General features: G+C 43.8%; 1 protein-coding gene across 4 annotated transcripts; it reads left to right on the forward strand.

Moving 5' to 3' along the window:
• Positions 1-6,937: 6,937 nt before the first annotated feature.
• On the forward strand, positions 6,938-101,308 carry BCL11B (BCL11 transcription factor B; the record flags this gene model as incomplete). 4 transcript variants are annotated; one of them, XM_082000299.1, is made up of 4 exons in its annotated part: positions 6,938-7,866; positions 21,370-21,738; positions 49,607-49,822; positions 99,297-101,308. In XM_082000299.1, the coding sequence occupies exons 1-4, from the start codon at positions 7,809-7,811 to the stop codon at positions 101,306-101,308; spliced, it is 2,655 nt and encodes an 884-aa protein (XP_081856425.1). In that variant the 5' UTR covers positions 6,938-7,808. The 4 variants fall into 4 exon arrangements, with proteins under 4 accessions (XP_081856425.1, XP_081856426.1, XP_081856427.1 ...); XM_082000300.1 differs by having other exon boundaries at positions 21,373-21,738; XM_082000301.1 differs by lacking the exon at positions 49,607-49,822.
• Between the last annotated feature and the right edge of the window lie 42,871 nt (positions 101,309-144,179).

Here is a 144,179-nt window from a genome sequence, read left to right on the forward strand (position 1 = left end):
CATCTCTGCTTTTGATCTAGGGACATGTACCTATCTAGCTCTCTGCCCTTCCCTAGAACAGTAACCCCTGGGGATACCATAGAGCATAGAGATGATACAATTTAATAAAGTCACAATAAAACATCCAAGGCCTTTCATACTTTTTCACTTTCTTTAACTCAATTTATTTTTCATTTCATGGACAGAGATTTAGTCCTGGTATTAGTTTATGATTTTGCTGAAAGAATTACCGAACACATACAAAAAGGAAATATTATTTTTATTATTTATTTTGTGCCATGTATACCATAGGAACAAAAAAAGAGAGTTGAAATCACTTCAGTACCGCTGCGTTTTTCATTACAAAGTTATTACATATAGAAATTACTCCAAATTATCTGAAATGAATGGAAATTATGAGGTTTAAATTCCCCAGGTTACTGCAAGCACAGCACTGGAAATTTATTTTGTCATCTTGCTGAACATAATTGCTACAACAAAATTTCTTCCATTTTACAACCGCAGCATAACTTATTTATACCAGTGTTGTTGTAATTTTACATCAATAAGTTGCATGGGAAGGAGTACACAGGTGGTAATTGAAAACAATAATTTGTAGTGGGGTCCAGGTGGAACAGTTGGCTCAGGAAAGACTTCATTTGCTGCTCCATAAGTGCTTTGCATCTCGGTGGCCTTTGACTAGGGCTCTGTCAAACCGCTGGTCCACCCAGCGCGGAGGTGGCCTGATCATCCTAAATTACATTTCAAAGTGTCAGCCGAGGCGAGAGGAACAACTGATCCATCATCGTGGCACTGACCTGCAGCTCACGTGCAGAAGCAGAAGTGAGGTGCCTGGGGAGACGGTGAAATCAAAACTCGAAAGTGGCAAGCGCGATCCTGGAGTCAGGAGCAGCATCCTTGAAGGAACCAAGCTGGAAGGAAACACAACCCAGGTCTGGGGTGTGCGTGTGTGCGCGCGCACGCGTGTGCTCTCGGCAAGTTACGGCTGATACCGGCTGTTGCCCTGGCTTTTCATCTCAACCGCCTTCAATGAGCGTGGCGATAGACTGTCATTTGTTTGTCGAAGGGAATGCTATTATTTGATAATTTTCAATTAAGATGTGAGTAGTTGCCTGAGACACGAGCAATGACGTTCACGTTCATACTTTGCTCCACTCTTTATGAACAGGAATGTGTAATTTGGGTGCAATACACAAGCACTCCCAGGCCAGGCATCTGCATTTCTCCGTTCCATAATTGTCAACAGGAATAATGAAACTGCAGAGGCTGGTACTGAATCCAGAAACTGATGAATTTCCCTGTTTGAGTTCTGTTGCCCAAGTTAAAATAATAAAAATAATAACAATAACATGGATACTATGGATATACCCTATTTAAATAAAATAAAGTAGGAATAATATAGAGGAATAAAGAACAAGGATGAATGAAGTGCTGTTCTCTCCTGATGTTCAGATTCAAATTTTCATGATTCACAAGAGGCAGGCTGGAACGTTTCTGTCATGAGTTCAAGCTGAAGATTTCATTGCCACATTCAGAGCTCAGAGGCCTTTGTTATTTTAAACAATCCAAAGATTTAAAATCCTCTTAAAATCATCTGAGAAGGGAAAGGGAAGGAATTGGTTGAAACTTGCACTTAAAAGGAGCAGAGAGCTGTATAGATCCCAAATTCCAAGTTGTATAAGTTCCGAGGAGCACCTATGGAGGAGGGGTTCTTTGTCCCCTCCACATGCAAATGGAGTTGTGCATGAATCCCTAAAGAGGTACAATGTTATGCACCTCCGTAATGGAGCAAGTTTTAAAAGTACCTCTTCAGACGAAATTATCTCTCAATTTCTAGGAGTTTTTCAGGGATTTTTTTTCTTTTTTTTTAACAGTCAAACTAGTGCTGGTTCACAAAACTCAGCTTATTGAACCAAGCAATGATGGCATTTGTTTTCCAAAGATACAAACAATCCTTGGATTGAATTTGTTAGGGAATATGTGCCAGCTTTTTTAAACAAGCCTCCCCAGCAACAGTGGATTTTGTCCATCTTCCTTCATTTTTTTTTTTTTTAAATAACAGTCATAACCCTGGTGTTATGTGGATGCCCGAATGGCATGCATAGTGGGATGGAGCATATATAGCAGATGGGATGCTTGACTCTGCCTTCCTTTGGGTGCTTGTAAAGCATATTCCCCTCTACCTCTGCCTGTCGGTGTGTACAGGATGAGAGAAGGTGCTGGAGAGAATTCTTATCTGACTTTTAGAGAGACCCTCGAGGGTCCTGCAAGTGATTTCAGTGGGGACACAACTGAATGTCTACTCTTGGAAAGTCTGAAGCTTAGACAGACCAAATTCTGCCTTTAGGAATGCACCTTTTAAACTGAAGAAGGAAAACAGGGCCCAGTGTTTTTCTTCTGCTCTTGCTTGCTGGTTCCATGATTTTTTTTTTGGGGGGGGGGTGTGATGGGAGAAGTATTGTTTTTATTTATTTTAATTGAAAAGATGTATGAGAGAAAATCAGGCCCCAGCATTTGGACTGTCATCTAGTATGTTTAACACTTGGAAAGAGTTGGAAAAATTAGGGACTCTGCAGGAAAAAAAAAACGTACACACAAAAAGCCAAAAAACCCCACAGATCATTGACTGAGCAGTGGACTCCAGGGAAGGTTTAGAATATGAATTTTGGGGAAATCTCATTTTCTAATTTCACTCCTGGAAACATCAGCAAGTGACAGCCACCAAAAATAAGGGTACACCAAATGTCTTGAAAACACAGCAAAATCTGCATTCCTTTTGCCTCTCTCCAAAAAGTCTTGGGAACGGGGCAGGGGATAATACATTATCCTCTTAAGCCTTAATTTCACTGCGCCCTCAAATATACCAGTGTCATGGAAAAGAAAATCAAGTGAATAAATGTTGCAATTTATATCTATTTGAATAGATAACAAGAACAATTTTACTGTTTGCCATACATGAAAAACCCCACCAAATCATTCCTCTGATTGAGGTTCTGAAGCTCTGTTTATGGCTGCAAAGTGATTTGATACAAAAAATTTACACATTTTGAGTTATTATATCACCCAGAAATTTGATGCCACTTAACTATGTAATTTTCAGAAATGATATAAAACCACTGCAGAAAAATATTCAGGGAAACCCAAAAGACCTCTTTTTATCTTTTTTTATGGGTCTAAAATGAGAACTCACAGATATCCTTGCACTGTATGTGAAGGCTGAACTGCCACCTCGGGAGCTTTATTAATATGTATGTAAATATGATCTGGTTAGATCCTGTGTTTCTGTGTCTTTTCACAAGGTGGAGCGGCTAACTAAGCCGATCAGATCAACGCCCTGTGTTTATTCTTTTTTTTTTTTCTTCCCAAGCAGCAACATTTAAAGATTCAAAGAGAATGAGGACAGCAGCCTCATTTATGTCAAGATTGTCTCAAACCTCCTTCCTTCCTTCCTTCCCTCCCTCCCGCCCCCAACTCCCAGATCTGTATCAAAAACAATTTACTTCTAACTTAGCATGAGCTTTCTGAGTAAAGACTGGGAAGAAAGTAAAATCACATCACACAGAATCTGCAGCTCCAATTTTTCTTCCTCTGAAAAGTTATTTGAGCAAATGGGGAGAAAGTGGAAATGCATTTAAAATGTGTCCAAGTGACACATCAAGCTTATCCTTCTTGAGGATATTGGGACTTCCTCTTTACACTGAAGCCACTGTTATTTATGTATCTATATCCGTGCCAAATTTTAGCTAAAGACATTGCATGATTTGGGGAAAAAAAAAAAAAAAAAAAAAAAGAGAAGAAAGAGAAACCCAGAAGCTGAACATGTGTGTGCGGAGAGTTCTTGACTCAGCACGCCTTGTTGTATATAGGATAAAATGGAATATTTAACACCATATTAGCTTGTTTTCCCCTATGATAAGGATGGTGTTTCTAGATGAGAACTCTTCAGATCTCTGGTATATTATGAAGGCAGAAAAGATAATTGCCTTAATACAAGATATTTTGTGCACGAGAGTGCTTTTTCCCCCCTAATTTAAAAGGGGGGCTCTGGCACCTTTAAAGATAGCGAAACGCTTGCTCTCCTCTTGCAGGTTATGCTCCCTTTGTGCCTATTCCTTTCTTTCTCTGGGGATTTTTTGGATTTTTTTTGCTTTTTGGGGCGGGGGGGGCGTTGTGGTGGCAGGGAGCCGCGGTTTGCAGGGCGGTGGGGGGAGGCAGGTGGGGCGGGGGGCCGGGGGGCACAAGACCCCTTTCCGAGCCGCGGGCGATGTCGGGGGCCGGGGCAGCCCCTGGGGACTCCGGCCCCTCTTGCGGGGCTGCTGCCACCGGCTGCGGCGGGAAGGGAGCGGGGAGGGGGGGGAGAGAGGCACAAACGCGGGGCCAGCTGCAGATGGAGGCGGGTCGAGGGATAGGTCAAGGTTAGAAGGAGCCTGCTATTGATCTGGCTTTGAACGCGAGACAGGGAGAGCAGAGAGACTAAAGGGGGAGCTGTGAGACAAGACATTAACAGCTTTCAGTGCTAATGATCACAAGTGCCAGACAGGGGAGGAAAGAGGAGACTGAGAAATCACTTTGGAATTTTTTTTTCCCCCTATTGGGATGTATTTTCGGAGGAGGAGGAGGAGGCGGCAGGCTGGGGGCTCACCCCCCGCAGCCCTGCCCGCAGCCGGCGAGGAGGTGCGGGCTGAGGGGAACTGCGACGGACCCGCCGCTCCGGGCAGCCGGGCCGCCCGCCTGGTCGGTCACTGCCGGCCCTGCCGCCTGCTCCCGGTGCCCGCGGGGAGACACCGGCTACTCAGCAGAGGATGCCCCGCAACACCCCGACAAGCCACGCTCCGAAGGGGTGACGCCTCCCGCAGCTGCCTGAGGCACGGCTGCGGCCGCTGCGCGCCGGACTTTGAACCCCGGGGGTGGGAAGTGGCACCCCCGGCCTCCCCCGGGCCAGGCCGCGCTCTGCACGGCAAGCACGGCCACACAAAAGCCCCTCGGCCTCGCCAGCCGGGGGGAGATGAGGGATCAAAGCGGGGAGAGGCGTGGGGGCAGCCCCCACCCCCGCTGACCTGCCCGCGCTCCCTTCCCCGCGGGTGCGGAGGCCAGCGGAGGCGACCCCCTTCCCTCCCCGCCTCTCTCCCCGCGCGAGTGCCGCATCCCGGCCCCCCAGGCTCGGGCAGCGCTGCCCCGCAGGGCCGGCCCCGGGGCACTCCCGTGGGGCGGGGGTCGTGGCTCCCGCCCCTCCTCTGCCATCCCCACGCTCATTTTTCTTTGCGAGACCCGGCAAAACACACTAAAACAGACATGGCGAAGAATCTGAACAGCTTAAGCCCCGTTAAATATCTTTTCCGTGCTGGCCGTGCGTTAACAGAGACGGAGGGCTGGGCAGGGCACTGCAAGGCTGGCCCGGAGCCCACCGCCCGGCCCGGGGGCTGGGGGGGCCCGGCTGCCCTCGGCGTGCCGTCGGGCCGAGCTCCGGGGGCCCGGGGGCTGGCAGCACCGAAATGCGAGCTGTGAGCGGGCGGGCGGGTGCGGGGAGGAAAAGGCAGATTTGCTGGAGGAGGCGAGAGAGATGCTGTTTAGCCAAATTCTACTCAAAGCTGATTAAGGGCACCGAGATGAATTCTGGTCTCCCCCCCCACCCCCAAGGCTCTCATGCGATTTAATAATAAAAAAAAATAATAAAATATTCATTTAACGTGGAAAGTAAATGACACGACGGCAGAGCGGCTCTCCCAGCGCGCTCCGGGCGGAGGCTGGGTTTCTTGGGTTTCTTGGGTTTCTGCTCCATCTGCCTTCAAGCACCCACAGCCCCCCCCCCCCCCCCCGCCCCCTTCCCCTCGCCCTGTCCAGACCTGGTGCTGAAAAGCTGTTTGCACCGAACGATTTCCTCGTCTGGGGAAAGAGAGAGAGAGAGAGGAAAAAGTAATGGCAGGAGATGGGCTGGGAGAGCGGAGGTACAGGGGAAAAAAAGTTGGTTTCCAAGAATCTCCCAAGTTGGAAGCACACGCTTCTAGTTGTGGGCATTTACCTGCGTGTGAAACGGGGGGGTAAAGCGCTCTGAGGTGCAGCCCCTGGGAACCCGGTGCCTCTCCATTCCTGGCGGAGACTTAATTCCTCCAAGGAAAACCTTCTCTGCCAGGATTTTAAGTGAAGGGGGGGGGGGCAGGAGCAGGTCGGAGCGTGTGTGCGTGTGCGGGTCGGAAGCGTGTGCGCGCGTGTCCCGCTACCATCACGCTGATGGTAGGGCGAGCGGGGGAGGGAAACAGCCCCCAGCAGCCCCCTCCCCGGCCCGCACCGCGACCCGGGGTGCTGTCGGGATGCTCGGACGAAGCGCGGGGGAAGGCGCTCGCCGCCCGGCAGTCGCGGCGGCGCCCGGCGGGAAGAGCAGCCCGAGACCCCGCGGGAGCCGCCGCTCCCGGGCGGGGACGGCGGGGAGCGCGACCGGCGCCGAGCCCGGACGGCGGAGACCGGTCGCCGCAACGAGTAACGGCGAGGCGGCGGCACCAGCACCGGCGGGCAGCGCGCGGCGGCCCTCCGCCAGCGCCTCCCTCCGCCGTCGCCCGCGGAGCCCTGCGCGGCGCGCCCCCGGCAGCCCCCCCTCCGCCGTCGCGGGGGCTCGGGGAAGTTTGGCCGTGCGTGAGGATGAGGATTTATCCTCTTCCTCCCCCTCCCCACGCCGCTTTCCTTCGCTGCCGGCACCCCGCGCCGCCGAGGAAGCAGCGCTGCACAAAGCCCGGAGCGGCTCCCGAGCCCTGCATGTGCGTGTGTGTGTGTGGGGGGGGGGTGTGTGTGCGGGTGCGAGCGGTGTGTGTGTGTGTGCGAGTGGCGTTTCTCCTTCTCTCGCAGGGTACAATGTTAAAAAGCCACCGCTAGTCGCCCCCAGCGCTCCTACTCTCTGGGTCTTTTTGTCTCTAGTGCAGATTAAACGTCACGTCCGCACTTGAACTTGAATTTTATCCCATTGTACAGAGGCAGCCCCAGCCATAGAGAGACAGAGCGCTCCCAGAGAACCAGGACTCCGCCATCTTCACATTGCAATATATAATAGTAATAGCCAGCACCAGCCCAGCTGCACTGGGGGCTTCCTTCCTTCCAGTCCCGCTGCCAGGCGAGGGGGGAAGAGTGCAAAGTGGTGCAGGAGCACTGGCAATCCAAAAGCACCAGGGCAAAGCAGTGCCACTTGAACTGGGAAAGAGGAGACACAGTTTTGACTACCCCTTTTCAAAAAAAATTCTCTCTGTATATCTACCCAGCAAGGGTCAATCTCTGAAAAACATTTTTTTTTTCTGGCAATTTTTTGTGTGTGGGGCCAATCCCAATTCTAGTACTTTTTTTTTATATTCCTGCTTTTTTTTTTCTTTTTAAATTTTTAATTTTTTTTTCTTTTTTTACCCTCCTGGTGGAAAAGCGCACTTGCCAATTTGCCAAGCACTCTGGAAAGAGGGAAAGAGAAAAGTGTCACTGGCGGTGCATATCCTCCTAAGTTCAAGAAGAGATCTGGAAGTCCAAGTGGCAGAAGCAGTGGAGAAAAGACAGAGTGTGTGAAAGAGAGAGAAAAAAAAGAGCGAGAAAGAGCTTTCACTGATGATGATGATGATGATTTTTAATTGAGAAAGGATCCCATCCAGTGCACCACAGCAGCAACAAAAAGGAGGCTTTTTTTCTTTTTCTTTTTTTTTTTTTTTGAAAGAAGAACTCGATAAAGAAGAAGAAAGAGGAAAAAAAAAAAAGAGGAGGAGGAGGAGGATCGTCCCCCCCACCACATCCCCCCAAACCAGTGCAGCTCTCCAGGCGATGCCAGTGTAAATGCCAGGGCAATGTCCCGTCGCAAGCAGGGAAACCCGCAGCACTTGTCACAAAGAGAGATTATCACACGTAAGTTTGAACTTGGAACCAGACCGAGCCGAAATCGAGGAGCAAAATTAGGGAAGGGGAGGAAGCTGTTGGGGGGGGGGAGACTCCAGGAGCAACCAGAGCTCGTAAATGACTTCAGAGAAGGGAGAGGAGAAGGAATTAAAGAGGGGAGGGGGGTGTGTGGCTGGGGGGGATGGGCTGGGGGTGGAGGGGGGGAGAAGCCCGAAGTTTGCTGTGCGTTTTTGCAGCGGTGCGGAGGTGAGGCGGGCGGGCAGGCGGCGTGCAGCGGCGAAGGCGCTGCCGGCGGGGAGAGCGCGGCGTGGCGTGGGGCGGCGTGGGGCTCCCCCGGGGAGCGGGTGCGTGTGGGGGGCGCGTCGCTCCGGGCCGGGCCGCCCCGGCGAGGCTCCGCCGCTCGCCCCCGGCCCCGCTCCTCCTTCCCTGCTCCGGGGGCAGAGTTGGGCGATCGCCTTGCCGCGGCGTGACAGCCGGGCCGGGGGGGTCAAGGTGGGCAGCGACGGGGGGGAGAAGCGGAGCGACCCGGACACACACACACGACTTCACGGAAAGCACATGGAGGCGGTGGGCTGAAGGGGGTAGAGCGGACGCCCGAGCCCCACGGCCCCGCGCCGTGGGGCAGGTAGGGGGGCAGGCTGCGCGCTGCCCGCCCCAGGTGCACGGCCGGCGTGAGGAGAGAACTCTCTTCCAAAGCGGGGAGGGGGGCAGGCGGGAGCAGCGCCGGTGGGGCTAGAGCGGCAGGGCAGGGGCCGCAGAGGGGCCGGGGCGGGCGGCGGGGCGCGGGGATAGCCGAGGCGGGGGCCGGGGCTGCCGGGCGGCGGCACTGTCTGGGGGCCGGGGCGGGAGCGGAGGCTGCGCTCTGCCGGAGCGACCATTGTGAAATGAAAACACGCACATAGCCCCCCCCCCCCCCCAATAGGGAAGGAGAAGATAAAGCAGGGGGAGAGAAGGAGGTGCCCCCCTTCGGCTCCAGCATCCCCCTTCTCCCCGCTCCCACCCCTAAAGCCCCAGGAGAGGGGCGAGCGCCTGCGGGCGGAGTGGGGGACGAGTCCCGCGCCGGGCGCCCCGCTCCGCCGCTCTCGTCCCCGAGGGGCTTGTGCCACGGGGGGGGGGGGGGGGGGGGCGGCTCCCGGGGTGCGGGGCCCCCAACGGTTCCCGCTGCTCCGCCGCCACCGGGCACGGTGGGGTGCGGGGGTCCGGGGGGTCCCCATTTCCCTCCTATAGCATCGGAACCAGTTTGAGGGATGGGGGGGCTGGTAGGAAATGCCCGGAGAGCCGTGGGGAGGTTTGGGGGGCTGAGGTCGGGATGAGGTCCGGCACCCCGCCGGGAAGGCCGGCTGGACACCCCCCCTTCCTCAGAACGAGTCCGCAAGTTGCTGTGCTGCGGGGGGCGGCGGCGCGCGCGGAGCCAGCTCGGGGCTGAGCCTGAGCCACGGCGCATCCGAATATTTATGTTGAGATTTTAAAGAATTTAAATAAATAAATAAAATATTCCCCCGGCTTCTCTCCCCTCCCCTGAAAGCCAAGAATAGGAGCCATCTGCCAGGAGCATTTGGTGCTTGCGAGCTCCTCTCTTTCTTTGTTACCGGTGATAAATTTCTGTTTGTAAGATTTCCTTGGGAATCGAGATATATATGTGTATATAATTTTTCCACCTCCTGTGAGGTTTTTTTTTCTCTTCGTAGCGGAGGGTTGTGGGGGGACGGTTTGGGTCCCGAAATTTCAATGGCTTTCGCTCTGTCTTTGCCCTTTTTTTCCCCTCCTTTTTCTTTTTTTTGGTGTGTGCCTTTATTTTTTAACCCGTTCTTCTCCCCCCCCCCGCCCTAACCCATCAGCTGGTGGAACACAAATGAAGATGCATCTGGTATTCAGCTCTTTCTGGGGGGTTTGTTTTTAATTCATTGTTATTTTGGAGTCAGATTTGCATCACCATAAAAGGTGGATCTTCCCCCCCCCCCCAACTCCCTCCCCTTCGTTAATTGCATTTTTGTTTTTAACCATCCGGTTTGGAAAATGAGTTTCCCTTTTTTGTTGGTGGCTTCTTAACCCCCCCCCCTTTTTTTTTAAAGAAAATGCATCAACAACCTAACCCCTCTAAATCGCCCTGTGCGATTTTTCCCACTTATTTTCTGTCTCAGTTGCGAGGAGATTGGGGGTGTTGAAAGGGGGTGTGCGGAAAATCGGGTTTGTTGCGCACGTCTGAATTTGTTTAAAGGGGTGAAACATTTCTTTTCTCGCTGCTGTTGCTGCTGGGGAGGGGGGAAGGTGGGGTGGAGAAGAGAGCCAGGTAGGTTTGTTCTTCCAATTTGATCTCCTTTTCTGATTGCTTTACTTGAAAGTAAATAGTGAGGCGGGAGAGCGTTACAAGGTGCCGAGGAGCTGCGCCTACAATGGGTTTAGCGGGGAGGCTGGGGAGGAATGGGGAGCAGAGCGGTACGCCGCTTCCCTCCCTCCCCTCCTGTATTTATCTCTCCCTCCATCCCGAGGAAGCTGGCGGAGAAATCGGGCTGCATACTGAGCGGGGGCAGGAAACCACGGAGGTATCGGGGGGCGGGAGCCGGGGCTGGGGGCGCCGGCACGGCAGCGCACAGGCGCTCAGCCTCGGGGGGGGTCGCAATCCCCGCACTCCTCGGGAAGGAAACGTCGCCCGTGGCGGGCGGGAAGCAGCCACGGGAGACTGTCCTCTGGTAAGGGGGAGTTTGGAAAGTAGCGGGCAACGGAGTGGGAAACCAAACCACTTACGACAAAATAAAGCCAAGCCCAAGCCAAGCCCCCAAAGCCGGGGTGAATTGATATTGTTTTCTGAAATCTTGCGTTTATGTCGTATTTAGCTTGGGCTTTTTTTCCCTCCTCTCTCTCTCCCTTTTTGGCATCTGTCAGGAGAGTTGTGTTTCAGGATGGATTGGGGGTCTGTGCCAGGCAAGGAAAGAGAGATTGGGAGAGAGACAGGGAGAAGGGAGAGAAGGGTTTCCTGACACTGCTCAGCTGGAGTTTATTGGGTTTCATGCTCTTGGTGTTCAGAGAAACGTTTAGATCCTGAGTGTAAGACAAACAAACACACACAAAAAGCAGAGAGGCTGCAATGTAGTTGTGCTCCAGCCTTGCAGCGTCTCGCTAGCACAGTGGTCTTTGAGACTGCAAGCTGGGGCGGCCTGTTTGTCCTTGCCAGGCTCACCCGGGCGGCCTTGCGGCGGGTGCGTCTGTGGGACAAAAAGCGGGGAAACCCGTGGAGAGAAACGAGCAGCTCTGGACATGTCTTCTGTGGTGGTGGACAGAACAAACTTGGTAGCTGATCTCACTTAAACGGGTGGACAAAGCAAAAGAGGCAGTTACGTAGAGAAGAGGAGGCTGAGCTGTTGAGCTGCTCTGTGCAAAGAAACATTATTTTGGTTTGATTCAGATTGCTGATTTTCCAGTTTAAGATCTTTTTTTAACTTGAGAAATCTGTTTTCAAACTAGCCCTGCATTTTGCATTTGAAGGAAATGTGAAAGGCGAGAGCATGTGAGAAGCTGGTTGATAGCAGTTTTGCAGAAGGCAGCAGAGCAAGAACGTTTCTGTAGAACAGCAGCAAAGACTGGGAGAGAAGGGCGCAGTAAAATCACCCAATTCCAGGTAAAGAGGCAGATTTCCCAAGGAGGCTCTTCAGTACCTGGTCAACAGGTTCCCTAGGAAGAGTGGTAGTTCCCTTTATCGCTTTGTATTTGTACGTAGTCATTAAAAAAAAAAAATAGTTAAGAAAAAACCCTACTAATTTCTGCATGTCAAAGTTTTGCAAATTGCTTCAAGGAACTTCTCTTAAAATGCATTTAGCTTTAGTGCAATTAATGCACTTTTTTTCCTACAGAAAAAACCCACACCAATGTAATCAACTCTAATACAAAGAGAATGTAAGCTGTGACTGAAGAATTAGAGAGGAAATGACTGTTATTTTGGAGGTGGCTGACTTTTTCATAATACCCGCATAGTCGTGCACAGAAAAGCTTAACGTTCTTTTAAAAGATGTTACATGCGTTGGCTTTAAATAGGACAGGAAAAGAAAAAGGTTGTGTGCTGTCGACTTCCAGGTTGCCTTTCATTTGAATATATTTGTATCGGACTTACAAGACAAAAAAAAAACAAACAAACTGTCACATTTTCTTAGTTTCTTGTCTTTTAAAATATTTTTTAAAAACTGGTGCAGACTAACTAGAGCGTGGATCTAGCTTGTTCCATCCTTTTTGGTTGATGTGCTCAGTGGCTTAAATAGATGTACAGTGGGTGAGAAATCATTTTGCATTTTTTTGCTGGTCGGCAGATGCAGAGCATATTTTGTCAGGCTTATTTAAATATTGAGAAATAAAAGTCTTCAAGATTTTACAACCTGGCTGCCTTTAACAGGAGTGGTTGGAGCCCTTGTCTTGCGCAAAATGTATCTGCAGAACAAAGGGTTGTCTTGTGGCATATTTGATAATAATTATGACTTAGAAGAGTGTGCGCTCGTAGACGTATTACAAATTACTGATATTGGTTACTGACTTCAACTGACACCTCTTCAGCAGCTCTTCCCGGGGCTGAACTTGCTGCTAGAAAATCTTTTCGCTTAAAAAAATGCCTCGCACAAGACTTTTGCTCCTCTTCCACATTTCCTACCTGGACTGCTTTGCGCGCTGCCTTGTTTGTTGGTGGAAAATACGCTCCAAAATAAACTTTGCTGCCTTTTTTACTCGTCTCGCAAGCCTGCCTTGTGCCCCCGGCTGCAAGTGGCGGGTGATGACGACTAGGGGGAGCTCATAGCCTGTGTCATGGCAGCGGCGGCTCCGGCCCCGCCGGCGCGGCGGCTCGGGATGCTCAGCCCTCGGCCTGGGATGCTCAGCCCTCGGGAAGAACAGCCGCAGCTCCGGCCGTTTGCATTGCTGCAAAATGTTTTCAGCGTAAAGTTGTAGTATCGATTTTCATACGAAGATCTACACAGCGCTGGCTGAGAGGGGCTGCGAGCAAGACAAATCTATTTTTAGCTAAATGGCGGCTGGTTACTTGACTCGGGCGGACAGGAGTTTTTAATTAAAATTAGTTTTTAACAGCGCCTCTTATTGTCAACAGACAGTGTTTAAATTCTCGGTTTGTTGCTGTCAGATAACGATCGGGGTAACGATACCTGTACATGAGCGAGTCTCTGTGCGTGGAGGGAAAAAGAACCCACAGGGATCCGTTTGTTTGTTCCAGCGGATGTGAAAACACAGCGCGAGGAAGCTGGAGTTCTAGGAGAAGGTGTGTACAGCAATAAAGCAGACATACACGTACATAATTTGGCGTTGATTACATGTCAGAAAGCCACATGCAGCCCTGCCGAAAGGACTTGATATTAGATAGTTTACTGTACTTTGATCCCCAGGTCCTTCCAGCAAAAAATCTGCAGTTCCTGCAAATGAAAATAAGCATTTTATTTTTTTTCTAGACAAAAAACCACAAAATCACGTCTGTCGTGTAGAAGTTGCTGCTGAGCAGCTCACAGGCTTCTCCGCTGGGCTTGTGCTGTTCTCTGCTGCAGTCGGCTTGCGTGTCGTGGACGGACTTTAGCGGGACGCTTTCTTGCCCAAACGTATAATTTCATGGCGTACGCATGGGAAGCTTTCATCAGTGGCTGTTTGTTTCACCCAACCTGAGAAATTAATCAAATTATGGTATTGTTAGCATAGCACAAGCGCCTTCTTATTTTTAGGGTGCAGTATGTGGATGGAGGCTATCCCCTGACAGGAAAGCGTGCTGTATTCTAACCTGAAAGAGAAGTAAATTAGGTCAGACAAAAGATCAGGGCTGTCATCAGCTGTACAAAAACCCTTCACTCTTGGGTAGAGAGGGCCAGCAATTTATCTGATGATTTCTCTACTTCATTTAATGTTTGAATCGAGCTAGTTGGAAGCATATAGACAGCAGCCAGCTCGTTTAACAGCCCGGTAAGCTGAAGAGCAGAGTGCCCGGGCCGCTGACGATGCTAGCATTCCCCAGCCATGGGGAAGAAAACCTTCCCTTCTCCTCTCCTGAAACCTCAGACTTCACCGATTGTGGCTTTCCCTCCATTCCATGACTGTTAACTTTTACCAAGAGAAACGACAATCCCCCTCTCCTCCTCCTTGCCGCCTCTGCCTACCCAGCGCACGCACACCCACGCTTCTCTTCCTCCTGCTCCCTCCTCTGCCTCCCACCAGTCCCACTCCCCCAGGACGAAGCCTCCCCGCAGAGACCTGCTACCCCAAAATGTCTCTCTCTCTTCTTGCCGGAGCATTTTTGATTGCAGTTTGGTTTCTCCAGGCTTGCGTTGCAGTTGTTGGTTGAATTTGGTCTCCCCTCGGTAGCCTCCAGAGAAAGCACGTGGAAAAATAAACGGGGGCTGGGGGTTACCGCCTGCTTTAAAGTTAGCAATACTGTAAAAGCGCTTGGTGAAGCATCAGCACTGGCTGTAGACAGATTTATATATATGTATCTTTTTAACGAGGGAGGGAAAAGACATCAATAACTGCGTGCATTGATAAATGCGTGATTCATTCAGCTGCTTTTACTACAGCACCTTCCTCTCTCGTGTTTATTTACTTTCTTAAAATGTATCTGGGCAGGCTGCACACCGTTCCTCGGCACCCACGGTTACAGCCTCAGAGGCAGCTGTGTGTTCAACTGAACATCAGTTAAATTTGCTCGCTGTCTACTCTCCCTCCCAAAAAGCTGTTGCCTGCTCCATACTCTAGATTTCTTGCTGGTGCTTTAAGTAGCAGCTTCTTTTTTCTTCCCTCTTTTTTTTTTTTTTAAGGAATATATAAAAAATGCCTAAAGCAGGCTATTCGAAAACAAATTAAAGCAGAGGGACACACTTCATGCATTGCAGGCACGCGCCAGTAGAAGGGGGTTAGAAGAATATCATCATTTTACTGGCAAAAGTGACACCAGATCGGGGATTTGATTAATGGTGCAGCATTCACAGGGACTTAGTTCTGTATTTTTGACATATGCAAGTCTTTTGTGTAGTTGCCTCAGCGCAAGAAATTCCTTTTTTTTTTTCTCCTGGAGCAGCTGATAATTTGTGTGTGTGCTGGATATGCCCAAGGTACTTTCCAAAGACTAAGCACTACGCAGCACAGTATAAAAAAGGAATCCAAAGTTAAGGGAGAGGAAAAAAAACCACTGGTTTACTTAACTTTTTTATGACCCCTTTTTCTAAGCCACTGGAAGAAGCCATAAATTCCCTCAATGTTATAATGAATATGCTTCAATGAAAGTAAAAAAAAAGGTTTAAGAAAATTGTATATGAGCAACAGTGTGCCATACACAACTGAGAAACACAGTCTCTTTTGAGCCTGATATTTAGGAAAAGAGCAGAGCTGTTGTGTGTTTAATACATGTTCAAAACTAATTACTTAATTTTGATCATGCCTCTTAAATCCTTGGGTAAGAATCCCTGCTTCCAATATCCTTTTCTACACCGGTTAAAAGCCTTTACCCAAATAGTGCTCCTTCTCCTTTTGTGGCACCGAGCGCTCCTTTCTCTCCTTGGTTGTCATTTAGTTTTAAATAAAACAAATGTATTCACTGGGGAACAAAGAATGCTTTTATATCACATCATCACATCCCATTTTATCTGTGGAGATTTACAGCTTCTGCAGTCTATAGAAGAGCCTATGCATTTTACGCTCTCAAAAGCAGTAAATATTTTTTTATGAACGTATAGTTTACTTAAGGGGAGACACGCCACTCCCTGCTTTAACACTGTACATAGGTTCTGATGAAATAACATCTGACAAGTGCTGGAGGTTTGTGCGGATCCTTGGATGTTCTTGGCTTTTGTTCTGTTTGGGTCTGGCGTGGTTATTGTGTCATTTTCCTCCTTTTCCCTAAACCCTGACGTGTTGCCCGGCTCTTTGTGGTGGTGCTGGGGCTTGCTCCGTCTCAGGTGTGTACAGAGGGTTAAACTGCTTTCTGAGAGAGCCGGGATACTTCTGCAAAAGGTGTCTGACTACCGGCGTTGCGGGAGAGTCCCGTGCGTGGGGCTTGCTAAGGCATTGGAGGGAAACGGGTTCTTTCCCCCCACCCTCCCTCCACCGCTGGTCCCTGGCCCCCTCGCCGTCGGTACCCAGCGGGGGTGACTTGGCCGGCTGTGCCGGGGCGGCGGGCTCCATCCCGCCACTGCGGGCAGGTGTCGGTGGCCAAGCCCACCCCGGCCACCACCACCACCACCCGCCGTGCCGTCCTGCCGTCCGGCACGCGTGGACGGTGGGCTGGAGCGCGGCGGCGGGTGACCGGACGGCGGCGGCTCAGCAGCTGCAGCGGGGCCACGCGCGGCGCGGCGGAGGCTCGCCGCTGCTCTGGCCGCCTTTGTGCACTTCGCACAAGCCCGGGAGTCGCTCGGAAAGTGAGACAGAGCTGCGGGCCCATGTGTTTCTGGGGCTTCCCCGTCAAGTTGCCTCTTTTGGCCAGCTCAGCCTCAGACTTTTATTTATATATATATATATAAAAAAAAGCTACGAACAATTGTTTTCCAGTCCTCAGAAAAATTAAAACTTGATGGCAGATAAGCAGTGCCTAGTACCGCTGAGCGTGATGCTGATGCAATGCGTAGGCATAAGCTCAACTCTGCACCTTGCAGCTGCAGGGAGCTGCGGGGAGGCTCTGGAAACAGGTTATTGATAAACTTCGACAGTGAGGAGCCGTGTCACCCGCTTTGAGCAGCGTTAGTCTTTGTGCAGTGAGGATCCTGACACCGATCTCGGCGATAACCCAGCTAGGGAGCGTGTGATCCGAGCTATTTCCGTTAAGCATGTTGATGTTACAGTAAATGTGACATGTGGGTGTTGATTGAAGGGACATCATTTTCAGGCCTGCTTTGGGCCAACATCCTGAAGAGCGAGTCACTTCGTACTCGCTCCGCAACTAGGCTGAGCTCTTTCTGGGTGTGCCTTCAAGACAGCAGCAACTGTGCGTGGAGAACGGTGCGCTCGGCGAGCTGCGGCACGCTTGCGGGCGGCCTCCCATGCCTGGGTGCCAGGAGCCGTGACCCACGGCAGACCCCGGGCAGCCCCAGCTTGTCCCAGAGACGGGTGGCCCCTGGGGTAGCCGTGCTTCACCCCCCCCGGTGGGCACAAGGGTGGTGGGTGGCTGTGGTGGGGTGCCGGGGCGGGCAGGGCACCCAGCGGCACCTCTGCCGCCAAGACACTGGCAGCGCTCGCCTTAATCACCCCGTTATCGATCTGCGCAGAAACCGACGCGGAGGGGAGGTTTCACACGCAACGCTTTGGCCCAGCACCAAACCGTTCCCCTTCCCCCTTTCACTGCCTCCTCTTGATACTGTGGGATGGGAAAAATAAGGGAGAGAATAGGTTGGCAACTTTTAGATCCCTTCTTAGCTTGGTTCTGCAGCGCAATAAAAAAGCAAGAAAATAAATTACCGCTGCCTGGACCCAGCCTCACCCAAACCCCGTGAAGAAGCACCCACGGTTCTGTCCTTTGAGGCCTTGGAAATGATTTTTAGTAACACAGTCTTTTTCTCTATGGTACGATTTTGAGACATCTGACAGGCAGAAAGTAGCTAGCATGTGCGTTCGCTTTAATACTGGGCACGGGAGTATTGTTTGCACGGGGCACATATGCTCTGATGATGTCACCATGCCGAAGTAGGAGCGCCGGTGGTTTTGTGACAGCGCCTTTATGGAATTAAGGAGTTTGTCCACTGTATTTTGGCGTGGTAGGCAGCCAGAGAGCTTGGAGATGCTGCTTAGAGTCCAGCCAGCAAGTGTAATGCTTTTCAAAATAAAGCAAAATTATTTAGATTGTCCCGTTGCATAAATTTCATGAAGCCATCGGATAAGGACAGTGTCACTCATGTTCCCATAGATTGCCCGTCCCTGACTCGCTGTGGTCCCTCGGCAGGCAATGCCAAGGCAATCCTCTTTGGAGGAACCTCTGGGTGCAGGGAAAATGCCAGGCACACCTTAACACACCTGGGAAGAACCAGGGCACGAGTCCTGGCTGGAAATAACTCGTTTACATTTTTTTCCCTTTTCCCACGTAAGGGAGATGAGATGTTTTCCAGTGTCCTTTTTTGTGTGGCTTGACTTCTCCTTCTTAAAAAAAAAAAAAGTTAATTTTAAATATATACTTGTGAGGAAACACCCTCCTCCCCCAAACCCAGCTACCAGCAAACAGCAATAAAACCACAGAGTTAAATTCAAATAATGTGAAGCGACTCATTTGAAACCCACAGACACAAGTGGAGTCAGAACTTTAGATTGAGACTGGCCTAAATTGCCCCATTGGTATTAAAGGACTCCTTAAACAGCCTAAGATCTTGGCTGTTGTATTAACCAGGCATGACCCGATGTGTTATGGGCTGGACTTGCAGGCTTTTTTCTCTTTTCCTTTGTGGCTTTTAAATCTCTCCTGTAATGTTACTTGAATGTAGGTTTTTAATGGCTTAATTGAGTTGTCAATAGGAAGCCTTTTCTTTTTTTTAATTTTTTTTTTATTGTGAGTTAAAAAAATCCAACAAAACAGGCAAATTGACATGGATAAAATGCATTTGAAGATCTATTCAGTATTTTGTTTTTAATTCTTTTATGTCTGTTTTCCACCTCCCGAATAAGAGGATGTAATACAGCTTCTGCGTTGTTGGGTGTACGACTGGTCTCATTCCTGATGATTTATGAAGCTCAAATCAGAAATAAAGTCGAGTAAAAAAATCTTTTGATAGTTTGAAACCCAGTTACTACTGATCACGAGGGCTCGACGTACCAAGAAAACGAAAAGCTGATTTTCGGTGATGTGACGACTGCCAAAATATGAAGGAATACCAGATGTTATTTTAAAAAAGTGCCATTGCAGAGTCCTTGGAAAGAGAGAGTGAGCGAGTGTAAGTGAATAGGCATATGTGGATTTAACTAATATTCAAATGAAGTGTAGAACTGAAAAGAAAGAATTTGCAACAGTTTAGCTGTTTAAACCTCCTTCATGTTTCCACTGATGCCCAGTCAGGACCCTTATCAAACACAGCAGTTTTGCTACATTTTCTGAAGAGCACGACTTAAATCACAGGCAAAAAAAAAAAATCCTCACATCAAAAAGATAATAAAGTTGAGATCTGTGCTTTTCTTTTTCTTTGTTGTATATATATATAAAAATGCCAAAATTCAGCCTTTGTAATTTGAGAGACAGACTTTAATCTGAAAGCTTTACAGGAATGTTAGGTGCAACTAGTAATAAGCATTTTCCCCCTCTGCCACCTTTTTTCTTGACGACCCTTGGTTCAGTTCCTGTTTTCTTGTTGTCTTTTCCAGCTCTTTGTCCCGTCTCCCGCGTGTGTATCTGCGTATCTGCGTGCTTGTGTGTTGGTGTTTTTTTTTTTTTTAATATTTTGACACTCTGCTCCCCCTTAATAGGAATTCTTCCTAGAAATAGCGCGCACATTTCTAAAGGACCCTTTTCACAGTCCTTTTCTTTTGGCTCTAAAATGATGTACATGTAATTGGTAATTAAAGGTGCAAGCTCTCTTCAATATAAACAATATTGCTCAATGTTAGATCATTAAAGGGAACCGCAGCACTAAATAATTACCTTTTGCATCGTGACACACTGTTCGCAGGCATCCTCTCCCTTCCCAGCAGTCCCTGTTCAGCACAGGGTTATGGTTACATTTTCACTAAGGCAAGGAGGCATCTTTTCGTGATATAAATTGGTGAATTAATTGCATAGTGTTGTCTTCAAACTCCATTTAAACTTAGATTAAGGCGAAAAATCTAATTAATGGTTTTCAGAACGAGTATTGTGCTGCGTAAGCTTGGTGTGAGTTAGGAAGCCGAAGCCTTCCCGTGCCCATCGTCTGCTCCAGCAGGACGGTCCGTGCTGGGGCACTTCTCCGGGGTCTCCGTCCTTTTCCTGCTGCCGCTGGAGCTGCTGCTCTCTGCTTTGCTGTTAGTGAGCTCCGATGCAACTTGTACTACAGCTGGTAGATACACTGGTCAATTATTTATTCTGGAAAGTGAAAGTGGGGGTGATTCTTTCTCTACACTGTTTTTTTCAAGGCTTAACCTTTTTCGTTGCCAGGTAATACATTTCACCTTCTACCCCTTGTCCCTTTCCTGTGTGTTGGGGTTTTTTTTGCCATTTGGTGAAGAGTGGGACAAAACTACTTTTGTTTTCCACCAGGAGAAGAATCCAGATTTGGATTATAACATCTGTTTATCTCAGTCTCACTTCTTTGAGATATTTGTGTGACTTGCTTTCCCCAAGAAATCCATCAGCAAACCGCTTGGGCTAATAGAGAACATTTTTCCTCCTATTCCTTTAACCCTGATTCGATTAGAGGTCTCACTTGCTGATTTACATACTGTTAGTTCCTCTGTTTTGTTCAGCCCAAATCCTATAGTCCTTGCAGAGGCAAAACAGCCTTAGGCAAAAGTCAGTGGAAATTTTTCCCGAGTAAAGACCAAGAGTTGTATGATTTGGCAGTTACACGGCAGAACAAGAGAAAAAAACCCCCAAAAACGTGTTTTGCCCCAGAAAGAGGTTGTGATCCATAATTATTTTATAATGTAAGAATTATCTTCCAAATACGCATTAAAAACGGACTGTGTTTTATCAATTGTGAAATGAGAAGTTATTTATTTCTTAGAAACTGATGCAGGTCACTCAGGAATGCTTTCCCAGTCTTTGAGGGTAATGGTATCAAATCCATCAGGTCCGTGGGCAAGCTTTAAACAAAAAACTTCTATTAACCTATAGAGCAACTGCAGGGGTATTTGACATACGGAAAACGAGTGGAAGATTTCAGGCTCAGCCAATATTCCAGTGTGTTCAATAAGTGCCTCCTTCTCTTTCCCACTGTACACACTTCTGAAGCCCTTTAAATTCTCACGAGACTGTCTCCTGCTTACCTTACTCTTGCAAACAGTTTGCCGTAATTCGTGCTAATGGGGGGGTCATTTAACCTTGCCAGTATCTTTGTAATGGGACAAGGTGGTACTAATTTTGGATGCCCCATGGAGCCTGATCCTGCTCGTTCACAAGCATGCAAGCACTTTTCCGCCTTGTCTCTGAAACAGGAGGAGAAGTTTGGGTGCATAGGCTTTGCTGGATGTGGCCTTGGCCAGATGGCTGGGAGATGCGGTGGGAATGAGATGGTGGGATAAAAAGAGAGGGACTATTTCAGAAAGTGACTCGGGGCTTGAATGTTTGCAAAATGGCTCTTCGCTGATATTCTTGCAGTGCTGGCAGCAGTGGGAAGGAGCTGTCAGGAAAGCTATGCCAGGTCAGCCTTTCCATTTTGTTTCAGACAGGCTTGGTTGCAAAGTATATTGAAATCATTCTGGGAGAGCGGAAAAGCTGAAAAATAAAAGAAAGATCTAATCAGGCTTGGCTTCTTTGGTGGGGGGGTGGTGAGGGGAGGCTGGGCCTCTCGTGATGCATCCTTCAGAGTCTGTGAACATTCAAAGCAATCTCTTTCTCTTCTCCCCTCGTCCCTTTCCTCCCTCTTTCTCCTTGTCCATGTAAAGCAGAGGCTGACCATGTGGAACCGGCACTCGCCGACGAAGATGAGAGCCTGGCAATAGCAGAGCCGGGTGGCATCAGCATCGCCGCAGGCGGGACAGACCCCGACTTGTTAACCTGTGGACAATGTCAGATGAACTTCCCGCTGGGAGACATCTTGGTTTTTATAGAGCACAAGAGAAAACAGTGCAATGGCACTGGTGGTGCCTGCTATGAAAAGAGCATGGATAAGAGCAGCCCTCCCCCCTCCTCACGCGCCGAGCTCAGGAAAGTGTCAGAGCCAGTGGAAATCGGGATCCAAGTCACGCCCGATGAAGAAGACCGTCTTCTCACGCCTACAAAAGGAATTTGCCCCAAGCAGGAGAACATTGCAGGTACAGCATGTTTTACACTCAATCAACTGCCTAGGTAATCTTTTAACGAGAGCCCTCTAGAAAGTGCCATGAAACAGAGGCTTCAGTAACAGGTCTTTATAGGAGCCATCGGTCTGGAGGATCCTCACGGCTACGCAGGGCTCAGCAGGGCTGTCTAACTGAGTGCAGCTACTGCGTAGGGCCAGCTCCTGGAGAGAGGGGACTCTCGACCCCCAGGGAGAGCCCAGTGGCAGCCTGTACACATAGGAAGAAGCAGAAACAATTTCTAGAGCATCTTAAGCAGGTAGCAGTGGTGGAGGGGTAGGGGACTTCAGTGAGATACTCAGTTCAGTCCAGTTCAGACACCCTTCGTAACATGCAGACCCACTGGGAAGGACCAAATCCTGACCCCACTGAAGACAGTGGAAAAATCCTCTTCCCACTGCGGTCAGTGGGAAGAGGATTTGGTTGCAAGGGCTGAAGCAGGGGTTCATTAAGTCCTTGCTTGTTGCTTCTGGTGGGGTAAATGTCAGCTCCCTGGTCTGCATTGCTGCCTGTGCCGCCCATCCTGGGTCTCTGCAGATGGCTGGAGTTGGGTGGGCGATACCTCCATTCACACGCATGCCCCAAAGGGGGCTTTGGAAAGAGGACACAAGAGCACAGGCCGGCCTGGGTGAGCAAATTGCAGGTGTTTCTCTTTCTAAAACTCTCGGACATGGTGCAGTTAACATTTACTCAGCAGACACCGCCGGCTCAGAGGCGGGCAGGCGGGCGATGGTTGCCACCTGGGTGAACTGCTGTGCAGCGGTTTCTGCAGAGCGCCCGGCGCGGGGCCGCTTCTGTCATGCAGGGTGTTTCTCCCCTCTGCAGCGGTGCGTTCCTCTGCAACGGTGAAAGGAAGTTTCACCTGCTAGTGAGAGGGGGTTTTATCTTACAGAGCAGGATCTCCCCTCAAAGGGTCCTTTTTTGTTCAAATCAACTGAATCCCATACAGAAGACCAGTGGCAATTGTCTGTGCCACCACTATCCCAATTGCTCTAGGAATCATCCTATAGGATTAGATCTGATGGTCCAGGATCCTGCCTGTAGTAACAATGTTCCCGTGAGGGGATCCCTGGAAGACTTGTGAGAGGCTCCTGTCTTTACAACTGAAGATTAAGAGATACCTGCTTTTAGCACTGGAGGTCTCCGAGTCAGTCCCCAGAGTCTCTGACGGGCTTGGTCATCATATAAATGAGGATGTGGGCTTTGAACTGCTGCAGTCTTCAGATCTCCAGGTGATCTGCCTCTTAGGAGAGGGCATATGCCACCCATTGACTGCCTTCTTGTCTTCTAGGAATCTTTTTTGGGTGCAGTCACCATCTTGGCATGGGGCAGCTGGTGGCTTTGGGGGTTTCAGCAGTGGCAGCCTGTGCTGTAGTGTTATAAGCAACTCTACTGTAAGACCTGACCCCACCCTCTGCTCATTCTTCTTCAGCTTTCCCCATCCTTTTGCAGTTGTGAATGCATTTCTTGACAGAGATGACTACCTCATGGTGTAGCAGCTTTGAGGGCTAGATTTCCTTCCCATTTGGTGGGAGCAGAAGAAGCACTCAGGACCTTCTCACCCAGTCTGCTGAAGGCCTCCTGAATGGTGCTGAGCACTCTCAATAGCTGTTGATCTCTGTGTGAGCTGATGGCACTCAGCCCCTTGCAGAGAGTGCCCACTGCTTAGTAAGGTTGGTTCAGGAGATCTGCGCTGTAGTTGCAGTCCAGATCTCATCTCTTAACTAACTGGTGCCCAAATTCAGTCCATAGTGAAATGCCTCAATGGCTATACCCAACGCACAGGGTGCCGTCCCATCCCAGCTTCTGGGGGTCAGCATCAATGTGACTAAAGCCTTTGCCATGCAGAAAATCTGCTGGGGGAGGTGGTGAAGGGGGTATTCGCATGTGGGAAAAGCATAAAAAAATTTTTAAAAACCAATCTGGAGCACCTAATCTCTTTCAAACTAAACTGAATATCAACTGAAAATATGTAGGAAAGATTTTGAGTTGAGAAAAATAAAAGGGTTTATCATTTGATTGGCGTTTTCTCAGCAGTGCACGGAGATAGGGACATCCACTAAATAGTGCAGTAATAATGCTTTCTCAATTAGGAGCCCAGCTTCGAGATAAAAAGGTGCAATGTCCTTCCATATTTTTTTTAACAGCAGCGGATAGTTTTCAATAGTAGGATAAAAGCCTCACATTACAGCCATGGAGGGTAGCCATGAAAAACCCACAGAAGTCATTCACTGGAAAGGCTTTAGTGGGATATACCAAACCCCTTATTTATATTTCAATAGAAAGGCTTTCTGCATTAGCCAAGAAAATCAGAATCTGCATTTAACATTAAAGGTATTTCCCAGTGAGCGGCTGTAGAGCATTGTTGTTAGATTTGTTAAAAAAAGAGACTAAATACGATTTCATAAAAGGGAAACTTAATCTCTAAGGCAGCTTTCTCCCACCCTGCCACCCCCTCCCTTTATTTTTTTATTTTTTTGGTAATAATGCAAGAGCCTACAGTATTTTTACTTTATATGTGACGAAAGATATTCTTAGCCTTTCTGTACTGCGACAGGAAGAATGAATTTCTTTATTCCACCAAGAAATATGTAAAATAATCCCTTAGAAGTATGGGGAGATATGTTTGTTCAAAGCATTTAAAATGTTATTTTAATCAAAGGCACAAAACACTCTACATGCTGTGTCAGCTAAAGGAGACCATTACATTTTAACAGCAAATCATGCTCCTTTTTCCCCCCTTCTAGCCAGCCCCCCCTGCTTTGAAACTAACTTTTTTTTATTAAATAAAAAGGCGAAAAAGATTAAAGAATAAAAAAAACTTCAGTGGCTCAAATGTATAAAGTAATTTAATATGGTGGAAGCATTAATTATTTTAGCTTAATTGAATTCTGAGGACTGCAGTAGTTGCATTTTTGTAGACAAGCTCTGTTTATTATTTCTTTGTGTAGATTAACAGTAAAGGAAACATAGATAACTTTCAGTTATTTATTGTAAAATAAATGTGTCAATTCATGTGTAAAGCAAGCTGTTCAAAGATAATTGAGTCTTTATATTTGAAGAGGGAAACCAGAAATCACCCACTCGCCACTTCGGCTCCCTGAAATATGCCGACACCGCTGCTGCCCTCAAATAGGTTTCAGCTCCTCTCCTTGATCTTGTGTTATTTTTGTAGACCTTCGTATTTGGTCGAAATGATTTGTGCGGCCTTCTGCGGTGTGACTAAGCCACCCAACCTTGCAGGTTCCCATGGCTGAGCGTAGTGAGGGTATGTCAAGCGCTGAGCTTGGCTCTGACGTTGCACCTCTCTTCCCTCTGGGTGTGAGGACGCTGGGATGCAGCACTGCGCCGAGCGTTCACCCTGACGCAGGGTGCTCCGGAGTCCAGAGGTCTTTCCTCCTCTCTTTCTTTTTGCCTCTCTTTCTTTCTTGGTAACTCTGCTTGCTCTGGTCACTGAATGTCTCTTGACCACACAACAGACCTTATGCCGCTTCGAGGGAAGGGGGTAAAGCTCAGGATTCTGCAAGAATTTTCATGCACGCAATGCAAATCTCCAACTGACATTTCTAGATATCAGTAGAGACAAAGGCAACTTTATCTCTGCAACCAACTTTTAAGGACCTTCTGATAATGAAGTCTGTCATCTTTTCCTGACTTGTAACTTGCAAATCCATGCTTTTCAAGGTGCTTTCCTTTAGTTACCACTGTCCGTAATGTGTGTGGTAGCATGCTAGTTGGCACTGGGAGGACGTGACTTGCTTAGGAGAAGTCTGTCCTGTAAATTTGTTCGTTTTTTTTTTTTCAGATTGGCTGACCTGTTTGAAAATCAGTTCTGCCTCTCATACAGAGGGTGTGATAGTATCAAACAGATGTACCAGATTGTTGCACAGCAAAACACAGCCAGGCCAATGAGTTGACTAGGAGTTATCAGTCACTGCTGCTTTCACTTCACCGCTGGCAGGTATTTTGGAAAAAATTAGGCTACCATTGTATTTTATACCTCTCTTTATCTTTCATATTTATCAGATCTTGGGTGTAACTAGGTGATCTGTCCTGGCTGAAGGCGGCCCTGGAGAGGTGGCTTCTGCTCTCCTTTGACTGGTGGTAATTCCTGTCCTCCACACAAGCCCTGCTGGGCTTGCAGGCCACCAGGCTATTTGTTAGCAGGGCTCCTTGACATGATCCAGATTGAAGAAAAAGTACCGGTTGGCTTGTTTTTAGCGCTAGATGGATTCAGAGAACCTTGGCAGAGAGGAAGGAGCCTTGGCGGGGCAGGGACCACATGGATCAGACCTTCTCCAGCTGGGCAGCGTACCCTCATGGACAGATAACCACACCAGCAGCAGAGGTTCATTAAGACAGTGTAGTTAATTTCTGCAAAGATGGTGCTAGGAAAGGGGATGGAGTTGATTGGAATTCCTCGTTCATCCCGTCCTGGCTGCCAGTGCTGGGCTCCATACATTACGTACTTGAACTAGATGTGCATCGTAAAAAAGGCTCCCTGTCAGAGGCAGGGTTTAGCTGCAACCCCTGCTCCATGAATGCTCATTTCAGGCTTTTGAATGGTAAAACTGCCAGTGAGAGAAACTAAATAACTCGCATGTGCTGGAAGCCAGAGATAAACACCGCCGCAGGTTGCCATGAAATAGGCTATTTGATATATTTAGAATTGTTATTTTTCTCCAAATTAAGATTAGTTAAATCCATGTGTGTTGTGTGAGTGATTGTTAACTCAATGGCATGGATTATCCTTTTTTCAAATCATGACAGCTAATTATTATTGCTGTCTACCCTGGGACATTCGCTTACAATGTGCTATTATGGACCCGCGCACCCGTATTAACTGTAGGACTCAGACAGCCATCGTGATGCCTTCACACGTGAGGGGACCAAAATGCCAGCTGAAACAACCCCAGGCCGGTGGCGGCGATGTCAGGCAGGCTGGGAAGAGGTGTCCTGAGCAGTGCCGAGCCGGCACGGGGCACAGGGACCATCCCCTTCCCAAGGCCGCCTTGGCACCGGGTCCTGCTGCTGGCACCTCCCCAGCACGGTGGGTCTTGCAGAAGAGACTTGTCAAAGCCAGGCCAGGAAAAACACTATGTGAGGAAGAAGAGGCATCCAGAAGTGTGTGGTAACAGTGCCTGAGAAACTCGGGTTGTAGCTGCAATCCTTTTTGTGAGGCTTTTCCAGGCTTGTTTCTTCCCTCTCATCTGCCAAGGCTTTCCCTGAGCTCAGAGGAGTTACCTGGCCTCCTCCTCCGCTGCTTCACCAGGTATTTAGCAACGTGTTTTACTAACTGGTGTTGCTGAGCAGTATGGAGGGGGGGACGACACACAGAATGTGTCAACCGCTGCTCCCCTGAGAGTGGGGTTAAGGAGCAAACCTCCTGCCCTCAGGGACCTCAGCTGAAGTCCTGGCTTGGGTTGTGGGAATTAAAACAAGCCGAGGGATCTCAGCCAGCGCCCTGTGTGCACCCGGGGCAGGGCGAGGGGCATGGCGGGGAGCCGGGCCCTGCTCCGGGGACAGGGCACCCCCAGCCCACGCGAGGGGCCCGTGGTGGCAGCTGCCCTTCCCCGGCTCGCCCGGCTTCAATCATGACGAGGGGCTGCCGAAATGTTGCCGGCTTGAAGTTTTAAGGCTGCCGGTGAGGCCAGGTGGAGGCTCTCCAGGTGATGTGATCCCCCCTTTAGGGGATCCTTAGCGGGGCTGGTGTGGAGGGCGTCCTGTGGCAGCTTGGCAGCCCCCCATCCTCTGCATGCCCCTCCAGTTGGCAGCGAGGGACGGCAGGGCCGCGGCCGCTTGGCGCTGCGCGGCGTCTGCCGCCAAGGCAGCGGTAAGCACCCTGCTGATCCCGGCAAGAGTTAAAGGTGAGAAACCTGCCGATTATGAAACGCTTTCTTCCCCTTGCTTGAACTCCACCGCACCCATGTGGCATGGCTCCAGCGCCCGCTTGCTCAGCCGCGGCCCGGGGGCCGCCCGCCGCCCTCTCCCTGCCGCCCTCCCAGCTTGCCTCCATCCGTGTCCTGCCCGGGGTCTGGCCCCACCGGGCACTGAGGCTTTGCCGGTATCCCCGAGAGTCAAGGGTGAAATTAATCGCACCGAGTTTTAAAAGCAGACTAATAAAACCGCTGAGGAATATTATGCCCTCAGTTCTCCCCGCCGGTTTTAGCTTTTTGTTTTGTTCCTCTCACCGTCCTGTTTTTCAAAGCTATTTTCTGCGCCCGGTGTGCAGTTAGCTGGGCTCCCACGAGGCTGGCACGGCAGGTGCCGGTGCTGGGGGAGCGGCAGGGGTCCGGCTCACCCCACTCCACCCCGGTTTCACCTGGGGTAACTCCCCTGAAACCAGCGGTGCCAAGCCAGATCGATCAGGCGGCGCACGTGGGGACCTGCCCCCGAATGCACGGGGTGCCGAACTGTGAACCGGGAACTTGCTGCTGTTATTTTCCTCTCTCTCTCATCTCTCCTGGTTATCGTCATCTTCGGTTTCACGTGTGACAATGCTAGGTAAAACCTTTTTGACAGAAGTGCCATTTTGCAGGCTGATGAGAGGGGATTTAAGAAGGTCATTCAGTACACGTGGCCAGAGTCTTCTTGCTCTGGGGTAGATGCGTATCGGGAGTCACTCTTTAAGAGCAAAACTTGCTTGTTCGCACCGGCTTGGCACTGCTGTTACCCTCTTTTGATTCAGTGGAAGGACTCTGGACTTACTCAGAGGTAGAGCCCAGTCAAAATGTCACCCAACAAAATGTTTTTTTGCCTTTACTTGGGCCCTGTTGTGAAATTACTTGGGCCATGTGTGGGACACCAGAAACCATCTGTATATTAAGGTGGAAAGATTGGTAGATTTTTTAGATAACACTAATGGTAAATGATGAAAAGGCACTCACTGGTCAGCCAGTCATTACTCATTTTTCTTGACAACTTTGTGAGCAACTGTTAAGAGCAAAGTAAAAGTGGTGCCCAACCATCCTGGAGACTGCTTTGGCATTTGCGTGGATGAGACTAATAATAATAGGCTCGTGCTCAGTACAAATACTGACTGCAGAAAAGGCGTTCGTGTGCGTTCGCAGGGGAATTTTGCACTGGGATGTCGCTGAAGGAAAGCCGGTTGCGTGGAAGTACTATAAAAGAGAAAAGCTCCTAAACAGGTAGAAAAAGTTGCTGTTCCTCTCCGACAGTGAATAAATACATAAAGGCAGAGAAATGGTTTCTTTGCTTCAGCAGGACAGAAGTGCTGGTGTAGCATGAGGCTGCCTCCCTTCATGTCTTTTCCATAGATGGTTTTTCTTTCTCAGCCTGTGTTTGAACTGCGCTGCCTATACACACAGTGACCAAATCGGCTGTGACAGAAAGGTTGAATCTTTCTAGGGTTTTTTGGAGATTGGAACATTTTTCTATCATAACTGGAGAAAAAAACCCCCTGTGAAGTAATCATACTTTTTGTACAAGAAAGGCTTGGATTTCTATGTCATGTCACATAACTTCAAAGGGCATAGATTTGGGGCTGAGTTTCCGCCGTGGCTTTGGTGGCCGAGTGGGAAGATGGGAGCCTGGAGGGTGAGAAGTAGAGGAGAGAGGCCAGGTATAGAAATAAAACTGTGTTTCTCAGCGGGCAACCCTGGAAGTCCAGAGAAACTGGGTAGCTCTCGGCTTGGGAGATGTGCGCGCTCGCTCCAACGAGAGCATCCTTTTCAGCATGGTTCCTTCTCCCTGTTCCCTCCCACCCTCCAAATGGTAATTGGTGGGCCATGCAGTAGAAATGTTATTAAAAAAAAAAAAAAAGAAGAAAAACTGGGTGGGTGGGGTATCTAGGGATTTGGTGTCTAAGCTCAGGAGTTAAGCCGGAAATCCCAGAGATGTAATGAAAACAAAACGGACTTTTCACTCGCGCTGTGGCATTCTGGCAGTGAGAACGCTTTCGTGAGCCAATGTTTTCATTGTAGGTTTTCTCGAGAGAAGTAGTGGAAACGAATCGTTAACCCCTTAACAGGAACGAATGTGGTTGCTGCAGCGGGGAGAGGAGAGCTGTCTTGGCTCCTCGTTGCCATGTTGGAGAGCTTGGGGGTGTGTGTATGTTTGTGTGTATTGGGGAAGGTGGGGTAGATACCGCTTGTAAGGAGTTTAATAATCTTAATGGCAGATGTGAAGTGGTTACTTAGCGGTTGTTGTTTTTTCCTCTTTGCATGTATGCCTTTGCAGAAAGATTCGAGCACGATCTGCACAAACCACTGTTAAGCCCAACAGCTCTTAAACTTGCTCTTTCTTCTGGCATTTGGTAGCGTATTTCTTGAGCGAGAAAAGGGGGACACTGCTCACCGGTCCCTCGGCAGGGTCATAAAAACTGCAGATGGAAAAGACCTACCAAGTAGCAGATCCCAGTTTTCTTGGAAAGTGGAAGTACAGGATGTGTGTCTGTCTCAGGCGTGTTACGTATATAGCTTTAAATGTCCAGCAGCCTTGGACGGTGTTCAGCCTTCCAGGAGTAAGCCCCTTCATTAAAAACAAGGGAGTCTGGGGAGGAATGGAGGTGGGAGTGATTAATCTAATTTACCTTAACAGCCACTTTTGGTGAAGAGATTGTGTATCCCTGTCCTCCGTGCTCTGATTAGGCTGCATTTTATTTCGGTATTTTATTTCACCTTTTGATCACGGCTGGCACTTACCATATTTCTCTCTCCACTCTCTCATTAGGGTATTTTATCTGCACATATTCTTGCAAGCGGTATAGAGCATCAGCCCCCTGCTCTAGCTAAAGAGCATCTCATCTATCCTTTAGCATCTCGGAAGAGCAATTAAAATCATTATACACCTTCTTCCAGCTGCCCTAGATCCTCCGGTCCAGCCCTTTCATGCAGATTGTGGGACTCTCGGTGCTGTGCAGACTTTGGACGTAATTGCATGGCTGCTGCAAGGGGCTGTGCCTCTGCCGCTGACCTTGCTCGGCACGCCTGGCCTCTCAATAGATGTTTGCCTTCTTTCTTCCCAATTTGACAGCTCCCCCTCCGCACTCCAGCCCCTCACTCTGCCCCAGCCCGCTCCTTGTCTGTTTGCGCTGGGACAGCATCGCAACGGCAAGGTATTTGCGGCTGAAACTGCCTCGGCGATGAGCAGGGGCTGAGGAGAGCGTCAGTTCTCCTGCACACCCCTGTTTGAAGAGGGGAAAAACAAGAAAGGAAAGAGATACTGCTGAATAAATGAGGGTTCTACATGTTTTTTACGCCAAACTGCTTTCGTAATGGTCATTTAAACAAGGTGGAGCGGTGGGGGAGGAGAGAACAAGACGAGACTGCAGACAGGGATTAAACAGCCCTCTTCTTCTTTTAAGACATTTATTATTTTCTGAGTCAAACCTGTAGCCAGCTAATGTAACTGTAAAAGTCTCCTTTGAATTATTGGCGAGGTGCTCTGAAATCTTTGGTTACAGCTGATGTACTTGCACGCAGGCAAAATCCAGATCTGAATTTAGCACCTACTTGTTTTATTTTCTTTATTAAACCAACTCCTGGCTCATTTTTTCCTTTCAATACCGCCTTTTCGTTTCCCATTTTCTAGAGTGCCCTATTACTAGCTCATAAAAAGAGTTAGAAACTGAAGGGAAGTTTCCTGAGCAAGAAGGAATTTTTTTTCTTTGGCTTCTTTTTTTTTTTCCCCCTATGGCTTGGCCTGGAGCCAACCTGTCTTTCAACAAGTAGAGAGCCATTCCAAGTTGAAATTTATAGAGCAGAGTCCAGGTTCAAGGACTGAAGCCCGCCAACAGCTCCAGCCTCTTTGTTACTGATTAATTCTGCAAGCGGTTCAGCTGGTTTGCTCACTTCTGCCTGCTCTTCACAGCACTGCAGCGCTTCCGAGCCGGCTGCTGCTGCTTCCCCTTCCCCTCCTTTTCAGCAACGTTTTCACCCCTCACTGTACAGCTTCCCCTCCAAATTCATTTTAACCCCATGCAATCCAAGCTGCACCGTGTCGACCTTATGGTAAAATTATAAAAAATCCTTTCCCTCCGCTTTTTTTTTTTCCTTTTTTTTTTTTTTCCTTTTCCCTACAGCTAATTTTAAACGTCTGGAGCTCCCCATTTCACTTCAGCTCATATTAAATGATTGCTTCTTGGCATCGTTTGGAACCCAAAGTCCCAGGTTTTAATTAGTTTACTCAAATGCACGCAGCGGGGCAAAATAGTTTCTTTCAGCTTCACCTGCAAAGGATGTTTCCTGTCTCAGCGAGGGGGTTTCCCTCGCAGAGGGATTAGAAAGGCAGAAGTTTTCAAGTGGTCTCAATATGGGGCCCCACAAGAGTGTGTGTGGGAGGTGAGGGGGAGAAACAGCAGGAAGAAAAAAGGAGAAAAAAAAAAGAAAACACGAAAAAGAGTTTGGGAAAGTACCTTGAAATGAGGATGGTCCCAATCCTGCAAGAAACTGGATGTCAAAGCATAACCTTATTGACGTCAATGGGGGTTTTGCCATTGGCTTTAGCGAAGGCAGGATTTCATCCTTAGCCTGCGCCGAGCTGTAGGTACGCCAACGGTCCTCTTGCAGTCAGCGGGATTACTGATGTGCAGAAAGTTAAGCATGTCTGTAAGCGTTGGCAGGATTAAGATCTGTGCTGGTATTTTCAGACCAAGTGAAATGCATGTGGGAGGTTTTTAAAGAAGAAAGTGCATGGGAGTTTTAAAAAAAGGAGAGTATAGCCGAGCCTGCCATTTTTAAATGCCTTGGGGAAAAACCTGGGTTGCTATTAAAAATATCGGAGGACTAATGTGTTACTAATTGTGACACAATTAACTTCTTAAAAGTATTTGATTGTGAGTCCCAAGAAAATAAAAGGATGGGGATGAATAGGTAGAATTTCAGGCCTGCATTTCAGTTTAAACATTTCTTTTTTATTAACTAGAAATAAAAGCGAGCCTAGAGGTTCACTTTACCGTGCATCTCGGTTACTCTGCTCTGAGAAGTCTACTTTTGAGTAAGTTATTTAAAGAATTAAGAAAGGACAACAACAAAGGAAAGAAGCTCAAACCCAGTAGCTGTCTGAGACCCCTCTATGTGGCTTTACCACAAAGCTCTTAAATTCTTGTTTAAACATTTCTCCAGAGTTGTTACTCAGGAAATAAAAACGCGTGCTGTTTGTCTATAGCAGATTAAAAGTTTACCTTTAATGTGACAGCTTCTCAAATCTAGTGTCGGAAACATGCCTCTGTTTTATGGTATTATGAAACAGGTCTGGAGCAGAAACAATGTATTTAACTAAGAGAGAATGAGATAGAATTTGTGGGTTTCTTTCTTTAATGGTTTATAACAAGAGACCTTTTCTGTGTCTGTCTCCGAAATTTTTGTGCATACAAGTGGCCAGCACATGTAAACCACACTTTGAAATTTAACAGTTAACCTTAAAAAAATCTTAAGTTCAGCAAAATGGAACTTTTTTTTTTTTCCCCAGTCTACGGACAGCTCTTTGTGCTGTCTCTTTGGCAGAGGAATCTAAAGCTTTTTTTTTTTCCTCCAAAACATTTGTAATTTCAGCAGTAGAGAACCGAAGCACACCCGGGCTCTGAGAAGGCACTCTCTCACATCTGCCTCCGCCTGTGTGCGAGTTCCCTGGGGTCCCATTTATAACAATCTAACAAGATAGAATCTGCCTTTGAGTATCAGTAAATATGGCTAAAGATCACAAAACTGTACTCGTAATTGTTCAAGACTAAAAGGCAGAATATAGTGTTTGATTAATGTTTATGGTACAGGGCCTTTTTGTGGAAAGACATTAAAACAGTAGCCCCCAAACTCCCCTAAAAAAATCCCTGAGCCCTGACTCCAGCCTGCTCAGGCTCCACTGAAGGATGCTATCCTCATCGTGCAAAGTTCATCGTTTAAGATGATGCACTTTATTTTTGATTTTGAAGCTGATCGAGGACACCCGATCGGAGCTGTTGCTTGAAAGGGGTGCACAAGGTAGTTTTCTGTTAGCAGCGCTAATACACAGGAGCAAAGGACATCTTTGCTGGCCACCAGAAGCACCCATCCCTCAGGTCAGGGGGCTTTTGACAGTGCCTTGCCTTGGACTGGCCTCACCCTTACCACGTCTGCTCTGTGGGTGAGGAAGAACACCGTCAATCCTCAGTGCTCCCTATCTGACTATTAACGTTCATTAGAAATATTTAAGCAGGGGGAGGTTATGGATGCAGCGGTGTCTGTCAGAGATCCCTAGCGAAGGCACCTGCTTGTTTTGGAAGGACTGACGAGCTGGATTGATGAGGTCTCCATTAGTGCTGGAGCCGTGGGGCTGCTCAGGCTAGGGTTTGTGCTGGGTGACCGGCAGCTTGCAGCAGGCGTTACTTAGGTGGGGTGATGCACCGGTTGTCCTCACTCCCTCCGCGGGAAGCTTGGGAACTCCTGTTGTCTTCGCTGTTGGGAAATTTCCCTGCTATCTGGAAAGGTTTATTTTTTTGAGGGATAGTGGGTGGAGAATACAATACAGATGGATCTGTTTCTCTTTCATTAGCTCTTTCAAGACGCTTGTTTAAATGTGTTCGCTTTGTTTTTCAAATGGTAAATGTCAGTGTTTCAAATATCACTGTTAACAAAAAAAATTAAAAAAAAATAGATCTTTGAAAAAGCCCAGGCCAGGACTTTGTGAAAATGCTAGTCTAGAAATAGTAAAGGTGGCTCTGGACGTGCACAAAGAGGGGAAGATGTGGGGAAGAGTGGGTGCTACTTTACATTCAGGGCTGGTCCCTTTCGGAGGCTCCTGCCAGGGCAGAGCCCAGAGCAGGTCCTGCGGCGGGGAGCCAGCGGCGGGGGGAGAGCTGCGGCCAGCAAGTGGGGCTGGGTTCTGGCGTGGGTGCCCGAGGGATGTGCTGAGCGGATGGCTGTGACTTTTGCAGTGAAAACCATGTTTTGAGGAACAGGGTAAGGGTACAGAGAGAAAACCTGGAAGAGTAGGTGCGTATACTCCCACGGAGTTTGTTTCTTGCCGAGGAAATGGTAGCCTTCAGGGCGAGACACTAACTGCGCTGTGCAGAGCACGGTGCTAGCAGAAATACCACCCCAGCGTGCCATCATGGGACCACCCTGGCACTTCCAAAATCATGCTTGGATACTTCTGTTTCCCACCTTCCTGTCCCTACACTTCTCCCAGCCCTGGCTGTGTGATGGCAGAGCGGAGCAGAGCCTAAACCCCATCCCCTGTAAGCTTTCTCTGGGGCAGGTCTTCGTGGCTTGATGGGTAAAGCGCAGGAGACCATCAGCCCTTTCTCCAACCCTGCAATCGCACCTTTGTTCCTGGGAGTGGAGCAAGTCCAGGCATTTTTAGTGCCCGTTGCTGTCGGTTTTAACCCTCCCATCTCTTCGCCAGCACCAGCTTTAAACCGCCCACAGGAGATACGCGGGCAGACACTCTCATTTCTCAGATGAGGCAGAAAAGATGTGAATGGCTTGATTTTCCAAGCTGCCCGGCTGCGCCCGGCGGGGGCTCGAGGCAGCCTGCTGCACTCCGCACCCCTCTGGATGGGGCCGCCAGCGCTACCGTCCAAAATTACAGCAGGGAGCGGGTGACGGCAGTGGGGCTATCGCCCGGAGAGCTTGCCCTCTGCTTCACTGCTCACAGCCCTACCCTTTCGTGTACGCACTGATGTTTTTGAACAAGCCCAGATCCCTCCGGGTCTCCGTGCTGTTAACATGTTCCCCCCCTCGCCAAACTCCTGGGCAAAAAGGTTGGATTAAACACATGTGAAATCACAGGCAGGGCACCGGGGTGGGCGGCGATCTCTCCGGTCCCTTCTTGCAGCCCCTTGTGCCGCCGGTGGGGATGGATGGAGGATGGGGAGGTTTCGTGCCACTTCCCGGAGCCTCGGCAACGTTGCCACCATGGGCACGGTGCCAGAAGATGGCTTCTGCCTTGTAATTGAATAAGGATCTAAGGAAATTTCACTTGCGAGCATGTGATAGGGCCCTTCCCTGTGCGGGGAGATGGGAGCCCTGGAGCCGGGTGCCTCAGGCGAGATCCTGTCTGAGTTTGGCTGGGTCGGGACAAGGGTGGGTGTCCTCGCCGCTGCTGTGGGTGCTGGTCCCAAGAGGAGCCAGGACCCCTCCACACTGCATCCCTGCAACTGGGTGCTGAGGAAGAGGAGGGGGCAGCGGGAAGGGGGGGGGGAGAAAAGAAAAGATCTGTGACAAAATCATGCGACACCCACGTAAATATTGTTTGTATGAATTGGGTCCTTCATCTTTTGTTAGCAGCAGCTTGTTAATTAACAGCAGATTAGTGCTGCTTTCTTCTGACACATGAATATATTTTGGGCTAGAAAATACTTGTACTCAATAAAACTGTGTGACTGAACAATTCAGAAAGTACCAGCGGAGCGGCGTAATGGATTCCCTTTTCATCCCCTCCCCCTGCCTCCTCCTCCTCCTGCTCTAAATGCAAGCAGATTTCTGCAGTCTAGTGCAGAAGAGACATGTTAAACACAGCTAAATAAATCATGTTTACTCTTGGCGTTCTTGGTAGTGAAAAATCTGTTGGCTGTTTTTACTTCCTTATTTCTCAGCATTTGCTTCCTACCTGTTTTTGAGCCTGTGCCCAGAAATAGTAGTTTTGTCAAACGAGTGGATTATGCCAACCAGCAGTTCCCTCTGCCAAGGAAGCTGCTGGATCGCAAAACCCGGTGACTTCTTTCTTACAGTGACACTGAGATTTTCCTCCTTCCTTTCCCCCATATTAGGATATAAAATAAAAGTATTAAAAACTGGAGAAGGAGAAAACCTAACCAGATCCCGGCAGTTTAAGAGCCCACATTAAGGAAAGTTGAACTCCCGTTCCGGAAGCCCTCCTTTAAGCTGTTTGTGGAGGTGAAAGCGCTGGAGATAGCAATAATAGGAACCAGACATTTTCCCTTTCTCATTATCATTCCTTGTCCTGTCCCCCCTCACAAATGGGTGTGGGTTTTGTTTCAGCTTTGGTGTTTTTTTCCCTCTAGAGAGAACTTTACAGCTGGGAGGGAGAGGTAACTAAGCCTTTATTTTAACCAAGTCAGCTCGCGAGCTCTGCCGTTCCAGGCGGTGGGTGAACTCTAATTTCGGGGCTGAATTCTGCTCCTGACCCCGTGCTCCTGGGCAGCCCCGGAAACCTCTTGCTTGAGTGATGGCTGCCGAAGGGGCTGGGCTCCCTTTGCAAGGTGGGGTGAATGCAGATGTGACAAAGCCGTGCACAGCTATATGTGCATGTATATATATGTGTTGTCAGCAGGGCTGCGTCAAGTGGAGGGGAGTGTACCCCAAAAGGGAACTAACTCTGTTTTGGTGCAATCCTGGGTATTAAGTGCTCCTCTTTAACCTCAGGGGGCAAGTTTTTGGCCTGCACCCATCCTCCTTACTGCTGTTATCCCTGATGTGACTGTAACATGGATTATGAGCCTGGTGGACTCTCCCTGTTTGGTTTTAAAATTAGAAAAGAGATCCTTTTTCCCATCAGAGCTTTGCATGTATTTACTCTTTGATCACATTGGAAGGGCCTTATCCTGTCTCCAGAGGAGCTTTAGTTCTGCTTTCAGTGGTAACAGGGATCTGGCCCGTGCTGAATATTAGCATTTTAATGGCTTACTTAAAACCCCATTGCTGGTACGCTCACAGGGCTCCCGGCATGAGAAAAGTCCAGCTCTGGGGTTTTACAAAGCGATGTTGCAGGCTGCAATGCCTGCTGAAAGAGAGGAGCGGGGATGGCCCATTTGTCATAGATTATTAGTATTGTCAATAATAACATGTCTACAGAAGCCAAATTAATTCCTTCTTCCACTTTACAAAGTCCAAGAAATGCCAGATCAGTTTCAGAACAGGGGAAAAAATAAACAGAATCAAAGTTTGTATGTTATGATTCCTCTGAATTTCTGGTGGGAATACTCTGCGATAGAAATGATATTTCCATAGAGGCTTTGGCTGCCAGTTTGCTTAATTACATTAAATAGTGGTATAAACCTCGGCAGAACATAAACCTCTGTTACAGCCAGTCATTAGAATATTGAATCATAAGGAATAATGATACCAGTGCTAACGTGTTTTAACAGTCTTTATTATATTAGTGATTGAAGTGTTATTTAAAAAAATAAGGTTTGTTGTAGTGGCTTAGGTGTGCATGCATATCTTCTCTGATCACCTATTAGGAGACTGAAGACCGGATTTGAATTTATTACAGGGAAATAAAAGGCTTGCTTAGAGGAAGAACTACTAGATCGCTGCTTATGATTTTACAATTTGATTCTGCTTGTCCTTAAGGAAGGTTCATAACACTTACTTTGGAAATGCCATCTACATCTAGAAAATTAGGGTTAAAAGGACTACTTTGTTGAAACTAATTACAGGCTAGTTCAATTTTTTAGTTGGTGACATTTTAGAGATTTTGCTTGTAATGCAAGAGGTTATAGAAAGATTTGGTTAGACTGCGAAATACAGCAGTAAGCTGCTGTTTGAGTATATTGACATTTTATTCAGAAACAAAACAGAAAGTTACTAGCCGTTATTTTACTGGGGTGGTAGGCATGAATTTAATATCACTTCCTCATCCTGACCATGGACGTTTGAAGGAACCCTTTTGCTTAACCTCAGCTGGTGCAGTATCTCTGTTTTGTTATATATTTTTTTTAAATACACTTTCCTGGGTAATCAACTTCAGCTTCCATTTCAAGCAGACCTGTTAATAAAAAACATTTTTGTGTCTTATACTTTTATCTTATGGAGGATGATGCTATTCTGTACAACTAAATGGATGAATTGGGAGTTATGGAGAAGTCTGGTCCAGAAAAAATGTACCTCAGAAAGAATATCCTGTACGCGGAATGGTTCTTAGTTTCTTGTAGTTGGCTTTGCTCTTAGTTTTGTGTCATACTGAACGGAGTAAGGGGATCTTCTTATACCGTACTTGTGTTTTACCTCTCCTGGTGCAGGGTTCAGCTATCCCGTCTAATTAGCGCTTGTGACTGGCTAAATTCGTCTTTCACCCAAGTCTTTGGGTGAAAGTTTTCGTTGTGCTATTTAGCAGCAGGACGGGGCGTAGGTTCGCAGCATACTTCCTTGTGCAAATGAAACGTCTGTTTATTATTTCCCTTTTTTAGCTTAGATTACAGTCTGAGCTATATTCCTGGTTGCTGGTTTATTTGTCTGCTTTCTTTTGTTATTTAAAAGCTAGTTAATTTTCTAGCCTCTTTTCTATTCAGTAAGCATTATTTACTCAGTTGTGCTGGTGTCCAGTAAATTGAGGACTGAAGCTTTAGATCCTCAGGGTTCCCCTCATTTGGTGGATTCTTTTACCATCTCCAGATGATTGCTCTGCTCATTCAATTTGACAGATTAAGTTATCAGACTTGGGCCCGCTTGTACACATGCAGCTGGATTGGTTTTCCCCTGAGAGATCCAAAACTCAAAGGGAATCCTCATTTTAAAAATCTCTGTTTCTTTCCCCCCTCCATGGTTGCTTGCCCTGCTTTGCTTAAGTTTGCTTGGTGTACTGAAATGCACTGCTGAGAGTGAACATGCTCCGTGCACTAGGGAAAATTTGCAAATTATAAACGTGCACGTTAATGGGACCCCCCCAATCACTTATATTAATTGAGGTGTAATGTATGCATGCACACTAGGCAGGTAGACGATTTTTCACATTGAAATTCAGCACTTATAAAGTGCCTACACTTATATTGCTTTTGGCAAGGAGTGAGACAAAAACCCAGGAGCTGTGATTTTCTCCCAAAGCTAATTGTGTCTGTATATTAAGTTTGTCCATCTGTGCTTTGCAGGGACATCGGCATCACCTGATGGTCCTCCTTCACATTTCCAGCAGTGAAGCAGTTAACAGTGCTGCTGCTTAATATATTGCTGTTACAGAGTCTTTTTAGTTTCCAGGACACTTAATGAAATCAGGTGGATGTCATTAGCTGATTTTCACAGATGGGGAGACTGAGGCACAGAGGGAGGTGCAGAGTGACTTCATCTGCCTCTTTTTCCCCAAGTTCCCTCCCCTTCCAGGAATTGTTTTTGCTACCAAACAGCTGAAGAGCTGCTAAAGCCTCATCCTGCCTAATTCCACCAGTGATTTTTTTTTTTTTTTTTTTTAGTGTGGGCTAGGGAAAAAATTCAAAAATACTAGTAGAAGGCAAACTTTGGAGCATGGAAGAGATACTTACCCGAGCAGCAAATCCTGCCATTGTCTTTTCCGGAGGCCGTATTCTGCCTGGGGATGCGTGCGTGCAGCGCAGTGCCTGCAGGTGTAAGCAGGGCTTAGTCCCGGATGGCCAAGGCAGAGGAGAAGTCCACCGCTCTTACTGACTCCTGCCTGTCTGGGGCTCTTCCCTGGCCACTTCACTTGCTTCATTTTAGCTTCTTGACCTTTTGCTTTTGTGTTCAAGCCCTCAGATTCTTTGTAGTGGTATTCCTCTCTCTAGCTGCCTGTATATATTATTTTGCCCTTTGGAAACAGCTTTTTCCATCCACTGAGTTCCTTTATTAATTCCAGGGCTTCTTAAATTGCTGCAGTCTTCTATTGGGGTGGTTGTATGTTTCAATAGCATCAGGAATATTTGCTGGTATATAGAAATATTCACGATATAATAATGACAAAAAATTTTAATCCCCACAAGGATTTTTACAGCCATTGAAACTCCCCAGGACTTAATTACAAGAGTTGGGGAACAAACTCGGGAAAATTGATGAACTGTTTATTGTCAACCCTTTATGCCTTTTGGAAAACAAACCCCACAAATCAGGGTGATTATTGTTATTTGTTGGTTTATTGCGGTAGCTTCTGGACACTGCAGCTCAGATCAGGGCACCATTGTGTGAGGCACTCCGCACTCCCGGAGCGAGAGCCGGGCTCTGCTTGGAAACGTTTTGGGACTGAACAGACCAGATGGGCAGAGGGTGGGAAGGGGAAAGGCGAGCTCTGGGAGGGGATGTGCCGCAGTCCGGGTGGCTCGTGCCCTGGGGCGTGCGCCCCGGCCCCCATCCCAGCCCAGAGCCCTGTCTGCAAGACCACTCTCCTGCGGTGGGAAAATGCTCTGGTTCCCTGTGTTAGATCACATCTGTTGATGTGCTCTTTTTATTTATCCCTTATGAAGTTTTAGGCCCAATCCTGCTGTTGTTTCCCCTCCTCTTGCTCCTGGTCGCTCTCATAGCAGAGGGGTATGTACGGTCCTCCCGGGGCAAAGCCTTGCGTCAGTGGGGTGGGCATTGGGCACAGCAGGAGGAAGCGATGAATGCGACCCTGGGGGAGGCGCGAGTCCTTTTTCTCGTGTGTGTAATGGGGGTGAGCCAGGAAGTTTCGTTTTTTCCCTTCGCTTCGTGTTCAAAGCACAGACAAGGGTCTGGGAGCAGGTTTGGATGAGCCTCAGGTGGGAGGGGGGACGGGTGGTCCTGCAGGAGCCCCCGTGGGTACCGGGCTCATAGGGATGCTGCCAATGCTGTGGCACATGGACACCCCCACGGGCCTCCCACCCTGGCCCTTGAGCAGGTCCAGCGACAACCCACACCCCTATTTCCTAAAAGACGGGTTTTGACACTGCATAAGCAATCTTGCAGGCGTAGTGTGGGCTACTTCTGGGGATCCACATGGTCTCTTAGGTAAGTAAAAATCTTCACAGCCTGCCCTCGATGTCTCAGCCTCCAAAATGCCATGCGCAAATACGTGGACGACCTAAAAGGTGGATTTTTACGCAGTAAGAAGAGTTGCATGCTCAGAACAGGATATTTAGATATATTAGGATATTTATTAACCACAAGGGGTGTTCCAAGCACAGTTTATTTATCTTTGTAAAGTGCTTCCAGACCTTTGCGTGGAAGTCACTAGAGAAATGAAAGGCATATTATTATTATTATTGTTATTATTGTTGTTGTTGTTATTATTATTATTATTACAGCATCTTACTACTGACAGGCAACCACAGCTGCACGCTCAATTCAAGCCACTTAAATTTAGGGGCTGATTTTTACAATATTGACTCTGAATACTTTTTCCCGTTGACTCCATATGCTGAAACGTGTGTTCACCTGCCCCGCTGAAGTATCATTATTCTCCAGAAATATGTAAATGGGGTTCTTTTAAAGAAAGGAAGAAAATGTGGCATAAATATGAAGTATTCACATTTATATGGTAGAACTCAACTGCCATTTAAGAAGGGCTTCAAAGCAACCAAGTGTGTGAGCTGGTAGTTGCTTCCCTGTCATTAAAAAAGAAAATGCATTGATTAAAATAAAGCTGAGGAATCTCATAGACAAAGGATAACATTTATGGTGTTCAAGGGTCTGACATGAGCTATGAACAACGCAGGGAATGGAAAGCTGAGTTTCACAGTCAAGCGTTTTAGTAAGTACGGTTGTGCACAGCCGCTGCCGCGTGTGTGTTATGTAATATCACGCTTCACCCGCCCACGCACACCTAGAGACAACAGGCATCTTCGAAAGGTCTTGGCATTATGCAGAGGAAAGACTCCCAGCAATGCCCCTGCATGGTGTTTAACCTTATCTTTACTTATGTTTAGGTGTTTCTTTTTTTTTTCCTCCTTTCCTTTCCTTCTCATGTTTTGTTTTTTTTTTTTTCCCTTTTCTTTCCTGAGGTACCTCAATGGTGGGTATTTTTGTATCTCCAAAAACGGAGCAGATATGGGGAGAAAAAATCCCATTAGCTCCATGATGTCTTTTCACGGCAGCTCGGAAGGTTCCAGTCATGGCCGTTTTCTGCATTTTGTAGCATTGTCCTCATGCTGTTATTATTTTTAAGTAGTGTTGAAATGTTACATTCTGAAGACACCAGCTAATTATTAAATGGTACCTAGACTATGCTTTCTTTAGACTTTAAAATAGGAAATAATTAACCAGAGTTGTTAAAGATCTGCAGAAAGCCAAACAGGCCTGTGAAACGCCAGGATCTAATAACAAAGAAGGTGAGTCGGTTTTCCAATGCCCTAAGTGTTGGAGACATCCTTACTCTGGCTTTTGAGTAACAGAAAGTAACCACATTTCATCCTGGTATAAAGTAGCCCTGAAGTTAACTGTTGTTCCAAAATAGACAAAAAAAAAAAAGGATGTTGCTGGCTGTTAATTAGATGTATTTTAACTGCAGAGTCATTTTAGCAGCTAATATTGTTATTATGTGCTTCAGTGTGAATCCTTAGTGAAGCTATTAAACTGTGAGAGCCTGAACTTGTCAGACATTTTGTAATGTGGCTGGATTTTTGTACCCTTGTTCAGAAACCTGTGGGGAGTGGAGGACCTTTCTGGCTCAGGCATGGAAAACACATTTCTTACCAGCTGATTACCAGGGTGGGCAGCTGAGACCTCCTTGCACCCTTCTTTTGCACTTTTTTTTTTCTTTTTTTTTCCTCTGGCAGTAATATATCTTCTTTCTGCTGCACTCTCTCACTCCTCGCCCAGACAGTGGTCAAGCCCTGCGGTGTACCCTCTAGCAGAGGAAAGGGATTTAACGTCAGGGACCGGTCTCGGCTGTTTCAGGATACTTTTAACTCCTGCCTGTCGTCTACAACAAGTTGGCGGCTCTCAGAGGCTGGTAGGCTCCCAGCATCAGGCAGGCTACTGCTTCTGAAAAGCAATAGCCCACAGCAGACGGTGGACTTAGCCATCTTCTTCCTATCGGTTTCTCACCCAGGATTCTTACTTTGTAATTGCTGGGATGGGTTTCTCAGGGTTTGGATGTTTCCCCCTGTCTTACTGCATTGGTTGCTTTTATTCTCCTTCGCACTCTAAAACAGAGTGACTGATACATTATCCAAACTAATGAAAAAGAAGGGGATTTTTTCGCCTTTTATTCGCTCAGATTTGAATTGGGTTATCTGCCTATCTTGTTTATGAAATTTTGTGCTGTCTTTTCTGCACAGACTGTGACTCCCAAATCTTCCACAGCTCCATTTCCATATTCCTGCGTGCTTGTTCTTTGTTAATCACTTGGCAAGCGCTTATTTGAATATTAAAAATTTCTTTAATCATCAAAGGCAGGAGCACAGCTTCATGAATATTCATATTTTTTTCCTCCTCAGACTGGATTCTAGTTCATTACCCTGCAGTAAAGCCAAACAGTCATCAATCGCGCTCATTACAGCCGCTGGCGTTTTGATTGGCTGCCTGCTGCTGGTAGCCTGCGTCCCCCATCCTCCCGCTCTCCTCCATGAGCTGTTGTGTACCTGCCAACAACAACAAAAAAAAATATATCAACAATGCAAGAATAAATTTCTCCGGTTGAGAAACAACTTTCCAAACTTGTCAAACGGTCCTCGTCACTTTTTTTTTTAAAAAACACCAGAAATTAAAAAAAAAAAAAAAATTAGAAGGGAGAAACTTGAGCTTTAGAGATGAATATTTGTCAAGAGAGTTGACGTAAGTTTCATTTGCATAATGACTTTGTACTTCTGCATTAATAAAATTTGCATATGAAGCCATGTTAATTACTCCTGATCATGCTTTTTGCATTCATGCATAGTAATTTTCTCCGACTTGTGAGAATTAATGTCTTGGCATGGGGGGAGGAAGGGGGGGGGTTGGGGTACTGTCAAATTTCTGTGCCAGTGCCCCTCAGTCACACTCTTTCTCCTTCTTGCTCACCATGTCGCTGTTCTTGATCTATGACTCATTTATGCATTATCATTCGAAATTCTTGGGAGAAAGAAATGTATCAATTCAAAGGGAATCCTTGTCTGCCAAAAAAAAAAATCCCTGAGCAAAATATAAAAAGAAATCCCTTCCTTGTCTTCCGTCCTTCTTTCCGCAGTGCAGCCTTTCCGTTTCCAGCCCAAGCAAAGTTTTAGTCTTAGCACCATAGGTTGGTGTGGGGGAACTGCTCCGAAACCGCTGGGTGTGTGCTGGGGGAAGAGGTAAAGGCTGGTGTGCAGGTGTGTCTGGCTGAGCGCCAGACCCCGCGCGTGAGTGTGTATAATAGCATGTCTGCCCATACCACTGAGCCCTCCTGCCTTTCCTGGGGGATGCTGTGTGTCTGCCGCTTGCAGGGCGTGCATGCGGTGCTCTGCTAGTTGCTGTTGGAAGTGTTTGTGCATCTCTGTACGGTCTGTGTGTGTGTGTGTGCGCACATGTGTGTATGTGCGCGTTCGCTTTGTCAACCCTGTGATGTCTGTGTAAAAAGACATGGTAGAAAGATACTAATATCAGGTGGGAAGAGTCTGTTGATATGGGTGTAATACAGATGAGACAACTTTTAGGAAAAAAATCTGTTGGAAAGGCTAGTGGATAGGTCCGTCTTTCACTTGTGGACGTGTCTGTTCAAAGCTGCTGCAATGGTACATGTAAAACCCATCTCAAAACATCTGCAGTACTCTCCCTGAACATGACAGGCACAGGGCAGGGATGAGGCTGCAGCTACTCTGAGTTTGTAGCCATGCACTTTTTGAACAGATGTTTTTCTTTTTATTGAAAGAGAGATTTTTAATAATGGAGCTGAACTTCAGTCTCTAACCAGCTATTGACTGATTTTCCATCACCAGACAGGCACAGAGAGACACATGGAAAAACTTGGTTCGTGCTGTGTTAAGTGGCTTACACTTCGACCTGTGCACCAGCCTGCCTGCCTGAGCACAGACACACACCCAGGCACACACCCAGGCAAGCACACAACACCCCCAGGGACACGCCAGCTACACAGCTACGTGTGGCTGCCTTTACATGCGACATGAGAGGTAAAGCAAGACCTCTTAAATTAAGATCAGGTTCCCTGGTCTGAACCACGCTGAGGTGGGACATTGTGAATGCTGCTTGCGGCTCCATCTTTGTGCTTTGCTCAGGGACTTTTCTGCAGATGTGCCAGAGGACTGTCGTGTTTTACATATACCATATCATATGGCCAGTCATCCCCAGGCTCAGGGAGAGGGACAACAAAAGGATGCAATTTATGCCTTGATTGTGGCTTTTGTCATGTTCATCTAGGCTCTTAGGCTCGTTTCCATCTTCTGGGGTCATGTCCAATTTACCTTATTTTCTTTCTTGCAAGTTTAAAAATAGCAGAGAGCAAAAAAATTACTCTTAGCGGTGCCTGGGAGTCAACATAACCTGTGAGCTACTGCTGTGTACAGGCACTGAGTATATGCCAAGCCTGTTTAAAGCATGAGGACAAAATCCTCCTTTACCATCAGCAATGCAGGTTTTTTATTTACAAGGTGACAGTCCCTGTGCATGTTTCACTCATGCTATGTGCAAAACTCGCCTTCGCATCCGTGCAGAATGAATGCAGAATATATAATTGACATCTGCAGTGCAGGTGAGTGATTTCCCAGTGCTGACCCAAGAGGAAAATTGAGCCTCCCACATTGTGTCAGCGACGTCTGAGTGACACAGAGCTGCACGTGTGCGCCCACTCCCCCCAGCTGGGTCGGGTATTTGCCTCTAAGATTGCAGTGCCGTTCTTGCAGTCTGCTTTCCCTTAGTGCCGGTTGTCTGTGCCCTTTGTGGTAGTCGGGGGCTTGTAGGAGTGTTTTCTTTCTGAAACCTGTGTGCAACATGATGTGGTCAATTGGCCATAGGATTCCAGAGACTGGTTTCCCTCCCTTGTCTGGTGCTGTGTGGGCTGAGCAGAAAACTGTCAGCACCACCTTAGGATATCATCTATCTACCTATATCTGTTTATCTTTTTATCTGTTCATTTTGTGTTTGTCCATCATCTGTAGCAGTTAAGTTGAAGAATGGTAGAGCCCCCACCTTAATTTTCAGCTTTAAATAGAACCTTTATGGGGAAAAACCCCACAGAAGAGGAGCTGGAGAGGTAAAACATGGGCCTGTTCCTAGCAAACACAAGCTGAGCGTTTCTGAGCACCGCCAGGATTCTTTCTATAGCTATGAAAAGGTACCTTGTACCTAACGGTGGAGCACTCCTTTTCTCCCTGCCTTTCCTTGAGGCCGGTGGATACGATTTCCTTCTTCATGATTTGCCAGGTGATCTGCTTCTATAGGGCTGTGCTGATGTGTGACAAAGAAGCAAGCCCTAAAGTGGTAGCAAAGAGGAGGAGGAATCACCTGGTTTGTCTTTGCTTGTAGGGGCAGACTCAGCCTCCTGGTCTGGCAGTGCCACGATCTTTGCTGCTTAGCTCTGGACTTGGGAGTGGTGATTGGACTCTGTGAGGGTCTGGTGGAGTCTCTCTTTGTCCATTCTTCTTCTCCCTTACCAACCCTTTCCTTTCTGACACTAGGTTAGCACATTTTGGATTTTCTCATATATACATCAATGCACAGACAAAGACCTTCTGAGTGACACGTTCAGTTCCATCCCTTCACTGGCAACTGGTTCATGTAGTCCTTCCCATAAGTTTGTTAGGCACCTTGTTGGCTTGCTCCTGGTACCTCTGCTGGAAGGGTCTTACAGGATCCCTTTGCCTAGATGGTTAGAAAGCTCCTAGTTGAAACCCTAATTCCCTTTCCACACTGATGTGTTGGATAAGAGTGTGGAGGTCTTCCCTGTACCCACTTGGTGAGCTCTGAGCATCTTCTCAGATGCCTCAGGGCTGTGCAGATTGTATCAAATTCATTGCCAATGGAAAGGTGGGACGCACCAGGACTAGAGGAGAGGCTGTTGCTCTCAGGGTAGTGTTGTATGCTAGGACCTGTGCACCTCCACATTAAAACCCCATGCAGTTGTGGTTGATGGTACACTTCGGGGGCTTTGTACAGTTCCTCTGTGTGATGAGCTCCTTCAAAACCTGTAGCATGGCACCATGATGTGCAGAGGGCTGAGCGACTGCAGGACCTGTGTCCTTAGTCACGGTGGAACCACAGACATGTCTAGGTGTAACCTGAGGTGTAGCTACCCTGTGGCCCTACTCTAAATCCCGATTTCAAGTACACAACTTTCCCACCAAGGACAAGTGCCCAGGCAGCTCAACATAGCCTATGCTAGCCTAGTTATTTTTATAATATTAGGAATATAAGGTACAATTGTTAAGTCGTTGGAGGGAATCTTTGTTACTTTTTGCTTGTTCCATGAAAAACACAAACTTGTTACTCATATATGTTACAGTGCCGGTAGAGTGGTTCCTATACACATAGAAATCCATGTGTCCTGGTTTCAGTTTCCACATGCCTAGTGCACAGTCCCACCCAAAATGCAACGTAGGTACGACCTGGATAGTAGTTATCATTACCTGTTTGCGCAGTACTTCCAGGGAGATCAAACAGTTGCAAAACCCAAGCAACTGAGCCCCCCAAATAAAAAATCCTTCCTTGTCCCATGAGCCACAGAGATGGCTTCTATTTAAAACCAGTCCTCACAAAAGAGCACAAATTTTATCCCTGATGCTTGAAGCTCAAGTATTTACACAGGGAATTTAGACTCTTCACTTGTGGTTTTGGCAAAAGCTTCACACAAATGTTTTGCACTGGTGGTCTCTTAGCCATTTAAGATAAACGACAAAATCAAATGCAGTCCTTGCAGACTGGAGCGCTGGATGCTGTGCCAAGGATGAAATATCCCCGTTTGCCTCACATGTGTAGCTGTCAGATCAACACGCAGGCCTAGTTTCTGAACTGGGACTTCTGAGGTGGAGAGGTTCTCTTAGAAAATATTGCTTTTCTGGTGTTGGAGGGAGCACAGATAAATATTTCTCCTTGCTGCCACGGTGTTTGCCTATATCTGCAAGGCACACACGCATGCACAGACAGAATTGCCACCATGAAAAAAATGGAGAGCGTTTGCCCAAAGATACCCCACAATTAACACACATATTTCCTGATTTCAATACAGGGGGAAACTGTGGTTTCTAATCTACCACTGTGCGGTAACTGTTGGCAAATGCCAGCTTTTTAATGGCGACCACTCTGCCACATAACTTCATTTAGAAACTGCCCTTGATTAGTAGCTACTATTTATCTAATAATTAAGTGGCAGGCATAGTTTTAAATGAAGGGGGTGGGATTCCTGGTGGATGTGAAGCGGTGCCGTTCACTCCACTTCCCTTTAAACTCTGCTAATTCGCACCAGCCAAAAATGCAACTCCTCCCCGTCTCTGCGCGCACGCCTGTGTGTATGTTCGTGCGTATCTGTATTTATGCAGGCGTATATCGATATTTAAGACTTGTTTCTTAGCTTTTCAAAGCCGCAGAGCTCAGTTTGGACTAGCACCGGGAGGAGCGAGCATTTCCAGCGGAGCAGGAGAAAACTCTTAAATGCAGTTTTAAAATGGCAGTTGATTCCTAGAGAGGTTAAAAATAAATAATACAGTTGGAGGTTACAATATCATCTTTTAGCTACCAGGGAGAAGGTTGCTCCCTTCTTCGCAGGCTCGGTAGGGAAGCAGCCCGCATAGTTGGGGCATGCAAAACGCACCACTGGCCGCAGCTCAAGCAGGAAGGCAGCGGAGCGGCCGCCAGCGCTTCCTTCTGGGAGCTCGGCTCCTGGCACCTCGCTGAAGCCATTTGAGCTCTAAGCCACTGCACTTTGTCCGGGCCGGCGTGTGGAGCCCGCTTCAGCGGCGGCTCGGCAGAAAGCCTGCCCGGTTTTGTGTCTGCTCGGTGCATTAGCACAGCTGTAAAACAATAATCCCCCTTTTGATTCGGTCCCCGAGCAAGCGCCGGTGGCGACGTCCGCCGCCGCTGGCTCTGCTCCATGCCAGGGACGGCCAGCCCCGCCCCGCTTCACCCCTCTCCGTCCCCCCACAGGCCCCCAGCCCGGGCTCGCGGGTGCCCCAGGTCTCTTCTTGCTCTTCCCCCGCGCGGCGGAGCCCGCCAGCCTCAGCCGGACCCAGAGAGGGGTTCGGACCAAGCGTGTCGCGCGTTAGGCAGCCCGCCCCTGCCTCGCCTGTTTGCCCTGATGATGCCTCCTCTGTCCCTTCAAACTTAGATCCGACTGACAGTTTTTTCTATTGTTTTTTCTCCAGGGCCGTCCAGGCCTGCAAACCTGCCGGGGGCTCCCATAGCTGCCTCCTCCCACCCTCACACATCCGTGATCACGTCACCTCTCCGCGCACTGGCCTCCCTCCCGCCCTGCCTTAGCCTGCCCTGCTGTGGTGCACGTGCAGTCTCAGTTGGCGGGACTCAGACTGAGATTCAGACTGAGACGTCAGGCACATTTGGATGTCATTGTCAGTTGTCAGGTAATAGAAACAATTTTTTTTTTTTTTTTTTTGTTGCTATCTGAAGGTCAGTAGTGCTGCCAAGCTATGTCGTCTTTGCTGTGGGAGAGCTGCCTTCGCTGGGTCATATGGGGAAGGCAGAGAAAATGCCCTAAACCACCCTCCTTCCCTTCCTCCTTCCCCCTCCAACCTGGCGGAGGATGGGGAGCGGGAAAGGGTGAGCGACCCCCTCCATTTCCCCATCCCTCCCCTCCTGCCTGCCCACCTTCGGCTGTCACCAGCGGCCACGGCCGGGTCGTTTGTGCCGCGTTGTGAACAAACGTCTGAGACTCCTCACAGAATGTGATACACCAGTATCAAGATTTCATCTCTCTGGGCTGTTTATTTTAAGCTTAATTGGATAACATTTAACATCTGAGGGTTTCCCCCCCCCCTCCTTTTTTTTCCCCTTCCCACTAATCACTTGTATTAAAGGCTCTCCTCCACGTCCATGTGCACGCAGGATGTATGTGCTCCATGCCGTTTTCTCCCTTGTGTTGAGAAAATGCTCCTTGGTAACTTGCCATGCATCCCTCGCCTCTCCCCCGTCAGCTTTTTTTTTCCTTTATTCCTTTTGGATGCCTGACTTTTGTCACTGCAAGGAGGGGAAAGTGATGTGGAAACGAGGGCACACCAAGCTAGCCAAAGAGGACATGGACATATTGTTGCCAGACCCCACCATTTCAGACCCAGCAATCTCTTTGAAATCAGTGGGTGTTTCTGAGCAGGGCTCAGTTGCAAGATTGGGTCTATGGTGAACTGCAGGCTGGAGAGGTGAAAATGGGGAGGGCTTAAAAGAAAATACAGCTGTGGCAAAATCCACTAGCGTTTACAGAGCTCACTGTGGTGGGCAAAACCCTGCAGCCCACATTCATGCTAACGTGCATGGAGTTTTAACAGGGGCTTCCCAGAATGATGCTGGATAGAATAGAATCATAGAATCATTTAGGTTGGAAAAGCCCTTTAAGATCATTGAATCAAACCACTAACCTAGCACTGCCAAGCCCAGCACTAAACCATGTCCCCCAGCACCACACCTACACGTCTTTTAAATACCTCCAGGGATGGTGACTAAACCACTCCCCTGGGCAGCCTGTTCCAATGTTTGAGAACACTTTCGGTGAAGAAATTTTTCCTCATATCCAGTCTAAACCTCCACTGGTGCACCTAGAGGCCATTTCCTTTTGTCCTATTGCTTGTTACTTGGGAGAAGAGACCAACACCCACCTCACCACAACCTCCTTTCAGGTAGTTGTAGAGAGCGATAAGGGCTCCCCTCAGCCTCCTTTTCTTCAGACTCAATCCCAGTTCCCTCAGCTGCTCCTCATAAGACTTGTGCTCCAGACCCTTCACCAGCTTCCTTGCCCTTCCTTGGACACGCTCCAGCACCTCAACACCCTTCTTGTAGTGAGGGGTCCAAAACTGAACACAGGATTCAAAGTGCAGCCTCACCAGTGCTGAGTACAGGGGGACAATGTAGTCCTGCTGGACACACTATGTCTGATACAGGCCAGGATGCTGTTGGCCTTCTTGGCCACCTGGGCACACTGCCAGCTCATGTTCAGCCGGCTGTCAACCAGCACCCCCAGGTCCCTTTCCACTGGGCAGCTCTCCAGCCACTCCTCCCCAAGCCTGTAGTGTTGCATGGCGTTGTTGTGACCCAAGTGCAGGACCTGTCACTTGGCCTTGTTGAAGGTCATACAATTGGCCTTGGCCCATTGATCCAGCCCGTCCAGATCCCTCTGTAGAGCCTTCCTACCCTCGAGCAGATCAACACTCCCTCCCAACTTGGTGTTGTCTGCAAACTTACTGAGGGAGCACTCGATCCCCTCATCCAGATCATTGAACTGGCCCCAAAACTGAGCCCTGGGGAACATCACTTGTGACCAGCTGCCAACTGGATTTAACTCCATTCAACCACAACTCTTTTAGCTTGGCCATCCAGCCAGTTTTTTACCTAAAGAAGAGTATGCCTGTCCAAACCATGAGCAGCCAGTTTCTCCAGGAGAATGCTGTGGGAAATGGGGTCAAAGGCTTTACTTAATTCTAGGTAGACAACATCCACAGCCTTTCCCTTATCCACTAAGCGGGTTATCTTGTCATAGAAGGAGATCAGGTTGGTTAAGCAGGACCTGCATTTCATAAACCCATGCTGACTGGGCCTGATCACCTGGTTGTCCTGTACGTGCCATGTGATTAGCACTCAAGATGATCTGCTCCATAACCTTCCCCAGCACCAAGGTGAGACTGACAGGGTTGTAGTTCCCCAGATCCTCCTGCTGGCCCTTCTTGTAGATGGGCATCACATTTGCTAACTTCCAGTCAACTGGAACCTCCCTGGTTAGCCAGGACTGCTGATAAATGATTGAAAGTGACTTGGTGAGCACTTCTGCCGGCCCCCTCAGTACCCTTGGGTAGATCCCACCTGTCCCCATAGACTTGTGTGTGTCTAAGTGGTGTAGCAGGTTGCTAGCCATTTCCCCTTGGATTATGCGGGCTTCATTCTGCTCCCTGTCCCTGTCTTCCAGCTCAGGGGGGTGGGTACCTGGAGAACAACTGGTCTTACTATTAAAGACTGAGGCAAAGAAGGCATTAAGTACTTCAGCCTTTTACTCATCCTTTGTCACTATGTTTACCCTGCATCCAATAAAGGATGGACATTCTTCTTAGCCCTCCTTTTGTTGCTAATGTATTTGTAGAAACATTTTTTATTGTCTTTTACAGCAATAGACAGATTAAGTTCTAGGTGGACTTTGGCCCTTCTAATTTTCTCCCTGCATAACCTGATGACATCCTTGTGGTCCTCCTGAGTTGCCTTCCCTTCTTTCAAAGGTGATAAACTCTCTTTTTTTTTCCTGAATTCCAGCCAAAGCTCTCTGTTCAGCCAGGCTGGACTTCTTGCCTGTCAGCTTGTGTTTAGGCACATGGGGATGGCCTACTCCTGCACCTTTAAGATTTCTTTTTTGAAGAATGTCCAGTCTTTCTGGACTCCTTTGCCCTTCAGGACTGCCTCCCAAGGGACTCTGTCAACCAGTCTCCTAAGCAGGTCAAAGGCTGCCCTCGTGAAGTCCAAGGTAACAGTTTTGCTGACCCTCCCTCCTTACTTCTCCAGGAATTGAAAACTCCATCATTTCGTGATTGCTATGCCCAAGACAGCCTCCAACCATTACATCACCCACAAGTGCTTCTCTGTTCGCAAACAACAGGTCAAGTGGGGCATGTTCCCTAGTTGGCTTACTCACTATCTGTGTCAGGAAGTTACTTTGCACACACTCTGGGAACATCCTAGACTGTTTCCTCTCTGCTGTATTGTATTTCCAGCAGATATCTGGTAGGTTGAAGTCCCCTATGAGAACGAGGGCTAGCAATTGTGAGACTTCTCCCAGCTGCTTATAGAATATTTTGTCTGCCTCTTCATCCTGGTTGGGTGGTCTATAACAGACTCCCACCATGATACCTGCCTTGTTGACCTTTCCCCTGATTCTTACCCATAAACACTGAACCTTATTGTCACCATCATTAAGCTCTAGACAATCAAAATGCTCCCTAATATACAGGGCTACTCCACCACATCTCCTTCCTTCCCTATCCCTTCTGAAGAGTTTATAGCCATCCATTGCAACACTCCAGTTCATGAGTCATCCCACCATAGTTTCCCTGCTGCACAATGGCTTCCAGCTCCTCCTGTTTGTTGCCCATATGTGCATTGGTGTAGATGCACTTCAGCTGGACTATTGATCCCGCCACCTTTTTGTGGGGAGAAAACCTAATTCCTACATGACCATTTTGAGATGCTTCTGTGGTTTTTAACACATCAATAACCCTTGTGTCTTTTCTGTTGCATGGATCCCCATTCCCTACCTCCACTGAGACGGCAGACCGGAGGACCTCACTGGCACACCATCCCTCAAACATTGGTGTGCTGCTCCCAGGCTTATATCTAGTGAGCCTGGTTTTATCCCTTTCCCCATTCACATCTAGTTTAAAGGTCTTTCAATGAGCTCTGTTAACTCCTGTGCAAAGGTCCTTTTCCCCCTTTGAGACAGCTGTACCCCATCTGTTGCCAGTAGGCCTGGTGTTGTATAAACTGACCCAGCATCAAAAAACCCCAAATCCTGCTGGTGGCACCAAGCTTGGAGCCAGGTATTGATCTGCAGGTTCTTCTTGTTTCTTCCCTCATGATTCGAAGGATAGAGAAGAACACTACTTGCACTCCTGATCCCTTAACCAGTCATCTCAAAGCCCTGAAGTGTCTCTTGATGGCCCTCAGACTTTTTGTTTCAACTTCATCGCTCCCTACCTGAAAAGTCAATAATGGATAATAATCTGAGGGCTGTACCAGGGTAGGAACCTTTCTCTTCACATCTTTAACCTGGGTCCCAGGTAGGCAGCAGACTTCCCTAAGAAGGGTAAGTAATGTGTGAGGATCAGAGGATTTAGAGACACAGCAATGACTGTCAGGAGTAAAACCTTTGCGAAATGGCTCCGTGTATCCCCCTGAAGCTGGCGAAACTTTGCTGCACTCAGCTTTTTCCTTCCACAAGCAACGGTACCACCTGGCTGCAGTACGTTACATCTCAGGAGATAACCCTGTAAATCTCTCATTGTTGTAATAACATGAGACAAAAAGTTTTACAAGAAATTAAAATTTTCATCTTGGTAACGCTCGGTCTTGAAAAATAAAATATTCTCCGGAGGAGTCTGAGAGCACTCTGCAGGGTCCTGTTTCGATCCTGGGTGAAGTTCAGGGTGCACGAGGAAGTCTCCTGTGCCGCCTGGGAAAGGCTCCGCCTGGGCTTGCAGCAATGGGCTGTGTGGTGCCCTGCAGTCAGGGCATCCAGGGGATTTGGTCACATTTCCTATCTGAGCTGCCGTACACAGCGTGAGGGGATGCTGTTTTAATCAGGCACTGCTTCATCAGCCTCAGCAGATTGACCAGCTGGCCTGAGACGGATGTAGAGATGGGCTCTTCCAAATGGTGAGCACTGGATCAGAAAGCCAGATAGCTCCCCTGCCTCCCCCTTTCCCTCCTCCCTGTAACCAGTAAACCAAACTGGAACTGATCTCATGTTTTGCTGTTCTCTGTCTTCACTGGTGCAGTATGCACGCAGGTGCCTTTGGTATGCCGGTAGTTGTAACAGCAAACTGGATGTCCTGTTTCCTTGTTGCTTCTGATGCCAGCAGCTAGTAGGGAGGGAAGTAAGTACGACTAAAAATAGAAAAGGAAGGAAGGAATAACTTATTAAAGAACATGGGAAGGCGAGGCTTTTGTACTTTGTGTACCTTGAGTTCTCACTTTGGAGTTGGGTGCTGTGAGTTTTCAGAATTGCCTGTTTGCTGGGTGCCAGCTCTGTGGAGAGTGAGACCTGTTATCACGGCTTCCTGTAATTACTGCTGCAGTCTGCGGCACTTAGAGAATAGGTTATATCAAAGTGCATGCTACATGTTTATGACAGTAGTTGATCAAGTTCTGTTGAAAGAAACATTTTCTTCCCTTGAAAAAGGAGATTATGTCTACTTAACCCTTTCTTAGCTCCCATAATATTCACTCTATATAAGCCTGGGCATGGTTTAAACCCTGTGGCAAGGGTTACGGGATCTTCCTCGCCCCCAGAATGTTATGTGGAAATGAAAGAAAAGTGAGTTCTTTGTGTTGACTAATAATCTAGTGATGATCCCTGCATTGTGCCCTTTTTTTTTTTTAAAATAGACATTTACAACAGTCACTTGCTCCAGCTTTGGAGATCTGCTTGTCTCTCTGACTTGATTAGCCTTCTATTCTGTCAGCCCTGTTCTTACTTCTGAGGAATTGTTTCCTTCTTTGAACAAAAGCCATCAACAATTCCCGCCTCCCCTCCTCCTTCATCATTTCTTACCTTTCCTGTTTTTCAGCATTCATTTAACTCAGGACCTGGAGTTTTTCCATGCAGTTCTCAAGCAGACTGCGATTCTGAAGGCTTGAAGTTGCAAATACTCCCAAATCTCTGCTGGGCACCCACACATTGGGCCCTCAAGAGTCCCAGCAATTTTGTGCTGGAGAGTCTAAACTTCTGGCTGCCGGTGAGATTTGGGGTACGCACGTGTGAAAACTGCATTTGGAAATCTCCAACCCAGATAAGAGCAATCGCCTGGAATGCTGAGTAGTGTTCAGTCATGCACAGGGGAAGTCATGCTGCCTCATCTAGAGCTGTTTGCAATCTTTAGAAAATGTGCTTCTGATACTAGTTTCAATGGCAAGTAAGTGATGCTAGGAAGTCCGTTTGGGTGTCTACTGTGTCTCTCAGCCGGTGCTGCTTTTGGTCCCCTCTGTCTTTGTTCAATTTTTTGTATTCAGGGCACCACAGGATGAGGAATTTGCAAGTAAAAAGGTCTATGTTTTTCCACGTGATTTAAAAAAAATATCTACCACTGGAACAATCTCTCCCTCAGTCTCTTTATTTATTTATTTTTTGCCTCAGAGGCTTCTGTCTGTTGAATTGAGTTCTCCCGTTTAAATGTTTTTAGTGCCTATTTAATTAGAAGTTGGAATAGAGTCATGAAATTCACAGGGTTGTGTAGCTTGGATCTAAAATATAAATGGGCAAAGCGTTCATTTTGCTTTACCCCTTGCCAGATTAGGGTGCTTTTTTGAGCTTGCTTTTTATTTCATTTCAATGAATTGCAACTGCTCAGAGTAACTGTAAAACACACACAGTTTTTTTTTGCATAACAGAGACATGCAAATGATTGTTGAGAGACGTAATTATGTAAAGAAAAGTATATGCCCGTATGCAGGCACACATACACTGCAATGCTTTTTGTGGGGCTATTTTTTCACAATACGTCTTCATAAGGCTCTTTTTATGATGCTGATTTATTAATATTGTACATTAAGGCTTAAATTATCAAAGCTGCCTAAGAGATTTGGATGCCCATTTCCCATTAAAGTTAACGAGAAATGAGCTTTGAAAATCTCAGCGCAGAAGTGCATGGCACTTTACAGCATGCTCTCCAAAGAAAAAAGTCCCTGCCCTGAAGATCCTACAGTGCAAAAGCCCCAGAAATTGAATTATTATCAGCATAAGAGGAAGAGGATTGTAATGGCACATATTTATCCCCTATGCTTTCATTCAGATATATACCTGATCCAGAATCTTTGGACCTGGGCCCACAAGTGAGGGTTTTATATACCTCCGTAAAGATAATTAAATCTGTCCACTGTACACATACTCAGCTAACCAGTGAAACTGCTTCCTTCCCACATGTAGGCTGATGGAAGGAGGTGGAAAGCAATTACGATACTTAGTTGCATATATAAAAACAACAAGTGGGCATGGACAGCAGTGATTAATGGGCAGGGCTGTGAAGTTTAAGGTCTAAAATAGAGGAAGGCATGGGGCCACAGCTCAGAAGAGAGCAACAAGCTCCTGTTAATTCAACAAATCAGCTATATTAGTCATTAGGACATTCTGAAAATCACACAGTCATCTTGTAAAGTTAATATCAATTTACTTAGCTACTGAAATTCTACTTACTGCATCATTTAATTAGGCTGATGTTTTCTTGGCAAAGGTTAAGGTGACAGTAAAGATAAAAGAAGTACCTGTGAGTAAATAATAGGTTTTAAAAGAATACTTTACAATCCTTCAATTATATCACCGAGTTCATTTTGTGTTGGTTTTATAACTGGAGTCAGCCAATAAGAAGAGCTAGACTTGACCACCCTGCTATAAAAAGCTTGATGCAATTAATACAGTCTGTCTAGAAAACAGTATTATTTCAAAAACTTTTATGTTAATGATATGGTATGCACTCGGCACATTTCTTACTAGAACAAGAAGCAAGCTTTTGTTCACTCCAGGCTGGGTTTTATTAACACAGGAGGATCAATGGAAAACAAAACAGTAATCAGAGCAGAGAATGCAAACTCATCCAGCAAAAACCTCCTAAATCGTCAAGTTCCAGGATGATGGCTGATACTCTACTATTCATTTTTTATTGAGTGGAATCTCAAAAAAAAAAAAAATTCCACTAAAACTTGATTTCTGGTCAGCACTGGGTGCTTTTTTGAGAGGAGAAAGAGGAATTGCATATACGTCTCTGAAGACAAAGACCTGAGACCCTTTGTAAACGTATCTTTTTATTTTGCTGCGTAAAGAAGAGGTTTGCATAAAGTACTGGCTAACATTCAGGAGAGGTGTCCCTATTAGTCACGGTTACATGTATTTATTTATTTTAGTGAAATATTTAATGCAGGCTATAGTAGAATTGACTTTGTGGACAGTACTTACACAGAGTGCAGGGATGTGTGAGAGATGTATATACTGAAAACGGTAATGCATCAGTCTGAGTGTATGCATCCATCTTTTCATCTATCTATCAATCTATGTGTTCATCCATCTATCCAAGTATTAAAATCACATGTGACCTGTCTGTCTATGCAGCTCTCTGTCTCACCAGATATTAAAATCAGATCCAAACCCAAAATAGATGGATCTAATCACAAACTGATTTTTTGACTGAATGACATGTTTGTCAAGAGGCAGCAAAGAGACCTTAAGACGGCAAAGAGGAGACTAAAATTAGGGTGCTGCACAGGCCAGCAGCGCTGGCAATTTGAGCGTGGCTCAGGCTTTGTTCTAGACAGACACCCTCTCACTATAACTTTGTAAGTCCTAATCATGTCAAGTTAAGAACCAGCAGGAGCAATAGCGATATTTAAAGGTGCTTTAAAGCCGATGCCTGCCATTTCCAGACATCCCAGGAAAAAAGAAAAGCCCTTAATTGCAATATTAATGGGTGGAACTGAATCTGGTAGTCTCAGGACAAAAGGGTTCAAGGCAACGTTGCCTGCAGTAAAGACAATGGCTCCAACATTGAGAGAGTTAACTCGATCGCATACCACTATGCTGAGCCCGAGAGTCTGAACTCTTCAAACGCTCCAAATGGAGAGCTAAATCAAAGAATCCTGTTTCAAATCCATCCAAGATGTTGCTGTTTTTCTCCTCTGACAGGAGAAGCATTTGGAAGTGCAGTTTCTTTCTTTTTTTATAGCTGTCTTAAAAAGGAGTTTGGATGTTTAGCACAGCTGGTGCTCATTACATTATGCACTATCAATAAAATAGCATGTGTAATTAATTTTTAATGCAGTGCTGTATGCAGCGCTTTAAAGCAGTTACTGTATGGGGAGAGCCGACACCGGTCACTGACATCAGAAATATTGAAATAGAGGGCTAGATTTTGCATTTTTAAAGGGTGTATGTGCGAGTGGGGGAAGGGTAATTCCCAGCCAGCAATTCTCTGGCCACAATCAAATTTAAAAATATAGGAACAAGATGGATGAAGGTGATTTTATAATTTGCTTATTGGAATGAACGAATTTATTTCCTTTTAGAGTTTGCTGAGCGATGGCTGGGTTAGGAGTAGGTGACTTCAGAGTGTAGGTAAGCACCAGGGGACTGCACAGCAACTGATCCATCTTTGTTAAAGCACGAACAGGCTTTGGTGGTATCAGGTGGGAGATGAGGCAAAAGGGGAGGTTATGGGAAAGCGAGGGAAGGAAATTACTGTTCTCTCTCATTGAGCAGGTTTTTCTTTTACGGTGCTCCTTTCTTGTGCCTTGTTGTTCCCGTTAGTAAGAACCCCCATTTTTTTCCCTTGATTCATTAAATATTTGGGAGTATCAGTAGTTTGGAAGGAGAGAGTGGCTTGGTTATAAAGAGGCACCACTGATGGCAAGGTGCCTGCTGCTCTGACAGAAGACCCAAACAAATCAGAGAGTCTTCTTTTTACTTGGCATTTGTGCAGTACTTTCCAGAAGACACCAGCATAAATAAAGATTGCTTTAATGGGGCACAGTAGGCAAGGTTTGGGAACCACCGTTGCTTTCGGCAGCCGTTATGTCCAGAAATGCCTCGATTGTCTGAAGGAGGACCAGACCTATTTCTGAAGTTGTAGCACGGTGCGTGTTCGTATTCAGCAAAGGGACAGGAATGGCTTTCATGTTTCGGCAGCAGAGTAACCCCCAGGGATGGTTTGCAGGATAGGACCAGCCTCTCCCTGCTGCCACCTCCTTCCCACACTTTTTGGGGAGTTGAATGCCTCTTGGTGAACACTTCCTAAAGAGGGAAGAAATAAACTGCAGGAAGAGAAGGAAGGAAGCAATTACCTATAAAGTGACAAAATTAGGGGTAGTGCTTGTCAGGTGCCTTGCCTTTTGCTTGGGCAATGCACCAGCTTTCTAAGAGTTGATTTTGTTTTTTTAATACACATGCACGAGGCATAAATGTTTGCAATTATTCTTTCTTTCTCTCAGTAAATTGCCATTCATTTTTACATAGCGTATGCTAAACAGTTCCCTTGTACAGCCTCACCTGGCGTATTCAGGATGGAGTTTTCTCCTGCACCTTCAGCAGTAGCTTTTTGTCATCACTTTTCTTCTCGCTTTCTATCAGATATGTGCGGATGTGTTTGCGTGTCTGAGCCAGGAAGTGAATTGGGCTGTTCAGTTTGTGAGAACAGAGATAAATCTCTTGTGCACAAATATAATGCTCAGCGTCAAAGGAAGTAGGGCGAGCCGTGGTGTGTGGTGTAGGTAGTTGTGATGAGAACTGCTCTTTAGTTCACAAGCCAGTGGGAAAGGTGGAGGCAACAGTGAGGTGTTGTACATTTTGTAGTGAAAGAACTTTATTTTATTTTTTTTAGAGGAATTGGATCACATATTCCTGGGTGTCTCAGGTTTAGGCCAGACAACTGCAAAAAAATTACCCGTGTCCCTCCAGAGTTGCCTAATTCAGAGGACCTGGGTTCTTTTTTCATTTCTGAGTGCTTCATAAAAACAAATGAAAGGAAAAGTTCTGCGCTCAGATGGGACACTTTATGTTCAGAAGGGGGTTTGAGTCAGAGAAGCCATGCTGATGCACCTCACGTGTCCCCCACTGGGCTCTTGTGTGCTGCATGTCGGTCCTTCTTTCTGCTGAGCAGTAAACAGCTGAGCAACTGTTAGCAACATATGTTTTTATGCTGTTTGCTTTCTTTTGTACAAGCTTTTTCTAAACATTTTTTTCAGTATGTATAGAAATCTTCTAGGCTAGAGTATGGTATGTGCCTTTGTTATCTTTATTTCCCTTTTGTTTTTGTCTTAATCAAACCAAACCCTGTTCCAGCTAACGCAACCTGCCATAGAACAAGCTGGGGAAGCCAGGTTCAATGAGTCAGTAAAACATGCACTTGGAAGGAAACAGGCAAAAATCCCATGTAGCAAGGTCTTACATTTTTTATGAATTCAGCTGTAAGAGTCAGAGGTCCTGGGACTTCTGGAATGAGGTTAATGCACTAAGCGAGGTGGTGGGGAGACACAGGCGCTGGAATCACGCCGTGGAACGGTGCTTTCTAAATTATTGCCTTTGCTATTAACATAAAGAATCTCTGGTTAGAGAGAGGCCAGTTTGCACAACATACCTGCAGCTTTTATGCTTCTTTAAATGTCACTTGGCTATTTGGAGCCAACTGTAAATGTATTATTTTCAGTACATCCCCTGGCAAAGCAAGGGGAACATCCTATCCTTTCTGTGTGCCAGACTGGCTCTTACATGTCCCGTATTGACCTAGATTACTTCACGTGACACCCAGATCTAAACCTGATCCTTACGTCTCTTCCATGGCTGCGTGACAAGTGTGGTGCTTCCAGGGTGTGCCGTACCATGCCAGCAGTCTACTGAGGGATGGGTTAGGGACTGCCTAGGGATGCTTAGCTAAGCATCTTTCTATGAGCTGTTTTCTGACTTCAGTGGCATTATACTGTTATGCCAGCTGTGAACATGGCCTGTGGAATTCAGCGATGTACAGAGATTTAACTAAGAATCAGAGTATTGTTGGGAAATACGTACCCTTGAAAACTGGCCATGGCTATTAGGGTGAAAAACAAAAATTCATGGAACCTTGTAAGACCTCACCATAGCACCTGTGCCCTTTGCCTGCTGGGGAACTATTTTTTCAGTTTGCACCTTCTAACAGAGATCTGGGTTATTTTCTCCTCTCCTCTGGTTGAACAGGGAGAGAGTAGGTTCATTTATTATGGCACAGACAGACTGATAAAGCAAAGTCTGTCCAAAAATTAGGTCTGAGTGTTTACAGATTGATTAATCCAAATCTTTTATAAAAATGTGTGAACTGTTGATTAAACTAGGAATAAGATCATTGTGGTTTTGCCTATGGTGAGGACAAGATTTGTGAGTAATTTTACCTTTCTGCAAAGCCTTATAAAACATAATAATAATAATAATAATAATAGTAATAATAAAGGCATTCTTTCTCTGTTTTTTCTGGTTTCTCCTTAAACTGAACTAATACCTACACTGTAAATTTGAGGTAGAATTTTAAAAAACTATGTAGCCTACTGAAGCCAAACATTTCACTATCATTATCAATAGATACATCGAATAGTTGTAAAATAATCCTGTGAAATGGTTGTAACCTCCGTCCCAATTTCCTTCGTACTTTCTCTGCACATTTTCCAGGAGGACCGATGTGAAAGCTGCAGTGGGGCTAGCCACTGCCTCCACCACTACTGTCAACGTTCATTAGTGCAGCTGAGCACACTCATTAACGTCTGAGTTCTTCTCATATTTAGAGCCCTTTAGCCAGCAAGTCTTCCCTTTTTGAGAAAAACCCCAGTGGTCAGGATCTGAGCTGGGCACTTGAGATATAGTTTTAATTCTGTGGCCTGGTATCATCCAGAGCTGTGAGGGAGAGTAAGAGTGTGTGGGAGACAGTCCCATCACTGCCTTAAATAATTTGCTCCTTGCCCTTTCCTGCTAAGTTTGCCAGGCCGTGTCTTGTGATTATAAGCTGAGATTTCTTAAATTTGTTTTCTCCTTAATAGGTAAAGATGAGTGGATGCTGTTTCTCACTTTCTCCTCACTGTTTCCACAGATGTCTTCGCTCTCTGGGCCCTGCTGGGACTGCCGGGGAGGTATTACCCAGGGGATTTTGTTGCCCCAGGGTTAGACTTGCCCCTCTGCATGGCAGCACGGGCCTGTATTGCATATAGCTCCCTCCCAGCAAGTCCCAGTGAGTCACCAGCCCGCTTGCTGGGCTGCCTGATGGGAACAGGCTGCTCTGTCTGCGGCCACCCTGGCCATAGGGCTTCTCCCCATCCACACCTTTCCCTTCCCCTGCTCTGCCCCAAACATTTATATTTCATCCCTTTTTTAGTATATCATTTCAACACTGCCATCAGGTAGGTCCTTCATTCGTTTCTGTCACTGCCAGTGGTCCCTGCAGTAATAATTACGGCATTTTTTCTAAAAATCAAGTCCAAAGTGAATTTGCTGTATTTTTTTTTTTTTTAACTTCGCATTTTTTTAAATGGAAATGACTGCTGAAAGTAAACACAGCTTGCAATGTACAGACTTACTGGGCCAGCATGAATTTCCTTAATAAGCTGGGATATGTGTGTACACGCGCGTGTGTTTTTTTCCCCCTTAAACCTCGGAATGAGAGCGCTGTCTCTTTAAATCCTAACTCAAACTTTACTGGCGATTTTACAGAGCCTGGTTTCATTTATAGTGGAGCCAGACTTGCTGTGTGAGAGCCGTCCGCATGCTGGAATTAGTCTTAAGCTCGCTTCTGTGGCGTTGCCAAATTCCATGTTTGTGTTTTATTTAGAATTCTTTTCACGGCCAGTCGAATCTGTTCAGGCACACATAGGCAGTGTTGCGCCCCATGGAGAAAATAAGCAAGTTTGCATTTTCTTTGGCATAGGCCATGGCCACAAAAGACTGCGGTCTAAAAAAACATTTTTTAAAAGCTATTTTAACCCATAACAGATGTATAAAGTAGGCACACGCATGCCAGCTTCCTTAGTTTTAATTAAAAAATAATTACGGCTTTAATGGGATGCTAGTGACAAATTTGGATGAATGGTGGGTGACATTATCTCAAGGCTTGCTTCAACTTATAAATTAGTGCATTTCTCTTGGCCAGTGGTACAGATGAAATTAAACGAAGGAGCAGATTAATATTTCTTAAAGTTACATTGAACCAAATGAAAAATCAAATCAAATAAAAAACCAAGGCCCCTTCCTCTCTCTCTCTCTCAGATTCCCATTTGCATGAGATCACAGAACATGGAGGAAAGGTTATTTTCCCTGGCTGATAAACGATCTGGCCAATGATAAACTGGGCTTAGTTTTGCACGGTACCTGTCCCTTTCATGATTTCACATCGGTAGCCACATCGCCAAATTATTGTGATTAATGTCAGCAAGCACTTCTATTTATAACCACATCTACCTAGCTAACACAGTACCTCCGAGCCAGGAAATCTCAACTATAAAACCATGCCTGCATCCTACATGTTGCAATGGTTCCCTTTCCATACCTCAGCTAACTGCTGGCTGCCTTTTGGGCTGCGATACCGGCCGTGATTCTTCACATCTTTAGGCTATTTTCGATTTGGGGCTTTTAAGGCTCACCAGAACTGGGCTAGATGCACAGGCTTGCACAGGTAACAACAGTTTATATTTATGAAGAAATAAACAAAGGAGTAATAAACATGTAATGAGGTAACCCCAGATGGTATCTCTGCTGTTATTACAGTCAGGTGTATGCGGAGCTGGTGAAGGGAGAGGGAAGGATGCGCATGGGAGGCTGTGGATGTTGAAGGAGGAGGAGGAGAGGTCTGACGTGTTCACTGGAAAAAGCATCTTCCTCCTTCCCATGCAAGCCTCCCTCCCACCCATGGACACCCAGAATAGGTGCTGAGGGGAGAGACGATAAAGCAGCACAGTTTCTCAGGGCGTGCAGCAGAACCATGTTTCCTCTGGACCTGCTGGTCCCACCCTGGCAGCCCAGTGTGGGATGGGGCTTTCTGGATGGGAGCAGATGATCGACTTCATGACCTATGGCACAGGCAGTCGAGGATCATTTTGTGTGTGGATGGCCAACCCCTGCTTGCCATTCTCAGACGTATTCTTTCATGAAAGCTCTCATCTACTTAACATTTAGCCCCCCTTACAAAAAAACCCTGAAATGCTGCTGATACATGTAATCGAGATGGTGAGAGCTCTTCTTCACTTAGGCATTGCCAGTTTTCTGTAACAAGCATGTTATATTGTTTCTTCATTAAAAAATAAAAGCAAGTTTTGGAAAACGCGATTGAAGGAAGATAGAGAAAGAGAGTATTGGGTGTTTGGTGGATAGCTGCACACCTTTCCCTAGACCATTCCAGATTTGTCTTGTGATCTACAGATGTTTTGCTACTAATTTTCAGGCAAATGTGCCAATGTCCCCCACCTTGCTTGCTGAAAGCTGTCTGCTATGTTAAGCCGGGGAAATCCAGCAAGAGGAGGCTGCTCTGCTTGGTTCGAGCTAGTCTGGAGAATTTGAGCTCCTCAGGGTGATACGCTTGATCCCTCAGGGAGAGCAGTGTCTCTCGTCGGTGTGCAGGATGTCCATTGCCTGAAGCTGAACCAAGCCAGACTCCCCAAAGATACGATTCTTAGGTTTTGTTTAACTGCAGCAAGAGAGAGAGATTTTCCTTTGTCGATTGAATGAGGATTTCTGTGGTAACATTTCCCTGAGCTTGAATTCCTCATGAGGGAAAATGAAGTCTCGGCATTAAAAACATGAGTCACGCAGTGCAGATGAGAGTCATTTTTACATTCCTGGAATTTTTGGAAGGGAAACATTACATTCATGATAATCCTTTCAATTATACCTTATTGCTAAAATAATCCACAAGGCATTCTGCAGTAGAGGCCTCTGCTATTTGGTTACAGTTGAAGCTTTGAAAATAGCACCTGAAAGCTTTTAGGCTCCTGTGTGCCAGTATCTTAATTTTCTTTTTATGTTGCTGCACAGAGGATGGTCTGGTGTCTTTTGTATTTACTCCTTAGGATTTTTTTGTTTAATAAATAAGGCTAATTTGATTTGTTCTGATCTGTCTCAAGTATCTTAATTGCTGCTGTAGAGAATGATTAATGTCCAGTTGAAAGGATTCCACGTCTATAAATGAGAATTGAAAGCAGATGTTAGTTTGATGAACGTGTGCTGCCCATTCCTTGTCTGCACTGGCTCAGAGAGCAGGCTGCTGAGATATCACTATCTATCAAAAGAGAGATGTTAGGTGCCAAATACAGTTCAGTCTCACACACCTATCATGAGCTGAGTGAACGGTTAACAAATAATGAATCCCAGATAGTTTTTTTTCCTTGCTTGTGAAATATCTATACACAAGACAGTGTTATCCTCAAATTGTCAGAATTACTTGACAAACTCCAGTTCAGGAGAATGCACTGTGAATGGATTACAAACAAGACTTTGTCTCTCAGTTTTTACTCAGGGAGTAGTGTTGGTACAGTGTCCGAGGGCAGGTGAGTTCAGTTTCCAGTGCTATTGCATGAGCAGTGCTGATCCTGAAGTTAATTCAACCCATTAAAAAAAAAAAAAAGCTGAAACTGTTCTTTTTTCTATTTGTGGACTGTGGACTAGGTGCTCAAGCACTTCTGGCAAGCCAGGCCAAATGCTTTTCAGAGTTCGCTAGCTTGAGTTCCTGTGGACCTGTGGCGAGCAGACAGTAAAAGGAGCAAAAGGCTGAGTTGCCTGGGCACAAGATCAGGTTTTGTAGCATCCAGCCAACTTTGACGTACACCTGCACACAATAAGTGCAACAGCTTTTTAGATAAAAGCAGGTACAAACAGGATCTTTTCGTGTGGGCTCCCCAGTTTGGTAATGCATGATGTTTTACAGTCCTTCCACAAGCGGTGCTCTCTTGGCCATTGGAGTACTCCTTCCCAGCCAGTGTGTAACAGCAGGTTAGCAGCCAGTGGGTGTCAGAGTGGAGGAGGAAAAATTTTGGCCAAGGGCAGGCATTTCTGATAATGGCAGTAGGCTTGTCAGTGTTTCCAAAAAACAAAGAGCACTTGCTTTTGAAAGCCTCTCTTAAAAAACCTTTCTTGTACTTTTAAAATGTTCACTAGTATTACTGTGAACAAAAGAGAAAAAATAGTTAGCTTAACAGATTTAGTCATTATGATTTTTTTTTGTGAAATAGCCTTTGCATATTTATTTTTGTTAAACCGCTATTCAGGTAATGTCTATGACTGGAAAACTATTTCACAGATGGACAGGCAGAGATGCAAAGACCAACACAAATCTTCCTTGTTGTCTGTAAATCAGGCTGACTTGGGATGTGTGTATGGCAGGAGAGAGAGGGAAAGAGAGAGAGGAGGGGAGATGGAGGATAAAAGGGACAGAGTTGGAATCATGGAAAAGGATAGGTACTGGCATCCCAGAGCTCTGGCTACATCAGCTTCTGTACAGTCATGTCGAAATTACAGCAGAGTACTTCCAGTGGGACCTTCCATTCCCCTGGTACCTGAATAGGATGATGATACTGATTCAGATGATACTGAACTGAGCAGTAAGACTTTTTCAGTTAAAGTAACTACACTTTACTGGGGTAAAACGGGCCTTTTAGATTGTTTCTGGTGATTTTTCCGGACCTGTATCTACGTGACTGTGCTATAACATCAACAGTTCCCAACTGATGTACCTCACAAAGTGACTGGAAATCTGAAAGCAGACCAAAATAAAATAAATGGTAGCTCTCTCCCTATCAGGTCATACTTTCAAATTATTAAAATCAAGACCTGCTTTCTGACTTCCTTTAATTTTCTTTCATACTCCACTCTCCTCTTAGCTTTCTTTTCTTATAAGGAAGAAATGTAATTGATACAAATGTAACTATCCTAAATTAAGCTGGTGAGATACTCATGTGGCTGATATCATTACTGTTCTGTCTGTAGTCCATGGTAAACTTCATTTCTATGGAAGAGAGCCAGGACTGAAGTCAAGAGATGGGGCACAGCTTATCGTGCAGTCAGCAAAAAATGTTGCTGTTTCTCTTGGTGGAGTCTCCTGACTGGTTGTTCCTACATCCTTCTGGGGGGTAGGAGAAAACACCCTTGAGAAAATGTGTAAAGAAAGCTACCCTTTGTAACATGGTGGCTTTCCTCATTGCGGTGAACTCAGCCTGCCGAATGAGCTGCGAATGTGCAATTTTTGCAGGACAGGGCTTGTCCGCAGTATTTTATTGTTTCTGGAAGTGGTCACTTGAGCAAGCACACATGTGCTGTGAGTCAGTATTGGTTTGCTCTGCCTGCTGCTTAGCAGGTTCTCCTATGAATAAAGGTGTGTCTGGCCCTGAGCAAATTGTGGAACTCCCTCGCGTTGGCAGCGGGAAGGTGTAAAGGCGTTGGGAACTTCACGCGGAGCACATAGCTCAACGCACGTCAGAGGCTCAGCATCAGGAATCTCATGTTTGCTCTGCATGGGCAGATACTCTGTTGGCCTTACACAACTGAGGGCATGGCTGTAAGTTTTAATCATGCCTCTAAAATCAAAGGAAACACTGCACAGGGAGTGTTCATTGGAAAAGGCAGCTTTAGGAGACCAACAACAGGCTCTCTGTACAGGTGGGAGAAAATAAAACATTCCTGTCCAGGGGTCTACAAATTACCCTGTAATATGGCTAAAAAAGGAAAACCCAGGTTGAAAAATATTGTGAGTGGATTTGAGAATTTGCTGTATGCTTTTATTGCTATCTGGTGAAATGTATTGATAAGAGAAGGAGATTCTTGTATTGTATGGCCTATTCCCTACATTTTGGGAAATCTATCCAGGCTACTGTTGAATTGTCCCTGTGATCTTGGAAAAGTCCCTTGATTTCTCCATTTAGTGTCCCACCAATTCGGTAAGGAATTCCAACTCTTTACTTTCCGATGGGAGTATTATGAGAGTAAAGATGTGGAAGTTTCTGAGGTGCTCAAATACTAAAATAATAAAAAGCTATAGAAGTATATAAAATGAATGAGAATAATTTAGGCTAATTTTTGAGGAATTGCTCATCCTGGGTTTTACTGGATGTGATGGAAGTGAGACTGAGGGCCATTGATGGTGATTGATGTTAGTCCAAATGTTACTGTGTTTAAAATACTCACAGGTGTATAAGAGGTACTGCTGTTACTCCTCTCTGTGAAAATGGTGGATCAAATTGTGCTCTCAGGTACAGCAGCTCAAGACCATTGCAAATTAAGCCATTGGAAATCAATGGGGTTGCACATTTGTAACTGAGATCAGAATTTGGCTTGGCCTTGTGCGGTGCTCTGTGTGTTAATTCTTGCATCTAAACCTGGAAGAAATGGCTTTTTTATTACAGTAGTGCTTGAAGAGACCCTAGGAAAGTAAGGTGTAAATATTAGAGGCTGCCAACAGCTAGTGGCAGTTTCGGCCTAATAAACTGGAAGTAAATAACTTGGTGATTAGCTGGAATTGGCAGGCCACTTAAACACGGCGCTGACTGGGTACACGGTTTTCCCTGTTCACACCTTAATACTATACAACAGCATGGATGGATGCCTGGAAGATATATGAGCCTTAGCAGAACTTGTTCTGAATCTACCTTGACACTTATATTTGTGAATAATCTTAATGATAATAACAGCAACAACATGTACTTAGCTAGAACCTTTCATCCCAAGAAGCCCAGAGCGCTTCTAATTTGATGAGTGAGCAAACAATAAACATTAAAATTTGAGTCATTACAGCAAGGATAGTTTTGCAGCTCAAATGCTGAACTGGGAAGCCAGTGGCAACTGGCGTTTCTTGCTGCTGCCCCACCACATAGTCCCTCTGTGAACCCGGCCAACTCCCTTTCCCCCAGTGTGTCTCTGTAGTGGGGACGTGTGAGGCTTAATCTCAGACAAACAGGTATGTGGGTAAAGCAAGCAGTGCAAGAACCTAAACTGGATTATTGTGAATAGACTTGTATGTTCAGGGAAGTTCAATCCTTAGACATCCACTCTAGGAAGAAATATGATCAAATAGCGAGGGAACAAATGAACTCTTTCAGGGCAGGACATAGACGAAGTCCATGGGAGTTATCAGAAAAATCAATTGCTATTGATTCAGTGAGCATTAGATCAGGCTTCTTGCTCCCCAGCTGCCGTTAAGTTGTATTTCAGGAGACAACAGGCCATTTTGGCAATGGTAGTAAGAGAAGGTTTGGCACAGTCCACTCACTTTTGCCATTGCCATGCTCCTGTCTCACTTCTCTCTCTTCTTATGTCTGTGTACCGTAAGTAGCAAGAGAAGATTCTGGTTCAGTTGTCATTTGCTGCCTTTCTGAGTCCTACTCCAATCTCTAACATATAGGCTTGCTTTAACATTTTGTTGTCCCTCTGAATGACTTGACTTTTGCCTTTGCAGCAATGAGGTTCCTGCTGCAAGGAGGAATTCCCCTCTCCTGTGTAATAAAATGACCAGAGTGGGTTGGCATTGTGTTCCCAAAGAGAAAAGGATATAAAATACTCAAACAGTGCCAGGCTCCCTGACAGAATTAATACCTCACAGTATTGTGTCACTCCTGCGGCCTCTGCTTTTCAGTTACCCATCCCTCTTAGTCATTTCATTAGTCATTATTTTTGGCAATGGGTGTAACTATCTGATTTGATTGGAAAGCACCAGGGTTCAGTGTCCAGGTTTGTTACTTATGAATAGTGGCCATCATGTTGACATGTAGATTCTTAAGAATTTAAGCTGTGTAGGGGTCAGAGAGTATAGTGTTTCTTGACTCCTCTGCTCTCTGAAGTGTAGTCTTTTAGTTGTTTAGAAATGGAGCAATAATCCTTAAAAATGCTGCAACTTGCCTGAGATTGTATAGCATAGCTCATGTTTGTGGTTTCTCCTGATCAGCCCTCACAGGTGAGTATGACCATTTTACAGACAGGAAAAAAAAGGGCTTGGGCACAGACTTGGTTAGTAAGTTCCCGGCCTCTAGCAATCTGGTCTGGTCACGTTGCTACTTGAACAACAGGCATAAAATGAATGTATGTTTGAAAGTGATTTGCTTCGGGTTTGGATTAGGCCCATAATCCAGATCTGCAGTTATCAAATCATCTTGCAGAAGATAAGAGTATTTTGGCCCAAGGTAGTGAGAATTGAACTGCATGACAAAAGTACATCTAAAATTCCTTCTTAGGAGAGCTAAAACTTATGCATGGACATATCAGAGCATTTCTGATCAAATCATGGGATCTGCTTGTCTTTTAACTTTTACTGTAACTGAGAACACACAAAATAAATTAAAAAAAGAAAGAGGGGACCCGAAAAATTTAAATACAACTGTGCTGGTTGTACTAATCTTATTTTGTTGAGATTAAGCATTTGATACCTGGAGCCCACTAGGAAAGCAAACCAGGGTTGTCTCTGCAATGTGAATCTCCAGGTTTTGAAGCAGTCAGGAATCCAGAATGGCTGCTTTATGTGGGATTTCTTAATTTCTTCAACCTCTTGGGCGAAAGTTAGAGCTGTGTGAAGGTAGGTGTGCGTGGTATTTTGCAAGCAGACATGAGCTTGTTCTGCCCATGCTTCAAGCCAACTGGACAGAAGCCAGTCCTGCACCGGAAGCCATACAGCTGGGTGAGTGAGGGTGTTGAGCCCCAGCCACGTCTCTCTGCAGGGCTTGTTAGCTCGGGTTTGGGGTTGTACTAACCACAGCTACATGTCCTCTGTGTTGGTGCTGGCTTGTGTCTGTCCAGGTTGGAGTGCAGTCAGGGTGAGCCTTTGTCAGCCTGCCAGATACCATGTAGACATACCCTTCCTCACCCTAGGTAGCAGTTTCTCAGGCACTTAATTTTTGTTGAAGTCAGCATGAGCAAACATTAGTCATCTTGAGTAGCGGTTGCCAAAGGAGGTCCTTTGTGTAACACATAGATTTAGCAATCTAGGCATTGACTTTGCATTACTAATGTGTCATCTGCTTTCTCCTAGGCCCTTCCACTCTCTTGGTCACTGTCAATCCCCTTTCCTGCTAGCTGCTCCAGTCCATAATTGCATCTGACTACAGTGATACAGTTGTCAGCCCTGGTGAAGTCTCTAGACTTTATCGCTCCCCTCCCTCAGGCAATGCAGTTTGCCACCAGCCCTGAGAGACTGGTTTGAAGTCTCTTGAAATTGTTGAGATCTCGATAGTACATTATGGTGATATTGCCCTTTCTCTTCACCTTGAAGTAGGGAGTGGCAATTCAGCCATAAGAGAATGAGTGACTTCAGCAAGCTGGTGTTTCTTCCCTAGGGAGTATAATAAAGCTTTCACCCTAGAGGGTACAAAATATGGTTCACAGAGTAAAACAAAGAGTAAAAAAGAAGTTGGCATTGGCTTGTGTTTTCAAGTTGTCTGAGCTTTGATTGGTTTCTGTAATTCAAGGAATTGTAGAAGTACACATTTTATGTTTCCTTTTATTGTCTGCTACTAATGCACTAGTATTCCTTTCTGCTTGGCTTCTAGCTGAGGAAACTTGAACTTCGTAGTGATATAAAAGCTTGAAGTTGCCCAGAAATATCCAGCTTCCTTCGGTTTTTCAGATGCTAGCACCGGTGTTCTGAAAAAAAACTCCCACATGATCTAGGTGTGAAACTGGTTTGTTCAATCAGCTAGAAACTTCATGGTGACTTCTGTCAGGTTTCTCATAAGGATTTCCATCCTAAGAATAGAGAACAACAAACGTTCACTTTACATCAATTATTAAAGTTTCAAATTGTGTTTTTCTTCCTACTGGAATGAAACCCAACTTAAAAATTCCTGAGAAATGGAATTTTGTTTTCAGATTTTTAGGCAAAACCATGATATTGTGGTTCAAACCCAATGGCTTCTGGGTCAGTATCAATGCTGGTTCAGCATCTTGCTACCAGATCATTTGCAGTCTGACAAAAGTAGTTGAATATGGGTCTTATGACTACTAGGGCAGGTCCCTGACCACTAGGCAACTGTCTTTCTCTCTCTTGCACAGTCTTTCTGATGAAACTTCACTGAAATTTAGCTCTTAACACAGGTCATCTTAGCTGTCAAGAATATTCGGTAAAGATGTTCTGAGCAGCTCTAGTTCATGTTCTTCAAACTTGTTTTAACTTTAACCACATAAGTCAAATCTGTGGTGTCCCATGAAACAGAGTGGGCTTTATACATTGACTGCCTTGTTTGGCTGGCAGAGTTACCCTCCAAGAGCTTTTTTAATGTGATTGATAAGAAAAGCCTTCCAATTGTCTCTTCCATGCCCTGCGTATCCCAGCTAGATTCCAAATAGGATCTGAAAGTCCAGACATGGATCACTCAGCCCTGGGGTGTTATGGATGCCCTCTTAGACCTGGGAGGAAAGCAGTGGAAACATACCTTGTAGAGTGGATGCACTTCACAGTTGGAGAGATGTAACCTAATTTGTCAGCTATCACGAAACACTCATTTCATTTCCATTGCTACGATTTTGGCTAGAACTGTTCAAGCCCTGTAGGGTTCAGTTCACAAGGTTGAATGTGAACTGAACCCTGCTCCCAGGTTGAGGAAGCGTGGGTGGAGAATCAAACCTTTCAAGTTTGTTTAGAGGGATAAGTATGAGAAATTCCCACCTTCAGGACTCCTCAATCTGTTCCTCTACTCACACGTGCACTGAGCCTTTTAGTACTTTTTACTCAGGACTTCATAGTGATCCTGGTAATACTTTCTCTCCATTTGTGTTTCGGGCTTTCTCTGCTGAGTCACCCAAAACGCTATACAGCGCTTTCCTCTCCTTCGGGGCTCTAGGTGTTGCCACTAATTAGCTCTTGCATTGTTATAAATATAAATAAGTATAATCAGGATCTGCCCCATGCTGTATGTTACCTCGTTGCAGATTTGATCTTCTCTTGGTAATTCACATATGGAATCTGTCTCTCTACCCCAGTTCATGAGAAGTGTTTTATAACATGTAGAAAACATGATAGGGATACAGTTCTTCTCAAGCTACTGAGAACAAACACCAGTGCAATATTGTGGCTCATTAAGGCTATTTGCAGCAGGATCCACATCCAAAAACCCCCAACCTAAAAAGTTGGACACCAGGCAAAATCATATTTATGTTCCACAGCGTTGATGTGGCATGTGCAAGGACTCGGTGGCATTTTTAATTCACAGTTGTGTCCCTATCAGTCTCCCCTTCTCAAATATTCATGTTCATCCCAATCTTGTTTTGATGTGTTAGCCATATTCTGTTCTTGCTTACACCCAGTTGATTACCAGGAATTAAATACTTGTAGTGGCAAAACATATTAAAGACAAGATAATAAAAGAACAGGATTTTGTGTACATTCCCAATTAACTAGTATATATATTTTTACTTTGGCTATAGAGAGGCATTAATATGGCTCCTCAACTTGGCACAAAGTAAATCCCTCTCTTGCTACTGCCTGTAGGTGTCCTCAGAAGGAATAATCCAAGCCTCTGAGTGATTTAGCTGTATGGTCCACCTCACTTTTTCTTACAGTGACAGTATCATTTCTCTGTTTAAGTGCAATACAGAACATGTGGCTTTGAACATGTGGATTTTGGTGGAAGACAAACAGATTCCCTCTCCCCTTGATGCTAGAAATAGCAATAACACTGAGCAGTCAAAATATTTCAGTCCCTCATTCTAACTGTATTTCAGTGTGCCTGTGTTTCATGTCCTGTTATCATTGCAGGAAAGAATCCCCAGTGCTTGATAGCTTTTTTTGGTGCTTTTTGCAAACATGAGAGTGAAGAAGTAAGGGGGAGCTCTTCCACAACAAATATCACTGCATGCTCTGGGATCTTTAGGAAACATACCTTTTTTTTTTTTTAAAAAAAAATATCTTCCAACAGTCCTTATTATTAAGATATTCATTTTTATAAAGGGATGTTAAATAATTAAGCCTGTGGAAGGGGCAACATCAACAAATGCTGGAATATATTTAAATAATGAAGAACATCTTTAATTTGTACATGTAAAATAATTGTGGGCTGATGGCAGGTTAAGCATTCATATTTATTAAAATGTACTTGCCTCTCCTTTAGAGGAAAAGGGTTGTCATTTCCTATACTCTCCCTGAGCCTGAGCCACTTCAAGGCTTCCTTCTCTTCAGTCAAAAAGAATCAATTATGTGTTGCGGTTGCTTTCCCCCAAAATACTTTGATTGCCTCATTTTGTTTTAGCTGAGAGCGCTCAAGTCATTCCTCTTTATACAGGAGGGAAGAGGGGTGTAGAAATTACCCAGTCTGTAACCAGATAACCTGGCCTTTAGTGCAGATTCCTAGTGATTCAGAATATTGACAGCAATCAGGAGTCTCAGGCTGTTGAAACTTCCCCTCTAATTGAACTGGGAAAGGTAAACCAGTTTCAGTGCTCCGCACGCTGTAATTGCAATAATTTAATTTAGCTATTTAACCTGTAATTCAGTGGTATTTATTAAAGAGCATAGGAGAAAATGAGGCCATTAGGAGCCAGAGATGAATACATTGAAATGAAAATGAACACTTCTAACTGCTAGTTGACCTTCGTTTTGTAGCAGTTTTTATTAGGCTGGTCACGGTAATTACTGGGACGTGAATCATGGAGAAAAGTGAATAATTCTGTAATGAACATTTTTATTCATTATCTCACATTTTCAGGAACCAGAAAAGTATCATGTAAAAGTATCTCCGATGTTCTCCTTTTGTTTGTTTTTTTGACGAATAATGGTTTGTGGACAATAGCCTGGTGCAAACCATCACTCCACTGTGAGAATTTGCGTCACGCTGAATTGATGGGCCGGCGGTGCTCCGCACGCAGCGTGCGGGGCTGCGGGGCAGGCTCGGGGAGACCGAGCAGTTTGTAAATCAAGCGGGAACTGTAACAGTAGATGTAGGATATGCTGGGCACCTGTGTTAAAACTTAGGAGGGCACATTTTGGGACAAAAGCTGAGGTATTAACATTTTCCAGTGACTTGTGCTGGGCTCTCTGGGCTTGAGTCCTTTCATGCTGGCTCCTGCCGAGGCGCAGTTTGTTTGTGAATAGGTCTTCCTGATAATCAGAGAGTTGTTTGGGAGAGCAAAGTCAGCACCTGTGGAGGCTTCTGAATGGTTTTTATAAGGCAACACCACTGTGTGAACAGTAGAGCATCCTCCATTCCTCTCCTGCTTCAGATGACTCTCAGGTTTCCAACGCCAGCCTAGCTCTGGAGTGCACAAGCTGTATCCCGGGGGTTTGCTCCCGAGGAGAAAGGCTGGAAGGAGAGCAGGAGTGGGTGGATTTGTGGCCCTGCCTCTTGCATGGCTGCTCTGGGACTGCCATCTCTCTGGGGAGCAGAGGAGGGGATTAGCACCCTGCGAGGAGGTGGGAGCCCACGCGCTGCCCTGCACCAGTGCCTGCACGCCGTGTAGCGCGGTCTGCCGGGTGTCCTGCCACTGCAACCCTTCCGGCCATGTTGTTTCATTAAATTTTCTCCTTTGTTGCAGCAAATTGTTTGGAGTTAGCGTCTCGGCAAGGAGAAGAACAGGCAGCGTTTTGGCAGTTGCGCTGTGATTGATATTCTGTTCGCTGCTCTTGAACACTCTGAGCGTTCTTTTTACCACTCTTGTTTTCTTACTAGTGTTATTAAACCAGCCAGACTCTATAGGGACCTGGCCTCCTGCACTCCCGTAGTTCACAAGGGGTTTTCCTTTTGGTTTTGTGGTGTGGTGGTTTTTTTTCAGTCTTTTTGTTTTTGTTAATTACTGCGCAATACAATGAGATGTAAGTTCAATGAGAGCAGTGCAGTAAGGAGGGTTACACCCCAAATACCTCCAGCATATCTGCACTATCCATGGCCACAGTATTCTAACATGGATGAAGAAGGTGAATTCATTGATTGTAATTAGTCACCCTGAAGAGGATGCTAACAGTTCCAGATTTGAAGCTCTGTGTGCTGGAGATGATCTTTGCCAGGCATTCTTTTCTCTACTTAAAAGTGGCCAATAAACCTATGCTAAGCAGCAGTGATGAAAAACTCCAGCTGCAATAACCTCTTAATTTCCCAAAGTGTGTTTTCTTACTTGGAGCTCTTTGATTTTCAGCCTGACTTTGAAAAGGAACACAGGTCTCATTTAGCTTTAACGTGTCCCAGTGACGTACCTTCCCAAGATAGTTTTCCTAATTTCTTTCACTGTCTTCACCTTAAGACACATCTCAGTCCCTCTGGCAAATCTCTCACTGGGACTGACACCTACTCAAGGTTTGGTATTCAAATGGCCGAGGCTATATTCTGTGGGCTTAAGGTGGTAAAAACCAAATGGAATTGTAAGTGGTTAGGTGTGAATACATTCACCTGGGGTCAGAAATTGGATGTAACTTAAAAACTAAGACTGGAAGAGTGTGCTTGTGGAGAGGCACCAAGGAGCTGGGCTGAAGAAATGGTATGTGAAATTTTCCTGTTGACTGATTTTCCTGACATATCCCCTTACCTGCAAGCTACCTCTTACTGTGCAGCCTAGAATCCCAGCCTGGTAAAGACACCATTGTTTGCACCAATTTTCTCTACCTGATACTGGTTTAACCCCTACCTCACTGAAGAGTCTAACCTGAATGCTTGCTGGGGATTGGAAAGCACTCACCCCCCTTTGGAATTTGGCAGTGTGATCTCAGGGTGGCTTGCCAAGTCTTTTGTGGGGGCTTTAGTTACCTATGACTAGTTTTCTTTAGAATACTGTCACATTTTTCTGGGGCCCTGTTGCTAAATGGAGATGTACAAACGCATGTCTGACCACCCCCATTCAGCAATCAGCCAGAAAACTTAATCTTGGGTCAACCTAATAGGGTCGAGTTTTGTTACTAATAGTTTTCATCAGCGGTGGCTAGTTAACAATTATGGATGATATATGAATGCTGACTCAGTATTGCTAGGATACTCAAGGGTTTGAGATGGCTTAGTATATCTCAGAGTTTAAAAACAATTAGCAGATTCTGGGCTGCATTTCTTTTAAAGACATTTATTTACCTTGTTTATGGGTAGAACTGAATGTCCCCGCTACAGACATTCTGTTTGCAATGCAAGAGTTAAAAATTCATGCAGTACACTTTCCTACATCTACATCAAAGATACTGTAGTGGTGAAAGATACAGATATACCTGTACAGATAGATATACATTCAACATATTCTTTTTATATTAAAAATATATTTTATACACACACATATCCACATGTATATGTGAATAAGCAATAAACAATTTTATCATTAAATTTCTTTTTAGAAACAAATGACAGCCTGTGATAATGGTATACTTTTTCTAGCAGAGGATCTTTTTAAGCCATAGACTCTGCCACTGGGGACTGTACTATGAGATAATTGACCTCCATGTGAGTTATGTGTCCTGAGTCTAAAGCAAGGGCGCACGTGGTGGCATCAAAATCAATTATCTCACAATTCATCCCCCAGTGGAAAGGGCTACTGCAGTTAGAATAGACCCATGAAAAAGATTTAGATATTTTTTAATGTTTTCAGTGACTTAATTCTTATAAATAATGTTATTGCATTATGCAAAGAAATAGCAAAATGTTGGTGGATTAAACCGTGCTAAGTGTACCAACCAACGACCACACTCACGAGCTGGGGGTGAAATCTCATTGGGGTATCACTGATGGAGTATCACCAAAGCTCTATTAACTGGGCTGCCTCCATTGCTGCCATGCAGGTGACTGTCAAGTAGATGCATCTTCATTGCCTCTGTGGTCATCATCCTCTTGTGTGTGTCAGGGAGCAGCAGAAGTAATGGACAGAGCTGCTAAGCTCTGAGGAAGATTCTACCTCCACAAACCCTTGCCAGGGTAAAAGTATTTGGAAGGAGCAAAGGTATTTAACTCAGGGATGGTGTCTCCAGTCAGAGCCTGAGCACCCAAATGATCATAGCTAAACTATCATGTACTGGAACTTTGAAACTCTTCAATTGCCCAGTTGCTTGGTTACAGGATCATTTGTCATCTATTCTGGTAGCAGGGTGAGAGGTGGGGGAACTGGAGGGAAGAGGGGAGAAGATTACATGTGCTGTTGAAAATGCAATGAGCACATTCGATCATATCTAATCCCCATTTATATTACTGTGGACATCCCTACTGCCCAGCTGCCCTCTCAAAGACTCAGAGCTATGGGATTTTTTGATGCATGAATGAAGACTGGGAAGAGGGCCAGCATGCTGTTCATCGGCTTCTTCATCATTTATTACCTTCTAGTTTTAATTGTTTTCCTGCTTCTCTTGAGATATTTATCTAGGAGGAATTGTACTATGCAATGCAGACACACGAGGTGGCAACTGAAGATTGCTTGTTAGCTCAGTGCACCGTACAGTAGATGGAGCTTAATAAAATAGAGAAGACTATTTACATTAATAGAAGAGGCCCATTTGTAAACCTTTTATTACTTAAGTGCACAAGTTTGACTCCTGTTTGTCCATTATAGAGGTGTGGGTTATATAATAATCACCACATAACTGCATTGGCTGTATCCTTATAGTAATGAAAATCAGATCTCTCTGTATGCCACTCAGTTGCGCCCTATTGTGTCTGCAGGGCTACATTTATCTCTTGTAGAAGGCTCTGGCAGATTTACAAGAGGGCAAAATTTGGTCTCCTTAGTTTCTGACTGGTACTTCAGCAGTGGAAAAATTAAACAGAAGCCACCAGAAAAGAGCTTGATGATAGGAGGTAAAATAAAGGAGAAGTTGGCAAAGGAGGGAAGGTTAATTAGTGAGGAAAAGGTAGGAATGGAGTGTGTGTATCAGAGTGAGATTTGAAAGGAGGAATTCAGATCTCTAGTTCCCTGTAGCTTCAATGGAGCTTCGTGGTTCTTTTCTGTGGGCAGCTTTCAGACGTAACCTCACTGCTATTTGGATTCCCTCGTCAGAGCCCAATTGCTGCGTCGCAGGCAATACCTCTGGTTACCTTTTATGGTCCCCATGCTGCTTCCCAGCCCTGCCCCATCCTCCTGAAATTGTGTGTGCCACAGCCACAGCCTTTCCTTCTTGCAGAGCTGGCGATGGTTGTGAGGTGGGTAGCGCATGGCCAAGGTGCAGAGGAACTTGGTCTGTGTTCGGTCAGCCTCCAGCTCCAAAACCTGACACAACGTTGGTGTACCCAAGGGAGGGAGAACTGGCAGTGTTGAGACCTGTGAAATACGGCTCCAGCCTTCACCAGTTGGAGCTTTGTGTTTGCAGAGCACCCCACACTGTGCAGGAGATGTGACAAATCTCTCCGAATCTCCAAGGAAGGTCAGCCCCATAGGCTGAAGCAGGAGTGACCACTTTGATTAAAGTCCTCTTTGATTTGAAGAATAAAAAGATGCAAGTCCCTTTTCATGCTTTGAGGGCTAGAGAATTAGGGGAGCTTTCATGTCTCTGTCCCGTTTTAGTCTTCAGGAAGGCAAGGTTTATGCATTACTCAGATTTCTTTTTTCAAACACAAGAGTGCAGTTGAGAACAATTTTGCGTGCAGTGGGGCTTGGAAGATTTGAAGGCCACTAAATGTAGGGGATCTTCCTAGGTGGAGAAAGTGGCTGTAGAAACAGGCAATTTTGAATCAATACCTCAAAAATTATTTTATTATTTATCCCAACACTTCAGTGACCTTGAGTGTTTATCTCACCTCTTGGAGGAGTGGATAGGGCTGCTCATTTTGTCATTGTGAAAGTTCATGTTAGTCACTGAAGCAGTCGGGATTTCTCTGTTTGTCTGGTACCTAGCATTCACTGTTAGTTAATTGTGAGAGTATTTGTTGATTTTGATGGGTCTGCTGAGCAGAGTCTATGTTGCCAAGTTCACTAGACAAAGTATATACACCAGATTTACCCATTCCTCATCCATCTTGACAAAGGGATAAATATTGACTCAAGCGTTCAGTCTTGTTTCCCTCCCAGCCCCCCTCCCAGCAAACCCCAAAGAACATGTTTTATAGATAGAGCCAAATGACCAAGCTTAGATAAAAATACCTTGTGCTTGTAGATATGAAATGGAATCAATTAGTCTGAATAACAGGTCATCGTGCCTGAGACAGCACACATCATTAGGTCTAAAAGAATGATAATATGTAATTTATAAATATATGTCACATATATTTCCTAATGAGTTAAGAAGAAACCTTTTACCATCATATATTTTTAATTGTATAATGAATGTTAAAGTATGTGAATCAGGTGATTTAAAAATACAAAAGAACTGAAGTACCCTAATAATAAATCCGTAGGTGTGTGTTGGGAAAGAGATGCAGTTCGCGTGACTGATGAGATATTAACAGTTTTGACCTGATCTCTCAGTGACTGATATTGATAACACTCATTTCTAGAGCGCACTGAGGCTCCCATACAGCACAGCCTCCGTTGAGGTTGGAGGGGATGTGTGCAGCTCACCCTGAGTCCGGTGTTTCTAAATGGGGTACTTGGAGCAACCCGATTAATTTTTCTGAATCACGGCTGTAAATTTAGAGAGCAGAAAATGCCTGTTTCATAATGCTGCCCTGACTCTGGCAATGCGACATTATTTTTGTTGTGTACTCTCAAGTGCTCCTCCCTCATCTGAGACGCCGCCAACTTGGGGCTTCTCTGAAGGATTTGCCGGCCTCAGAGTTAGGAAACGTTTTCCTGATAATCGGCCTACACTGTCACTGGCCCAATTAAATCCCATTACTTCTTGTTATACCCCAGTGGGATCCCCCAAACAATTCTGTGGCATCCTCACTATCTGTCCCCTGTCAGACACTCCTGGATGCTTATCTGGAGCCTCCCGCCAAACTCCAGCTATAAGTCAGGCTGATTGCTGTCTGCTCTGTGCGTGTCCGGGGCCCTTCTTGCTGCTTTGCATCCCATATCCCTCAATTGCATTTTTTGGTAAATCTGGAGTGTCAGGATGTTTTGGTTAGAAAATAACTTGTCCGTAGAGTTAAGCATCTGCCTGAGATTGATAAAGGCAAAACAGTCCAGACTGAAGGTTGTCAATTAATCCTTCTGTCACCCAGGTCTGTCTGCTGGTCTCAGGGGTCGTAGGGGAATGAAAGCTCTTGATCACTGCTTGATCCAGGGACAATGACACTGGGCTGTGGAAAACACCCTTACTTCTCAATTTGTGCACTTCAGTCAGCCTTTGTTATGCACATGGACCAAATTCAGTCCTCAGTTTCACCATCCCAGGGTGTTCTTGAAGTCAGAATCTGATCCACAGCAAGACTAAATGGGAAACTGTTTTTCCACAGAAGAATGACCCAAGACTGTGTATAATTCTGTGGACCTTGCTAATTGGAGTCAAATTGGAGGCAATTCAGAGAAGAACAACAAAATCGATTAAAGTGTTGGCAGGATGATTTCATAGGGAAAGATGAAAAGAACTAAAAATATATGAGCAATTTAAATAAGGAGCAGGTAGAGGGAATATGATTCAAGTAACAAGGAACATTAGGGGTGATTCAGGAGTGTGACAACTCCTCCAGACCCCATTTCCAGAAGGTTTGGAGTGAGGTTATGAAGTCCGTGAAGCCAATGGGGCTTCAGTATCGACTTGGTGCTACGCACGAGGTGCATTTTCAGAATGAGAGCTATAGCCATGAATAATAGGTGAACTGAACTATTTGTGAAATGAGCATTAGGAAAAACTTCCAGACCATGACTGGTTTTCAGGTTGCAGAGTGTTCTTAAGAGGTGGAAAAATGCCAAGTTTCAGCAAAGTACTTATAAACCCATCTCCTAGCATTTGGTGAATATATCTCCTTTGTTTGAGGCATTTAAACCTAGATTAGATTTTAAACCTAGACTAAGAACACAACAAGAAACTATGCAGTTGATCAGAAATCAAGAGCAAACAAACTAAAGGAAGGATGGTTTGGGAAAGAGCTGCCATATCTGACTTGTGCCCAATCCTGAAGTTTTCCATCAGCTGTAAGTTAGAAGTCAGTCTCCTGTGGAATCGGTAAGGACTTCGCTGAAGTAAGAATTGTGTAAAAGCAGAGATTGTGATTTTGCTGTCCATATTGCTAGGGAGCATTTTGCCATGGCCTGCAGCCGTGACACGCTCAGGTTGCACTTGGCAGTGCAAGTGTCCCGTTAAATGCCCTGTGAGTCAGGCAGCAGAGCTAAAGCCGATGCAGTTTTTTGTTCACACTGAGTGGAGGTGTGGAACTCATTGCTGCAGGATCTCACAGGGGCTAAAAGTAACAAACGGGTTCAGAAAAGGACAAGGCAAAATCAGGAAGATTTGGTGGGCAGTTAATAAAAATTCTAATCTGGTCTGGATCAACCCCTGGACCTGAAAGACTCTAAACCATTGATTGCTAGGAGCTGGGAGGTCTGGATAGGGTCTAGTTACAAACTTTTTTCTACCTTGATTCACATGCTCTTTGCCTAAGCTTCTGCTGGTTGAAAATGGGGTCCTGCCTGTGGGCATGACCCAGGGGTTTTACGTTCTTATATGAGCAAGAGCGGTAGTGTCTGGCTGATGGGATCTTACTGATTTCACTCTGTCCTGAAAGAGACCTCAAGGTTCCACTCCAGGATGCCATCATTTTTCTTACAGGCTTCCTGTGTGAAGCCAACGCAGCGTTTGGGTCTGGCCTGAACACCCCTTTCCACTGGTTTAACTAAAGGGATCTTTCAGACAGATAATCCAGAACACTTCAGGGTATAGATTGTTTTAAGTGATTGCCACCCCAGTTTAGCTGACCTGTTTTAGCATACGTACATAAATTTACAGTGAGAAATTTCCTGATATAGCCAGTTTTAAGCTGACAGAAATAGAGGCTACACTGGGGTTTGCACTGGTTAAAGTGAGTCCTTTTGACTAAACTGGTGCCAAATTCTGTGTGGACAAATCCTCATATTGTAACAAACCCACACATCCTCCCTTTCCTCTGACAATCATATCAGGCTGGTGAGTCCTATGGACCCAATCTAATAGAAATGGAATTTTTACCATGCAAATCTTATTACCTAAAGTGCCAATGAAACTAATGGGATTTTGGATAGTAAAAAATACTCTGCATGTGATACATAGTTTGGAATATAAATTCATTGAGGGGGGGGAATGTAAGGAAAAGGAGCTGTTATTGCATGTGGTCCTTTGTGAATTTGGAGGACCTGTTCCTCCCAAGCACCCCAAGCTCCCCCTTGATTTCAGTGGGACCAAAGTGGTGTTTAGCGTCTTGCTAAAAACCTTGAGCTCCTTGCAGAATTTGGTTTTCAAAATACACAACTAAGTGTCAGTTTGTTTTAGAATAAGGGAGGGATACGGAAATAAAAAATATCCCAAACACTCCACTCCAAGGACAGACATCTAGGGGAATATATATTTTTCCAAAGGGAACCATTTTTGCTGTGGCGGTTGGCTGAATGCGTCAAGAACACAAGGAGCATTTGGACATGTTTTGATAATCCCTGGATTAAAAAAAAAAAAAAAGCTGAATGTATTTTGACAACATTTTAATTTACCCCCCCTTTCCCCCCAGTATACAGGTACCTATATAAGGTGTATGTTATATATATGCTAGTGTCCTCAGGCTGCCAACCTGTGTGGCAACTCTCAGGCTGAGGGCAGTGTCAGCAGATAGACCCAAAGTTAATAACTGAAGTGCTGCAAACACTACAGCCTTTAAAACTGGCTTCTATAGTTCCCATATGTTGTGATAACCCAGCAAATCTTGCAGAGGGTTCAAAACCCCTTGTCAATGCTTGGGCAGAATTCCTGCCGACTTTTCTGGGAGCTTAGTTTTTGTGTACATTCAGGCCTAAAATATTTTAAAGTACAATCTTATTAATAACCTACAGCGTTGTGCCATTTTGATGGTGGTGCTGATTACTTGGCTCCCTGTCACCTTGGAAGCAAAGATGCAATAAACGATACGTTTATTTTTGTGTTTATTTTAATGAAACACACAGAAAAGGCACTTTAGAAAAGTGGAGAAAAGAGGAGGAGGTCAGATAAAAACAACTGCAGTCTGATGTTCGTTTTTGTGGCGTTGATAGTTATTATTCCCAAAGAAAATAACGTCCTTTTTTATTTGCTTTTAACATTTCGCCCTTGGCATCTGTTCCATCCATTGTGGACTAACCTAGACTCTGTTCTCTGACGATGGGTTAAAGCGAGCACTTACTGAAAAGCATTCTCTACTTAATTACTTTTCCTTCTTCTGGAAGCTATTTTTTTTTATAGTCACATGTTAATTGTGTATTAGTAGGCCTTTCTGATTAGTTGAAAACATAATGAAACCTTTGTAAACAACAGGGAGAGAGAGAGGGAGAGGGAGGGAGCGGGAAGGGGGAGAAAGGGACAGGCAGAAAGAGAGGTGTGAAGTGAGGGCTGCACCGGCGGGGGGGTGGTTGCCGAATTTTAAAAGGCAGAAATAATGCCGGTGGAAATTTCTGGTTTTTTTGAATGACAACTTCCCTCGCCCAAATTAATCAACTTACTTAAGGAGAAATGAGATGCATGGAGATGCAAATTGCCGTCGGTCTCCAGAAGCGGGGTGGCAAAGGCAGCAAGTTGGAACGGCGTGGAGGGGGGCTGAGCCGCAGCTGTCCACTAACAAGTCGGTCCTATTTGTACAGGGCACGGCGCTGAATAACGTTTTTGTTACTGGCTTTCTCGCTCCCTCGGCCGTAGGTAGAAACGCTGCATTTGTTTCCTGCGACTATTGCAGCGAGAGAGATGTCCTCCTCTTCCATCTCGCCCGCCCGTTTGGTTCCCACAGCGGAGCCCTGTGCTCCCCGCGCGCCCCAGCCTCCCTCTGACGGGGCGGAAAATTTGGGTGCAGGAGGAACACAGGCTCAGGTGCGGGGTTTCAAACACGCAAGGTAAATGCCAGGAATTATGAAGTTCTCTGCACGCCCCTGTGAAGGGGAGGAAAAATTATATATAAAAAAAGAAAATAAACGGTACTTAGGACCCATTTCAGTGATGCTTGGAGCCCAGCCAGCGCAGATCAGATTCGGTGAATCAGCTGAATCAGGCCCTCTTCTCGGAGGTGTTTTTTTCCTTTTCCTGGAAAGCTGCTCCTGAAACACAATTCACATTCGTTGTTTTTTAAAAGGACTATCCTCTGTTTGCGGCACTGGATTTTGAACGGGCAGAGCCTCCCCCCTCCCGTCCTCCGCCCCCACCCCCTTCTGTTGCTGCTTTAAAGAGCTGTGCTTATAGGGATTTTGCAGCTCTCCATGTGTTATTAGAAAACGTGTGGCTGGGACGGTTAAAATGGGAGTGCTACTGTATGCAAGAGCAATGTTCACTGTAAGCAATCCAAGGAAATCCTGCCAAGGCAGTATATGAACAGCAGCCAAACAAAACACAGGCGCCTTTCCAGTGAAAACCAGCACACTTCTGCAAATAGAGGAAAAATTGACTTTCTGATTTGGAGTGTTTCTACAACTTAGAAGAATTACTACAGTGATTGTTCTAAAAATATTTTTCAGCAGCACATTCTCAACGGGGTTGGGATGCTTAGCGTTGTTTAATTATGCTCCTCTTAGGTGATCAATCTGGATTGTATAGAAATAAAATAGGAAGTTTTTAGGATCTTCTTTTAAGCCAACATTGGCATTATTTTATGCAGTCTTATAGTGGCATAAACCACCACCTATTTAAAGAGCAAAAATTGTATTTTTATGTCTGCATTTCAGGAAGTATGATTGGAGATTTGTCTTTTGCAACTTCATAGTCGTAGTCTGCAATTTAACTGCTTAATTTAGAGCAACCCCCAGGATCCCTGCTTCTGTAACTGATAGGTTTTATTTTTAATCTGAAGTGTTTCATACCTTCCTCCTTCCCTTGCTCTCCTTCCCGCTTCCCCCCCGGTATTTGGACTTTTAATGATTCTGTTCATTTTGCTTCTTTGTTCACCCAGACTGGGATTTTCCTTTAAAGGACTTTTGAGTCCTGCAGAAACCCTTTAGTGTAAGATGTGTCTGCAGACATTCTGGCATTCAAAAAATTTCCATAATGGTGGAAATTGAATGGGATTCCACAGATTTGTTTATTGCCAAGAATAAATATGTTATTAAAAAAAAATTTTGCTAGTCTCAGGTAGAATTTTTTCAAAGAATTCTTAATAACGGCATTTAAGAATGCAGTCAGTTTATCTAAAGTGAGCTAAAGAAATAGGATAGATCTATGGAGAGTTATTATTATCCTTTTTTACTTCCAAAACCCAATATAATATCAGCATAAGAAAAGGCAACAGAATTGTCAAAGATTAATTTCAGTTTATGTATTTCTCCTATTTAAACTGTTTTTCTTTTAACTAAAGATACAAAAGATACTTTACTAGATATGTCTTCATTTATTCCTCTCAACTATTTACAATTGAGTTCTTTAGGCTTATAGGTGCTGTGAATGCAGTTCTCTTCTTTTAATTACACCACCATAAACCAGATTTATCCCTACATTGAAGACTGTGTCTTGAGACCAACAAATAAATCCCAGTGTGGAAGAAGACCCTCATCCAGAGCCCACTGAAGCCAGTGGAGAGATCTTATTGACTTTGGTGGGCATTGTATGGGGATATTGAGCATTCATTTCCTCTTCCTCTTTTGAATGTAACTACTCATTTCCTGGGTGAGATACTCTCTACTTTAAACAAATCTTAAAGTTGCTCTAATTCACTAAATTGACTTGCGCTGTATTTAGCATTCAGGCAAATCTTCCCAGAGGGTGAAACTCTTGTATACTCTTCTTCCAAAATAAAATTGAGTTTTTGAAGGTCTAGTCGGAATAGTTGGGGAAGGATGGACCTCTGCCCTGTACTCAGTCCCCATTCTCCTTTGTGCATAGTGCTGTATTCATAGCCGGTCTTACAGAGGGCAAATCATCTACATCTACATCTACATCTACATCTACATCTACATCTACATCTACACACACTTACATACGTATATATGTGTGTATATATAAAAATAAAAGAAAGCTTGAAAATGTAAGCATTTCTGCCTTGAATGTGAGGGATATCCTCCACTGTATTCAAATGAGGACATGGAAGTTGTGGCATATGCCGTGTCAAGGCACAGCCATCCAGTTCTGTATCTTTAAATGTTGATGCGTAACAGTGAAACCAGGTGAGATCTGGCCCCAGGTGTTGGCTGCTGCATGCATTGCTGAACAATTTTTAAAGGATGCAGATTGGGTGGTTGGAGGAGGAAAAAGTAGGTCTTTTCCTAAATAGATCTTTCTTTGTGAAATATGTTGTAGGTTTAACGCAATGATTAAAAAAATGATTGACTTAAGCTTCGTACATTCCACTAAGAGCAACTCGGTATAACCCAGTCCTGACCTGGGTCCCCCTGAGGTGCACTGCTAGTTGTCACAGAGCCCCAGTTGTGCGAAACTGGAGGAAGATTTTGTTGAGACCATGAAACTCATTTCACTGGTTACTGTACGCAAATGCTGAATTAAGAGTCCTTCACAGAATTAGTCTGAAGGGAAAGCTTGGATGCTGAAGAGGTCCTCCAAGGACTGCTTCTGCTTTCCCTGTCTGCACATTGAGAGCCTTACACGGCTGTTGAAAAACAGCTCCACAGCAAAGTTTTTGCCTTCGTTCTTGTCAACACAGTTTTGAATCATTTTACCTTCAAGTCCATAGGTTCAAGTTCTGTGGTCACCAGAGATGTGGCATCAAGGCAAATTTGCAGATAATTTGGGTAGTGGTTCATGACTGAAGATGTGTGGCTTCTAAATGGAATTAGAGGTGTAGTTTGTTGCAGGAAAAAATTATTGATACAAAAGGAAGGTTTTATTCTGAGACATCTGCAGGTTGGCAGCTGTGCCATCCATGTCTGTTCTTCTGAGTAACGGAAGCCATGCAGCCGGGAATAGCAGTCTTTTAGTGACAAGTGTTGAGAATATCGGTTGAATTGCACCATGAAAATATTTTCATTATTTTTATTATTGCTATTCTGCAAGCAGATTTGAGATGTGTGTCTGCCTGTGTCTGTGCGCGCGAGCAGATGAGGTAGAGAGGGAGGGCTGTTATTTTTATTTTTCATCAGTCGCACCTCCTTAGCATTTTGTACATATCAGCATTCTAGCCGAATGATTTGCTAATTGCACTGGAAGACCCACTTTAAATTCAGGAATACTGAAACTTTGAAACTGTAACATTTTGACTGGCGAGAATGACCAGTCTTCTTTTCTCTTTCGCAGTGAGCTAGTTGAAGGAAGCTGGCATTGTCGCAGAGTGAAAGCTCTGCAGAAGTGCCGCAGGTTTTTCATATGGAAATGTGAAATAATGGGGTGATTAAATAGAGCTGTATATTAAAGTACATCTGACATTAGAATTAGCATAATGTGCTCTAGCCCTAGGCTGAGTACTTTATTTGCCATCTGCGTCGGACCAAAATCCCCTGGGGAAGCGCTAAAATATTCTGAATAAACTCAGCCCGAGTTCTTATTGAGAGTAAAATACCATTTGTGGCACGTCGTATTGATTCGTCTTAATTGCGGTGCAGAAAAGAACATTCAGTTGCTGATGACTTTTGTACTCTGTGACAAGTCGGCTGGAGTTATTCTAACACTGCAGTTGGTTAACCTGAACAGACTGTCGTGCGCAGAGAAGGAGAAAACCTTATCCTCGGTAGCATAAACTACAGTATCCTCTCCCGGCTTTACTCCTTTCTAGCTCGATGCAGCATCCTTTCATTTTATTTATATTATTTCCTGGAAACAGCAGCCAATGAACTGACGGGGAAATGGGACTTCATTGAATCAGTCCAAGAAAATTCACATTCTTACCTAGTTATTCTTCCCAGTCTCCCTCCCCACACTTCCACCCTCACATATTCTTAAAAAAAATCCAGAAACATCTGACCAGCTTTCATCTAAGTGAGTGAAAATCAGTGGAACTTGTCCTTGAGGATCCATCTCCGGAACCATTAGTTCAAGAGATTTATTATGTATATTTTGTAAAAAGCTGTGGCTTCTCCTGTGCATAAGCCCACAGTCTTAGTCGGTTGTAATGGTTTGATTTTTGTCAACTCTCTGCTCAAATAGGTTGCTGAATACCTTTGAAAAAATGCTTATAACATGCATAAAAGATAAATATTTCATCTGAAGGAAAATACTTTGATGCTCCATCCAATTCTGTAACATTCATAAGGTCCAGTTTTTACCCTATAATTGCCTATCATTATATACAATTTACATATTCAAACATTCTCTACAAACCTTAGTCTAGCATGTTTTTATTACAAATTCAGATCAAGGGAATAACCTTTAACTTCAGAGACAAATGAGACAAATTTACAAGTGCATGTCTGCTGTTTTCTTGTGTTTTATAAATCCCTGCAGACCCGAACACTTTTGCTATAACGCCACTCAGAACAATATACATATATTACTACTTGTTTGTAGTGCTTCGGTAATGAGTCCCCTTTGTATTAGATAACCTATATAATTCAGCATCTAGGCCCTCCATAACGTCAATTATCTCCTCATAGCTAAATGTACATTCCATTAAAACAAGATTTACAGCCTTTATAATACTTCTTAGGATTGAACGTGGAGATTTTGTGGATTTAAAGAAGCAGAGATGGGAGTTAGCATTTGTTAAAGAAGCGATGAATTAAAACAAAAATGCTATTTCATTTACTAACTATGAATAGGCACCTAATACCCTTAAGAAATAGTTGTAGGAAGACAGACTGAAGTAGTCCTGGGGAAAAAAACAGGAAAATTTGTTTCCACCCTTTGGCTTTTTTATTGTTTCCTAATTTACTCTTTATTTTTCCATTATATGACATGGACAATTTCCTTTATATATCCTCCCTTAAGTTCCTATTCAGATTACTGAGGATTCTTGCTTGCAAGATGAGAAAATGGCACCTTAGAAAAGTCTGTGGGAAAAAAAGAATCCCAGCCCTTGCCAGTTTTCAAACAAAACTACTTGCAGGAAACCGATTTAAAGGGAAGCTGCTGGCATATATCATATGTTGTAGAAAAGACTGACATTATTTCAAATGCATTTGAATACCTTATGCAAAGAAAAGGCCTAAAAGTGTCCTTGAGCAGTACGAGGGTTTTTCATGAATGCTGTAAATGGGATCCTATATATTACACCACCAGCCATGGGTAGCCCTATGGTCTTTTCATCTCATGAGCGGGTGACGTGAATTTCCCCCCGTATTACATTCCCCATTTTCACTGATAGTTTTCACTATTTTATACAGCAGGTTTGTAAAACATTCTTTCAGTCTGCTAGCTGATGTCTTAGGTTCAGAGAAACTAACTGAAAGACACAAAGCTGTTTAGATGCTAAAGGTGGAATCAACTGAAACTGTTGTATCACAAAGGGCTAATTTAAAAGTTAACTCATTCACTATTGATTTTTTAATATTGATTTTCCTGTTTGCTCTGTACTTTTCACACTTCTCCCTTTCTCTGCTTTATAAATTGCCTTTGTATTTTAGAATTTAACACCAATTAGAAGGCGGCGTTCAGAGATGACAAACATGGTTTTTGTCTTCCATTTTAATAGTGCTTCGGGGTCAAAATCCCTGTGTCATGAGTTCCAATTCTTGCTATGCATTTTTCTTTCTGTTCCTGCACTAAGTAAAAGCACTTCTTGTGCTTCTATAGGCTGAACATTAACTTCCAGTAAGCCACAAGCTCTTTTAAGGAATGAGAAATTGGACATCCAGAAGGAAGTTGCCTAAAATGACTATTGACATTTTATACCTAAAAATATAATATTACCATTTTGTAATGCACTAGAAATTAAACTGAGCTGTGCATTTGGCTCATTTATGTGAATCTGGCAGTACAGATCTGAGGTATGATTAAGTCTCACAGAAAATGGGACTATTGAACACAAGCTGCATCTTCAGCCAAAGGTCGCCTGTGTCCATTAAGAAGCAGGAAGCATCTGTTTGTGTTATGCATGGCTGTAGTCTGCTTGCAGTCTCCTTCTTTTTTGTAAATATAAATGCCAGAGAGGATGCATAAGATGCTTCTGTGGAAGGTTTAATAAAAAAAAAAGTCACAACTTGGTATATTCATATAAGCCTGGTTAAGATCCTTGTTTGCAATAACCTCGTATAGCCTATCTGGAAAAATTTGAAGTCTTCAATGGTGGTCATCTGAGCTACTTTGAATACATAGCAGGGCAATTCAAACCAGTTTGGTTAGGAGTACAATTTTAAGGTATCAGGTTGATATCTCGAAGTCTTTCAAAGGTTCATGCTCTTTGTTCTTGGAATTATTGAAAGGATTGGCTGTAGACAGACAGCATGAGAGACTGACTTCTCAGCTGTGTGACTGGTAGTTAATCTGTTTGGTTTTCCACTCAAATGATACAATAGTTAATTTGACAAAAAAAAAAATTTCTTACAAGACGATAAACAGATAATTTGCAGTCCTGCCTAATAGAAAAGCAATACCACCGAAAAGCACAAATGGCTTCACAAAATGAAATAGGCTCCCAAAAGTGGGGCAGCATTTAATCCAGCAAAGACAGAGTTTGGCAGTTGGCTTTAGCATAGAAAGAATTAATAGTACATTACTAATAGTAGTGTAATATTAATATATTTTAATATTGGTGTCAACCAGTGCTATTGTAGATCTTTTTCAACAGGTAGAAAATGCTCTTGAGAATATTTGCATCACTAATTAAAATCACTGCTGGGAATGAGAGGGTCTTGAGGGGTTTGTAGGTTCTCTTGGCATAAAGCTTCTTGCATAATCTCTATAGAGAACTTGCAGTCTCACTAGTCAAGGTAGAAACAGGATGGGAGAAGCTGTAAAACACGGAGGCAGTGTGTGGGAGAAGAATACTGCATGAAGTCGTGGTTTTTCTTCTGTTTGAAGATGGCACTGGAGGAGATAGGCTATTCAAGAGGCAACGTATAAAAAGAGAAGAGGGCCTAGCATGGGACGAAACAGGATTCTGTTACTGAGAAGTAACACTTCTCCGTTACTTCTCCTCCTTTCTTCAGACACCTTATTTTTCCATCCACCTCTTAAAAACATTTCATTTTTGTTTCCCTGACACATTCTTTTCTTTCATCAACCTCATTCTGAGATTTCCCATTTCCAGATGATGACAGGCTCTGTGGCCCCTCATGCTTGGGCTCTTGCACCTAAACTTTCATCTCCTCTTCTTAACTGAGGTGCACTTCAGGTTGACTGAGCTTTACAAGAGAGAGCGGCTATTTCGCTGAGTGGAGAACTGGAGGTGCTTAGGTTGTGAGACTGCAGGTGTCTTGCTAAGTCATGAAACAAGAACTTCAGTTGCCAGTTGATGCTTACTGTATGAATTGTTGGTGATAGCCCCCATCATCCTTAGCAGGATGTGCTGTAAGACTCTCTTGAGCCCTTTCTTTAGACAAGGCAGTGTAGGAATGGATGCACTGCGTTAGCTCTGGGGATGGGTAGAGGAGTTGGGCTTCTTTTACATCTTCAGCTCGTGTTGCTGTCAAAACAAAATTAAAATGAAGAGAGGTATAAAGAGAAATGGTTCCTTTGTGTTTGGTCTTTAAAACTGGTGACTGGCATTGTACTGGCAGTGGTGGTCCTCACCCAGGCTTGGACTCTCCACACTTCTTTTTCATTAAGGCTGTCAGACCCTCTGAAATGGAGGTAGCAGCACATCCAAACACCCCAGGGAGTGCAGGGAGAGTAAACCTCTCGATACTGGGTGTGCTCAGCATATGTTTATTCAGTCATAAACATATGCAAGTAAATGTTCTTGCTAACTTGGAAAATTTAGAGTGGTAATATGCCTTATAAAACTTCTTCAGCAGAAATACCTATATCAGAGATCTTTTTGCATATGCAATCAAGCACCAAGTATGAACCGATATAGTTCACACTGCAGATCCACACTGCAGACACCTGGAAAGTATTTGGCCCGTGTCTAGGTGACCTGTCAAACCACTTATAACCATATATTTTCTTCACTATGAAACACTACATCTTTCCAGTATTTAATGCCCTTCTCTTTAATGTCAGCTGGTCTTATAAGGAGACTTGTTAAACCAGTGTTCTCGATTATGGCATTTTAATTTAATAATCATTCAATTAAAGGTGTGGTTTTTATGGAGCATCCACATTACCTTTACTGGTATTATTAGAGTAACCATCATAATAACAAGAAGTAATTATTTAAATGCTCATTAAAAATCAAGTGGTGGAGAAGAGGGTAACATTGTTGGAAAGATTGTATGAACCTGATACATGTCTGTTCCCGAGTGCTACAATAAAAGGTGTCCTTTCTTTAAAGCTTGCAAGTTTCTACTTTTCCTGAACTTCTAAAGGTGCAGTAAAGCAACATTAAAATTCCTTAACATTTTTATTGCTGCTGCTGTAACTTTATAAAGGGAACCAGAAACATTATCTGGAAAGTATTGCTGGAGAATGGCAGTGGTTATGTGGACCTGACTGCAGGTCCTCATCGCAGTCCTCGCAGGGGTTATGGGTGGGTAATTAAAAAAGAGGGGAGTTCGTTCTCTGTTACAGCTAATGGAATTATTCAGGCATGCTGAGGGGAGGATTCGTAAGGCACTGGATGTCACTGTAACCCAGCAGAAAATAATGAATTCTCAACAATTCTTATCTCACACTGATTATTGTTTGATGGTATCCAGAATAACTGAGGATATTTTGGGGGAAATTCATCTCCAGGGCAAAGGCGCTCAGCATTCCGGGTATATAGGAAGTCGTGTACCAACTGGGCAAGGAAGATCTGCGTATCACTAAGTGATGCAAGTCAGACTGCAGAGGACAGATAAGTCAGGGGATTCAGGCTGCCTGGTGCAGTGGGATGGATGTCCACAGACCCAGGCTACTCGTGTTCTGGGCTGGGCAAACCGACCTGTCTTTTCTCAGTGCCCCCTCTAAGGGCAGAATTTGGGAGGCAGGATCTCAATTTAGCTTTGTTTTGTGCTGTTCATGAATGAGAAAAAAGCTCATTATTGCTTTGACATTTTGAATGGAACATAATCTGTCATGCAGTAATGGAGGGAACACATTTTAATATTTCTGGAAAAGACCTTTTGTCATAATACGCAGAAAAGGCAAGAGTGTTCAATAAGTTCATAGTTTATAATTAGCTGCTTAGAGAGAAGATACTAGAGAGATTTTCAATCTACCAGATAAAACCATAACAAGATCTAATGGTTGGCAGTTGAACTCAGCAATTTGAATTGGAAAGAAGGCAGGTTTTTTAATACTGAAGATAATCAACCATTGCCACAGAATACTCCGATACATAGTGAATTCTCTCTCATTTGGCATTTCCAAATCAAGTGGGGAGAAGGGGGTGCTAAAAGACGTAATGTGGTTCAACTGCAAATCCTGAGCTGGTTGATATCTGTATGTGAGGTGCAGACTAAGTTGTTTCCTATGTTTTTTATGTACGTGTAGGTAGGAGAAAATATTATGATCTTAAATTGCAGGAAGAAAGATTTAGATTAGGCATTTGGGGAACCTTCATGATAGTAAAGGAGAGGAAGAATGAGGCAGACTTCGGGAAGGTTGTAGACTCTCTATCTGGGCGACCTTTGGAGTGGGATAATGGAGCATCTGCCATAGATATGAATAGATGCATAGATACGGACAACCCTTGGGTCAGGAATTGGACAAGGGCAACCCTTAAGGTTTATCTCAGTCCTCTCATTCTTTAATTTCACAGTCCTTCCTAGCCTTCAAATCAAAATTTCTGAACCTAGACACATTTGCATCTGTAGGATTCAGCCCTACAAACTTGTCTCATGTCTGAACTCCAGTGGCACTATTTGTTTGGCTTTAGTGCAACCTTGAAGCTACTACTGACTGCTCAGGGCTTGTGGCCTGGATGTCTCACCTCCGTACGTACACCGTATCTACCAGCTAAGCCATTTTGAGCCATCAGCCATGAAAATCATGCCTAGTTACAGACTGTAGGGTTGAATACATGTGCAATTCGTTGAACAATTTTAATGAAGTCTTGGCTTGTGCTTAACTCTAAGCACATGAATAATTTCATCACTATCCAACTTCAGCCTATGCTTAAGTTTCACTGATGTTGATTATTCACATGCTCAAAGTCAAGCACATGCTAAAGTGATAAAGACTGCATATGGCAAAGCCTATATAGCTAGTTGTCATAAAGTGAGTATTTAGATAGACTTCAGTGCAGGTGGCAAGGGATTAAGACAGCCATATATCAAAAGTAGCCTTATAACAAAGAGTTTTATAGTGTAGGTGCACTGCATTATTAAATATAAGGATCATTCTTGAGCAATACATGGCTTTTTCTGGGCATGTTTAAAATATTTAGCAAGTTTTTGAATATAAAGATGTTCAGAGTGGATCTTCAAAGACTTTTTGACATTGTTCTGTTCTTAAAAGTGAGTATCTACACTGCTCAGGGCAACTCTAGGCAAGATAACCATGAAGTGATAATATGGAAATGAACATTTTATTTTATTTTTTTCTTTTTTTTTAAACGGGGCATCTGGGGAGAGTCTTTGAGGGTTGTGAAAGTTAAAATATATATATATACACACAGGCATGCACACACGAACACTCATGAAGCAGTCAGAAATTTGCAGCCAGGTAGCCTGCAGTCAATTTTGCCATTGTGTCGGGGTCTCCTGAAGAGGAGTGTTAAGGAGCACAAAAGCTAAACAAAACAAAAAGGAAGAGAAGACTGTTTTATGACTGCTAACTTGTAAATCTTAGATCTCTAATGGCACTAATTTGCTCTGTTTGAAAGAAAACTGAAAAGGAGGGGGATTTAGCTTCCTCACTTGAATTTCACGGAGATGAAGTTTTGGAGAACAAAACAAAACAAAACAAAACATCTCAGTTCCATGTAACATGTAGTAGCAAGCATCCAGCCAGCTGCCATTTTGAGGGTAATTTTTTTAATCAGCCATTTCAGCTTTATATTGGCCTTGATCCTCAGCCTGCTCAGGAATTTTTCTCCTTACGTATGTGCTGAAGTAAACGTGTTGCTGTTATTGTCGTCGTCATCATCTAATTCACAGCTGCTTTCTTCCTCCTGTCAGCTCTTGAGCTAAGCAAGGAGAACACATGCACACACACATACACACACACTCACACACTTTATTTTTTAAAGAAAGAAGCCCCCACAACAAAAAAGAATGCATGCTGTGACTTTAAAAGTGAAAGAATCGAACAGCTGTGGGTAATAAATCGATTAATTAGAGTGGATAAAATGAAGGTGAAGGGTGCAGAGCACTCTTTAATTTGAAGATATATGACCTTGTAAGATGCTGCACTTCATTTGCTATTAGATCACACTTCAGAAGGGGCTTTATTAAAATCTATTCTAGGGTAAGCTGAGGTAAAACATATTGTTAAAAAAAGCTTTTGACAGGGTATGTTATATACTTTAGTCTGCTTCAGTGATTTCTGTCACTTTTTATACTACACATGTTGCCGTGCAAGAAAAGTTAAAGGTCTAGACATTTTCATCATATTTCTGTAAGAAACAGAAATTTAAATATTTGAAGTAATAATGGGAGCATTTACTTTGCTTTGGCTGCAGAGCTGACATAAAACTCCCTAACTGCCTCAGTGCTGAGTAGATTTTTAAGGGATAATCTATCAGTTCCTTCCCGTGTTTGTATGTGGCTTTCATTAATGTCAATAGCAGTTACGGGCAGTTTTTCCCAAGCTCAGTTCAGTTCCCAAACTTGTGTTTTTCTCCAATAGCGGTTGTTAGAGATTAATCAAAGCAAATGGGTCGGTCCCGTACGACGCAGCGTGCAGGGCTGGGGCACGGGGGCCGTGTCAGCCAGGCAGAAGTGCCCACTGTGGTGTGTATGTTTTTTCTTGGCTGTGGAGAGCCGACTTCTCTGAAATCGGGGTCTGAAGCCGCTATCCACAGCAATAGCCCTGCTAAATCAGTAAGAGCATGAGGAGCTGCACCACGTTTATCACCTACCTTTGTAAATAAGTCTCAATCTGATAGATGCTCTTTTCTTTACGCTTTTATGGGTGTTCATTGCATGATAAGATTAGATAGACTGACAGGCTGATAGGTAGGCAGATAATCTTCTAGCCTTCTTGTATAAGGTTTTGTAGGTTTTGTTAGCAGCAGCCGTTCCTGCAAACAACCAGAAGAGGGGAATTTGTCAGCAGCAATCCTGCTTTGCCTGGTGCGGCCGAGTTTAATTTTTTTTCTTTTTTTTTTTTTTCTTTGACTTCTATGAGTCATTCCTCTCTGCAGAGGTAATTTTGATAATACGGTTCTGTTCACCTTATAAACTCCTTCATTTTCAAGCTCAAGTAACAGGCTTTTGTGAGTCGCAGTCCCCCCTGTCTAGAAAGGGGTTGTGTAGTTCAGCTTCGGATCTGAGCTCCTGCTGAGGGGCTGGGATCAAGCTTCATTTGGGCCGTTATGCAGATATGGGGCAGGCAGAAAACCTCCTTCAGGTTTTGAACTTTCAGGAAGTTCAGTGCCTTTAGGTGCACCAGGGCCATGGCTAGCCAAAATATGTGCTTTCATAAACAAACAAACAGACAAACAAGAAATTAATTTTAAATTTTCCAGCATAGGTAGTTGTTTTTCCGGAAACCTCCACCCTCATTTAAAAAAAACAAAAACCAAAAACCAAAACCCAACCAAATCCTGGATCGTGATTTTCAAGCTGACGCATATTTATGAATTTATCAGAGTCTTGCAGAGGCATTGAAAAAAGGGCGAGGGGGGAAAGTGCTTTTTGAAGATAGCACAGAGTTTATATTGTGCCCAGGACTGGAATTTTCTAGCTAGCAAAATTATGACTGTAGTGCAGACTTGTCCACACCTGTCCTTTATGTAAAGCTGAATCAAGGTTAAAGGAATGCTTTCCACCTTTATGCAGTCGTTCAAAGAGGCTAGAAAGGCAAACAGAACAGTGTTTTTGGCTCTGGTGAGCATTTCTGCATTGGAGGGCAGGCTCAGGCTCAGAAATTCTTGGGATCCAGTTCAAGCATGGCCCGACATTTGTTACTGTTAATTGCAACTGTGCTGTCGGCTTTGATTACCGGATGTTTCATTTGAGTGGCTTCTTGGTGTTTTGGCAAAAAGAATGTCAAAGTGGTTTATACAAGGGTATGTTTTCCAAGCTCCTGTTGACTTGAATAGGACTTGTACAGCTAAATACCTACACAGTATTTTAAAAATGGAAGTGCTGGCATGACTGAAGCATGTATAAATTAAATTCAGCAAGGTCTCAGGGGACTGCTGCATGAAGTATATAAAAATATAAAATGAAAGAGTGAAAATTACACTGAAGCTCCTTGCAGGTGCCTTGTAAAACCTCCTACACTGCATTTTCCTTGGTTTTGTCTGTAGTCATAAATCCCTTGAAACAAATTCCTTTTTGTGGAATAAACACGTGAAAGGATTTGGATCCTTATGCGTCACAAAGGTTTTATTTGCAAATTAGAGAATATAACTGTATATAGTACCAATGAGTATGTGTGATATTTGTCATACATGTCAAGTGAATAAGTGTGGTGAGTAAATGTGCTGTTCAACAATTTATATCAGTCAATACATTGCAATTAAGTCCTTCTTTCAGAAATGCCAAGGAGGAAATGTGTTAGCAAAATAAAGCTCATGCCAACTGTATTTAAATGTTCTCCGCTGTATTATTTTTTGAGCGTTCTTTCTGTTTTTCTTTTATAGGTAAAGATGAGCCTTCAAGCTATATTTGCACAACATGCAAGCAGCCTTTTAATAGCGCTTGGTTCTTGCTTCAGCATGCCCAGAACACACATGGATTCCGCATCTACCTGGAAACAAGTCCTTCAAACAGCTCCCTTACTCCACGCATCACCATCCCTCCTCCTCTGGGACCGGAGACTGTCGCACAGTCCCCGCTGATGAATTTCCTTGGAGACAACAACCCTTTCAATCTTCTGCGGATGACAGGACCCATCTTGCGCGAACACCCTGGCTTTGGTGAGGGTCGGCTCCCAAACACGCCTCCGCTCTTCAGCCCACCGCCTCGTCATCATCTGGATCCACATCGCCTTAGTGCCGAAGAAATGGGGTTAGTTGCCCAGCATCCCAGTGCCTTTGACAGAGTTATGCGTTTAAATCCCATGGCAATTGAGTCCCCAGCGATGGATTTCTCCAGAAGGCTTCGAGAGCTGGCAGGAAACAGTTCCACCCCTCCGCCAGTCTCGCCCAGTCGCACCAACCCTATGCATCGCCTGTTGAATCCTTTCCAGCCGAGTCCTAAATCACCTTTTTTGAGCACCCCGCCACTGCCCCCCATGCCCCCCAGCAGCACTACGCCTCCCCAGCCTCAGGCCAAGAGCAAGTCCTGTGAATTTTGTGGAAAAACCTTCAAGTTCCAGAGCAATCTTATCGTGCACCGGCGCAGTCACACAGGAGAAAAGCCCTACAAGTGTCAGCTCTGTGACCACGCTTGCTCCCAGGCCAGCAAGCTAAAACGCCACATGAAAACGCATATGCATAAAGCTGGCTCCATGACAGGCAGGTCAGACGATGGACTATCCACCACTAGTTCCCCTGAGCCAGGCACAAGTGAGCTCACTGGAGAGGGACTGAAATCCAGTGAGGCAGATTTCAGGAACGAGAGCGATCCCTCCCTGGGCCATGACAATGAAGAGGAGGAAGAGGAGGAGGAGGAGGAAGAGGAGCTTGAAAATGAGAGCCGGCCAGAGTCAAGCTTCAGTATGGACTCGGAGCTGAGTCGTAACCGAGAAAATGGCTCCAAGTCACTGCCGGACGAGAAATCCCTCGTCCTGGGAAAAGTCATCGAGAACGTAAGTCTAGGTGCCATCCAGCAATACAACGACATGCTAGCTGAAAAACAGAAGAGGAGTAGCTTCATGAAAAGGTCTTCTGACCAGCGAGACTTGTGTCCTCGAGACCTCTGTCAGAGAGATCCAGGCGATGAGGACTCTGTGGTAGGAGAGCTGGACCGCACTGAGGAAGGGACGGTCAACGGAAGAAACTTTGGCCCGGGTGAACCCTTCCCAAACTTGTTCCCCCGCAAGCCAACGCCTATCACGAGCCCCAGTTTAAACAATTCCTCTAAAAGAATAAAGGTAGAGAAAGATTTGGACCTGCCACCAGCAACAATAATACCTTCCGAAAACGTTTACTCCCAGTGGCTGGTAGGGTACGCAGCATCGCGGCACTTCATGAAGGATCCGTTCCTCGGATTCACAGACTCCCGACAATCCCCCTTCGCGACCTCTTCCGAGCACTCGTCGGAGAACGGGAGCCTGCGTTTCTCCACCCCGCCGGGGGACATGCTGGACGGGGGGCTCTCAGGGCGCAGTGGCACGGCCAGCGGAGGCAGCACCCCCCACATCAGCGGTCCTGGCCCCGGGCGACCCAGTTCGAAGGAAGGGCGCAGGAGCGATACATGTGAGTACTGTGGCAAAGTCTTTAAGAACTGCAGCAATTTGACGGTGCACCGTCGGAGCCACACTGGAGAGCGGCCTTACAAATGCGAGCTCTGCAACTATGCATGTGCCCAGAGCAGTAAGCTGACGCGCCATATGAAAACGCATGGCCAGATAGGGAAGGAGGTCTACCGCTGCGACATTTGCCAGATGCCCTTCAGTGTTTACAGCACCCTGGAGAAACACATGAAAAAGTGGCATGGAGAACATTTGCTGACAAATGACGTCAAAATTGAGCAGGCAGAAAGAAGCTAAGGCCCCCCCCATCCCTCGCCCCCCCCGTCCCCGCTAGGTTAAATTTCAGGGGTCTAGGTAACATTTTATTTGTACAGTTTAACTATTGCCAACTGAGAAAAGATGACCTAACTTGCCTCCGTAAACATAACTTAGCATAACTATGGTAGGTGCCAGACTTTGGCACTTAAAATATAACCTGTGTCTACAAAGTTCTATTAAACCCGAGGGTTGATTAAGGCAGTAAAAATTGTGGAGCCTTTTAACTGTGCAATAATTTCTGTATTTATTGGGTTTTTGTAATTTTTTGGCATGTGCAGGTACTTTTTTTTATTCTTTCTGTTTAAATTACTTTTAAAATTTTGTTGGGTATCCCTTTTTAATTTTACCCAGTCGTAGCCTGAGATTACTTGCATTGTAGGGGAGAAACATATCTTTTTAAATTATAATTTTTGGGCCGCTGCTTTGTTGAAATTTAAGCTAAGCAAGTGTAATTTCTTGTGAAGAAGCCAGCATTTGAACAGAAATCTTTCCTTTTTTTTTCCTTTCTTTTTTTTTTTTTCCTTTCCTCTTCTTAAATAACCTTGAAGATTAGGGAAAACAAAATTGTACAGCGGATAACAATCTTTAAAAGTAGCACTTTCGTTTGGAATTGGATCGAATATGTAGCACTGACAATGTTGCTGATGATTGAGGCCTTTTCTAGATGGATTTCATCACTCAAGATATGGCAACAGGAAAGACGTAGGTGCAGAAGGCAGCTACATTCAAAAACCAGAAATGTTCTTAATTGTGCATTGCTATTGGATAGTTTCGTTTTGTTGTTAAAAGCGATGGCAACGTAATGGTGCCATTTTGTCACTTTTTGGGGTGTTGTTCCCCCCCCCTTCCCCTCCCTCACCTCTTCTCAGAGACAGTAAAAGTACATCTTGAGTACCGTAAGATTCTTTTCAAACCTTGGAGCAGCCAAATGACATCTTTTTTCTTTTTAACCTGCAAAATCATAAATCTGAGTTCAGGACATCTACGTTAGTCCAGATATGCTGTAGTTAAAATAATTACTAGAGGATGGGGAAGTCTGAATTTCTCCATGAAAAACCCCAGCTCATAGGCATTTGGTTTATGAATGGGCATATTAGAACTATCTTATATTATGTACAGTGATGTTATTATAAGGAAGGGAAAAATAAATTCTAGTTGCTTTACCTGTCTTGGCAAAATTCTGCTCCTGCTGAAGTCACTAAGAGTTTTCCCCTTGACTTAATTAGGAACAGAATGGAACCGTATTCAGAGAAAACCATTACGACAGAAAAAAGTAAAGAAAAGAAAAATGCACCTGCTCTACTTTCAAATTCCAAATTTTTTAAAGCCTTTTACAACTAATATTAACAAACAGTGGACAATTATGGTTAGAGATTTTAATTATGTTGACCCGCACTTTAAAGCTTTTGTTTGTGGTTAAGAGAAAAATGGCTTCTCAACAAGAAATTACATCATATTCTTCTACTTGGCCCAAAGGTGGGTTAAACTGTAAGGGAACAGCTGAGATTAAGTGTCAGTGTTGCTAAGCATGGCATTCACAATACTGGCACTATAAAGAAAAATAAATAAAAATAATTTATTGGACAGTTTTTCTACTGCCATTCAATTTGACGTGAGTGCCTTGAAAACTGATCTTCCTATTTGAGTCTCTTGAGACAAATGCAAAACGTTTTTGTGAAATGAAAAGACTTTTAAAAAAAAAAGTAAAACAAGAAAAGTACATTCTTTAGAAAAAAAGAGCCACATTTACTTAAAAAAAAAAAAATTACTGGTTGAAGATAGTGGACATGAAAATGCCATAAGACCCAATCAAATGAAGATGTATACCCAGCACAACTTCGGACATCCATTAGCTGAATTATTCTCAGCCTTTTTTTTTTTTTCAGGACAACGCTGCTTAGGAAATGGAATGGAAATGATTTACTGCTGAATTAAAACTCAAATGACACAAATTACAAGTTGTTATCATTGAATGAGAAAAAACAATTCAGGAACAACGGCTAATTTTTTTAAAAGTTAAATTTAGTGCACTCTGTCTTAAAATACGTTTACAGTATTGAATACATACAAGGGTAAAAAAGAAATTGTGTGTATGTGTGTTTGAGCAATCTTTTTTTTTTCAAAGTTTGCTTAATAGGTTATTAAAAAAAATGCCATAATGGCCATGTGTATATTGTTTTCTTTTGGTGACGGGGTTTTAGTATATATTATATATATTAAAATTTCTTGATTACTGTAAAAGTGGACCAGTATTTGTAATAATGGAGAATGCCTGGGCATTTTACAAAACCAGAAAGAAAAAAAAAAAACTTTTCTTTTTTCCTTGAAAATGTTGCAGTAAAATTTAAATGGTGGGTCTATAAATTTGTTCTTGTCACTGTAACTGTAAAGTCTTGAGTTTTAGTAAATTTTTTTCTGCCTTGGGTGTTGAATTTTTATTTCAAAAAATGTATAGAATCTTGTATTTGGGGATTAAAAGGTGATTGCTACACCATGTAGAAAAAGTATGTAGAAAAAAGTGCTTAATATTGTTATTGCTTTGCAGAAAAAAAAAAAAAATCACGTTTCTGACCTGTACCTATTTTTCTCTTTTTTTCTCCCCTTCTCCCTTTCCTTCCCCTTCTGGAATGGATATTGATATTGGTTGATTCATATGATGTAGGCACTTGCTGTATTTTTACTGAAGCTTGTAATTTTTTAACTGTACGCTTGTCCTTTTAAAGGGATTTAATGTACCTTTTTGTTAGTGAATTTGGAAATAAAAATAAAAACAAACAAACAGGCTGCCATAATATATTTTTTTAATTTGGCAGGATAAAATATTGCAAAAAAAAAAAAAATTTGTATGTGAAGTCCTTATTGTACAGGAAAAAAAGGGGGTTGTTAGACGACCTTTGAGTAAAAGAAACAAAACAAAACAATTAAGTGCTTTTTTATTTTTAATTTTTTTTGTTGTTGTTGTTCACAAATAATTTTAGTTGTATATATATTTCTTTTGTCAGAAATGGCCTACAAAAAAAGTGCTGTTCCCACAGGGCTCTAAATAACTTCAAAGTTGCCTGGACCCCTTGCATCAAGGTTTTACCAGGTATGGTTGAACCAGGCTGGATGGTTATTGCCTATTCGTGCGAAATGAAATGCAGTTCCCGTAAAGGTGTCTGGGGTGACACCCCACAGCTTCCCCACAGGTTCGAGAGAGACAGAGGAGGTTTTGTTTCCCCCCTTCCAAACAAGGTGATGTCCAACACATCTTCCACCTCCTGGCCACCCCCCACTCACTGCTCCCCTCACCCTGCCACCGCCCTCCCGAAGAAAGTTGTTTTTTAGCAGTGAGAGCTGTTGCATCCACTTTGCTATAAAATGGTAAAATGGGCTGCTGTTGGTACAGCTGTAACCGGGTTGAAGTAAAAATGGTCCAGGCACAGCCCTCCTCTTCCCTGTCAGAACAGGACCTACTCCGTGTACAGGTCTTGCCAGTCCATGTTATTAGCTGCTTTGCTGCTCTTCACTCCTAATCGTACATTCCATAAATCTCTGAATGTTTGAGGGACTGGGATGAAATCCTGTGCCTTTTGATTTCTCTCTTCTTTGCTGTTCTTTCCCTCTCTCTCTCTCACGCGCTCTCTCCCTTTTGGGTCGAGGGGAAGACAGGTGGCAGAAGAGGCACCGATGCTCTAGTGAAGGGCAGAAGGAGAAAATGCTCACCGCTCTTGCAGGAAATGATGGTATAACTAAAACACAAACAACGAAAAAAACATTGCCATGCCAAATTCTTCTGCTGCTTTCATCGGTGCAGAACTGCTGGAGCAATTGGAGAGGCATGGGTGTGACAGGAGGGAGAATTTGGTCCAGCTACCTAACAGATATATGTCTTCCTGGCTTGAACAACGTACCCTTAAGACTTCTGGACAAATTCTGGATCTCAATTAAACTGATATAAATCAGGAATTATTCATCACTCTCAGTCCTGGATTACTCCAGCATAGCTGAGGCTGGAATGTGATCCCTTAAAGGCACATTTTCACTTTTTGGTGAAAATTCAGATCTCTGGCATTCATATAAATCCAGAGTCATGTCACAGAACTCAGCAGAATCCCTTGGACATGCACCAGTGTAATGAAGATCAGAAGTTAGCCGCATATTTTCAGTCCACAATTCATCAATTTAAGAAAGAATTACCTTTCATTTTAGTGTAAGTTGCTCAGGAGCTCTGGTCTCCCTGTTGTTTTCAACTATCCAGGATAGTTAACACCAGCAGTTGTCTAATTTTGTGACTTGAATCACGGAAACTAACAATAAGTCACCCAAAAGCACAAGGGTTTTGTTTCTGCAGACTGTAGTGATAACGAAATGGCCCTCCTTTTCTTCTTGCTTAGAAGAACTGTAGTTTACTAGGCCATAAGCACAATATAACATAGACATAAAATAGCTAGAATGCTGCCATAGTTTTCTTCACAGTTTAAATAGATTTTTATTGTTATTTTAAGGTTGAATTTATTACTTCCATTGTGTCTAGTCCTGCTGCCTTTGAAGTCCAGAGCAAAACTCCAGTCGACTCCATTGGCAACAGGACGAGAACCTGGTTTTAGAAACAAAAGTACCGATTTTTAAGGAAAGGGTCAAAAAATCAGCATTTCATCCCAGTCCTATGTAAAAGACAGTCCAAGGTTTTGTTTATCACAGGCAAACTCATTTTTATGGTGCTCTTTGTATTTTAGAACTGCAAAGCAAAGTAACATTGATTTAAGTTGTTTGCATTTGTACCGGCAAGGCAAAATATTTTTATTACCTTTTTCTATTACTTATTGTATGAGCTTTTGTTGTTTACTTGGAGGTTTTGTCTTTTACTACAAGTTTGGAACTATTTATTATTGCTTGGTATTTGTGCTCTGTTTAAAAAACGAGAGCACTTTTTTTTTTATTATGGATAAAATGTTGAGATGGCTGGAGGTCATTTCAATATGGCTTAGTGAAATATTTATTGTTCCTTTTATTCTCTGTACAAGATTTTTGGCCTCTTTTTTTTTCCCTTATTGTCACAATGTTGAGTTCAGCATGTGTCTACCATTTCATTTGTACGCTCGTTCAAAACAACGTTTGTTCCAGTTTCAAGTTATAAAAATAAATTGGACATTTGACTTGATCTCCAAATCTTGTCTTTCCTGTTTTTTTGAAATTGAGGGGTGGGAAGGGGAAAGAAGAAGGGAGAGAGGAATTGAAGCCTCAGTACGGATGATAGAGTTTGTGTCCTGTTTTCTGTCGGTTCTCATGGGAGTCAATCAGGAGAGAATTCTTGTTTGGGGAGGACATGTGAGCACCTGCATGGTGCTAAGCAGATGCTCAAGTCCTGCTTACATTCCTTGGGCTTAAATATAAAGTAAAGTATTTCCTGAGTAGAGGTCTTGAGAGAAAATGGTAGAATAATGCTTGAAACAGTCAAATTTCTCATATGAAATTATGTGATGTTCGGGGTGATTAGCACAGTTTTCTGAAGACAGTGAGAAGAGGTTTGCTCTTGTGTTTCTTTCCATCCTGATAAACTTAACTGCGTGCTGTATGCACTTAAGTTTGTTAGTGTGTTTTGCTTCTTGGATGCCAACGCAAATAGGGAGAACACTTACCAATTTAACCAGGAGCTGAATTTGGGCCACAGACTGTGTATTATTGTGTGAGAAGCACCAAAATGTAACTGCAGCTAAACATCTGCTCCTCCTTCTCAGCTAGGGACAAAGGCAGGCACAGCTAAAGGCAGAGTTTTGCACAATTTGCAGTTTGAGGATAAGAGCTGACAGCTACAGGCAGTTCACTGTCCTGATACTCCTTATCAAGCCAACCTGTTAGAAAATGCATGGAAATCTTAAATGAGAGAATTGTTATTCAAACCATTATTGGAAAGCTCAGGAAAGATTTGGAGTGTTGGAGACCAGATTCTGATTTCCTGGAGGCCCTGGTCCAACAAACCATGTAACAGGCTTGTGATTCAAAGCAGGTGGGTAATTGAAATTCATTTCAAAGGAACTGCTCCTGGACTTTAAAGTATTTGGCTCAACTCAGAAGTCAGGAGGGGAAGCTAAGTGGTTTGTGCTACAGAAGAGCTCCTACAGATGGTCCCTTCCTGATCTCAGGCTCCCTGAATCTACAATCTAAATTTAGGTATGTGTGTAAGTGCTTGCTGGATCAAGGCTTCAGAGTGATATAAAAGTTACAGGCTTTGAAAAGTTGCACTCATGAAAAACCAGTGAAAATGAAATCAGAACCCGCCGCTGACAATTATATTGGGCAATAGTTCACGCTGTAATTCCCAAAATGCCACGTTCGTTTTGAATGCTTTCTGCAGCGAGCTGTAAAGGCTGTTACATTTTACTTCTAAATTTCATACAGTTTGCATTTGAACGGGGCGTTTCTGACACCCCATAAACATGCATTCGCTCTAGCGGGGCTTTACGCGGCTGTGTCATTTTGTCAGCTTTAAAGGCGTCGCAGGCCTTGCAGATGTTGATGTGGTGTTTGAAGGTTTAGCGGCGGCAGCTGCTGCTGCGCACCTCAGCCTGTGGCTGGGAGGGCTTGCAGGCGCGAGGGGACTTTCCGTCCACTGCCTCTGCCAGGGCAGGTGGAACCTGCCCGGCAAGGAGAAGCACGGACCTCCTGGAAGTCGCAGTGCCTTAGCTCGTCACTGTCGGGTCTGCTAGAGCTTGTCTGTCAGAGCCCTGACTAACTCATACAGGTTAGCATGAGGGAAAAAGCAGGATTCGGCCCTTTTGACAGAGGAAATGTGAGAAATCACACAAACAAGGTTGCAAACAACTAAACCCAAATGAGCCTTTTTGCAGCATCTTCAGGTTGGATACCCCTGTTTCACACGTGCTTGTGTGACCCAAGAAGAGCTGTATTATAATCAGTAAAGGAAAAGGGTTTAGAAAAATCTTTGTGAAATCCAAATGAAACCGATGGAGTTCAAACTTTGGTATGAAACTTTAAGTCAGCATTGTAATTATTATAATGAAGAAATGTGTTATAAAGGTGATTTAATTTCTCCAGGGCCTTACTCCTCACACTGATTCTACGTCATATTACTTTGGATTCAATAGTTTTACTACTGATTTACATAAGTATTCCATGGGATTGAACCCAATTGAGTGGTTTTACATAGAAAAAATTTACATAAATGATAGGAACATATAACAGAATAGCGGTGGCCATTGAACTCAAACTCCATAATTGAGATGTTTCCACCAGGAAGTGGAGTCAAAGAGTTACATTTGCCCTATCAAAGGACAGAAAAATAGCAGGTGATCTGTGCTTCTAGTTAAAACAGCTTGAAAACTGAGCATTCAAAATGAAAGGCTTGTGAACAGACCAATAATTATACACCAAAATCATTCAGGAAATAAGTCTGAATAATGAATATATTGGAGAAAATTGTGATCTATTTGCAGACAGCTTGTAAACAAAAAAGAGGCAACATTTGCCTAATAGTCGATTTGCTCTGAATTATTCTTCCAGCTCAGCTAAAGGTTGACCTTTAGCTACTCAATGGCAACATGCGTTTCACCGTCTGACAGATGACAGGCCATTCTCCGGGATCAGACATGTTAAAGATGGAAAGACCTATTCACTCCTTTTGCCCATCCACTACCAATGCAAGATTATTTCTTTCAGTACATTTCCTAAACAGGATGTTATGCATCAAATGTTATGAATCAAATACAATTTTATACCTACCCATTGAAAAAAAAATTGGCTGGTAAGGAAAGATCTTCACCTAGTTTTATCACTGTCCATTTCCCCATAGGTTTAAACACAAGATCTGAAAATATGGTACTACATTTATTGAGAGCAGACACATACTTCAGGGCTTGGTTGGACGCTAGTTTGAGAGTGAGGTTAGTTGCAAATGATGTTCGAATTCTTCTATTTTCCATACTAATCAGGAGCCCATTGCGTTATACAGGTAATGTACTGATTTACAGATTACTTTTTCTGCACAGAAGTTAGATGTAGGTTTCCTTTTGTGTGTATCTTTTTATTGATTACTTATTCTGTCAGGATCCCTCTGAAATTCCTCCTGCGCAAGTGAAGACCACTTGCATATTTTCATGTAGAGTTGGCAAGTGTCAGTGCTGATTATGGTAGAAGTCATAAGTGTCATCAGAGAACATCAAAGCTAACAAAAGGAAGACAATCATGTTTTAATGATTCCTATAAACTTGCTAGGAATTACAATAATGCAAAAAATACACATTGCCCTTCAAAAATGTTTTAAACATAAAGAATGGATGTCCAATAACTAACAAGTGTGAATGTGCGAAAACTACGTACACATCTCTGTGTACATAACTTAGATTCAAAATTCAAGAGTACTTGTAGAAAGCTAGAGTATAATATTGATTTCATTTGGCTTTCTCCCAATTAACAGACAAGTGTAACTGAGCTCATTTTAGACCACAGCACTATATCCTTAAGATTGCCAGTTACTTTAGCAAAGCTGATTTAAAATGGATATTACAGTGATAAATGAAGACCCCTTGCTTCCCCTCTAGAAATCACAATCGGAGTAGCCATTGCTTGTGGGCAATGTCCATATAACATTCTAGCAGGCACTATTAAAATCCCTAAGATTCTGTTTTTTACTAGAAACCAATAGATCATAAAGCAAAGTTCAGTTACTAACCAGACTAATCTGGTGCATGTAAAGTTTCCACAGTACCAAAGTACCACTAGGAGCTATGTTTATAATTCTTTAGCTCACTATATTTATCAATTTATATGAAAAGGTGGATATAACTACCTGTTTGCTTAGGCGATGTGGGGCTTCACTCATAATGGTGCATGGGTTTTCCCACTGTTAAATGTGGAGAGATGAACGAAACTAAGATAAATTACAAAAGCCGAGCAGACATGGAAACACTCCAGAACAAACTCTTATCATTTAACTCTCTGTGATGTGATGGTGAGAAGAATTTTTGGAGTGAAGAAGAAGGCCAAAGGAGTAAAGTCTTCATGTGATATATTCCCAATGTGAACCATCAGCAAAACCAGGGAAAATTGATATTGATAGCAATAGTAGTTTCTATTCAGGATGTGACTGCAGCAATCTAATCAGAAACCAGGCACTTATCACAGAATACTTTGAATCCTTAGCAATGATGTAACATAATGCAGCTTCACTGAGAAAAGCACCATTCTGGCAAAATACCCCCAAATGACTGACAGAACGAAATGGTACAATTACAGAATTAGAAGAGGAGAGGGAAGGAGTTGTTAAGAGATATAAACAAGGGAGAAAATCATGTTCCACATGGTAATAATGTTCAGATGAAAGGAACGTGTTGGATGATCATTGATGAATCAAACCTGTTAGACATTTCAAAATACCTAAATGAAATGGGATTTTAAATCCCATTTTAGAGGTAACTTGAGTTCTAAGACCCACTGATTTTTAACAAGCCTCGCATTTCCAAATGACTTTTGAAAATAAGGCAGTGGTCCAAAGTCGTTTTAGAAAAAAATCTCCTGACATAGATATTATTCTGCTCATATTCCAATGGCTTAAATTATTACTTTTGATGTCTGAACATTTTTGAACATAAAGAAATTGGAATGCCAGACTCATCCTGTCTCAGTTTGTGGCTCAGCCTCATCTTTACTAAACAGAGATAGAACTCCTAACTCCCCATGTTTCAGGTCTAGATACTCATCACTCTACCCAACAGATAGCACAAATGCAGGGTAAACAGTGCATGTCCAGAACAGTGGTCTAACCAGATAGGAAAGACTGCAGATCAATATGGCTCATAAGTGTTCCTATGGAGAAACTCTTGGAATGACACCATAGTGGAAACCTTTCTACCTGCAGGAGGTTCAAATTTAGATACTTAATTTGGCTCATTGTAAAGACTCTTGAAGTAATAGTATGAAATTTTAGCTATTTAAAACACCCAAACTAGCAGTGACTAACAGCATGAACTTTCTTGTTGAGGAAAACACATTTTGAAGCAAAAGTCATGTCTCTGTATGAAAAATATTCACTGATGAAAATGTTTCTATGGATGTGCTAGTTTTGAAGTTTGATGTGTGAAGTATTTGTAGTTTATTCCTCTGCCATAGTTTATCCTTTCTATAAAAGAGCTGCAGCATAGTTTGCATGGGTGCTCCTCATCTGCTCTAGTGCAAAGTTGGCTATATTAACCAGTTCTCTGCTGACAGATCAAGCTCGTCTGAGAAGAGGAAAGGACCTCAGCAGTGTAATTTCAATTGGCACATCTTGTTCTGCAATGGACATTTGACTATGGCTGTAGAATGTCTTGTCCATCCATGATGCTACGGTACTCCACAGCAGATGTATGCAGAACAGGCGTAATGACCAATAGAGACAGGGATATGAAGATGGATTCTCTTCCCAGATGTGGATCTGAAAGCAGATTCTTTTGTTTAATAGTAAGTTAGAGAAATGCATTTTCTAATTCTACTTTGTGGGGGAGCAAACCAAAATGGGACATTGTCAGGTGTAAACCAACATTGCTCTTTTGTGCCAAGGCAGCTAGGCTTACTTGTTTACTTACCGCCTGAGAGATATTTTCAAGTTTGTGCTATCCACCCCAGCTTGGTAAATGGTTTTAATATGTGATATGTTTTTCAAAAAGACTAAGATGTTCTTCAGATTTTTTAAAGCAAGAAGTGTTTTAAACCAAATTATGTTGATTGCTTTGTGATACTGAGTGTGACTTCCCTCATAAGTCAATCCTCAAAAAGAAGCAGTAGCTCTCGGAAAATTCAGTAGATTGTGCATGTCAGTAGGAACTTCTGTGATGTATGTGAATGATCAGCCGCAGAATTAAGTTGCTTTTTTGCCATTTCAGTCTGACGTAATCTCTCAAGCAAATTTTCGCAGAAGTATGTACTTGTCTTGATATGCAGAAACTCTGGCCACAGAGTTCACATGATTTTTCCATACTCAGAGACTGTTTCTTTTGTTAGCTGTTATTCAGACGTTATTTCACGTTACCACTTTGATTCTGGTGATGAGTGATTCCTCAATGTAAAACCAGTATGTTTCGCTTCACCATGCTGTTTTCCCACAAATGAGGTTTTGGTCATTCTTCCTCTTGCCAGGCAAGACTGGACATTGACTTTTCCCTAAACTGTTAGGGTGAACTAATTTGTACAGGTAATTGTGCCTCAAGGGAAGTTTCTTGGTTCCTGCAAAACACTCCTGGCCCAGGGACTGTTGATCTGTTTCTGCAATACTCCCACATGATAGCTGCTTACGCAAAATAGGCACTTAAGCAAAAATGAACTCAGATCCTCTAAACACAAAGGACACTAGAACAACCTGCATACCTACAAGTAAAGTGTCGTTTGGCTTGCCTCTGTGTCTAAAAGCCACATATCATATTTCAGTTTATTTGAATTCCTACATGCTCTTGATTTTCTCTTCAGGATACCTTTTCTGTTCAGCGGGAGAGAGAGACATACAGCCTGAGGGCAACAAAGCCGTCTTGGAGGAGCCACTCTCAAAACAGAGCAGAGGTTTTAAGGGGTCTGTACCAGGAGCAGTTCTGTGCAATGTTTCATTAAAACCTTAGATGTTGGGCTGGAGACAACATTTATTTTATCTGAACACTAAACCAAGTTGGGAGAGACCAAAAGTGTGTTGAAGGTTGTTGGTGATGTTCAAGGTGATTTCAATATCTCACTAAATTCACTAAACAGCAGTTGGTTGGAAAAAAAGGGTGTGAAGGATCACAAGTGACAGGGATACAACAACATGGTATTACAAAAAAAGTCAGATACCACCATGGGATGTATCAACAAGAGGGTAGCCTGCAAATGACATGATGTACTCTGTCCACTCTGGCCAGCATTGGTGAGGACTTTGGATATCCAGTTGTGGGCTCAGTTTTTACAATTTGAGAAGAACGTAGGCCAGTTGGAGGGTTGTCCTGAAGGGAGAAAAAGAAATGATCAGAAGTCTACAACGTATGATTGATGAGGAAATACTGAAATAATTTGGATTGTTTATCCAAAAGAGATCAGAAGAAGGAGCCAAAGTGAAGGAAGAAGATGACTCTTCTCAAGTAGGGAAAAACGTTGTAAAGATGTTCTCCCCCTCCGTGTTTTCAGATGCCTTCATGGTACCTGGAAGAAGAAACAGATCTACTGCACCTTCACAAGGAGTTTCACCTTATGCAACTCTCAAATCTTTTCCTTGATAAACCTTTCCTGTCCTTACCAATCAGTGGTCATGACTCCCTTGACTGGCATTTTAAAAGAGCAAAGATTTTTTAAAATGTTTACTAAACAAGGGAGTTTAATGGCAACATGTGTCTTCATCTAGGATTTATCAAATGTAAGTAGAGACCTGTGGACCAGATTCAGACCTGGTGTAAGCTAGTGCAACATAACCTTTGAAAGAGTTCCTCCTTCTTCCACCAGATCCGAATTTATCTCTTAAATTAACACAGAGGAAAATGCAAATTAGCTTAATTAAACATACAGTTCAAGCAATCAAGGTACTGGTTTCATATATATATAATATATATATTGATCTACTTTAAAATATCAACGTAGGACAGTTAAAAGCAAAGGGGGCAATTAATGTCTTTCCTGGGAAAGGTATGAAAGGTACCTGTCAGACTTCATTAAGTGTATTTATTCTTTCCTTTCAAATTGTCTCTCATTTGAGCAGACCACTCCTCTGGGTTAATGGTGACAGAAGAGAGCAGCACTGCTGTGAGCATCCTACAAAGCAAATGCAGCCTTTTAGTGAAAGACAGGGAATCCTGAAAATGAAATACTTCATTGTTGATGCCTCTGAAATACCCCATAACCCTATAACTGCCTCAGAAAAATGATGCTGGAGTTTGTTACCTCTGGCTTTGTGAGAGACTTAATATCTTTGGGCAGCATGTATAAACATTGGGAGAAAATTTGTATTATAATAGTTTTATGAATAGGGATCTGAAGCACAGAAAGGTTATTTGTTTAAGGTCATACAAAAAACTCTGTGAAGTAACCAGAAGTTTTGTGCAGATCTCCGGCATACAACTCTGGTGGGTTTTGATCTTGTTCCTCAGTCCTAAAGGAACATGTTTCCTTTGGTAGATGTGTTGTTACAGCAAGTGACATGTGAAGGTATAAAAGAAGATGTTCTTCCATACAAGCTTCACCCAGAGCTTGTCCAAGTCAGTGAAAAATCTCCCATTGATTTCAATGGTTCAGCTAAAAACTGCAAGGGACAAGGCCATCCTCCACTTTTTGGGGAAGCACAGCACAACTGTGTTGTATCACAAGGCATCAGCCTGACCTCATCCAACCAAGGCACCTGTCCATCACTGGGAGAACCTGACCTGCCATGGAGAGCAAGAAGGAGCTGGTGGGAGTTTTCCTACTGGACTTGCTGCAGTGGAAGGGATGGGGCTAGAGACAAAAGAAGGGAGAAGAAGTGATGGGCAAGGAGGAGGATCTTAGTGTATTTCCTGGTGAAACCTGAGCTGTGCCTTGTGTGTATTTCTGTGAGCTCCTCTGGAGCGAGTACTGCAGGGCTGTGATCACAGCCGCACAGTTTGCAAATAACCAACAAATGTGAGCAGCCATAAGTCTCTGAGTTGTGACCTTTGATGGTGGAATAGATTTCCCTCGTGATGCTGAGATTCTTTGACAGCTGAGCCTGACTCCGAGTTTACATGTTTTGTCAGGCCAGCATCTCTCCGGGTTTGTGGTTAGGGTGGCCTTAGTGACAGTCACTGTTTTCAGTTCAGGCTGTGAAAGAGATGTTGGGCTGCAGCAGCAATTCTTTGGATATTTCTCCAGCTGAAAATCTGCACATCTCTGAGCCTGACATTTTCTTCTCAGTAGTTTTTAATGTTACATGGATTTTTAAGAAGTGTAATTTATGCCAATGCCATTTAATGATGCACATTTAACCAAAGATAAAACACTACCCATGTTGCTTCTGATTTAGCCTTTTTGGCCTGGTTGCTGCAGATCATTTTAGCAAGGGAAAGGTTGTCTGCAGTATGAATCCCCCAACCAGTGAAACTACTTTGTCTTAATTACCTCAGGACGAGAGAGTGCCCCTGAAGCAATCATCTTTGTTTGTTAACACACCCTATCTGCTGCACTACTCTCCATAAATAAAACATGACCAAGATTACAATGTCATGTTCCTGTGGACTCCAGACCCTGGTAACTGCTCAACTAGAATGCACAAAAACATCCCACAGCAACCCGATGCGTATCGGAGGGCGTATCGAAGGGATGTTTCTCATTCCTAAGCAACCACATGCATACTGGCTTCTAATATTAAACACGATGTTTGCTCGAATGCTAACAGGACGTATAAGACATACTCTTTCTCGCCTTTGTCTCGGGTAAAAAGCAGATCCCAGGCCAGATCTGTGGCTGTTAAAAACCAGCAGAAGCTCCAAGATCTGGCCCAAGTGTTTACCCTCTTCAGATTACCTAATTGGAGCCCATACCCACAGTGTTAGCAATTACTGTGACGTTTGCAAGAGAGGATTGTAGGTGACATTAAAGAAGATTTAAGGATCTGAAAATGTTTTATCTTGGTTTTCTCTTGTTTTTCTCTGTGAGTGTTCACCCATTAGTGCTCTGCCAGGGTTGCTGTGCAGCCCAGGCAGGATAGCACTCGATTGCTTAGGCTAGGACAAATGAACAAATAGCTTGGCCTCTTAAATATCTGGGAGGGGGAGGTTAAAGGTATCAGCTGTAAAATATTTTCCCAGGCTTTGGTTCTCAGAAGCAAAAATGGAGAGTAGGATCACTCCTGCACTGAATAGTGTCTTACTCGTGGTTGATCTCACTAAAATTAAGGGGCACTATGGTTAAATATGGTTTAATGGAGGTTAAGAGAAGGGCAGTAGAAAATCACCTCCTCTGAGAATACTTTAAGGTTAGAGTAAGGGGTGGAATGAAGCTGCCCAGGTAGCTCAGAAATGCCCTTCTGCTCATTATCAAGAACACATATTTTGTTGCCATCCTTAAGGGGCTTTGGCTTTTGGTGTAGTGGCAACATGGAGCAGTGGGGTAAGACAGTAGGGAGGAAGGACTGGTCTGAGATCTGGCACCTTCTGCCTATTCTGCTGGGCTGCTTCAGAGCCAGGTGATTTCAAAAGGGTCAAGGAGGATTCTTCTGCCCTTCTGGTTGTACAAGTCACTTCTATCACAGAAATGCTATATTACACCTGCATTGCAGATCTATACATCAGGCCCAAATAAGTTCATGTCACTGTACCCTCAATTCTCCCCTATCCTTCTTTTCCTGAAATGTTTTCCATTCTGTCCCTTCTGTCTTTAAAAAAAACCCCATTAATCCTGATATGAAACTGTTTTCCAGTGGTCCACAGATCAGCTGCAGAGACCATCGGTGGTGCTTGCTTTTTAAGTGGTTCTTACTTGAGAAGGTCCACAGGGAAGATCCAAGATATGGGAAGAGGACAATTAAGAAAACTAGGTCTTTTCAGACTGGGAAAGAGATATCTGAAGTTTGTAAAATCATGTGGGTGGATTGGGATGGGTGAAATAATGCTAGCTGGGAGAGGTCAGAAGTGGTTTTTCACCCCATGTGCAGGTAAGCTGCAGAACTCCTTGCTGCACATTTCTAAAAGTTAACATTCCTTAAAGGGGAGGCTTTGCAAGCTCAGAGGAGAGAAACCCCCTCAGGATTCCTGAATATACAGAGACAATCTGTGGTCTAGGAAGTTGCTGAGCTGCAAATGGCTGGAGACTGGAACATTACTTGGAGAAATATTGTACATGTTGCCTTGATCTTAGACGCTTCATATACATCTGTTTTTGGGCATTGTTGGAGCAAGAAGATGTAGACCTTTATTCTGATCCTGTACTGCTGCCATGGTGGTACTCAGGGGCTGACGGTCAGATTGGTATGGCCAGTGTTATAGGCTGGTGTATGCTTTTCGTGACACCTTTCTAAATGCTTTCCGAAGCAATCTTCAAAGGCCCTAGTGGTTGGAACCATATTGTATGTTTTCAACTGTGATGGTGTATTTGTTCATTCAGAATATCACTGTTTCTGTGGCCCACATTATACAAAAAATATTCCTCTATGTCCAGTCAACTCTCAGCATCTCTGCTCAGAGAATCAATTGTGCCAACTGCCCTGGTCTTTTTTGTGAAAGAGGCAAACACCTCCTGCAAGGGGAACCGACAGCTCTTTTTATACAGGACACCAAACAGATATCAGAAAGGGCACACTGCTGTCTGACAGGCTGTTTCATGGATTATCAAAGGCAACTGCCTGCCAGTGCCTTGACCTACTGTACGCTTTGGTCAGGCCACGCATTTCATTCATGTGTGATTTCAGAGGTGCTTTTTGAAGGCAAAAACTCTTTTCTTGGCTAGTTGCTCTAAACGCAGAACTCTCAGTCTCTGCAGAATACTCCAGTCCTTTTAATGATTTGTGCCCTGTCACTTACGGAGTTCTGTCCTTTTCCCGGCACTGCAATAAAATGGTATTTTCCTCTCTTGTGCTTTCTTTCTACTACTGCGCTTTCAAGTTTTGTTTTGTTTGTTCAGTGTTGTCTTGATAAATTCAATATTGTTCTTCCTGGTTTCCTCTCTCATCTTTGTCTTTATATTGTTGTCCTGATTTACAAAAATCTGCTTTATTTCTTAGGCTTATATCTCTGTATCTGCCGCCTTATATCTTGCAGTTGCCTTGTTTCGTCAGATACATCTCTGGCTTTTATCTGGCGTCTCACAACTGCTCTTGGCAACTTTCTGCTAAGCGTCTTCTATTTCTTCATTTGTGGCACCATTATTCAGGTGGGTATTACTCTGAGATTTGCTGGCTTTCATCAGTCAGGATGGAACACTGGAAGTAATGTAAGCACTGAATTTTTTATTTAAAAGCTGTCAGGTTAAAACGTATGAAAAAAGAAGGGGGTGAAAAAGAAGTATGACCAAAGCAGCAGAATAATCTCTAGTCTAAGTTTACTGCAAGATGAAGCTGCCGGACAACACCTTTGGTTTGCAGGGAAATACAGAGGGGAGGGGGGGTGGAAGAGCAAATCTCCATATTGCATCAGATCAGCGTGGCTCTAAATCTCCCCAGCCGAGGGTTTGGCCCCGGCTGTTAATTCATTTATCTTGCTCACAGACCTATCATCTGCAGAATATTTCAGTCGTTTTGCAGCTGGGGAGAGAAACCTTGTTGGGGCAGATTTATGTGTCCGTGCAGAGGAGTAAGGATATTGTAAACCTGCCCGTGCCCGAGTGCGCGGAGCTGCGGGTGGAGCTCCTCAGCCGCGGCCCTCTCCCGCGGCGGGTGTGTGGGCGGCGGCTCAGAGGGACGGCTGGGCTGTCACAGGAGGGCTGCAGGCTGCTGCTGGAAGAGGCTGGTGGCAGATAGCACTTTCCGCCCCGAGGAAGGGGCAGGAGGAGGACTGCGTGCCGCCGGGGCTGTCTCTGAGCTGCTCAGCCTCCCGGGGCTGCTCCTGGGCTGGCTCGCCGTCATGCCCTACTGCTGTCCCGGGGCTGCGCCTGGAGGGGGGATCCGATCCATAATCTACTGATGAAAGGGTCTCATAATGCAGAAAGTCTGAGTTACTGACCTCTGAGTCCCGTTAATTAAAGGTTGGTAATCCAGGAGGGAGGAGGACCCGAAAAATCGCGTTTTGTCCTATCTAAATGTTGGTTATTGTAGGGCACTGCTTTCACATGCTGACACTAGGGGAGACTCCAGACAGACCAGCCGAGTTAACAGACAGGAACTGGCCTTGTAAATCTGAACTGCCAGTTTTTGCGACAATGAACAAAAATGTAATTGTTTAACCAAATGTATGTGTCATAACTCGGTGACCTCAGTGAATACGCTTTAATTAAGTCCTTTTGTTGCTTTTCACCCCTCTCCCCCCAAGCAATTCCAAGTTTTTGAAAACAGTCTAACAAAGTCTGTTGTGATTATTATGTATCTGACAGAACTGCGAATGACCCACAACTATAAAACCACAATATACCAGCTCCCGTCTTTGGCTTTTAGGCAGAACTAGCCATAGCCATTACTGGGGTAATGAGAACTTCTCAAGACTCAGTGCGATGTGCTGCAGTCGTCCCCTAAGGCGAAGCTGCGTATGAGCTGCTCAGCTGCTCTGAGCTTGCACCCTTCCCCTGAAACCAGGGGAGCCAAGCTGATGCATATCAGTTCAGTATTTGGCACAAAGAAATTTGTTTTTGTCTTGAGAAAGGGACAGTCTGTAACTGTATCATTCAAATTGGAAATCTGGCCTAAAGGCATGAAGCACAGGAGGTAATAGGAGCTGCTGGTGGGATGGAGCTGTGGAAGCCTTTCAAACAGGCTTGAAGAAAAGGTTCAGAAAGACCACGTGATGTGGAAGATGCAAAACAGGGGATAGACCAAAAGTAGCAAAGAGAGAACGAGGAATGCATGGGAACAAAATCCAGGCTAGAGAAATGGGAGGGCAGTGAGGCATTAGGGAGCCCTGAGAAAGAGCAGGGCTTTGAGGGAGGTGGGAGTCAGCAGAGTGGTTAGGTGGGTGTCAGTGCTGGGCACCTGAGTGGGAAGTGGGAGAAGGGGGAAACATTTGGAAATTGGAAGTACTGGTTGCCCAGGAGGGATAATAAGGCATAAGAACACCGGGAGATTCCAGCAAGGTGGGAAGTGGTATGATCTGAGGCAAAGGGCCATGCGTGGGGCTGGTGAAGTGTGTTTGAGTTTTGCAGAAGCAGGTGGAGAAAAGAGCTTGATTTAACGGGTAATTATTCAGCTTTTGAAGATCTATGGAGAATTTTCTGAGCTCAAAAGAGTATCAGAGAGAGTTAGACCACTGAAAATAACTAAGTGGATGATCTCATTCCATTATTTTTAACTCCATATACCATTGATAATTAATTTGTCTGACACCATATTGATTTTCTGTCTCTTGTTTTATTGTCAGTGTTTTGTTTGCAATATATAACCGGTAAAGCTACAATTAACCCGTATTTCCCTGTCCAAACACATCTATGCATGTTTAAAAGTCACAATATGACTATGATGCCTTGAAATGATGCTTACAATGTACAGTAAAATGCTCAAGTCTGCACTGATGAAAAAAAGTATGAGAGGGGTGCTTTCATGGGTGAAGGTAGAGCTATAGAACTGATGCTATACTGAGCCCTGTTTGGGGAACATAGTAGATAGGCCATCATTAAACTATTCCTGTTTACCCATATCTAGGACAAAAGATCTGTACAAAATATTCTTCTGTAGATTTTTACTTAATTGATTAGCATTTCTAAGGGAATACTTGTGTTCAAGCCAAATCAGAGTACTTTGCATTTCTTGAAAGAACTTCCCTTCTGATAACATTAAAAACCTTGATATGCATATGCTGAACATGTGATTCTCTGTTTTTTCTTGGTGGCCTGACATTGTTTTCATTGTCTTAAATGTAAGCTTTCTTGCTTCTCGAACAATTTATTCTGTTTTGAATCTTCAGGATAGTTAATATGCATATTTACACACACACATTCTCCCTTTTCTTTCACTTAGGTTTTCGGTCCCACACTGTGAACCTCAGCCACCAGGAATAGCAGTTTCTTAAGGTAATTTGCAACAGAATAACCCAAATGCCAAACCCAAACAAGTAGCAGTACCCTCCTGTGTGCCTTGGCCTCTGCACCGTCTGCGTGGCGGAGTCGCTTTTCTTTGCCATCAAAACGCACGGGGTCAGCCGGAGACAGTCCCACAGAAGCACATCCCAGCCGCACTGGGAGTGCTCACACTCCCCTTCTCCCAGCTGTTCATTCTCCTGCAACTCAGATACCTGCAACCTCCAAAATGTTTAACCCACCCGCAATTTCCCTGGTGACTGCCCAACACTGTCCTTCCCAGCTGCCGACAGCTCTCAGAGCACGCTGGACAAGGTGACTGAACATCCTCCATCCTCTCTATAGGCCAGCAATCATGGCCACGCAGTGTTGTCACACCTTGAGACTGGTCCTCCGGGATTTTACAGAACGTTGTGGTCTGGAGGGAGCTGGAATGCTTAAGTTCATCGTCTCAATTGTGAGTAGGTCTGTGGTTAGTGTTGGTGTGATTTGTGTTCATGCTGGCACGAGGAAACTGGCATAAGAGCCTGGGTGTCTGCGAGGAGGAGTAGGCTCCTAATTCTGAACCCCCAGCCTCTGAACACATGGGGGTTCAGTCTCAGTCACCAAAGCTCTCTCCTGAAGTTAAATGGTGCGAACATTTGTTGCAGAGGTTGTTTCAGGTGTTAAAGCTACGGTACCTATATTTTCTCTTGTTGTCAGGTTCATAGTATGAGGATCATTAGGCTTAGTCATTTCTGATGAGAAATGGGCCCAAGCCACAACCCCTCACTTGAATTCTCTAGGGGACACCTGGGATTTATCCCCTGAAGTTTGCAGAAAGCTACATAAATGGCATTCTGGTGGTGGATGCTGATAGTTTTGCTCTTCTGGCTCAAGAGAGCACTCTTCCATTTGCATAAATCTTGTCTGTGAAGGAAACACAGCCTTAGGAAAGTTCTCCGTCAATTAAAACAAAAACCTAAGAGGCTAAGGACCATCACAAGCCTCACAGTCTTCCACTCCAAGTGTGAGACATGCTTTGTGACCTTACTTTATCCAGTATGCAGCAACATGTGCAGACAAAACCAGAAAAAAAAAAAAAAAGTCCTTAGGAAAACAAGAGGCCTGGCGCCACATACTCCTCCTCCATGGGGAGATGATGAGAGAATAAAGAACATGTGATGGATGTGAGACACATCACATAATGTGATGTCCTCAGATACTCAGATGAGCAAATATCCAAGTTGCAACTGGACAGAAAGACACCTGAACTTCTGCAACAGATTCCAATGGAAAGTGAAGATGCTGGAGTGAGTGTTTCGGTGCCACAGTACTCTTCTTACAGGGAATGTTCATGGATCATCAAATTTAGTGGTTAGTATAGACATGTTTTCTTCTGGACATTTCATGGCATTCCTGACTTTATTAAAATCATGTGTTGTACTGCTGTGCTTTTTTTTTTTTTTTTTATTTTATTCTTCCTTGTATGTAGAATGTCCTAGTTTGACTGCTGGTCCGGTGGCTATTTTCCAGGAAAACTGTTTTGTAACAGCTGGCGCACGTTCCTTGACTTTAGCTCATAGACTATCAGAGTTGAAAGTCTGCCTGTAATCATGTAATGGAGACAGGGCATGTTTTTAACTTACATAGTGAGGCTGAAGCTGTGACAGCAAATATCACTTTCCCTACAGAGAAAGCTATAGATAGGCAGACAGAAAAAAATAATTGTGATGGAAGGAAGAAATTCTTCAGTTCTGCTCCCACATTGAGTGACTGAAAGTCTGTAGGTGCATATTGTTGGTACCTGATGTTATTACTTGCCTGTGGGAGATAACTTTCACACAGAAGGACTAATAATGACCAATTCCAATACTTCCCCAAATCAGGAGCTGTCTTCAGTGGGGAAAACAATCGTAGTTGCATTTTGGAAACAGAGCTTTTGAAGAGAACGTTTCTGGAAATTAAACTTCAGACAACCAACAGCCACCATTTAATACAGCCTCATGAAAATCACACAGGGAGAACTGAATTGATAAAGGGTTTTTGGAACTTGCTGCCTATAACCATCAGACATATCAGATCCAATCTTCAGCCATCGTAAAGGTTGTTGAATGTGATGCCTTTCAACAGGTTCTGATAATCTGAGTTTGGGACTTTCCAGGGTGTACAGGAGAGAGTGGTTCACTGGGCAAGAGATGTTTGTGATATACTGAGGGGTAAAAAACTGATGGATTTCTTTCTCCCTCTGAGTGTTGCCTCAGTTGATGGAATCTGGGGACGTGTATGGGAGAGCTGACAGGGTTATTGGTTAGTGCAGGAGCTGTTTGTCTCCTCCGCTTCCTCAGCTGATCCCTCTCACATGATTTACATTGTTCTAAAAGGACAGGCCAACAATTCATGACATCTGCAGCAGCTTCCTTGCTTGTCTTTCTGAATTTGAATTGAGACAGGGTAAACTTTGGCCTCAGAAGACTGAGCCTGGCTCTAATTGCCCTCCTGTTGCAAGCTGTCCTTGCTGCCTGGGACTGAGGGCTGGAGGCTCTGCTCACCCATGGCAACGCGCTGCTGGGCAGGCGTGCCACGCGTATCCGACTCTGCTCGCCGTGTTTGCTTGTATTGGGGTCCTCAGCCCCTCAGTTTTGTTCTCTTGTGTCTCATATCTCTCTGCATAAGACAGCTGGCTTTCTGGGTGACATCTCCACCAGATATCTGCTGAAACGAGACATGCTGTTCTAGCATAGATCCAGTCTACCTAGTGAAAAGATTCAATCTGGAAAGCGGGATCTAAGGCACATAATTAAAAAGTAAGTTGAAAATTATTTAAACATGAGTCTTAGCAGAGGAAAGCTGTAATCTGAATGTATGTTTTAGCTCACTGCAAATATTTAGTGACTGTAGATACATGGAATGAATCCATTGGCTTCGCTTCTTCTTGGAGGTGGATGCCTTGATATGGTGTGTGAGCTGCACACTCATGTGACATATAGGAGGACATAACCCTGCTGAGCTCCAAAAAATGGGACAATGTAAGCAGTGGGATAGTCATCTGCCTTCTTGCAGTCAGCGTATTTGGGCTTATTGTCAGCTGGGCTCATTATGTCAGGTTTAATGCTTTGCTAACTGTGGCTGAGTTGAGTGTGGTGGCTTAGCACACTGGAAGAGTGTTCGTGTCTACCCACAATACAACATACAGACATGCTATGTGATTGTTCCTATGCTGGGTGGAGGTTGATCTCAACAGAAAAGTTAATTCAAAATGTTGGAATTTTCTGTTGTAGTTAATAAGAAATGGAAGTGCTAGATTTTGGGTCACAGTGTGCAAAAACACTATGGCAAAAACAGCATGCATTGTTCCTGCAGATAAACAAAATAAACAACAAAACAATGGCCTGCAGAAGCCAAAGGAGCTGCTAGAGAAAAATGTGAAATCCACTTTAAAAGAAAAAAAGCACTAAGTCAGCATAGCACTAACAGGTAACACAGAAGGTGACAAGTAACATGTCTCTTCAGAACCCCAGACAATGCTTTCTCTTTTACAGCTGTTGTCATTTCATCTGAAGGACATTAGTAGCTTCATCTTTACTGCACTCATGGGAAGAAAGGAGAAGAGATGGCACCTAGAAGTTATATTTCCCTGAAAGGAAGTGTTAAGAGTTATCAGGTAAGCTAAAAAGGTGAACCTAAAGTGAATTCATGTCCTTGGTGTTTGATGTTCAAGCACAAAAAAAGAGAGCGTGAAAGTGGTTCATAGTTCAGGTTTTAGTCCCTCCTACACATACAGTGTCCTCTCTCAGGAGCCACTTCTTGAAAGCAGAATTTTCAAAGATATCAGACATAAATGTATCACATAAGCAGCATATCAAAACACAATATCCCTTGTTGGGAAGCCACCTTTCCTAATGTGCTTTTTTGCCATACCTAAAATAGCAACATTAAATGCGGTTAGCAGAACTTTCTTGTACATTTAAAATTCTCATCAATTATATAACAACACTGTTTCACACAAAGTTCTTTTATAGTTTTTGTGAGCTTCCAACTCACTTGGAGAATTAAGGTGTTTTCTTCTGGGTTTAAGAGAGTTACTTTTTTCATGCCAGTATTGTACAAAGTCTTGTGTTTACCTTCCAGGCATCTTGATGCTGGTGCCAATGCAATTTATTCTTGTGATGATAAGAGACTGGCTTGTACTTGGTTCTCCTGTTAGCAGGGTGTTTTGAAAGTCTGTTCTGATGTTTACTGGTTGTTTGTCTGCTATGTTCCTTTCCACATCCTGCTGACTGACTCTCAGTACCACCTTCATGTTAATGTCCTGAGTTTGTAATAAGTGTGTATCCATGATATTTGTGAATAATATGCCCAGCCACTGCTGTGCTACATGATTGAAGCTTTATCTGATCAACACACGTATCTTCCTCACAAATATATTATTTCTCCTGAGATTACATTTGATCCCAACAGGGTCTCCTGATGGTAGTTTTGAGATGTCGCTAGTTCATCAGTGATTGTATGTTTTGAACTTTGGAAGTCTCAATTTTTGTCTTATCCTTTCACTGTTGGCTCTAATAAAGCTCTAACAGCACAGGGACTATAGGCACACATCTAGATATCAACCCAGTAACGTCTTGTGTGGGGGACAGCCTCTCTCTCTATTTTTTTTTCTCATTGAGGTTTTCTGTAATAGGCTGGAATATTTTTTTCCTTTCTCTACTTGACCAGCTTTCACATTTCCTGGTAAATTGCACAAACTCGTTGCGAACAAACTAGTGTCTATTGTCTGAAATTACACAGTGTGGGATAACATTCGTGATGAAATGCTTTACTGCTTTGTTTGGGATGGTCACTGTGGTAGTGTCTGACAGTTCGTCTTGTTTCCAGGAGGAGGGTTTTATATTAAACAGTTTAGCATGAGCATATCCCTTGTTTTGACCAGATCTTTTTTTCTCAGGATGCTGCTCTCTGCAGTGCCCTGGCCAAACTCCAAGTCAGGGAATATTTTTCTGTCTATAAAAATCCCTCTTGAAGTTACAAACAGTCAAGTCCTAAAAACTATTGAATTTAATTTGTCAGGTTAAGGAAATGTCAGCTTAAGATAGCGGGGAGAAAGCCTGAGATGTTTATTCCTTTTTTCTATTTTTCTGAATTTTGAGGAAATAGAACTTCAGATTTTATTAAAAATGTGCAAAATGTTTTGGAATGTTGAATATGTTTCTCCGATTTTTTGATATATCCTGTGTTTCAGGCAGCTGTTGGGGTGTGTATCTCACAAATCAATCTGTATTTCTATCATGAAAAATGATGTTATGGAATTGAACGCTTACATCATCTTGTAAATCATGTTTTCCAGTGTAATGAATTATCAATTTAAAATAGCTTTGTTTGTTTGTTCAACAGACATTTTGATCAAAAGTTCAATTTAAAAAAAAAAGTATTAATCAAAAAAAGAAAATTCTCACTTCCCATTTCCTCAGTTTTCACTGACTGAACTGAGATTTTGTTTCCATGCAAATAATTTCAAAATAAGATTTTATCAGTTTTCTTATTGCATAACTAAAATTGCCCAATCATCTCCAATATTCAAGTAAAAGGTTTGCAAAATGTCTGCAATGAAGAAGGAAGGTATGATTTATGAGCAAAATTTGGCTTGTATTTGAACAAAGATGCCTGTTTATCAAGACTGCATGGAATCCCAAGTCACTGGAAAAAGCCCCCAGAGAAATGCACATTGGCAGTTTCATGAGAATGAAAAGGGAAGTAGGAAATTTAAGTATGTATTTTACTGTATGGAACAAAATAGTTAAAGGTTGACACGTTATTTTTTGGAACGAGAAAAATGGAATTAGTGACAAGTCCCTTTGAGATCCTTTGGGATGGAAGATGGCACATAGTGGCAGGATGCACAGTATTTGCTGTATTATTATAATCTTTCTAATTGTTCAGAGAAATAAAATGTACTTTGCTTGCCATCCTGTCCCTCAAATTTCCATCCCCTCTTAGAATATGCATTTGAACAGTATAAAATGATGTTTTGGCAAGCCCTGTTGAAGATAATTACACAGACACTTTATTTAGGTCAAAGCAACTGGGACTACAGTTTCTTCTTCCAAGTTCCTAGAGATTGTTATTTTTGCGGAGGGGTCATCTGCATAACTTAGAAATAGAGAGGCCTTTGCATTGTGTATGAGGCATATTTTTTTTTTCCCCTCCCTGTTTGCCTTTGATCTGCATAGAATGAGGAAACCTCCTCCAGTTTGATTTTCAGAATTACACAAATTCTGAGTCTGAAGAAAAGAGAGAGCTGGTTAATCTTCTATAATGCTTTCTATACGAAAGGAAGGAAATATCCTAATAGCAAGTTGCAACAACAAGTGTGTTGTGTGTGCATGTGCACGCGTGTGTGTGAGTGCACGCATGCCCATGCCTCCAACTCTGTGGTTGGAGTTGGCACAGAGAGTCCAACCAATAAATAAAGCTCTGACGAGTTGTGCTAATCATTGCTACTCTTGGAAAACCACTTTTGTAGGCTTTAGTTTGTAAATCTCATGCATTACTCAGATGTTTAGCACTCTCCTTCCGGGGAAACATTTTGTAAACCACATGTGTCATTTCTCTTCTGTAAACAGAGGAGGAGAACCTCATTTTGGGGTTCTCCACATTTACAAGGTAAATTTGCAAATTTGCAAAAGCCAGTCCCAGGCTATGCACTAAAAGTTGCAATTACTGATGCATCCTAAATAGAAGATGAAGCCTATGTTAAAATAAAATTGCCAGTAAGCTAGGAACCTTGTGTGATGTATAAGCACGGCAAAAGCTACAGCAATTCACCCATCATCCAATTCAGTGACGTTCCAGAAAAGGTAAATTTGGCTCACTCTTTTTTTCATGCTGAAGTAACAGCCTAAGAGTGATTGGACGTCATATATGTTGATAGTTTCCAAATAAGTTAAGCACTGTTATCTCTTCATGTTTTCCCATTAGCTGTATATCTGACGTGTTCCATATAAAATTATTAAATAACAGGACATCATAGGCATAATTGTTTAGTCCCTGACAGTACAGTAGATAATTTCCTTATGTTTTTATATAGGCCCTATACAATACCTGTATACTTATTAATATGTATAAAAGCATAACTGTATATTTTATGTGTATATTATTATGTCTGTATTTGTAAAAATAATGTATTTATACGTTAGTTTAGAATATTTCCTTATAAGTAAAATAAAATGCCAGAAAATCTCTTTCTGTCTTGAGCAAAAACTGGAAAACATTTTTTTTTTGTATTGTCACAGAACTCAAAAGATCATTCTGTAAAACTGCAGCTGTGCGGTACTCTTTGGCTGACAGTCTGTGCAGTGGAGGGATGGCATCAGGCTCTTGCCGTTACTTTCCAAATTATTTCCTCCTTGGCTCAGTGGTGGGAGAATATTCCTCTTCAGCTATCCTAGATAAATACATATATGTAAATATCTTCATTTTTGGAAAAGAATCAGAAGCAGGAGAAATTTAGCATACAAGTAATTAAGGATATCTTGATGTGCTTTTTTTGAAAATGTATGTGCCACAGGGATGCTGAGTTCCATAACATCTTACCTTACTTATTCTTCAAAATTGTTTTTCATTCTTTATTTCTTACCTTATGCTAGATGTAGAAGCAGAGGGATCATCTAAGACCAAAAGGAAAAGAAGAAAAGGAAAAAAACTTTGCTAAGATTGTGGAAGTTTGTACAGTCCTTTATTTACTCAATCAGAGGACTATATGGCTGTCCTGTGAAGTGGAATCATTTAATTAGGAGATGGTACAAGTATTCAACCAAAGTGCTACAGCTAAATTCGGTAATTGCCACATGGAGCGTCAACTGTGTCTTCTTGTATGCTGTCTGCTCCTATAAGATTGCATCAGCATGATCTATTGTGCCATCAATATTACTTCTCCTATTCAATGGGAACTCCAGTGAGACTCTGCAACCTTGTCAGACTGCTGAATGACTTGACTTGGTTACAATAGTATCAATTATTATAAAGGAAAATGATTAAAAGTTTCATCTGCCAAAATTAACTTTTGACTAGCATTCTTTTAGTGGCTTTGACTGAAGCCACTAAATGATCCAGAGAGACTTTTAAGATGGCAAAAGAAATTCGGTGCTGGTAAGTGCAAAGCAGTCGTATAGAAGGAGGAATCCCCCCTAAAATCCCCATCTGTTCATGTCTATATATCTATCAACAGAATGATATAGGTACCCAGAGATGCTGAAATCATTTGGGAGAGTTGTTTAAAAGGATCAGCTCCGGAAGGGCAAAGGGAATATTAGAAATGATTAGGTAAAGAATAGAGGAAAAAAATCCAAAGCGTCATTAAGTTATCATGGATATTCATGACATTCCCATGTCTTAAATACTCACTGCAGTTATGGTTAATACTGAACGCAGTCATGGTTATCCTATCTCAAAAGAGACAAAGGTACCTGAAAGTGGTAGGGAGAAATGTGATGTGTCTTACCAGATGCAGGAATGCTTTCCGTACACTGTGGAATGGAGGGAGTTGGATGTTTTAGCTTGTAAAAGAAGTTCTGAGGGGATATGACAGGAGTCTATAATAGAACTGATACTGCAGAGAATGTGATTAGGGAAGGATTAGGCTCTGTTTTTCACAGTCCAGTGAAATTATTAGGTTTAAAACAATAAAACCTTCCTTTTTTGTGCAGTGCATAATCAAAACAGAGAATAGGATATAGTGGAAGTGAAAAATGAGTTAAAGAAAGAATCAGACATATTAATTGAATTCCAGTGGTGGTTGCTAAACCATATGTTTCAGAAGTAAACTCTGCTTCACAGGATCTTTAAAACTGATTGAGGGAAGCTGGGAAGGTAAACTGGAGACAAGGCTGAGGCTGGAGCTCTGTCCCTGATGCTTCCCCAAGCATCCCTCACTGGGCACAGGCTGGGCAGATTGCCATCTGTTCCAGGATGGGTTTTATGTTCTTATGTGTCCAGTGCTTAGAAACCTTGTCTTATACTAGATTTATTCTATTATTTTTATTAGGGTTTTTTGGAGACCTTTTGTGTGCTGCTATTCCCACCCCCTTAGGTCCAGTTAAACAAATCTGGGAGACTGTGCTAATGGGCTTGAGTACAAAAACAAGCTGTGGGAGAGACCACAGGAGCTTGGAGAATTGTCTTGCTTTTGCTCACAGAAGCACTGAGTGTTAGTCAGGAATAACTTTATCTATCTGTGGTGAATTCTTGACCTTGTTAAAATCAATGGCATAACTACCTTTGGCTCCAAAAGAGTTAGCTCTTCACCCTTTGTAATGAAAATTCTGTAGACGTTAGTTAGTATACTGTATTTTGAATTATGATATATATTAGAATAGGCTAGTCCAGGCTAGAAAAGTAATTAAAGAGTGCTCTTTCCAATTAATGGAAGCCTATTTGCCTTACCTTCAGAAACTCTGAACTGCTTCCATCACTGTGCGTGATACTTATCACAAGCTGCCTTGGTGATTATCCAGTAAGAGCTGTAAGTCTGAACTCACAGAGAGCTCTGAGAACCCAGGAGAGGCAAGAGACAGCCTTTAAGAGACGGTGTGCATCTAGCAAAATCAGTTTTAAAATTAGTTCATCCATTTTTCAGGTATATAAATTTTTGCCTTACATGTTGGTGCTCCGAGTCTCACTCTGTCTAAATTTTCTACCTGCATAAGTTAACTTCAGCATGGAAAACCCCTTGGGAATATAGCAGTGCCTGTGAAAGGGGGACCTGGATGTTCTTGATTACGAGATGTATATCTCAAATAGAGTAGGAATGATTTTAATCCAGATTATCACATTTGTATTCTTTTCAAGTTAGTCTGCATAGAGGAAAACTTATTAACATCTCAAATCTATGGTAGAAAAAGTATTTTCCATATTAAGATAAGAATCTTCAAGTTCATTTTAAATGTTGCTTTTTTTTTGTTTGCTTTTTCTTTATGAGATTTTTCTGTCCCAGTGCATTTCATGAATAATAATCTTACATCTTCAAAATAACAATAGCACTTGGATTTTCTTCCACATTTACTGGACTACATTTTTTGAACACATGCTTGAGATTTGGAGCCACATCCTTGTGAAAACTGAATCAAAGGAGCTTTGTTGATTTACACAGTCTGAAGATTTTTCTCTGTGTTCTGGGCTTTGCCACTAGCCCCAGATTTCATGCTACAAGAAACCATGAGAGTTTCCATCATCACTGTATAACTGGCTCTATGCTTCCAAAAGCTAGGAGAAGGAGAAATACAAGCAGTCTGGAGAATGTTAGTACCAGAAATTGGTTTAAATTTAGTAGTACAAAGTGCAAAGTGCTTCACTTAGGAGACAATAACAAGAATTTATGCTAGAAAAAGGAGACTCATCCAGACTGAAGACAAATGCCTGCATCTCAGACATTGTAGACTAATACACAGAGATGTGCCTAAGACATTGGTAATGATGTGGCTGTGAAAAGGGCAAATGAAATCCCAGGCAAGACATACCAAGGAGAAATAGCAAAATATTAATGATACTGCATATGGAAGGAGAAGGATCTCTGAAATAGAATCACAGAATCATAGAATAGTTGGGGTTGGAAGGGACCTTCAGAGGTCATCTAGTCCAACTCCCCTGCAGTGAACAAGGACATCAACTAGAGCAGGTTGCTCAGAGCCCCCTCCAACCTGACCTGGGATGTTTCCAGGGATGAGGCATCTACCACTTCTCTGCGCAACCTGTGCCAGTGCTTCACCACCCTCATTGGGAAAAATTTCTTTCTAATATCTAGTTGAAATCTGCCCTCTTTTAGTTTAAAACCATCACCCCTTGTCCTATCGCAACAGGCCCTGCTAAAAAGTCTGTTCCCATCATTCTTATAGGCCCCCTTTAAGTCCTGGAAGGCTGCAGGAGCCTCTCCCCGGAGCCTTCTCTTCCACAGGCTGAACAACCCCATCTCTCTGAGCCTTTCTTCATAGGAGAGGTGTTCCATCCCTCTGATCATTTTTGTGTCCTCCTCTGGACAACAAATCTGTTTCTTTCCTGTGCTGAGGGCTCCAGAGATGGAGGCAGTACTGCAGGTGGGGTCTCACCAGAGTTGAGTAGAGGGGCAGAATCACCTCCCTATCCTCCCACAGGAACTCTGCAATAGGGTGTACAAGGCAATTCTGTTCACTCTTACTGAGCAAAGATTTAAATTGCAAAAAATTGTATAGGTGAATCTGCTGGGAAGAAGACAGGGGAACAACTTGTCTCAGGAGAAGAGACTGAAAGAGCCTGGTGAGAGAAGCTGCTGTCCTGCCTCAGCCCTCCTGCCTGAGAGCATTATTTCTAGCTTCACACGTGAAAATGGTATCAATATCACCCAGACCACCGTTCTGTGGTCAAACAATGGCTGAGAGCTACATGCAGATCCTAAAAATAATCACTTCTGATGTCCTTTGAGATTTCACAGCCTGCTTTCTCACAGATGAATTCTAATATATCCGTCAGTCTTCTTTAGGTAGGAAAAGTAGCATACAGTATGCAACACTGAAACTATTTCCTACCCGCTCTCCATATGGATACCGTCAGAGTAAGCTGCTTCACATAAAGATATTCTTAGTGGGAGCATAAGAGCATCTGTGTGAGGATCGAACAGGGGATTAATTCTCTGTGCCTAAGGTGCTTCACATAGAAGCCTAGTTGTATCCAGAGGGCAATCAGATCTCCGGTGGGTTGAAACACCTTCGGGTGATGTCTCTCCCTTGACTAGGCAGTGTGATTTGGCACTCAGCTTTGGTGTCTCGGATGGTGTCTCTGTAACATCTCACAGGTGAATCCCTCCCCTTCATGCAGAATTGCCAGTGTGCTGCAAATTCTTACCTCAATGTGAATTGACATCAAGATGAAGATGAAGCTAGCATCAAAGAACAAAATCAATGGTTGCTTTGTCACTGATTTGAAGGCAAGAGTACTGGGTTCAAATTAACATTCCTACCCAGAATATGGCTTCTTAAAATGTATACCTTGCCATGAATTCCTCCCTCTCAGGGCAAGAAGGTGGTGGTTAACTGGTTCTCAGTTTCTTTACTGGTTGCTTCTACATGATTAATTCAAGCCTCTGAGGAAGAATTACTTCCAGGTTGACTTTTCCACCGGTTGGAATCTCTCCTGTCAGGATTATGAAGCTGTCTCCCACACAGTTTAAAAATCTCTTTGATGTAGCCTGTATCTAACTCTAGCTGCACAGCAAATATCTGGGAAATTAAACTCTCCAATGGGGAGGGTATCCTGTGGTTACAAGTATCTTGAGAGTTGGTCCAAGAATTATTATTCTTGCTTTCCTCCAGTCTTGGTGATCTATAGCGTTTACCTCCTGTAGATTCCCCTTTGATTTTCATTCCTTTTGTCTTTATCCAAGAATTTCACTACCCTATTCTCCATTTTCATATTGTCGTCTGCTGGCATTGGAGATGTTTTTCACATACAAAACCATCCCTCCTCTGAGTCTTCCCATTGTATCTCTCTATATAAATTGAACCTGTCCGTACTGATATTCTGGTTATGAGAATCGTTTTACAAGGTTTCACTTGCTTTCATACTTTCCATTATTTAGTGATACTTCTAGTTCTTCTTGCTTGTTTCCCATACAGAATTTCCATTCACATAAAGCTACTTTATGACTTTAGTACTTTTATTATTCATCTTCTATTTCAGAGCCTCAACTTCTGCCTTATTTTTTGTGTTAAAAGCACACACTTGATTCTTTGGATTAAGTAAAAGCTTCTCCTTTCAGCTTATTTTAAAGCCCACATAACAAGCCAATTTTGTACCTGAGAAGTTGTCACGCTGTCTGTTTTAGTGGAGACCATCTAAGCAAAGCAGCCATCTCTCGTCACAGAAGATAGCCGAATGCTCTTTGATTCTAAAATCTTTTTCTCTGTGCTATGGGAGAATATAGTGATCGGTGCCTCATATCTGTCTCCGCTTTTCTTCACCAATGCATTGTATTGGAAGGTGCTGGGAAAAAGTCACCTGGGTTGATTTCAGCTTCATTTCTTTCCCTGTTTTTCTTCCTTGATCTCTGAGGAGGTCTTTCATCTTCCCTAAACAAAATTATAGCTGTTCCTTAAGTCAGAGATTGCTTATCAGAAAAAACCTTCCTTCTAAAGAAATAAATAAATAGAACAAAACTAGATGGCTATGAAACAAATGTTTCACATTTCTGCAGTTATCAGTATGCTAATGTCCGTACTTTGCAGTATTAGTGGAAATACTGCGGTATTACTGTGGAAACAGTGATGTAGGTTACTAAAAGAAAGATGATCTACTGTCAAATGGCTGCCAAAAAAAGAGGGGCCCATTTCTTTATGAGCCTTCCTATTAAAAAGAACAGCAGAAAACTGAAAGTCCAACCTGATTCATTGCTGCAGATTTTGAAGGCTGAGCTCAAGGCATCATAACAAAATTGTAGCCCCAGCACTCTGGGAGATGTTCCTGGGCCGTGTGGGATCACTGAAGGAATAAGCAGAAATATTATGTGTATTTTAACAGATAAATGTCAGTAGCTGTTTTCCTGTTTTAATAGGGAATTTGAATGATGATTCCTGAGTTTCTCTGAGGTTGGTTCACTTAGCAGCACTCTTTGATATTTGTGAAATGCCAGCTTTCTATGAATATAGGAATTTGGCAAAGAACGAGAGAACTATTCATTAAAATTCAAAAGTACATAAATGACAAATAAGGAAGTAATTTAGAGGATGTATTTGGCATGTGGGGTGTGGAAACCAACCAAGTAGCCTACTGCAACTTTGACTACATTTGAAGTTATGTATTTAACTCATCCTTCTGATCCCAGGCTGGCTGGAGTCTGCAGAGGAAGCATTTTCAGTCCTGTGAGAGGCACCAGGTGTGCTTTGTACCGAGTTGAGGTGATGGCCTCCAGACATTAAGTGAGGCCAGGGTAAAGGCTGAAGAGCTGGGCCATCTGCTGCCCGTCCTCCATGGAGTTGGTGGAAGGTGACAAAACATTTGGTAAATAATGACAAATAGGGTAAATACAGTGATGTAACCAAGAGCTTAATTTTTTATATCGATTGCCACATGAGGACAGGAATGGGTGTTGTCCAGCTGATGGCAATTTTTTCTCCAGGAGGGACAAAGGCAGCACATCGTTATCTTTCCATGAGGATTAGAAGAGCTTGCTTTGTCTCTGCTGTGCTTAGACCTGGCCTGACTTTGGATATCATCTCGAGCAGGGCAAATTGAGGAGGGTTTTTTGCCTCGCCTGGGCTAAAAGCCTGGGATGCTGTATATTCATTCCTATTTGTACTTGGAGTAGGTAGATGAAACCTATGCTGGGATCACCTGTGCATGTCAACTGCACTGTCGGCACAGAAACGGAGTGATTTCTACTCAAGTTCATGTTGTCTACCAGGCAAAAATATCTGAGAGACGTCAAAGCTCCCTTTGCACGAGTAATTGCTGTTGCATGCCACAACGATTGTGCAGACTGCATTACAGATCTGTGTTGCTGCCTGGAGTTTGCAAACATGCCATAGCTCCCTTTTCACAGGCAGTTGCTTGCATGGGAAAAAGCTAATGAGTTCAGAGGCAAGGTTTGAAAATATGCAGTCCCATGAAAAAATATGCAGAAGCTATCAACCCTGCTCACGAGAGAGAGAAATATCAATCTATTATTCCTTCTAATAAGCTGATGGATACACACTAAAGCCAGGAATTACCTTTACTGGCTTGTGTGCCATTTTAAGGTACACAAACTGCATGGTAACTTCATTGTTCACAGTGGTAATTAAGTCACTACATTATCTCATCACAGTGAGTCACTTAACTGGCATCACTGTTGCAAGATGGGAAAATTTACCAAGCTGGAAAATTATGGGTCAGATTAACTCCTAGTGTAACATTCAGAAGTATTATGCCCTGAATACATTTGGCCCACCCTTTATAAATTAGATTGTGTTTAATGTGCTTCGGAGAGGAGATGAATCGGGAGATGAATGCTGTTTGGGAAAAAAAAAAAGGAAGAAAAAACCTGTCTCATGCTTTTAGTTGCCCATTCCTTAGGGCAAATGGCTGTTGAAGTTGTGGAAATAATCCCTTGTTTTTCCAGAACAGGCCTACCTGCAGCTTCAGCAGTAGATCACCAAGAGAGTGTATCTTCTGTACCAGGTCATGGCAGTTCAGTGCAGAGTTGTACTGTAGAAAGAGCATGCCTGCAGCCTCTTAAAGACATCAGACTGCTGTAAGTCAGCCATGCACGTGGCCCTGAAGGGATATCTACAAGGTATGTAAAGCTATAACATCACTCGCAAAGGTCTGAGAAGGGAATCGAGTCTAAAATGTACAATTACATATGAGACGTGTTTTAAAACAGGCCGTGAATATCTGTTTTTGAAACTCCCCCGTGACTGAATTTTCCCTTTGACCATTACACATTTTTTTAAAAAAGCAGGAAAACAGAAACCGTTGATACTGTGATATTCTTTACTGATGACTCGCATTATCCCTGAGTGACAGCTCCTTAATTCGATTGCAGGAAAATATGGACATCATGCCCAGGTAAACACTCATTAACTTTTCTTGACAGCCCTTTTTAAATTAAAGGGAAAAAAAAAAGAACTCCAAGTTGCTGCCAAATTTGGCAGATCTGATCTTGTCCTGACTCTAAGCCCAAGGAGCGTTTACCAGGTTTCGTTTCCGAGGACACTGGTGTGCTCAACGCGAAGCGGGTGCCGCTGTCTCCGGCGGGCTCGGGGCTCTGGCAGCCACCGCCGCGGTGGCTTTCCCAGCTGGGAAACGCGTGGAGCGAAACCCCTCGGCGGGCGCGGAGCGGTGCTCTCTGGTTTTAGTTCTGAGGAAGGAGTTAAGCGTTTAAAGGCAAGGGTTCAGGGAAGGAGAGTCTGAGCCTGTTGAACTTGTTTTTCTCTCCCCCAGAGCTGCCCAAGTTTACAGTCTGCGGCGCTATCTGTGGGGCTTCAGACGGCAATAAAAGGGAGGCAGAGAGGTTCCCCGACAAAAGCCTGAAACCCTGGTATCTCTTTTGTTTTCACCCCAGCCTATGGCCACTGACATTACTCCCTTACACCATGGATGGATAATAAGCCCCCTTCTCAGGAATAGAAAAGCTCTTATACATTTTAATGTGACCTTAGACAGTGCTTTTCAGAAATCACAGGCACATCTGACTACACTTGAGGTTGAATTGAGCTAATGGCATTCACCTCATCTTTAGATGCAAAATTGGAAGATAAAAAGACCTTGATGTGAAAAGGAAAGGGGGGTTGTGGGGAGCGGGGGTGGGGGGAAGAGAAGCAGATTAGAGATATTGCTTAAAAATCTTATGATTGCTAGTTGATAACGAAATGTCTCCTTCTCTTTCTAAAAACCCTATGGGCTTGCAAGATGTCCTTGCGCTTTTATTTTTAATGATAGAATCTTTTTATTCCCTGGCCAAGGAAATTTCAATGTTGCTGCATATGTGGCCAGGAGATACGCTGACCTTTAGCAAATCTTATTTTTAAAATCAGATGGAACAGTTATTGCAATATTCCAGCCCTGTAAGATTAAAAAAGAGCTTTCTTCCTCTGTAATCAGACGTGGATTAAATTTATTAAAGGTGCAGTATCTCTTTTTTAAATGACACTTGCCAGTCATTCTGAATTCTAATAAGCCATTTGAAGATTTTGTATCCTCCTGCTTTTATTTTTTTTTAAAGCTGAAACCAAGACATTATAAAAAGAGTGGGGTAACTTATCTGACTAGCAAAGAAACTTGATGTTAACAGGAGAAGGGCAGCAGACAAAAGAAAGCAGCTGAAACATTAATGAATGATAATGCTGAGCAATGAAACATGCAAAGGAGCATGCAACGAGGAAATTCAATGAGGAAAATACAATTTAAAGACCAAAGTAAATCTACTCAGTGAAAAGGCACAGAAAAAGGCTTAAAGAAATCAGGTTGGTGAGTTGGTTATACTAATTTCAGTTCTATTCCTCAGCAGAACTGTCTGCCTGCTGGGTGCGCATGCACGTTTGAGAATGCGAGACCAGTCAGTCCTATCTGAATGTGTTCGTATTTGCTAAGTGCGAAGAGTTGCTCAGTGTTGTCCAAAATAAAGCTATAATCCTGTCTCTGGCAATGTACAGACTGACTAGATGGGTTCCTTGACACTGTTGAAATTTTCAAAGCAAATTTGGAGAGTTATTAAGCACCTTCTATTAAAATGAATCTATTCTGAGTCTTCCTTGAAAACTTTAACTTCTAAGTGTGGATGCAAAAACACTGATGGCACAGGAAACGGGGAGTGTACAAGGACACTCAAGAGAAGTTTCTTGTTAAGCATATCCATTCTTTCAAAATAATTAGCAGAGTCCTAATTAGGAATCTGATCTATGCTCTCTTGATTGTGCCTCACAATGGAGTCTTTCTGTCTGACCTTCCCAGTCCTACTTAGCCAAAGTTTTCGGTGGTTCTGAACCTGCTTTGTAGAATCAGTCTGAGTGTGTGATAATCAGGGTGGGAATCTTCATGGATGGCCTCCTGAAAAAAAAAGCAAAAATCCAGTTTTGCAGCGCTGTATCAGAGCCCTGTGTTGTGAGCAGTGCTGCAGCCTCGGGGTCTGGCTGGGGGTCTCGGTCAGGATGGTGCTGTAGGTGCTCCACACCGGTGCGGGGAGAAGCCGTCCAGCACGAGGTGCTCTCAAAGCACCTTCCAGCATCCCACCCTGAACTTCGCAGTTCTCTTTCTGGTTTCTATCTCTTATGCCCCAGGAGATGCCTGTTATTAGAATTATATATGATAGTGTGACACACAGAGCCAAATGTATCCCCAGGGTAACTTTGCTGACACTAGTAGATTAGCATGTGCGATAAATTTGGCCATTCCTGTGATTCAAAACATCTTCTTTTTATCCCTAAATAAACATTAATTAAAAATTTTACATACATAAAATATATGAAAGGAAAAAAATCATACCCAACTGCTCCTGCATTAACATTATAAGAAATATCACTTACAACAGCTAAAGCTAGAAAATTAAGTAATTCAAGCTAGTCTGGAAAATTGAAGCATCAATGCCAGCTAACAGGAGCTGAGAATTAACTACCTGACTGCAATTTGTTAGTCATATTATTCCCTTATGATTTTCATTATACATAGGAAATCAGCCCTACTTCAAATGTGTGATTTTTTAAACCCAGATGCTTTAGGAGCCTTAAAACTTGTAAATCAAAACCAGAAGAGATTTTAATCTTAATTCTTTTTCTTTTCCTTTTTTCTTTTTCTTTTTCTTTTTCTTTTTCTTTTTCTTTTTCTTTTTCTTTTTCTTTTTCTTTTTCTTTTCCTTTTTCATTTTCTTTTCCATTTTCTTTTTCTTTTTCTTTTTCTTTTTCTTTTCCTTTTCCTTTTTCTTTTCCATTTTCTTTTCCATTTTCTTTTTCTTTTTCTTTTTCTTTTTCTTTTTCTTTTTCTTTTTCTTTTTCTTTTTCTTTTTCTTTTTCTTTTTCTTTTTCTTTTTCTTTTTCTTTTTCTTTTTCTTTTTCTTTTCCATTTTCTTTTCCATTTTCTTTTTCTTTTTCTTTTTCTTTTTCTTTTTCTTTTCCCTTTTTCTTTTTCTTTTTCTTTTTCTTTTTTCTCTTTTCCTTTTCCCTTTTTCTTTCTCTTTTTCTCTTTCTCTTTTTCTCTTTCTCTTTCTCTTTTTCTCTTTTCCTTTTTTCTTTTTCTTTTTCTTTTTCTTTTTCTTTTTCTTTTTCTTTTTCTTTTCCTTTTTCTTTTCCATTTTCTTTTTCTTTTTCTTTTTCTTTTTCTTTTTCTTTTCCCTTTTTCTTTTTCTTTTTTCTCTTTTCCTTTTCCCTTTTTCTCTTTCTCTTTTTCTCTTTCTCTTTTTCTTTTTCTCTTTCTCTTTCTCTTTTTCTCTTTCTTTTTCTTTTTCTTTTTCTTTTTCTTTTTCTTTTTCTTTTTCTTTTTCTTTTTCTTTTTCTTTTTCTTTTTCTTTTTCTTTTTCTTTTTCTTTTTCTTTTTTTCTCCTTATTTTTCCTCTCCTCTCTTCTCCTCTCCTCTTTTTTCCTTCTTTCTCCTTTTTTCTTTCTCCTCTGCTGTAGCTGATGGGAGTGCCTAACATTAGGCCAGTGTTCTTGTCATAATTTTCTAAATAAAAATTATTATTAGAGGGTGGTCCATTATTTCCTATGTTTTAAAATGTATTTTAAATTGCTTTTATGATATTGTACAATGCCCCAAGCACTTCAGTGGGGGAGCACTTTATAAATAAAATTATTATTATTATGCTTAATGCACATGTCAGCAAGTGTTCATAAGAAATAAGTGACTGGTACCCTTGCCCTCCAGAGACTGAGAGCCTTATTTCTTCAACTTGACTTTCACCGGCCTGAAGTCTGGGTAAGAATTAGAGTCACTTCTAATCTTGTTCTTCCTATTGGCACAAGAAAATGAGCTGTCATTGAGTAGCACTGGCAATGAAGGGCCATTTTTATAATTCCTTCTACATCATATGGTATAACCACATTCCTCCTTTTTAATTTGAGGATGTAAAGTTGTCAAATGGGAAAAAAAAAGAGCTCTTTAAGATTTCAATGGGACCTTCTGGAAGATTCATGTGTGTTGTGTGCATGGAAGCGTGGGTGGACTTGCAGAAAGGCAGGAATAATCTTAGATTGTGTTAATGTTAAAGCTTAATAAGCAGTTTGGTGCAGTATATGGAAAAGGTGTTGGTCCTAAGTTCTGATTGTGTAGTTTTTGAAATCTGCAATTCTTTAATAGGCAATTTTTTTTTCCCTTTAGATGAACTTTAAAGAAAAATGATAATGTAAGCACTGCTAGTTACTCTAGGTTGGGATTTAAGATTACAGCATTTAGTAAGATTATATATTTGATGAACAAGGCGAGGTGGTGTGTGTCAGCCTTTGACGGGGTTACCTCGCTTAGGAAGCGAGTATTAACAACATCTCAGCCCTACCAAGATTAATGTCAGTGGAATCAAAACTGGCATTAGCAGAGCACTGCTGTCAGGAAGCTCGCGACAGTTCAATAACTTTAACACACTGGGTAGATTTCAGTGTGTGTGTCAAAGACTAGTACTGCTTAAAAAGGCATGTGGCAAGTAGAAAGTTTTAATATAAAGATCATAAAAGATTTGAATACCAAATGTACAAGTGTTGAGTATTACTCGTGGGTACTTGAAAAAAACCCACAACTTTATTCTCTTTTTTTTCTGCCTCCTTCCCCCCTCTTTTTTTTTGGTTTTGGATGGGGATTCCCATGAATGAAGAATTGGTAGAGGGATCTCAAACAACCTGTGTATCTTACATGCATACATAGCTGTAGATGAACTAGTAAGAAAATGTGGTTTGTTAGCTAATGATCATAGGAAGGATGTGTAAGGGAGGGGTAAAAACTGCTTTGATGGATTTGTAAACACGTTGCTATATGTCTCGGGTTTGATTTTCTCTCACTTATACGTTTCTTTACTTTCTCTGGGGCAATATTAAGGAGTCCTATAAAAAACGAACTGTAACGGACCCTTCGCGAACCATAAAGGCCCTTCAGTGGTTTTGAAGCCGGAGGAACACTGATGAAAGCCGGTGGTAAACACATACGAGTGTATTTTGGGGGGCACTGAAAGAACTGCATATGAGGGCCGCCCGCTCTCCCACCTCCTTCCCTGAGGGAAGACACAAACCGGGCCCACGCTTCCAGCCGGCGCGTTCCCGCAGGCCGGTGCCACCCCACGGGCACTGCGGCGGAGCGGGGCCGTGGGGGGAGAGCCCAGAGCCGGCTGCGAGCCCCGCGCCCTGCCCCGCGCCCTGCCCCGCGCCCTGCCCCGCGCCCTGCCCCGCGCCCTGCCCCGCGCCCTGCCCCGCGCCCTGCCCCGCGCCCTGCCCCGCGCCCTGCCCCGCGCCCTGCCCCGCGCCCCGCCCTGCCTCGAGGGGATGGAAAACGGGAACGGGGATTTGTTTTTGAACCGTCTGAGAAGCTGCTCTCCTCTCCTCCCGCCCGGCCCATCCGAGAGTGGGGATTGCCTGTTTTCAGGAGTGATGTAAACGAGGAAATATTTTATTTTTCGGCTCGCTTTGTCAGACCTCTCGAGCTGACAGCATAAGGCCGTGCTCTGTGTAACGTCTCGGTCCGGCTCCGGTTTATGTACGGGTGCGCGCTGTGCGATCCTTCGTCTGAACTGGGAGCTGCAATTCGACTCAAACGCTAGCGCTTCTTGGGAGGAACTCGGGATTAATTTCTATGAAACAGATAGCAGTTTAGTTTACAGGTCAAATATAGATAATATATTGTAAGATAAACTTGTAGGACTGATAAGTTTGGGGATGTTGTCTGTGTCTTTGGGAGGGGAAGAAAAAGAGAAATACTCATTTAGAGTGGAGGATTTATTGTTACTGTCCTTCTGTTTATTTGTATAATTAAAATATGAAATCTCAGAAAGCTAAAATGAAATTATATGAAGAGTACAGTGTGCTTATTTGCCTCTGATACAGGCTTTTTATAAATAAAGGAATTTGGCTGCAAATGATGTGAAATAATATTTTAGTACAAGCCTTAAACCACACACTATTATTATCCATTCCCATACTTCTCTCTCTATGCATCTACAGGTATTTTTGCTGTCCTTGCCGTTTTGGCTAACACAGTCCTTTTCACAACTTTCTCTTTTGTAAGTTACTGGGATTTAAAAACCTAAATCTGAATTCTGGACCGCCCTGGTTCGTTAATAGTTGCTTCTGCTCTGCAATTTGCTTCTGAAAATCCAGAACTGCTGGGAAGGAAAGATAAATAAATAAATAAAATTATTTGCTTTAAATGTGTGAAGTGTTCCAATAATTTTAAACAGTTTAATTTAAATTTTAAACTGCAAATCTTCAACCTCTAATCACTTCTAAACTGAAGTGGTTTTAACCAAATGTGAAGTGCTGCAGAGTTTGAAATGATTATGCCTGGAGTAGATGACTGTAAACTTTGGAGAGGGTTTCAAACTATCTTTTTTTTTTTTCTTTTTTAAGCAAGCACTTGCACAGCGTTGAACTACTCCTGCTGAAGAAGGCGAGAGGCTGAGTGGGAAGCTCAGTAATACTGCAAGGCCAAAACAGTGAAAGGATCAAAGAATTTGAAAGTTTTGAACACTGTACGGAGGTACAATGTTCAGCGCCAGGCTGAGGCGAACTTAGGAAGCCCTTGCCAGCCCGAGAGCCCCAGTCGGGCCGGGGGCGTGCTGGGCTGTGGGTGCAGGGCAGGGAGGGTGCTGGGGGGTCTGTGGTCCCCGGGCTCCTGCGCCATGGGAAGGCGAGCCGCGGCGAGGCTCTCTGGAGAGGAAGGTATGTGTGCAGCAGGGGGATGGTTAACACTTCCAAATTTGCAGCTATGTTTTTAGGACTCTTTCCAGCATTAGTTTCTCTTCAACATTTTTATTTTAGGGCTTTCAGTCTTTGCATTATGTGTTTTTCCTGTTTGAGGGAGAGAGTAAGAAACTTAAACTAGAATTCAGAAGCTGGTCCAGGACTCGGCTCCAGCTGGAAAAACACATGTGCTGGCATTCAGCTCCTGTAAGCTCCTTTCTGACTATTTTGAATGCTGGCATTGTTACAATAGGCAGGGGAACAGCCATGATAGCCCAGGGTGACAAATTGCTCAGTCTTGTGCATATATGTTTTTGCCTGGCTGGTTTTTATTAGCATGTAAGCATCGTCTGCGGACGGCGCATTCTTTCCCTTTCATTTTCATGACCCCATCCAGTTCAGACGACTGACAGATTCACTATGTGATTTCCAGCTTTTGATGATTAACTTTTTGACAGTGGTCCTCGTCTTTTATTTAATATTATTATGATGATTATAACAAAGGGCTGCGTGTCGGGCAGCGTGGAAATCAGACTGGGTGCTGCCTCCTTAACTCCAGTGATAACTTCGTGTTGATTTAACAACAAAACAGAATAAAACTTTATGGATTAAACGAGGAAAGAAGGGACAATTGCCAAATCTGATTATTTGAGTTATTGCAATAGGTAGCTATTTTATGTCAATAGGTAGCTATTTTATGCCCTCCTCCTTCAAGGACTTTCGTACTTATTTAACTTTCCTAAGGCGAGCAATCCCATTGACTTAAGCAGGACTACACATATGTGTGTAAGGGCCGGGGCCTTATTATGCAGAGAGGATGTAAATCAACATCAACTTTTCCCACTTTGCTTAAAAGGAGACTCTTGTAAATGAATGAAAGCAAACGAACAAACAGAAAACAGATGAAA

Source organism: Phaethon aethereus (genome assembly GCF_964289735.1).
Source record: "Phaethon aethereus genome assembly, chromosome: 5".
Classification (NCBI taxonomy): Eukaryota; Metazoa; Chordata; class Aves; order Phaethontiformes; family Phaethontidae; genus Phaethon; species Phaethon aethereus.